The sequence below is a fragment of the Macaca thibetana genome, chromosome 14 (genome assembly GCF_024542745.1).
Source record: "Macaca thibetana thibetana isolate TM-01 chromosome 14, ASM2454274v1, whole genome shotgun sequence".
Lineage (NCBI taxonomy): Eukaryota > Metazoa > Chordata > Mammalia > Primates > Cercopithecidae > Macaca > Macaca thibetana.
In genome coordinates this window covers 43,340,384-43,484,562 of record NC_065591.1, presented here as the reverse complement: position 1 = coordinate 43,484,562, position 144,179 = coordinate 43,340,384, and the positions used below count along the sequence as shown (strand labels likewise).

At 36.4% G+C, this 144,179-nt stretch overlaps 1 long non-coding RNA gene across 3 annotated transcripts; it reads right to left on the bottom strand.

Annotated features, from left to right (window-relative positions):
* Window positions 1–43,680: 43,680 nt before the first annotated feature.
* Window positions 43,681–133,854, bottom strand: LOC126934721 (uncharacterized). 3 transcript variants are annotated; one of them, XR_007719087.1, is made up of 5 exons: window positions 133,777–133,854; window positions 131,985–132,084; window positions 112,672–112,785; window positions 108,871–108,919; window positions 105,401–106,285 (listed from the first exon to the last, which is right to left on the bottom strand). It is a non-coding gene; the product is annotated as an uncharacterized LOC126934721 (long non-coding RNA). The 3 variants fall into 3 exon arrangements; XR_007719086.1 differs by lacking the exons at window positions 105,401–106,285; window positions 108,871–108,919 and adding an exon at window positions 43,681–45,146 and having other exon boundaries at window positions 133,777–133,851; XR_007719085.1 differs by lacking the exon at window positions 108,871–108,919 and having other exon boundaries at window positions 133,777–133,851.
* Window positions 133,855–144,179: the final 10,325 nt, after the last annotated feature.

Sequence of the window (144,179 nt, the reverse complement as noted above, 5' to 3'; positions counted from 1 at the left end):
TGCTTAGCATAGTGAGTAGCACACAATGAGCACTCACTAAATGCTTATTGATTGATTACGGGCATGGATTCTAATACATGCAGAAGATATGAATGAGCACCAGCCATGTCCACTGTTTTTCAAAATGCAATTCTTGATAGATAGTTGTATCTTATGATATGATTCTGACTTCCCCTCTCTAAAATGCAGTGTAGATTAAATATTCTGCTTGAGATTTTACTGTATATAATTTTCCAACATACCACAATAGTAAATGTACTCTGGAATGCAAATCCAGTAATTAAGCTGGGTGTGCTGCAAAGCTGGCAATGTCTTTGAAAACATATTTTCTAGAGAGTAGGCCTAGCTTAGATTTTTCCTCCTAATTTGCATTCTGTTCAGACAGCCTTTATGAGCAGTAACTTTCTCTTCATTATGGGCGCTTTGTTTATTATTTTTTAAATTCTTCCCATCGACAGGTCATAACTAACCAGCTAATGAGCTATTCTTTACATATGATTCATATGAAAGCAGCAGAAAATATGCCCTATTAAGATTCACTGCAGAGTACATCCTCTTAAAAAGAGAAGACCTGATATAATAAAGGTGGAAACAGTCTTGGTAAGGAATATTACCTGATATATAGTGGAAGTTTTCATAAAGAAGCCCTGGTTTGTGTTGTTGAGAACTGATCTTTTCCTTGGACCTGTGCCATTGAGCCCAGTTCTGGCTCCCACAGTGCAGGTCTTCTGTGTGTGCAGAACAAGTGCATGTGGCTTTGAAGTTGCCATACACCATATGAATGAAAAGGCAGAAAGAGTCTGAAATAATTAACTGCTATATTAGATCTGCAGATGTTACAGTCAAACACATGCAGTGCATGCTTGCATGACACACAGCAGTGGTGTCTGGAGGAAACTGTTCATCTACCAGGGAAGTATTACATAATTGATTAAAATAATCTTAGGGAGTTGGCACAGCATTTCCCTCTGCTTTTGCCAGTGGCTGAGCCAGAGATTGAGATGCATTTTGAAAACACAGAAATCCAGTTTTGTTGGAATTAATTATCAAATTAATTCAAGAGCTTAAGAAACTTGACAACTATCATACAGAGTAAGTAACAAAACCCAAGACAGACTGATTATCAGTCTATGATCTTAAGCACAATTTGCTATTAGACACTAGCTTCCTAGCCTGACTCCAAATCCAGCCTTCATTCTCCCTGCAGTCCCTTCCAGGGACTTCCCTGTCGGATTTCCCCGCAGAGCCCCTCCAAATAAATAGAGCTTCCCCAGCTAATCAGGCTGCTAAGATAGTCAGGCTTGGACCAGGACTCCTGCTTACCAGAGAATACAATAGACATATACAACACGGCCCTGCTGGGAAGAAACTTACAGTCTGCTGAAGATCAGCCTATGGGTTAAACAGTAAGACATATGAAATGGTAGATGATTAAATATGAAATTATGAGCCTGGGGTTTCAGAAGTTTAAGATAGAGATTCCATGAGGACTAAAGTGATTTTTAAAGACTCTATGGAAGAGTTCAAATTTAGATTGAGACTTTAAAGATAAGTGGAATAAACAAGAAAGGCTTAAGGGATAAGAGATGAGAGAAAAAATAGACTTACTGAGTCTCTGAGTTGGCATACGTCTTCTTGGTCACAGTCTGTATTCTCTCTAAAGCAATGGTTTTCCCCATGCTACTGTTATACAGATAGCCATAAAACCTTTTGCTTGTACATGTTCAAAAATTTTAAAAAACTCCCTTCTGTAGCTTTTAACTTTACTGTTGGACACTGTTCATAACTATCATTCTGAGAAAATGCTTCTGATTTCCCTATAATTTGCTGTCATTGTCCCTAGTTTTGCCATCTGGAGTAGCATAGAACTAGTCTGTTGCATGAAGAAAGGCACAGAGCCAGGAATGAGCACTATGCCTTCCTGAGACATTAAGGGGTAATGTTCTGATTATAGTGGAAGATTTACTTGTAAGACTTAATTGGATAAGTCCAGAGAATCTAGGAAAGTAGTTTAGGGGAGGAGTTTGAAGGAAAAGAAGGTAAAGGAGGAAGAGATGAAGTCAAATGGTACTCCTTTTGTGGTAAATACTTATTGAATGCCTACTATTATTTCAGACAGTCACTAGGACTTGGGAATGTGACAATGAAGAAGGTAAACATGGTGTCTGTTGTAGTAACCAAGATAGATGACATTATGCAACCCCAAATCTCTGTAGCTTAACACACAGAAAATTTACTTCTAACACTTACCACAGGTCCAGTGCAGGACATCAGGCAATTTTACTTCATGTAGTCACTCAGGGGCCTACACTGATGGAGGCTCCATGTCAACTACATTGCCATGATCATTAGAGCAAGACAAAGAGAACTGGACAGGGGAATCAGCTACTGAAGCTTCTACCCAGAATGACCATATCACATCTGTTCATGGATGATGGCCCAAAGCAAGAAATATAACCACAACTATCTTCCAAGTTGAACGAAGTTCAATCTTCTGGCACACTTGGCAGGTCAATTGGAATATTTAATAGACAATACTGATTACTACCATGTCTGACTTTATGGAACTTGGAACATAGGTAATTAGGTGAAAACAGGCAAGTTTACAAGCAGTTATGATCAGTACAGTCAGTGCTATGATACGGGAAGAAGATCTTTGGGAGGAACACCTAACTCAGACTTTTGGAATAGTCAAAAAGAATTATAAGAAAAACTGGTAAAGCCAGAAGGATGAGTACAAATGTAATTTAATAAAGAAGAAATTGAGACAGGGACCGATAGGAATTTAGACCTGAAAACACCTAAAGACAAAGTATGTTAGAGGATCCAATTAAAAATAGCTGGATAACGGTGTTGGGGAGAAGTGTGCTTGGTAAAATTGGAGAAGCAAGCATTGCTCAAACCATGCAGAGGCCTTGTCAGCCTCACTGATGAGTTTGTGCTTAATCCTGAGAACAGTGAGGGACCATTTGCTAGATTTGAAAAAGACCTCTCTTCGAAGTGTGAAAGGTGGATTGTGGTAGGGGGTGACAGTATTCTATTTGCAAGATGCTTCCTGTACTTAATGTATCACTGGGTAGTTATGATTATTTCCACCTCACAGATAAAAAAAAAAAATCAAAGTTTTAGAAAGGGTAAGTATCTTCAAAAAGATCATAAGGTTGTTAAGCTGATGCATTGAGAAGGGAGAGGAGAAGAGACTCAAAACCTGAAATGCATCTGCTATCGAAGTCCATGCACTATTCACGTTATGATGTTGCCTCCTGATCATTCTAGAATATAATAAGAGTATAAGAAGTGCTTCCATCATGATGAACTTACAACCTAATCTCTTGACCAAAGAGTGGCTCTAATTCACAGGGGAAGTTGGCATAAAAGTGTTTATACTTGACATTTTACCTAATTTACCCTGGGTGAATGGGTCAGTATTTGAAAGGGATGAGATGACTGCCCCATGACCTCTTCAGTTTCTGTAGGTCATAGGATAAGAGTAGCAATGCTCTTCGTGAAGGAAACTCTCAGGGAAAAAATGAGGTTATAATGGGCACTGCTTCAAGTGAACAGTGAGATTTTTCTCCTTGTCAGAAGTGTCTGCTCAATCTAGGAACTAAAGACCAGCCTGGATGGCTCTTGCCTTTCACAGCTCAAAATAGCAAAAGGCCTGGATGAATAAATACAGAGAGATCTGACAAGCCGGTAAAGAGGACAGCTCACTTTCCGTGCCTCCCTTAGTTCCACAATCCAAGGATGAGATAGAACTAAAGTTGATTTCCATATATCACATTGCAATCTTTTCTAAGATTGATTTTCAAAATTGTTGCTCATGGGGGTGTCATTTGTTCAAATACATAGTGCAAGACTGTCCTTCATTTGAGACTCCAGTCATTCTCAGAAGCTGCCTTTGAATCAAAGTGCTAGTTTTCAATTTTTTCAATTGCCTCTGCACTTTCCCTCGTGCTTACCAGGGGTCCAGGTTAATAACGTTGGCAGCTTCCAGTGTTTGATCAGCTATTTATGATGTCTTAAAATAAGTACTAACTGTGCATTTCTCTGGTATAATTTTGATAAGATTTGTTTTAGTTAAAACAAAAATTAAAATGTACAACGCAATTCATTAATGGTTACTGAAAGTCTTCAATGCATTAAAATGTTTGAATTTAAAATAGGTTATCATGATAGAGATTTGTATGTATGTACATAAGAAAAATTTGGAGGATGTTTACATATAATGATCATCATATAATTAGCTTCTTTGGGAAAAGAATTATCTTATTCACTGTTCACACATGGAGATACTCAGTGGGTATGAATTGACCAAATGAACAATTTGAGTGGCTAGTAGAAGTAATAATAATCCTTTATATTTCTATACCACTTGAACTATTTGCTGAATTGAATAATCTCATCTTTAATCTCATTTGAATATTTTGAATATCTTGTGAAGTATATGGGCTTGATTTTGTTATCCCTATCAGGGAAGATCCTGCATCTGATCATGGATAAAAGGAATTTAAATACAGATCTTTTCATAACCACTCCACTGCATCAGGCATAATCTTCAACATTGCTTTAAAAACAATTACTTGATTTAAGAAAAACTGTGAATAGATACAGGTTTTCTTTGCCCTCTGAACCCTCTCATTCAAACACCCTTTTCCACCTTGGGAGTTTCTAGTGAAGCCTGTGTGAAGCCCTCTGAACACTTTTGCCTCTTACCTATTCTCTCCTCAAAGCTTCTTCTCAGAAAGGATCTGAGAAATGTTGTCATACCAAATCACAGCTTAATAGTGACCTCTTTTGGGAGTTTTGTTTTTAGCAGAATGTATTACACAATCTGGGGCTGTTCATTGTCTTTCCCAGTCTTAAAGTGCAGCTGGTGTGTCACATGTCACGATATAAGAAGCTTATAAGAGTCAGCTCACTATGGTCAAGATCCTTGGACCAGGGGCTGGCCCAGATTGCCCTCCTGCTTGTCACTTTGACCTGCTCTTATAGTGCATGCCTCCCATGGCATCATAACGTGGATCCTCCTATGTGACTCAAGACCTTCCTATTTTTGTCGACTATTTGAACATTTTTCTTCAGCTTCCCTACATCACTTAGGATAGATAACCTGCAGCTTCCCTACATCACTTCCCAATTTTCTGCAGCTTCCCTGCATCACTTAGGATAGATAACCTCACTGTTCGCAAATAGATATCAGATAGGTATCATTTCTCCCCACCCTCAACAGCAGGATTTCTGGCATCAACCACCAATAGGAGGAGTTGGGGAAAATAAAAGAACATTCTAGAGCTTCTGATGTCACATTTGTTCTGCATCTGTTTAAGACTACAGCTACAACCTGTTTATCACAGCTGATTTCTTCAGTGAATGGAATGACGTAAAAATTGTTTAAAATATTGATGGGATCATTTCCACAAGCTCTTGTTTATCTACCTTTTGTCCTCACTACTCACTGCCCCTGTATCTTCATTGTTCTAATACTCACTGCTTCTAATTCCAGCTCACCAACTCCATACACCACACTGTTTGCACAGTGTGCAAATGGCAACCTTACCTGATATCTGACCTAAACTCAAGGTTTGTACACCCCAGTCTAAGCCTATCAGCCTAGGTCCCAATTTATGCAGGAAAGGAAGATCAGAAAATCCTTATCATGTTCTTCTGGTATTTTCTAATCTTCGAATTCCTGACTCTAAAAATTTAGACATCTAACCCTTTTCCCTGCCAAAATTTCTGAATCCAAGTACTGCCTTGATTATTTTCTTTCCTCTCTCATATAAGCTTGGTATAACAATGCTGATTCATACATTATGACAATAACAGGCAATTAAATAGAACATTGAGATGACAATTTATGGAGTATATAAAACAAAATAAAAACTTAAAAATCTACCATTATCTTCATCATAAGGAATAATTAAGATATAAAAGCAGTTTACAAAAAATAAATGTTTAAGGAAAAGTGATTGAATAATGACTGATGATAATAAAGAATTTATAAAATATGTATACAATCACAATTAAAACTAGGGGAAAATTGCTGTTGGTATTGGAACCGAGAGATGTGATCTAAAGACATATGAGATTAGGACAGAATAACAATCGCTCCAATAGAACTGTCTATTCAGGGTCAGAATGAAATTTTAGAATATAAACTACATTTTCCCCTTCAGTCTATGTAGGTTTGCTTTTCCTCCTGTGGGTTCTCTGCAAGTCCGTGTAACAGTCCAAACTACTTGCCAGTTAAGCAAGAGGAGAATCATTATTGTAAACAACAACAAAAAGATACTGATACACTAAGAATACCATACCATGTATAAAGACAAAAATGGGACTGTCTTAGTCCGTTTTGAGTTGTTATGATAGAATACCTGAGGCGAGATAATTTATTTTAAAAAGAGACTTATTTGGCTTATGATTCGTGTGGGCAGAAAGTTCAGAATTGAACAGCTATTTGGTGTGTACCTCATGATGCTTCCACTCATGGTGGAAAGCCAAAGCTTGGGAGTGTATGAAGAGAGATTACAACACGGGAGAGGCTAAGAATTCCTTTTGTAGAACCATAACTATTCCATTCCCATAAGAGAGAGCTCACTCCACCTGGTGGGCGGGCATTCATCTATTCATGAGGGTCCTGCCTTTATGACCCAAAAACTTCCCGCTATTTCCTATCTCCTAACGCTGTCTCACTAGCATGACACATTAACATGACACAGTAACATCAGTTTTGGCAGAGACACACCACATCCAAACCACAGCAGGGTCCCCAGTCACTGTGGCTTTAGACAATTGTTGGTGTCTTTTTTGCTCCAAATACCTTTTGCCCTTTGCTGCCCAGTTCTCAATTATACATTATCTGTTCCCTGTTGAAATGAAGCTAAGAACAAGAATTCAGGCAAGAGCTTTCATAGTGAGAAAACATAGTTATCGTTCTTAACCTCAACAACTTATTTATTTTATTTGGGGACAATTTCAGCTGAACTGAAAGGCTGTCACTCAACAAAACTTCGATGTATCCACATGTTCCTTGGCTAATCCATGTAGAAGATAAAATCTGTTTACCAAATTGCTATTGTAGAGATCTTGGTCATTTAAAAGACAGCTCTCTTTATTTCACTGCCTTAAACTAGGTTCCAGGCTTAATGATCTGACATGTTAGTTTGTAGAATTTTATCTGGCAAAGATACAACTAATTTATTTCTGTGCAAAATGTAAAACCAAAAGTTACATTTTGCCCTGCAGGACATTCATTTTGCATCTAACCTGGAAATCTCATCCTAAGAATTTTTTGCTGAATTGTCTATAAATACACTTTCAACTGGTCTCAACATCTTACTGTTTCTCTAATGAACTGAATAAAATCTATGATGTGTTCACTTCACATTTGTTTTATTATTTCTATCAGAGAATAATAATAAAACATGAGGGTCATGGTCTTAACTTCTTAAAGATTATGCTTTAGCAGTTCTAGAAAGTGTTCCACCGAGATACTTAAGTAGACTCACCTGACTGATAAGGGAAGGATGGGGGGGAAATCAAGACTAGAATTAGAACAAAAATACCCGAGTCAACGAAACTGAATGACTTGAAAGGACTACCTCATGGGCTTTTTAATCTTAGGCGCATCTCTTCTTGGCTCCCCGAATAAGCAGCAATACAACATTAACATTGCTTACCCTGTTTCTCTAAGTTCATTTGTTACTTTTTTTCTGATTTGTAGTATTTTCTTTTTTCTGATTCTCAGATGGACTACAAGTTTGTCTCTATTGGTAGCAAAATTGATAAAGTATTTGTTTTTATGATGCTACCATTTGGGATCGCTGTCGAATGTTAATATTCATTTTCTATTAGATAAAGGTAGAGAATCTGATTTGATATACTTGGCTTGCCTCTGTATCAATTGTGAGATCAAATCAATTAAGAATTTGTGTGCCTACTGGAAAAAAGAATACATCTTTAGGATGTGGACTCGTAAGTTTACATATTGCTCTGTTTATTTTTAACCTCAGAACTGAAACTATAAGAGCTTTCTCTGTATTTCTGTAATTGATGAAAACTTTATATCTTTCACTGTATAGGTATGAAATGTTTTCCTACCCTAAGAAGATATTGATAGATTAGACTATAACATTTTAAAAGAAATTCTGCTCTCATAGAGAGATAAATACATTTTTATAGAAATTAATGTTTCCCAAATTCAAAGAAATAATAAAACTGAAATATTATAGTTTAAATATTCTAGACTTTAAAAATCCCTAGAAATTGCTAACTCAGAAACATTTTTACTTAATAATAGAAGTTCACATAATTAAGGTGAATCTTTGTACACATCAAATCAGTTTAGTAATTTTTATTTTTTAAAAAATAAAAGATATGTATACATTTTTTCCATAAGTTTATCAGTATGGAGTATAATACAAGTATATACTTTATTTTTAAATAAGATTTGGGTTTGATTTATCATGAAAAGCTCAGCTACTCTGAGGTTTCTAAACTTCTTATGCTGTTTTTTCATATATCAGAGAAGCCAATATTACTCCTACAAAATGCAACATAGGGAATGGACCTTCTAAGGAAATACTAAGTTTATATCTGCGTGTTTGTGAGCTAAGACCTTGAAATAAGACTTAAGGGCTACCATGGATATGATGCTTCAGAATTTCTGAAGTGCTTCCCATTAATTATCAAGCATAGAATATAATAGAGGGGACAAACATGCAGTGTTTACTACTATTGGGTAGAAATTAAAATTATGTTATTTAATTTTAATCTCATGAAACAGGTACTGCAAACACCAGGTAATAAGTGGTGAACCTAGAAGATAAGAGATACAAAACACATCCTCCTAGCCAAGAGCTTTCTCCATTATAATAGTGGACTCTATATTTTGAGGACTGCAAACTCTTAACAATAACTACATTTTGAGTATACATCCCCCAACATCTAAATATTTGTTCACTCGCTTTATATGTAATATTCATCTATCACATACACTGTAAAAGAAAAACAACCATTTTAAATTTTGAGATATAAAAACATAGACGAGTTTCATCCTTTTCTCCCCATAGCAAGTGAATCATCCTTACACACTTGAAGGAATGTGCTATACATTAATTTACCATTTATAATTTGTATTTTTATTTATTTGGGGCCTATTATCTCAGTATATGACCAGCTTGGAGCCCCAAAGATCAAAGGAGATATGAAGAATCTAGAGAAAAATGGATTATCTCTTGTTGGCCCTAACTCCTCTACAATTATCATTTCAGAAATATAATACTGATTTTTGCCTAGAGGTCTAGGTTCCAACACACTTGTCACCCTCTCCCGTAGCTAATGTGCCCAAAATGAAACATATCGCATTTGTAGCCTTTGGGCTCCACAGTGTGCTCTGAGCTCTGCTAGGACAACCAGGGTTTATGTAATCAGAAAGGCCTTAACTAAGGAAATGAATCACCTCTCCCTCCGAGTTGAACATATTTATTTTTTATGCTTATCTTCAAAACTTTTCTGTGAGGTATGCAAATCAGATATTATTTTCCATTTAATGGGGAAGAATCCTGAGGCTCAATATTATTTGTCTGGTACACTTTAAATAGTAAGCTATTAAGAAAATTGAGTTGAATGAATGAGGCTAAGTGTATGGAGCAGAACTATTTCTAAAATCTAAGTTGTCCAACTTCTAGTAGTGATGGATATTTTTCTTAAAATGCAGTTGCCCCAGACAAGGGAAGGATAGGGAGGGAAATCAAGACCAGAATTAGAATAAAAAGACCTGAGTCAGGTTCCAAGTCATTTCTTAGCTTTCTTACTTCAATAAGTCACTGAACCTTAGATTCTGTAAAATGGTGTGTTCCATACCTGTGTAGCCTATCTCAGAAAGTTGTTAACTTTCCATACAAAATTGTCTAAGAATCTTATTTTCTAAATTCCCGAGATGACTGAGAGGTACGACTTTTTTCAAAATACCTGGATCAAGAAAGCCGTAAGTATGAAATATATTTATCAGCTATTCTGATAAAAGTATTCATCAGAATTAAGGGCTTCATTCTTCATCCAGTCACGAAATTGGATTATGATAAAAACTTTTATTCAACATGTAATATGAACTGGTCATCAAATGTATACAAGAGTATAAGAGGTTGGGAGTCACTTCAAGGTAACTACAATCTATTTCTGAATATTTATTATTATAATTTATTTTTTATAGCTCTGGAGGCTCAGGGTTTGGTTTCTTCTGAGGCTTCTCTTTTTTGCTTACAGATGGCCACCTTCTCCTGTGTCCTCACACGGTCTTTTCTTTGTGAACATGCATCTGTGGTGTCTCTTTGTGTGTCCAAATTTCCGCCTGTTATAGGAACATCAGTCACATTGGATTAGGGCCCACCCCGAAAACCTCATTTTTACTTGATCTCCTCTTTAAATGCCCTATCTTCAAATACAGCCACATTCTGAGGTACCTGGTTTTAGGATTCCAATGTACATATGACTTTGGAAGGGAGACAGTTCAGCTCATAACAGAAAGATAATCTAAAAATGCATGTGTGACAAAGATGAAAAGACAGAACACTATGCTGTATAAATTCGGATAAAAGAAAATTACCAAGGATTGAAGAGACTTATGAGAACTTTTTTAGAGAAAATGAGATTTGTGGTGGGTTTTGAGGTAGAGAGAAATGAAAGAGTGGGTGCTTCCTCACAGGAAGGACAATATGGACACTGGATAAGAACAAGGATATAAGTGAAGTACTGGCCTTACGTGGCTTATATGCCCCCGCTCCATCTCAAAATGATAAATAATAGTATTTACTACTATGGGTAACATTTCAGGTTATAAAATATTTTCATTAACATTCACTTGATCATAGTATTCACCTCCTAATAATTTATATTATAGCAACCTAAGTGTACTGACTCCAAAACAAGTTATTGCCACCACATGGCCTTGCACAAGCATTATAATTTTTAAAATAACATTTGATGTCCCACTTTTTACTCTTGGATAAGGTACAGCAGAAGTGACCTGGATGTTACATGTCAAGAAGGAATGAAAACAAGATAAAGCAAATGTTATTGGAGTGGGTGGCCAAATAAACACTATGCTATTCAAATAAACCCTAAACACAGTGGGCCTCTGAGCTATTTTTATTTTATGTGTTAAGATGTAATTTAAGGCCGGGCACGGTGGCTCACGTCTGCAATCCCAGCACTTTGGGAGGCCGAGGCGGGCGGATCATGAGGTCAGGAGATCGATACCACAGTGAAACTCCGTCGCTACTAAAAATACAAAAAATTAGCCGGGCGCCATGGCGGGCGCTTGTAGTCCCAGCTGCTCGGGAGGCTGAGGCAGGAGAATGGCATGAACCCGGGAGGCGGAGCTTGCAGTGAGCCGAGATCGCGCCACTGCACTCCAGCCTGGGGCACAGAGCTAGGCTCTGTCTCAAAAAAAAAAAAAAAAAAAAAAAAAAAAAAAAAAAAAAAAAAGATGTAATTAAGAGTTTTTTCTTCATATTTTTCCTGTATATATTTGAATCTAGAGAATCCAAGTTATTCTAAAAGAAGTCATTCCTGTCAGCTTCCAGCTGTTCTGTATATGTTTAATCAACTGATGAAGTTGGGTGCATGTCTTAAGATATAAAGTCATTTTGTCTGATTTGAAGTTCCATATATTATCTATGTGATATATACTGTATATGTATTCTGCACCAGGAATGCATTTATAAATTCTTTCCTCAGCAACAGCTAAGACTTTTACAAACTCAACATTTAAAATATTTAACTAGCAGAGAAGAGATGGGATATGATCACATAGCTGGAAAAATATTACTTAAGCCATTATTTAAAATGTCAGAATGTCAGGGTGTCACATGGGTCTGTAGCTGGGCAAAGCTACAAAGATAAAATTATAAAGAATAACTTCGGGGGCGGAGCAAGATGGCCGAATAGGAAGAGCTCCAGTCTCCAACTCCCAGCGCGAGCGACACAGAAGACCCCTGATTTCTGCATTTTCAACTGAGGTACTGGGTTCATCTCACTAGGGAGTGCCGGACAATCGGTGCTGGTCAGCTGCTGCAGCCCAACCAGTGAGACCTGATGCAGGGCGAGGCATGGCCTCACCTGGGAAGCACAAGGGGGAAGGGAATCCCTTTTCCTAGCCAGGGGAACTGAGACACACAACACCTGGAAAATCGGGTAACTCCCACCCCAATACTGCACTTTAAGCAAAGGGGCACATCAGGAGATTGTATCCCACACCTGGCCGGGAGGGTCCCACGCCCACGGAGCCTCCCTCATTGCTAGCACAGCAGTCAGCGATCTAACCGCAAGGCAGCAGCGAGGCTGGGGGAGGGGCGCCTGCCATTGCAGAGGCTTAAGTAGGTAAACAAAGTTGCCGGGAAGCTCAAACTGGGTGGAGCTCACAGCAGCTCAAGGAAACCTGCCTGTCTCTGTAGACTCCACCTCTGGGGACAGGGCACAACTAAATAACAAAAGCAGCAGAAACCTCTGCAGACGCAAACGACTCTGTCTGACAGCTTTGAAGAGAGCAGTGGATCTCCCAACACGGAGGTTGAGATCTGAGAAGGGACAGACTCCCTGCTCAAGTGGGTCCTTGACCCCTGAGTAGCCTAACTGGGAGACATCCCCCACTAGGGGCAGTCTGACACCCCACACCTCACAGGGTGGAGTACACCCCTGAGAGGAAGCTTCCAAAGCAAGAATCACACAGGTACACTTGCTGTTCAGCAATATTCTGTCTTCTGCAGCCTCTGCTGCTGATACCCAGGCAAACAGGGTCTGGAGTGGACCTCAAGCAATCTCCAACAGACCTACAGCTGAGGGTCCTGACTGTTAGAAGGAAAACTATCAAACAGGAAGGACACCTACACCAAAACCCCATCAGTACATCACCATCATCAAAGACCAGAGGCAGATAAAACCACAAAGATGGGGAAAAAGCAGGGCAAAAAAGCTGGAAAATCAAAAAATATGAGCACATCTCCCCCGGCAAAGGAGCGAAGCTCATCGCCAGCAGCGGATCAAAGCTGAACAGAGAATGACTTTGACGAGATGAGAGAAGAAGGCTTCAGTCCATCAAACTTCTCAGAGCTAAAGGAGGAATTACATACCCAGCGCAAAGAAACTAAAAATCTTGAAAAAAAAGTGGAAGAATTGATGGCTAGAGTAATTAATGCAGAGAAGGTCATAAACGAAATGAAAGAGATGAAAACCATGACACGAGAAATACGTGACAAATGCACAAGCTTCAGTAACCGACTCGATCAACAGGAAGAAAGAGTATCAGCGATTGAGGATCAAATGAATGAAATGAAGCGAGAAGAGAAACCAAAAGAAAAAAGAAGAAAAAGAAATGAACAAAGCCTGCAAGAAGTATGGGATTATGTAAAAAGACCAAATCTACGTCTGATTGGGGTGCCTGAAAGTGAGGGGGAAAATGGAACCAAGTTGGAAAACACTCTTCAGGATATCATCCAGGAAAACTTCCCCAACCTAGTAGGGCAGGCCAACATTCAAATCCAGGAAATACAGAGAACGCCACAAAGATACTCCTCGAGAAGAGCAACTCCAAGACACATGATTGCCAGATTCACCAAAGTTGAAATGAAGGAAAAAATCTTAAGGGCAGCCAGAGAGAAAGGTCGGGTTACCCACAAAGGGAAGCCCATCAGACTAACAGCAGATCTCTCGGCAGAAACTCTCCAAGCCAGAAGAGAGTGGGGGCCAATATTCAACATTCTTAAAGAAAAGAATTTTAAACCCAGAATTTCATATCCAGCCAAACTAAGTTTCATAAGTGAAGGAGAAATAAAATCATTTACAAATAAGCAAATGCTTAGAGATTTTGTCACCACTAGGCCTGCCTTACAAGAGACCCTGAAGGAAGCACTAAACATGGAAAGGAACAACCGGTACCAGCCATTGCAAAAACATGCCAAAATGTAAAGACCATTGATGCTAGGAAGAAACTGCATCAACTAACGAGCAAAATAACCAGTTAATATCATAATGGCAGGATCAAGTTCACCCATAACAATATTAACCTTAAATGTAAATGGACTAAGCGCTCCACTTAAAAGACACAGACTGGCAAACTGGATAAAGAGTCAAGACCCATCAGTCTGCTGTATTCAGGAGACGCATCTCACACGCAGAGACATACATAGGCTCAAAATAAAGGGATGGAGGAAGATTTACCAAGCAAATGGAGAACAAAAAAGAGCAGGGGTTGCAATACTAGTCTCTGATAAAATAGACTTTAAACCATCAAAGATCAAAAGAGACAAAGAAGGCCATTACATAACGGTAAAGGGATCAATCCAATAAGAAGAGCTAACTATCCTAAATATATATGCACCCAATACACGAGCACCCAGATTCATAAAGCAAGTCCTTAGAGACTTACAAAGAGACTTAAGACTCCCATACAATAATAATGGGAGACTTCAACACTCCACTGTCAACATTAGACAGATCAACGAGACAGAAAGTTAACAAGGATATCCAGGAATTGATCTCATCTCTGCAGCAAGCAGACCTAATAGACATCTATAGAACTCTCCACCCCAAATCAACAGAATATACATTCTTCTCAGCACCACATCGCACTTATTCCAAAATTGAACACATAATTGGAAGTAAAGCACTCCTCAGCAAATGTACAAGAACAGAAATTATAACAAACTGTCTCTCAGACCACAGTGCAATCAAACTAGAACTCAGGACTAAGAAACTCAATCAAAACCGCTCAACTACATGGAAATTGAACAACCTGCTCCTGAATGACTATTGGGTACATAACAAAATGAAGGCAGAAATAAAGATGTTCTTTGAAACCAATGAGAACAAAGATACAACATACCAGAATCTCTAGGACACATTTCAAGCAGTGTGTAGAGGGAAATTTATAGCACTAAATGTCCACAAGAGAAAGCTGGAAAGATCTAAAATTGACACTCTAACATCACAATTAAAAGAACTAGAGAAGCAAGAGCAAACACATTCGAAAGCTAGCAGAAGGCAAGAAATAACTAAGATCAGAGCAGAACTGAAGGAGTTAGAGACACTAAAAACCCTCCAAAAATCAATGAATCCAGGAGTTGGTTTTTTGAAAAGATCAACAAAATTGACAGACCACTAGCAAGACTAATGAAGAAGAAAAGAGAGAAGAATCAAATCGACGCAATAAAAAATGATAAAGGGGATATCACCACCAACCCCACAGAAATACAAACTACCATCAGAGAATACTATAAACACCTCTACACAAATAAACTAGAAAATCTACAAGAAATGGATAATTTCCTGGACACTTACACTCTTCCAAGACTAAACCAGGAAGAAGTTGAATCCCTGAATAGACCAATAGCAGGCTCTGAAATTGAGGCAATAATTAATAGCCTACCAACCAAAAAAAGTCCAGGACCAGATGGATTCACAGCTGAATTCTACCAGAGGTACAAGGAGGAGCTGATACCATTCCTTCTGAAACTATTCCAATCAATAGAAAAAGAGGGAATCCTCCCTAACTCATTTTAGGAGGCCAACATCATCCTGATACCAAAGCCTGGCAGAGACACAACAAAAAAAGAGAATTTTAGACCAATATCCCTGATGAACATCGATGCAAAAATCCTCAATAAAATACTGGCAAACCGGATTCAGCAGCACATCAAAAAGCTTATCCACCATGATCAAGTGGCCTTCATCCCTGGGATGCAAGGCTGGTTCAACATTCGCAAATCAATAAACATAATCCAGCATATAAACAGAACCAAAGACAAGAACCACATGATTATCTCAATAGATGCAGAAAAGACTTTTGACAAAATTCAACAGCCCTTCATGCTAAAAACTCTCAATAAATTCGGTATTGATGAAACGTACCTCAAAATAATAAGAGCTATTTATGACAGACCCACAGCCAATATCATACTGAATGGGCAAAAACTGGAAAAATTCCCTTTGAAAACTGGCACAAGACAGGGATGCCCTCTCTCACCACTCCTATTCAACATAGTGTTGGAAGTTCTGGCTAGGGCAATCAGGCAAGAGAAAGAAATCAAGGGTATTCAGTTAGGAAAAGAAGAAGTCAAATTGTCCCTGTTTCCAGATGACATGATTGTATATTTAGAAAACCCCATTGTCTCAGCCCAAAATCTCCTTAAGCTGATAAGCAACTTCAGCAAAGTCTCAGGATACAAAATTAATGTGCAAAAATCACAAGCATTCTTATACACCAGTAACAGACAAACACAGAGCCAAATCATGAATGAACTTCCATTCACAATCGCTTCAAAGAGAATAAAATATCTAGGAATCCAACTTACAAGGGATGTAAAGGAACTCTTCAAGGAGAACTACAAACCACTGCTCAGTGAAATCAAAGAGGACACAAACAAATGGAAGAACATACCATTCTCATGGATAGGAAGAATCAATATCGTGAAAATGGCCATACTGCCCAAGGTAATTTATAGATTCAATGCCATCCCCATCAAGCTACCAATGAGTTTCTTCACAGAATTAGAAAAAACTGCTTTAAAGTTCATATGGAACCAAAAAAGAGCCCACATTGCTAAGACAATCCTAAGTCAAAAGAACAAAGCTGGAGGCATCACGCTACCTGACTTCAAACTATACTACAAGGCTACAGTAACCAAAGCAGCATGGTACTGGTACCAAAACAGAGATATAGACCAATGGAACAGAACAGAGTCCTCAGAAATAATACCACACATCTACAGCCATTTGATCTTTCACAAACCTGAGAGAAACAAGAAATGGGGAAAGGATTCCCTATTTAATAAATGGTGCTGGGAAAATTGGCTAGCCATAAGCAGAAAGCTAAAACTGGATCCTTTCCTTACTCCTTATATGAAAATTAATTCAAGATGGATTAGAGACTTAAATATTAGACCTAATACCATAAAAACCCTAGAAGAAAACCTAGGTAGTACCATTCAGGACATAGGCATGGGCAAAGACTTCATGTCTAAAACACCAAAAGCAATGGCAGCAAAAGCCAAAATTGACAAATGGGATCTCATTAAACTAAAGAGCTTCTGCACAGCAAAGGAAACTACCATCAGAGTGAACAGGCAACCTACAGAATGGGAGAAAATTTTTGCAATCTACTCATCTGACAAAGGGCTAATATCCAGAACCTACAAAGAACTCAAACAAATTTACAAGAAAAAAACAAACAACCCCATCAAAAAGTGGGCAAAGGATATGAACAGACATTTTTCAAAAGAAGACATTCATACAGCCAACAGACACATGAAAAAATGCTCGTCACTGGCCATCAGAGAAATGCAAATCAAAACCACAATGAGATACCATCTCATGCAAGTTAGAATGGCGATCATTAAAAAGTCAGGAAACAACAGGTGCTGGAGAGGATGTGGAGAAATAGGAACACTTTTACACTGTTGGTGGGAATGTAAACTAGTTCAACCATTATGGAAAACAGTATGGCGATTCCTCAAGGATCTAGAACTAGATGTACCATATGACCCAGCCATTGCATTACTGGGTATATACCCAAAGGATTATAAATCATGCTGCTATAAAGACACATGCACACGTATGTTTATTGCGGCACTATGCACAATAGCAAAGACTTGGAATCAACCCAAATGTCCATCAGTGACACACTGGATTAAGAAAACGTGGCACATATACACCATGGAATACTATGCAGCCATAAAAAAGGATGAGTTTGTGTCCTTTGTAGGGACATGGATGCAGCTGGAAACCACCATTCTTAGCAAACTATCACAAGAACAGAAAACCAAACACCGCATGTTCTCACTCATAGGTGGGAACTGAACAATGAGATCACTTGGACTCGGGAAGGGGAACATCACACACCAGGGCCTATCATGGGGAGGCGGGACGGGGGAGGGATTGCACTGGGAGTTTTACCTGATGTAAATGACGAGTTGCGGGGTGCTGACGAGTTGATGGGTGCAGCACACCAACATGGCACAAGTATACATATGTAACAAACCTGCACGTTATGCACATGTACCCTAGAACTTAAAGTATAATAATAATAATAAATTTAAAAAAAATTATACAATAAAAGGAATCTAAAGGAAAAAAAAAAGAATAACTTCATCAAAGAGTTTATTTGAAACTTCTTGCTGATCTGGTAATATATCCTAACATGCATACCAAAACGTGTACCTTAGAAAAACCAATTATACTTTTAGTAATATATCCAAAAATAAATAAAAATAACCAGAATCCTAGACAGATGTTTATGTATAAAAATTTATTAGACTAATATGTATGAAAGCCAAAGGGTGGGTACATTTCTGACAATATGGAAATTATTAACTAAGTTATGATGCAACCATACGATAAACTATTAAGCAACCATTAAAAATTAGAGGTCTGCATAAACTCTCATCTTCAGTCTGGAAGTCCTTCACCCTATAGCTCTACAGCCTGGCTACTCAAAGTGTAATCTGTAGACCACTTGCATCAGCATCAGCTGGAAGCTTGTTAAAAATGCAGAATCTCAGGTTGCTCCCCAGAGTGACTGAATTAGAATCTACATTTCAACAAAATCCCAGGAGCTAGCTTTCATATTAGAGTTTGAGGCATCATGCCCTAGAAGATAAAGGAGTGTCACATATGTCTGATTTGCAAATAATAATACTAAGGCACAAATATATTCTGCGTGACACAGAAGCCCAGGTGAGACTCATTCTACTATCTTTTTACAATGATAATTTAAGATAATGCAACTTTATTTGCTGTTATTGTGTTTGGTAGAACTTTTCCAGAAAAGAATTCACTTACTAATATATAATAGCAAACTGGCTAAAAAGAGCATGAGTGAAAACATTTATCAGCTACACCGTCCTCAGAATCTCTGGCTTCAACCTTCTCTCTAACCCCACTTAGAAAGTATTTAAGTGACCACAAGGAAGCCATATGCAAGCCTTATAGTGCAGCATTGCAGGCAAAATCAAAGAGAGGCAGCTCAGAATCCTTGTCAGGTATAAAAGAAGATTCCTGGAGGATATGGTTCAGCTTAAACTTGAAGAATGTTGTAACTATACAGTATTCTGAAAATTAAGACCAAATACTACACAAGTTAGTTATGACACCCCTTCAGCACCATACTCTCTGGATTTTCAAAAAGGTTTTCCAATGTCTCAACTAAGACCTTATGTACAATACATTCCCTTTCACATGTTTAATAATTAGATGATTAAGACCAAATATTGTCTCAAAAAAAGCTCTGAGAAGCATATTACTCTGACTTTTTATTCATGTCAGCCACATAATTATTCATTCATTTACCTTTGAGCAACTACTATGTGCCAAGTACTATGGATTTATGAGGGAATGCTAAATTATCTCAGTCCCTTATAAATGGCTGATCATCTAGGTAGACAAGTAGTAAAGTGACTGAATCAATTAAGTTCAATATGAAATATGCCATCATATGGACATGATACAAATGCTTAGTGGAAGTATTTATTTCATTTTGAGATAGGGAGAAGTGTAAGGTGTATATATATACATACACACACACATACACATTATAGACATTTATATATATTCATTCCAAGGCAGCTTACAGCTGACGTCTTTTTTCTCTCCTGTTTTTATGTTGCACAGAGGCTGAAATCAATGTAGTGCCTTTTTGCCACCTAGTGGGAAATTTAATTTTGCTATTTCTTTCTTATCTCCTTTTTGCCAAGAAATAGAGTTCTGTGCAAACAAAGCAGAAACAGGGAAGTCTATGTGTATACCTTCAGTATAGAATATCAGAAAGACAATGTATGTTTCAGAGAGTAGACTGTCAGTGGTTAGAAGTTTAGGAGTAACATTCCTCCACTGTATTCTCAAGTCTGGTATTCTTTGATATCATTGTACTATCATTTTCTCTGCATTCATCTTTTAGATTGCATTTCATGAGATCAATAATATACATATTATTCTGAAGAGTGTAGCTCTAATAAATTGGTCACATCCAAATTCAGTATGCCTGAGCTTCAAGGTCTCTTGAAAGAAAAAAAAATTCTAATGATAAAATATCCAACAATTAAAAATTTGCATCAAGAAGAGTAAGAGCTTCAATTTAATGAGAGTTTATAAAAGGATTCAAATATAATTGAGGATGTCTAGGTGATGCTACTCGTACCTTTTCTTTCTTTGTTTTATTCTTTGATGTGTATTGTTTTACATCATTTAATTATGTTTTATTTGGTGTGTAAGCATGATAAATAGACAGTAGAGAAAATACGAGGCTAGGTGAGAAGATAATTCGCTGGTCTAAACCCAGAAGAATGCATCTTCATCTAATGAAATGAATTAAAATCACCCCTTCACCCATTGTCTGGCACAAAGAACACACTTGGAAGTTGTTAATTTTAGGAATTGTTAACTAACAATATCCTTGTCATCATCTTCATCATCATCACCTCATTTAATCCTCAGGGTTTTGAAGAGGGTTCTATTACTGCTTCCATTTAAGTATTAGAAAACCGAAGATAGAGTGGGTCAACCTAACTTCTCAAGTGAATTCAAACTAAACAAATATGACATTCATTTATACTATCCAATTAATTTGCCAACTAATTGTGGAACGGGAGATTGGAGAAGACTCTCCTCTATGCTCTATCCCACACAATCCTTCATTCATATTTTCATATTTTCAGCAAACGGAATAAATGAATCTACTCCCCTACCCTAGACTTCTCCATAAAGACTGCAAGGATTTCCTTTTTCCCATTTACTGTCATTCCACCCTAGGCAGAGAAGAATAGTTTAGGAATGCTTTACATGGGCACTAGTTCTAGTCATGGCCCACAGCCAAGATGTAAGTGATTTTTTTAAAAAGAAACTTCAAAAAAATTGGAAATGTTGAAACACTTTTTAAACTATCACAAATCATGTTCAGAAATCTAAAGGTACCATCATGTGTCCTTGCTTTCAGAATCAGGTTCAGCTGGTGAATTAAATAACAGGAGGCTTGGGAGACACTGTGGCAATCTGAGAAGCAGCCAGCAAATTCACTAGAAGTACCAATTTGGAATTTCCTACTCTGTCTTCCCTGAAGATAAGTTTTAAACATTTACATGTTTTAAAATTCCTTAATCTGACTTACCTCAATAATTCTACCCTCATGCTTTCTGGTTTCTAATCATTATAAGTCAATTTCTCTCCCAAAGGCAAAATCTAAAGAAATGTGTGTGTGTGTGTGTGTGTGTGTGTGTGTGTGTGTGTGTGTGTGTGTGTATGAGAGTTTATTATGTATGGGATGTATTATGTATGTGAAATGTTGAGCAGAGTAGCTATCATATAGTCAGGACCCAATAAATGGTAGTTATTTCATAAGAAATGCTGTTAATTACCTCATCTATTATTTGCTTTATCCTATTGTCTTCAAAAAATGATATTTTTCAGATTTTACATATGTGAAACTGAGACTCAGAGAGTTGAACTGATAAATGAGGAAACCAGAATTTTAACTCTTGTGTGTCAGGAACTAAAACTTACTTCATAACCTGTACTCATAGTCCAAATAAGTCAATTAATAAACAAAATAAGAAAGTCATTGCGCTTCTAATAAGTAGAACTTTTCCCAGTAATGTTTCATGTAACAATGTTTCAGCCAATGAAGGACCTCATATATGACTGTAAGAATATAATGGAACTGAAAAATTCCTATCACCTAGTGATGGATTAATGATCCAGACCCTATGAAGGCCTAGGCTAATGTGTTTACATCTTCATATTTTTTTAAAAAGGTTAAAAAGTAAAAATAAATAAATAAATAAGGTTTTTAAATAGAAAAAAAGCTCATAGAATAACAATTTAAAAAGTATTTTTATACACTTATAAAATGTGTTTGTGTTTTAAGCTAAGTGTTATTATGAAAGGGTCAAAACATTTTTAAAAATTAAAAAGTTTATAAGATAAAAATGTTATAGGAAGTTAAGGTCAATTCATTACTGAAGAATGATTTTTTTTTTTTTAGACAGTCTCGCTCTGTCACCAGACTGAAGTGCAGTGGCATGATCTTGGCTCACTGCAACCTCTGCCTCCCGGGTTCAAGCTATTCTCCTGCCTCAGCCTCCCTAATATCTGGGACTACAGGCACATGTCACCATGCCCAGCTTATTTTTGTATTTTTAGTAGAGGCGGGGTTTCACCATGTTGGCCAGGATGGCCTCGATCTCTTGACCTCATGATTCGCCCGCCTCGGCCTCCCAAAGTGCTGAGGAAGAATGAACTTTTTTATAAATGTAATGTAGCCTTGGTGTACACAGTTTATACGTCTATAGTAGTATACAATAATGCCCCAGGTCTCACATTCCATATAGCCTATAGCCTAGATGTGTAGCAGGCTATACCATCTAGGTTTGTGTTTACATCTATGTTTGTGTTTATACTTTATGATGTTCATACAAGGATGGAATCACCTAATAACACATTTATTGGAAAGTATCCCTGTCATTAAGTGATATAGGACTATCTATGACTCTACAGCAATGTTGCTTACTTTTTAGACAGTAGTATATTTATCTATATGGGTATGTTAGACCACAGAGCAATAAGACTTAGCCTTAGGTGCCAAGACCTATAAACAGATCAATAAAGACCTTAAAAAGACCCAGTGGCCTAAAAGAAAAAGCCCCATCGTTTCAGAGGAACTGCTGATGGAATTGTTGCTATTCAAATGGTATGTTATTATAGTGGTGTCCTGGCAACCACAGATTGATGGGAGAAATATCAACACAATGGATAGAACAATGGTATATTTTGGTCGTGTATGAAAGGTCACACAGCCTAATGATTATGATCTTTGACTCTGGGGCCAAACAGCCTGGGTTTGAATGATGGCTCTACCATTTACTAACTCTGTGTCTGTGTGCAAGCTACTTAACCCCAAATGCCTCAGTTTCTTCATCTTTAAAAATAACAGTAATATTTCCTACCCCCCTGGGCTATTGGAAGTGCTAAATGAGTTATTTAATATAATGCCCTTAGGATGATGCTTGGCTAAATAGTGTCAATAAATTTTAGACATCATAATAGATCTTTTTTTCTGATCTGTGACTCTTTATACTCAATCTGTTCTTCAGTTCCTGTGGGAAAGCATAGCTCACTAGACTTAAAATTAACTATACCAGACATGAGATTTAAAAAAAAAATTATTCGCAATAAATTTTCTCAAGAGAAAACTCCATCTTTGATCATAAGAATGAGTTGATGTGAAATGTAAGAGCTTCCACAGATGGCTTCAAAGAGAGAGAGAGAGAGAGAGAGAGAGAGATTGGAAATTTTTCTACAAAATGGAAGAAGAACATGAGATTCCAAAGGGTGAGGGGCAGTGGATATATAAGTGAAAGACAACAGGAATCAGAAAGGTAGAGGAATATTGGGGAAATGGTAGAGAAATAGAACTTAGGAACAGCAGCAAAGAAAGCTCATAGAATTGTCTAAAAAGGGATTTTTAAGTTGTGTGTCAAAACTGACCCCATCTTCATTCCACTACAAAATCTAAAATAAATTCCACATTGCTTACTAATGCTTTTGTGTGAGGAAATTATTTTGGAAAGTTCAAAGACATTTTATGTGGGTTCAGGTGGATGCCAGGAACAGAAAACAAACAACAACACAAAGGCACAGAGGCTACCACTAGAGGCAAGAACTAGAACTAGAGGTAGAAATCCCCAGGTATTAGTAAAACTGTGAATAAAGCAACAGGTTTCCAAGGGCATAGAATTGATTAGAATCTTAGTAACACTGATTCTACCTTAATTTCGATTTTAGTGATCTTTTCAAAATGACAAAAGATCAAGACATTATTATTTTTATGATTTTTTTTAACTGCAAGAGTATAACCAGCAGAACATATAGTATTATTTTGTAAGACATTTAGCAGAGATATAGTATCATATAGAATCAGGATTATAGACTGAGACTATTCCACAGAGAAGAAAAATAAGGGGAAGCAATGCAGGCAAAAATCAGTGGCACTTGTCATGGTAATGAGGCAAACTAAAAAGCTGAGTGTATATTAATACTTATTTCAATTAACAATAGACATTTTACATTTTCACAAATATATTCCCATCCATTATTTCATTTATTCTTCATGCTATGCCTATTATTAGGATAAGACAGAGATTATTCTTCCCTTTTATTTGAAATAAACCCAACAACCTTTAATAAGTTCTGTTTTCAGTAGAAAAACAAAGCAGAATGCAAATTCAAATTGTCTGACCACTGGTCTAAAACTTACTAGTTCTTTCATTCGACAAGTATGTATTGAGGACCTACTAATTGTCTGGCTCCATGCTATATCCTGTAATGAGACATCTCTTGAATATAAACTATGCCTTCTTGAAAGTAATGACTTGCAGGGGCCAACAGTTCACAAATATTTTTCTAGAGAAAGAAGAAAGTGAATTGTGTGTTAAGAATTTCTTCCTATTATTTATACTTCAAAAGTAAATAAATCCTTGCAATAGTGGTAGTTTCATGTCACCCCACCTACCAGATTCAGGCCTGGAAGAATATGCTAGGAAACCCTTGGATATTTGAGGCCAGATGTATGCATTAGATATTCCATTTTTCTAGTTTCTTTGTTCCAGGGGCAACTTGTTCTGTAACCACTGAATAATACTGCTTAATTTCAAAGTTCACTATCATGGTTTTGACTGGTTTAAGTGAATATAATTTATGATCTCTATGTGCCACATGGGACGCTGGAAACTAGTTTCCACTGTACTTCCAACAACTCCAGTATAAATACATCCATGTCTCTTGATCCTATGATCCTCATTTATAAAATGAGAATGGTAATAGTACTCAATTCACAGGGTTACTAGAAAATTTGATGGATCTGTATACAGAAGTACCAAACACGTAGTCGGTGCTTAATGATTATTTTTTGTTATTATTATTATTAATATTAATATTCTGTTGTTAAGTTAGAAGGTTAATTATTTAACCAAGATACCACAACTAGTAAGGAGTAGGGACTGGTTCTGATTCCAAAGCCAGGGATTTCAAATTCAGCTATCCTAAAGTAGAAATGTAATTATTTCTGGCAATGAGACCCAAGCAGAGGGTCAGTGAAAATGAAGTTAGAATGGTGAGCATAAGAAAGGGGAAAAGAAATTTTAAACTGTTTCAGTAACTTGACTTGATGAAAGCAATGACTAGATTCAGTGAAAAGAAATACAAGTTAACGAGCCTCAGGGCAAAAAAGTAAGAATAGGGATTATTATCTAAATGGCTCATTTGCTTCTAAACATTAAACTAGTGAAGGATGGAGAGAATATTGCGGGCTGAGGCACATCAGAAATCATCCTTGCTTTTAAGAAACCATAGAAAACTTTGAAAGGCAATATGGGCACATATGATAAGCTGGCCCAGAAAAGGAACGGAAATTTATTTGAAAATTTACACAAAAATTAGAAGAAAAACTCAAATATACAAGAAATGAAGAAAATACGAATTGTTTTATAGATAAGTGTTCAAAGGAAAAAATATGAGAATACACATAGCAAAATGTCCATAATGTTTTGAAACATGTAAGGTTTCAATGTCCCTTGGCAATGAATATTTTAATATATTATTTCAAATAATATAACTATTCAATCAAAAGATCTGACTGTGTCCATTACCTATTATATCCCACTTGTAGATATCAATATCTTTTAGCTGTATAATATTATAAACCAAAACCTTGAGCAACAATGAGTTATTTATTATATCTTACAATTCTGTGGATCGATTGGGTAATTCTTGTGTTCACCTGAGCTCACGTGTGTGTTGCGTTCAACTGAGGATGTCAGTGTGGGAATGGACTTAACAGGTACTCCTAGAATGGCTGCAGTTCTCCTCCTATGTGGATTTTTGTTCTTGGCTGATTTTCCAACATGGCAACTTCAGGGCAGTGTTCAGGAGGTCAAAGGTAGAGGCTACATCACCTAGGTTGCATGCTATTGGTCAAGGCAAGTCAGAAGTCCAGTACAGATCGAAGAGATAGGGAGGCAGACAACACTCCTTGATGGTAAGAGGTGCACAATATTGTGGACATGGTTTTCAGCCTCCTTCTGGGAGTGTCATAGATTGAAATATATTAGAGGTTTTCCTGACTGCTCTTTATTTTTTGTACATTATGAAATTTAGTGATGTGCACAATCCCCGAAAAATCTTAAATCCATAATTACCATATCTCCCTCAAGATTAATGGCATTGATTTACTTTTTCATATATACTTTCTTTTAAATGATATTACAGGAAAAGAAGACTGTGACATTTGTACTTGATCACTGAAGGATCCACCTCAAAATAGTGTGAAAAGAATGTATGTGGTTTCTTATAAATATCTCAATTTTCCACATTTAAATAATTAAAGATTAAACCATATAAGCCTGATATGTCACATCTCAGAATCCTTTGCAAATCTTTCTCTCATACATATCTATAGGGATTACTTATGGGATAATTCACCATGTAAAGGCCTGAAACTGCTAAATTCCTGGAGATAGAAAAAAATAAGCCAAAATATATGTGCTTTCAGAACAAAATGTTTCTCTCCTGCCACGAGATCTGGGAATCAACTTTCATTCAGGTTGACACACATTGTTGTGAACACTTGAAAGAAACTATGTAAAGACCACAAATTTATTATATTAATTTCATGTAGCTTTACTTTCTATGTTTTGATTTATTCAAAAACCTACCGTGAGCCTGAGGCATGGGTGGTATCAGCAAGAGTGGTAGCCTGGCTCACTGTACCTGGAAAATTCAATTGTGCCCGGCCCACTTGCCTATTCCTGGGTTCCCTACCTTGTGCAGGAGAACACAATGATAACTGGCATTACTTTAGGGAAGAATCTAAGACTAACTAGGCAAAGGAAAAACCTGAGTACATTCTTCTTCCAATTTTCCAATGTGCAATAAAAACACTGTTGCTACATTAGAAGATCTGTGGATTGATTAGGAGAGACCGGTGGTGTAGGAACTTCCTTCCATTTAGATGTAGTCCTAAAATGTACTTTTGTTCAGAACTCTATATACATATTCTGAAGTAAAACAGCCCAAGCCGTGGTGTCACAATCCCAATAGCTACGTAACAAGATCTGCACTGATAACCATTGCTTAATCCATATTAGCTCCACTCCTAATATACTGCATACTGTTGTAAGAAAACTGCACACAAGGCACAACTCTAAACTATTTACTGTCTTATGAGTAGTTCTTAGATTTTTTTTTTCCCAGAATGTTTAGAAGCACATTTCAGGTTTCCTAAAGACATCTCAAAGATCTGTTTACTCTGTTGATAGTTTCTTTTGCAGTGTGAAGCTCTTTAGTTTAATAAGGTTCAATTTGTCAATTTTTTCTTTTGATGAGAAATTTTTTCATCATAAAATCATTGCCCACTTCTGTGTCTTAGTATTGCCTATGAGGTTGTTTTCTAAGGTTTTTATATAATAGTTTTGAGTTTTACATTAAATCTTTGATCCATCTTGATCTGATTTTTTATATGGTATAAGAAAGAGGTTCAGTTTCAATCTTCTGCATATGGCTAGCCAGTTACACCATCAACACTTATTGAATAGGGAGCCCTTTCCCAATTGCTTGTTTTTGTCAGCTTTGTCAAAGATCAAATGGTTGTAGGTAGCCTTATTTCTGGGTCTCGTCTCTGTTCCATTGGTGTATGTGTCTGTTCTTGTACTAGAAAATGTTGTTTTGGTTACTCTAGTCTTTTTTATTTTTATTTTTTTGAGATAGTCTCACTCTGCCACCCAAACTGGAGTGTACAGTGGCACGATCTTGGCTCACTGCAACCTCCGCCTCCCAGGTCCAAGCAATTCTGCCTCAGCCTATAGAGTAGCTGGGACTACAGGAACATATCACCACACCCGGCTAATTTTTGTATTTTTTTAGTAGAGACAGGGTTTCACCATGTTGGCCAGGCTGGTGTCAAACTCCTGACCTCAAGTGATCTGCGTGCCTTGGCCTCCCAAAGTTTTGGGATTACAGGCGTGAACCATGGTGCCCAGCCTGCTGTAGCCTTGTAGTATAGTTTGAAGTCAGGTGGCATGATGCCTCCAGCTTTGTTCTTTTTGCTTAGGATTGCCTTGGCTATTTGGGCTCTTTTTGTATTCCATATGAACGTTAAGTCAGTATTTTTTCTACTTCTGTGAGGAAAATCATTGATAGTTTGATAGGAATAGCATTGAATCTGTAATTTGCTTTGGGCAGTATGGCCATTTTAATGATAGTTATTTTTCTTATCCATTATCATGGGATGTTTTTCCATTTGTTTGTGTTATCTCTGATTTCTTTGGCCAACATTTTGTAGTTCTCAGACTAGGAATCTTTCATCTCCCTGGTTAACTGTGTTTCTAAGTATTTTATTCTTTTTGTGGTGATTGTGAATGGGCTTGAATTCCTGATTTGGGTCTCTGCTTGACTGTTTCTGGTGTATAGGAATGCTAGTAATTTTTATATGTTGACGTTATATCCTGAGATTTGCCTGAAGTCGTTTATCAGTTTAAGGAGGTTTTGGGCTGAGACTATGAGTTTTTCTTGACATAGAATCATGTCTTCTGCAAACAGGGAGAGTTTGATTTCCTGTCTTCCTTTTGTTTTATCTATTTTTTTTTATTTTCCTCTCTTCCTATCTGGATTCCTTTATTTCTTTCTCTTGTCTGATTGCTCTGGCCAGGACTTCCAAGACTATGTGAAATAAGAGTGGTGAGAAAGGGCATCCATGCCCTGTGCCAGTTTTCAAGGCAAATGTTCCCAGCTTTTGCCCGTAGAGTATGATGTTGGTTGTGGGTTTGTCATAGATGGCTCTTATTATTTTGAGGTATGTTTCTTCAATATCTAGTTTATTGAGAATTTTTAACTTGAAGGTACATTGAATTTTATCAAAAGCCCTTTCTTCATCTACTGAAATAATCATGTGTTTTTGTCTTTAGTTCTGTTTGTGTCATGAATCACATTTATTCCTTTGCATATGTTGAACCAACCCTGTATCCCAGGGTTAAAGCCTACTTTATTGTAGTGGATAAGCTTTTTGATGTGCTGCTGGATTCAGTTTGCCAGAATTTTGATGAGGATTTTTGCTTCAATGTTCATCAAGGATATTGGCCCAAAGTTTTCTTTTTTTTGTTGTGTCTCTGAAAGATTTTGGTATCAGGATGATGTTGGCTTCATAGAATGAGTTAGGGAAGAATCCCTCCTCCTTCATTTTTGGTGAATAGTTTTAGTAGGAATGGTTTCAACTCTTCTTTGTACATCTGGTAGAATTAGGCTATGAATCCTTCTGATCCTGGGCTTTTTTTTAATGGGTAGGCTACTTCTTATTGATTCAATTTCAGAGCTTGCTATTGGTCTATTCAAGGATTCCAGTTCTCCCTTACTCAGTGTTGGGAGGGTATACGTGTCCAGGAATTTATTCATTTCTTCCGAATTTTCTAGTTTGTGTGCATAGAGGTGTTCATAATATTCTCTGATGGTTATTTGTATTTCTGTGTGGTCAGCAGTAATATCTCCTTTGTCATTTCTAATTGTGTTTATTTGGAACTTCTCTTTTTATTGGTCTAGCTAGCAGTCTGTCTTATTAATTTTTTTTGATAAACCAACTCCTGCATTTGTTGATCATTTGAATTTTTTTTATGTCTCAGTCTCCTCCAATTCAGCTCTAATTTTGGTTATTTCTTGTCTTCCACTAGTTTTGAGGTTGGTTTGCTCTTGCTTCTCTGGTTCTTTAAGTTGTGATGTTAGCTCCTTAAATTAAGCTGCTTTTAACTTTTTGATATGAGCATTTAGTACTATAAATCCCTCTTAACATTTCCTTAGCTTTGCCCCAGATATTCCAGTACCTTGTATCTTTATTCTCATTAGTTTCAAAGAACCTCTTGATTTCTGACTTAATTTCATTATTTACTCAAGCATCATTCAGGAGCATATTGCTTAATTTTCATGCAACTGTATGGTTTTGAGAGACTTTCTTGGTCTGATTTTTAATTTTATTACATTGTTTTCCAAAAGAGTGGTTGGTATAATATCAGTTATTTTGCATTTGCTGAGGATTCTTTTGTCTGATTATGTGGTCAATTTTAGTATGTGTGTCATGTGACAATGAAAAGAACGTATATTCTGTTGTTTTGGGTGGAGAGTCCTGTAGATGTGTATCAAGTCCATCTGATCCAGTGCTGATTTCAGGTCCTGAATGTCTTTGTTAATTTTTTGCCTTTATGATCTATCTAATACTGTCAGTGGAAAATTGATGTTTTCCACTATTATTGTGTGGGCGTCTTAAGTCTTTTTGAAGGTCTCTAAGAACTTGCTTTATGAATCTTGGTGCTCTTGTGTTAGGTGCATATATATTTAGACTAGTTAGATCTTCTTGTTTAATTGAACCCTTTACCATTATATAATGTCTTTTTTTTTTCATTTCGTGATCTTTGTTGGTTTAAAGTCTGTTTTGTTTTATATGAAATTAGATTGTGAACCCTGCTTTCTTCTGTTTTCCACTGCCTTGATAGATTTCTCTCCATCCCTTTGTTTTGAACCTATGGATATCATTGTATGTGATAAGGGTCTCTTGAAAACAGCATACCATTGGGTCTTGGTTCTTTAACCAGCTTGCCACTCTGTGCCTTTCAGTAATTGGGGCATTTGGCCCATTTACATTCAATGTTAGTATTGATATATATGGATTCGATCCTGCAATTGTCTGTTATAATCAGTCTGTTAATAATAATCAGTCTCTTAACTGATTATTATGCAGACTCGTTTGTGTGGTTGCTTTATAGTGTCACTGGTCTTTGTACTTAAGAATGTTTCTTGTAGTAGACAGTAATGGTCTTTCCTTTTCATATCTAGTGCTTCTTTCAGGAGTTCTTGTAAGGCAGGTCTGATGGTAACAAATTCCTTTAGTATTTGCTTGTCTGGAAAGGATCATATTTCTCCTTATGAGGCTTATGAAGCTTAATTTGGCCAGATATGAAATTGTGGGTTGGAATTTCTTTTCTTTAAGAATGTTGCATATTATCCCTCAATCTCTTATGGCTTGTAGAGTTTCTGCTAAGAGTTCTTCTGTTAGTGTGATGGGTTTTCCTTTGTAGGTGATCTACAACGGGAAGGTAAGTTAACATTTTTTCTTTCATTTTACCCTCTAGAATATGAAGATTATGTGTATTTGAGATGGCCTTCTTGTGAAATATGTTACTGGAGTTCTCTGCATTTTCTGACTTTGAATATTGACCTCTCTAGCTATGTTTGGGAAGGTCTCATGGATGATATCCTAAAATATGCATTCCAAGTTGCTTCTATTCTTCCCATCTCTCCAGGAACATCAATGAGTAGATTCTCTCTTTTCACAATCCCATATTTCTTAGAGGTTTTGTTAATTCCTTTTTGTTCTTTTTTGTTTATTCTTGTATAACTGTCTTATTTCAGAAAGCCAGTTTCAGGCTCTGGGATTCTTTCCTCAACTTTGTCTATTCTGCTATTAATACATGCAATTGCATTATAAAATTCTTGTAGTGTGTTTTTCAGCTCTATCAGGTTGGCTACATTCTTTTCTATATGGGCTATTTTGTCTGTCAGTTCCTATATTGTTTTATTGTTGTATTAGTCCATCTTCACATTGCTGATAAAGACATACCCAAGACTGAGTAATTTATACAGGAAAAAGCATTTAATGGACTTACAATTCCACCTGGCTGGGGAGGCCTCACAGTCATGGCAAGTCACATCTTATATATATGGCAGCAGGCAAAGAGAGAATAAGGAAGAGGCAAAAGCGGAAACCCCTGATAAAATCATCAGATCCCATAAGACTTATTCACTACCATTAGAACAGTATGGGGGAAATGGCCCCCAATATTCAATTATCTCCCACTGAGTCCTCCCCACAACACATGGCAATTATGGGATTACAATTGAAGATAAGATTTGGGTGGAGACAGAGAGCTAAATCATATCAGTTGTGATTCTTAGCTTCTTTGGACTGGATCTCAACATACTCCTTCATCACTATGATCCTCAGGCTATTCATATTCTGACTTCTATTTCTGTCATTTCAGCTATATCAGCACAGTTCAGAATCCTTGCTGCAGAAGTGGTTAAGTTGGTTGGAGGACAGAGGGCACATTGGCTTTTTGAGTTGTCAGAATTCTTGCGCTTTTTATTTTTATTTATTTTTGTCTTTTTGTGGGCTGGTGTTCCTTCAATCTTTGAAGATGAAAAGTATTGGGAAACATAATAATTAAATTACATATTTTCAAGGATATTTTTTCCCTAAAAACTCTTTCCTTGAGGCTGTCTTGAGGCTGCCAGATCATTCTATAATATAGTATATTATCCAAATTAATAACATAGACTCTATGTCATAGAAGAAAAAGATCATTATGATAATCACAGAGAAAATACCACTGATCATTCAAGAAGGAAACCAATCAGTATCTGTGAGATATGAAAGAAGAGAAACAACACAATTTACTAGAATTCTAGTAAATTGAACCTGAACCATAAACTGAGATAAGCAAACTGTATTCTAGTCTGAGCTATCCTCTGAAATTTCTGTGTGGCAATACACAAGTTATTTACCCTCTCTGGGTTTGTTTTGTCTTATAATAAATACATAGATTTATCATAAGTGACTGCTGATTTATATAGTCCCTTTATACTTTGGTGTTCTCAGACATTAGGATTCTTGCTTGCAGTTTATGCTTCCAATGTTACCCTTAAATATGATGTTCTGCTTCTTAAAACGATTTTCTCATTTGAGTTTTTTAAAAAAATGAATTGAGCTGTTGTTAAAGTTACTCTAATCTTATTTATAAAACTAGTTCTTGTTTGTTTTTGTTTTACAACAAATGCAAAATAAATATACAGTTAATAAGAACTTTCTTGAATAGTATTATTTTAAGATACAACACTCATTTACACTCTATAATTATCCCTGGATATTTGCATTATATCTGTTTTGTATTTTCAAGGTAGCAGTAGACTGATTTGTTGGTTTGACAAATTGACTTACTGAAAATATGATTTTAGCATAACCTTTAAGTATCCATACTTCTTTTTCATTGAAAAAGTTTCCAGATTCTCTGAAAACATGCCTTGAATTTTTTTTATTTTATTTGTAAGAAAGTTTTCATTGGCTTAGAATAATTTCACAAGATAAGACATTCAATGATCTAGTGGTAATTTCACATTTAGATCACAGAGATAAAAATACAACATGACTATTTTAACATTCTTCTTCCTAAATAATTGCAATTATAAATGATAAATAATTCAGTGTTTTATTTGTTGGTACTAAATGGTTACTTATATAGTTAGGTTATATAATTCATTTTATATAAAACAATAATGATAAGTAATAAATCCTTCTTAGGACTCAATAACCTGATTATAAATTATTAAAAGCATGATAAAGTCAGTCTTCAATGATATTTAAATTCAAGATAATTAAAATCCATTTGGTTTCTTCTACTTCTTATCAAAGAAACTGCTATTCATTGGAGAAATAGACCCAATAGGGGTAAATTTTAAAACTATACTAAGGTCTCAGTATCTTAGTCTACTCTCATAAACAACATAGTCAAGATTTTAATATATTTGGAGTTATGTCTAAATTGAAAAGTATTGGTTTATCAAATGCCTAGGAAACCTTCTTATTTGAAAGCTCAGATTCTTCAACTGAACAATCAACTATTTCATCCAAAAGAGAAATGTTTGTGTTGATAAAATATGAACAAAAGATGACCCTTGATAAAGGCATTTTGTTTCTTAGAAAGCCAATATTGCTTTGCTGTAATTTTTAGAAGATATATTCTTATTAGAAAAAGGCATTTTTCTTAATAATATACATTATGGCTAGTTGTTATAGAGAAATAAAAAATTACTGAAAAAATTAAATTGTTGCTTGTCTATAGTCAAATAGAAGCAATAAAATACAATAACAATATTTTTTTCCTCTTCTTTCTCAGGACCATATCTAAAAGGGCATATTTTCTGGTGTATTTTTTCTTGTTCAGGAGTTTTTGAAATACAGTCTAATTTTTGACAAATCAGTATAATGAAAGCCCTGTCATTTCAAACCATCTGGAACTAGTTTCCTTATTCACATTTTCTTTACCAGTGCTCTTTATTTCTTCATTTGGTCTTAAGTTTTTGTATAGTATTCTCTTATTTCACTATGAAGGATTCCTTTACTATTTCTTATAGGGCATGTCTGTTAGCAGTACATTCTCTCAAGTTTTGTTTATATGGGAATGTCTTAATTTATCTTTCATTTTTGAAATATGGTTTTATCAGATAAAAAATTATTGGTTTATAGTCTTTTCTTTCAGCATTTTGTGTATATCATACCACTGCTTCCTAGTCTCCATTTTTTTATGAAAAGTCAACAGTTAATCTTATTGATGATTCCTTATATTTGATTAGTTATTTTTCTCTTATTGTTTTCAAGATTCCTCTTGTCTTTGTCTTTCAATAATTTGAATGATGATTCTAGGTGGGATTCCTCTGAATTTACCCTGTTTAAATGTGAAACTTCTTGATTCTTTTAATCTTTAAGTTCAGTGGTACATGTGCAGATTTGTTACATGATTGTTTAGACTAAGATATTTAATCAAAATTTGGAAATTTTCAGCCATTAATTCTTCAAATATTTTTTCTTTCTTTTGTCCTCTCCTCCTGTAAATCCCATTAGGCATATATTGGTATGGTTATGGTTTATGACAAAGCTCAGAGACTGTGTTTATTTTTGTTTGTTTTGTTCCTTCTGCCATTGAAAATGGATAATCTCAACTTACCTATCTTCAAGTTTATTGATAATTCTGAGAAGTCAAATCTTTTGTTGAGCCCCTCTAGTGAATTTTTTATTTTAGTTATCATAATTTTTAACTCCAGAATTTCTATTTGGTTCTTTTCTATAATTTTTATCCCTTTACTTTTATTCTCCATTTGGAAAAACATTATTTGAAGACTTTCCTTTAGTTCTTGGAAAACTGTTTCCTTTATTTCTTTGAACATACTTGTAATAGTTGATTTAAAGCCCTTGTCTAGAAAGTCCAGGATTGATGCTACCTTAAAGAGTATTTCTATTAATATTTTAAATAATATGGATATATAAATGCTGGAAATAAGACATCTTTCCCCCTCTGGATTTTATTGTTGTGGTTGTCTGTTCTTGTTGCTGTTAATTTATTTAATAATTTTTCTGGTCGCTTCCAAGATGGCCAAATAGGAACAGCTCTGGTCTACAGCTCCCAGTGAGACCAACACAGAAGACAGGTGATTTCTGCATTTCCAACTGAGGTACCTGATTCATTTCACTGGGACTGGTTGGACAGTGGGTGCAGCCCATGGAGGGCAAGCCTAAGCAGGGTGGGGCATCGCCTCACCCAGGAAGCACAAGGGGTAGTGAAATTTTCCTTTCCTAGCCAAGGGAAGTGGTGAGTGACTGTACCTGGAGGAGCAGTACACTTCTGTTCAAATACTGAGCTTTTCCATTTGTCTTTGCAACCAGTGAAGCAGGAGACTTCCTCCCTTGCCTGGTTCGGTGGGTTCCATGCACACAGAGACTTGCTCACTGGAGACTGGCTGGGGTAAGAGTGTCTGCCATTGCTGAGGATTGAGTAGGTGGTTCTATAATCACAGTGTAAACAATGTGGCAAGGAATCTCGACCTGGGCAGAGCCCACCTCAGCTCAGCAAGGACTACTGCCTCTCTAGATTCTACCTCTGGGGGCAAGGCATATCTGAACAAAAGACAACAGACAGCTTCTCCAGACAGAAACGTCCCTGCCTGACAGCTCTGAAGAGAGCAGTGGTTCTCCTACATGGCGTTAAAACTCTGATAACAGACAGACTGCCTCTTCAAGTGGGTCCCTGACACCTGTGTTGCCTGACTGGGAGACACCTCACAGTAGGGGCTGACAGACACCTAATACAAATGGGTGCCCCTCAGGGATGATGCTTCCAGAAGAAGAATCAGGTAGCAATATTTGCTGTTCTGCAGCCTCCACTGGTGATACCCAGGCAAACAGGGTCTGGAGTGGTCCTCTAGCAAACTCCAACAAACCTGCAGCTGAGGGTCCTGTCTGTTAGAAGGAAAACTAACAATCAGAAAGGAGTAGCATCAACATCAACAAAAAGGACATCCACACCAAAACCCCATCCATAGGTCACCAACATCAAAGACCAAAGGTACATAAAACCACAAAGATGGGGAGAAACCAGAGCAGAAAGACTGAAAATTCAAAAAACAGAATGACTCTTCACTAAAGGAACACAACTCCTTGCCACCAAGGGAACAAAACTGAATGGAGAATGAGTTTGATGAGTTGACAGAAGTGAGTTTCACAAGGCTGATAATAACAAACTTCTCCAAGCTAAAGGGGCATGTTCTAACCCATTGCAAAGAAGCTCAAAACCTTGAAAAATGGTTAAAAGAATGGCTAACTAGAATAACCAGTGTAGAGAAAAGCTTAAATTACTTGATGAAGCTGAAAACCACAGTATGAGAACTGAATGAAGCATACACAAGCTTCAATAGCCAATTCGGTCAAGCAGAAGAAAGGATATCAGTGATTGAAGATCAAATTAAGGAAATAAAGCAAGAATACAAGATTAGAGAAGAAAGAGTGAAAAGAAAGTACAAAGCCTCCAAGTAATATGGGACTATGTGAAAGGACCAAATCTACGTTTGATTGGTGTACCTGACAGTGATGGGGAGAAGGGAAACAAATTAGAAAACACTCCTCAGGATATCATTTAGGAGAACTCCCCCAACCTAGCAAGGCAGGCCAACATTCAAATTAAGGAAATACAAAGAACACCACAAAGATACTCCCCAACAAGAGCAACCCAAGACACATAATTGTCAGATTCACCAAGGTTGAAATGAAGGGAAAAAAAGGGCAGCCAGAGAGGAAGGCCGGGTTACCCACAAAGGGAAGACCATCAGACTAACAGCAGATTTCTCTGCAGGAACCCAGCAAGAAAGTGGGGGTCAATATTCGACATTCTTAAAGAAATGAATTTTCAACCCAGAATTTCATATCCAGCCAAATTAAGTTCCACAAGTGAAGGAGAAATAAAATCCTTTACAGACAAGCAAATGCTGAGAGATTTTGTCACCACCAGGACTGTCTTACAAGAGCTCCTAAAGGAAGCACTAAACATGGACAGGGACAACCAGTACCAGTCACTGCAAAAACATAACAAATTGTAAAGACCATTGACACTATGAAGAAACTGCATCAATTAACAGGTGAAATAACCAGCTAGCATCCCATTAACAGGATCAAATTCACACATAACAATATTATCCTTAAATCTAAATAGGCTAAATGACCCAACTAAAACACACAAAATAGCAAATTGGATAAAGAGTCAAAACTCATTGATGTGCTGTATTCAGGAGACCCATCTCACGTGCAAAGACACACACAGGCTCAAAATAAAGGGATGGAGGCAGATCTACCAAGCAATTGGAAATCAAAAAAAAAGGAGGAGTTGCAATCCTAGTCTCTGATAAAACAGACTTTAAACCAACAAAGATCAAAAGAGACACGGCCATTACATAATGATAAAGGGATCAATTCAACAAGAGGAGCTAATTATGCGAAATATATATGCACCTAATACAGGAGCACCCAGATTCAAAAAGCAAGGTTTTAGAGACCTACAAAGAGACTTCGATTCCCTCACAATAATAATGGGATAATTTAACACCCCACTGTCAATATTAGACAGATCAATGAGACAGAAAATTAACAAGAATATCCAGGACTTGAACTCAGCTATGGACCAAGTGTATGTAAGAGACATCTACAGAACTCTCCACCCCAAATCAATAGAATATACATTCTTTTCAGCACCACATTGCACTTATTCTAAAATTGACCACATAATTGGAAGTAAAATACTCCTCAGAAAATGTAAAAGAAGAGAACTCATAAAAAACTGTCTCTCAGACCACAGTGCAATCAAAGTAGAACTCAGGATTAAGAAACTCACTCAAAACTGCACAACTACATGGAAACTGAACAACTTGCTCCTGAATGGCTACTGGGTAAATAATGAAATGAAGGCAGAAGTAGAGATGTTCTTTGAAACCAGTGAAAACAAAGACACAATGTACCAGAATCTCTGGAACAAATTTAAAGCAGTGTGTAGAGGGAAATTTATAGCACTAAGTGCCCAGAGGAGAAAGCAGGAAAGATCTAAAATCGACACCCTAACATCACAATTAAAAGAACTAGAGAAGCAAGAGCAAACAAATTCAAAATCTAGAAGGCAAGAAATAACTAAGGGCAGAATTGAAGAAGATAGAGGTACAAAAACACCTTCAAAAATCAATGAATCCAGGAGCTGGTTTTTTGAAAAGATCAACAAAATAGACCGCTAGCAAGACTAATAAAGAAGAAAAGAGAGAAGAATCAATAGATGCAATAAAAAATGGCAAAAGCGATATTATCACTGATCCCACAGAAATACAAACTACCATTGGAGAATACTATAAACACCTCTGTGCAAATAAACTAGAAAATCTAGAAGAAATGGATAAATTCTTGGACACATACACCCTCCCAAGACGAAACCTGGAATAAGGTGAATCTCTGAATAGACCAATAACAGGCTCTGAAATAGAGGCAATAATTAATAGCCTACCAACCAAAAAAAGTCCACAACCATACAGATTCACGGCCAAATTCTAACAAAGATACAAAGAGGAACTGATACCATTCCGTCTGAAACTATTCCAATTAATAGAAAAAGAGGGAATCCTCCCTAACTTATTTTACGGGGCCAGCATTATCCTGATACCAAAGCCTGGCACAAACACAACAACAAAAAAAGAGAACTTTAGGCTAATATCCCTGATGAACATTGATGTACAAATCCTCAATAAAATAACTAGCAAACCAAATCCGGCAGCACATGAAAAAGCTTATCTACCACAATCAAGTCAGCTTCATCCCTGGGATGCAAGGCTGGTTCAACATATACAAATCAATAAACATAATCCATCACATAAACAGAACCAATGATAAAAACCACATGATTATCTCAATAGATGCAGAAAAGGCCTTTGACAAAATTCAACAGCCCTTCATGCTAAAAATTCTCACTAAACTAGAAATTGATGGAACGTATCTCAAAATAATAAGAGCTATTTATGACAAACCCACAGCCAATATCATACTGAATGGGCAAAAACTGGAATCATTCCCTTTGAAAATCAGCACAAGACAAGGATGCCCTCTCTCACCACTCCTATTCAACATCACATTGGAAGTTCTGGCCAGGGCAATCAGGCAAGAGAGAGCAATACAAGGTATTCAAATAGGAAGAGAGGAAGACAAATTGTCTCTGTTTGCAGAAGTCATGATTGTATATTTAGAAAACCTCATTGTCTCAGCCCCAAATCTCCTTAATCTGATAAGCAACTTCAGCGTAGTCTCAGGATATAAAATCGATGTGCAAAAATTGCAAGCATTCCTATACAACAATAACAGACAAACAGAGAGCCATATCATGAGTGAACTCCCATTCACAACTGCTACAAAGGAAATAAAATACCTAGGAATACAACTTACAAGGGATGTGAAGGACCTCTTCAAGGAAAACTACAAACCATTGCTCGAGGAAATAAGAGAGGACACCAACAAATGGAAAAACATTCCATGCTCATGGATAGGAAGAATCAATATCATGAAAATGGCCTTACTGCCCAAAGTAATTTACAGATTCAATGCGATCTCATCATGCTATGACTGCCTTTCTTCACAGAATTGGAAAAATCTACTTTAAACTTCACGTGGAACAAAAACAGAGACCACATAGCCATGACAATCCTGGGCAAGAAGAACAAAGCTGGAGGCATCATTCTACCTGACTTCAAACTATACTATAATGCTACAGTAATCAAAACAACATGGTACTGGTACCAAAACAGATATATAGACCAAAGAAGAACAAAGCTGGAGGCATCATTCTACCTGACTTCAAACTATACTATAATGCTACAGTAATCAAAACAACATGGTACTGGTACCAAAACAGATATATAGACCAATGGAACAGAATGGAAGCCTCAGAAGTAACATCACACACCTGCCACCATCTGATCTTTGACAAAACTGACACATATTAGCAATGGGGAAAAGATTCCCTATTTAATAAATGGTGTTGGGAAAACTGGCTAGCCATATGCAGAAAAATGAAACTGGACCCCCTCCTTACACCTTACACAAAAGTCAACTCAAGTTGGATCAAAGACTTAAATGTAAGACCTAGGATCATAAAAATCCTAGAAGAAAACCTGGGCAATACCATTCAGGACATAGGCATGAGGAAAGATTTCATGTCTAAAACACCAAAAGTAATGGCAACAAAAGCCAAAATTGACTAATAGGATCTAATTAAACTAAAGAGTTTCTGCATAGCAAAAGAAACTATCACGAGAGTGAACAGGCAAACTAGAGAATGGGAGAAAATTTTTGCAATCTATCCATCTAACAAAGGGTTAATATCCAGAATCTACAAAGAACTTAAACAAATTTGTAAGAAAAATCAAACCACTCCATCAAAAAATGGGCAAAGGATATGAACAGACACTTTCCAAAGGAAAACATTTATGCAGCCATCAGACATATGAAAAAATGCTCATTATCGCTGGTTATCAGAGAAAGGCAAATCAAAACCACAAGGAGATACCATCTCACACCAGTTAGAATGGTGATCATTAAAAAGTCAAGAAACAACAGATGCTGGAGAGGTTGTAGAAAAATAGGAACGCTTTTACACTGTTGGAGCGAGTGTAAATTAGTGCAACCATTGTGGAAGACAGTGTGGTAATTCCTCAAGGATCTAGAACTAGAAATACCATTTGACCCAGCAATCCAACTACTGGGCATATACCCAAAGGAATATAAATCATTTTATGATAAAGGCACATGCACATGTATGTTATTGTGGCACTATTCACAATAGCAAAGAATTGCAACCACCCAAATATCCATCAATGATAGACTGGCTTAAGAAAATAGGGCACATATACACCATGGAATACTATGCAGCCATAAAAAGAAGAATTCATGTCATTTACAGGGAATAGATGAAGCTGGAAACCATCATTCTCAGCAAACTATCACAAGATCAGAAAATCAAACACCACATGTTCTCACTCATAAGTGGGAGCTGAACAATGAGAACACATGGACACAGGGAGGGGAACATCACACACCGGGGCCTGCAGGGGGTGGGGGGGCTAAGGGAGGGATAACATTAGGAGAAATACCTAATGTAGGTGATGGGTTGATGGGTGCAGCAATCCACCATGGCACGTTTATACCTATGTAACAAATTGCAGGTTCTGCACATGTAACCCAGAAGTTAAAGTATAATAAAATAAATTTTAAAAAATAATTTTTTCTGTACTATTTGTTGCTTGGGGCCACTGACGTCTCTGCTCATTTAATGTAGAAGTCAGCAAAAAATTAGGCAGAGGTCTGCTTAAACACCTTGAACTAGTTAATCTCCTCCTCTTTGTAAAGGCTCTCTTTGTGTGTGTTGGAGCATGCCTTCCATTTTCCAGCAGTTTATGACTGTTTTTCTTCTTTTCTTTCTTTTTTCTTCTCTTTGTATTTATTTATTTATTTATTTTAGAAAGGGTCTTGCTCTATCACCCAGGCTGGAATGTAGTATTGCAATCTCAGCTCACTGCAACCTCCACCTCCAGGGTTCAAGCAGTTCTCCTGCCTCAGTCTCCCAAGTAGCTGGGATTACAGGCATGCGCCACCATGCCTGGCTAATTTTTGTATTTTTAGTACAGACAGGGTTTTACTATGTTGGCCAGGCTTGTCTCGAACTCCTGGCCTCAGGCGATCCGCCTGCCTTAGCCTGCCAAAGTTATGGGATTACAGGTTTGAGTAACTGCGCCCAGCCTATGACTCTATTTTAACCTTCATATTCTGCTTACACAAAGGCTTAATGTGAGCCAGAGGTTAAAGACCAAGACCTTATCAGGTCTTCGCTGGGAATACCCCCAATACTGCATGTGCATGTTCCCTTCCAAGTCCTTAAATATATTTCTGAACTTTTCAAATACCCATGGAAATCTTATTTCCAAAATTTTCTTTTTAAATTGTTTGATCAACCTCTTGTTTCCTTGAATTTGTATTGCTACCTTAAGCAGCTATAATATTAAACAACAGAAAATGATTGTTGGCTAGTGCCGCAATAAACATACGTGTGCATGTGTCTTTATAGCAGCATAATTTATAATCCTTTGGGTATATACCCAGTAATGTGATGGCTGGGTCAAATGGTATTTCTAGTTCTAGATCCTTGAGGAATTGCCACACTGTCTTCCGGTTGAACTAGTTTTATTGCAGCACTATTCACAATAGCAAACACTTGGAACCAACCCAAATGTCTATCAATGACAGACTGGATTAAGAAAACGTGGCACATATACACCATGGAATACCATGCAGCCGTAAAAAACGATGCATTCGTGTTCTTTGTAGGGACATGGATGCAGTTGGAAACCATCATTCTCCGCATACTATCGCAAGAACAGAAAACCAAACACTGCATATTCTCACTCATAGGTGGGAACTGAACAATGAGATCACTTGGACACAGGAAGGGGAATATCATACACTGGGGCCTGTTGAGGGGTAGAGTGGTGGGGAGGGATAGCATTAGGAGATATACCTAATGTAAATGACGAGTTAATGGGTGCAGCACACCAACATGGCACATGTATACATATGTAACAAACATGCGTGTTGTGCACATGTACCCTAGAATATAAAATATAATAATAATAAAAAAAAAAGAAAATGATCGTTGGCAATAAAAATACTAGAGATACGGCTTTTATCACTGAGTGAGCCTTGAGTTAGATCAAATGAAGATAAGCATTGTGAATTGAGCTTTTCCAGGGAGCTGCAAGACAAATTAAATAATGACAATTCTATGAAGATGAGGTCATTAAGCAGCATATGACTACAAACTTAAACAAATAAAAAAAATTCTGAGTTCTGAAGTAGTCATGTCACTGTGAGCACATACACTGCAAAAAAAAATACTCAAAGTGAAAATAAATTCAGCCCACAGACACACTGTACTTTCATGGCCTTAAGGACTTTGTAAATTCTGTTATGTCTGCAATTAAACAAAGATGGAAAGAGAGAAAACTTTAAGAAAGAATGGGAAGAATGCATTTCAATAAATTAAAAAGCCTCCAAAGTTTTCAAAGGAAGGAACATAGCTTAAGCAATATCAGAATTAACTACATTCGAATAGCACAGAATGTTTTGATGCAATTTAATTTGAACCGCATACATTTCTGGAGTTTAAGAAAGGATTTACATTTAGAAATAAAGTTAGACCAAATACCAATTTTATAAACTCTTTTCTTCTTTCCCTCAATATTAGGCTTACTAGATATAATACAAGATACCCTAATAAAATTGAATATCAGGTAAAAAACAAATTTTTGTGTAAGTTTTTCCCTAATGTTGCATGGAACATAGCTATACTAAAAACATTCTGATTGTTTACCTGAAGTTCAGATTTAACCAAGCATTCTGTTTTGTTTTTGCTGTTTGATTTGTCTGTATCTGACAACCCTACTTAATATGCAGTACATTCAGATAATCCATGTGCTTACTGTCTTTGCCCTGAAATCCATGTTCTCAACCTTATCCCCATAATTGGAAGTTCCCACTCCAAACTGCAAAGAATGTTATTTTGCTCTCCATGGATGATAATGTCAATATATAGCATCCTTCAAAACAATTTAGCTTCAACCTGCTTCTACTGCTTTAACTATTCTTTCTCTTTCAAAACACACAAATAAACGTATTTCTTTCCTTGGAAATCTGTGCTCCAGCCACATCTTAGCTTTTGTATAATGTTCCTTAGGTTGGAACAAGCTCTTCTTTCTGCATTTCCCACCTTCTGCTAATTGTACATCTACTCATGTATCAAATCAAAGCTCAAACACAGCCCCCTTTCTATAAATTTCCACTCCTTCAGACAGAGTTAAAGAGTCATTCCTCTATGGAATTGTGCTCTCATGTAACTGTGTATTTATTCCTATTGCAGTACTCATGCTACATTGAATTACAGTGAAACCCCACAGTAACAAGAAACTGGATATTGCTTGGTTGGTAATTAGCTCCTTCACTTGCTCCTCATTTTTATAGTGGAGCAGGAGGCAAGCTAAAGTTTCATCTTGGCCTGGGAGAAAGGGCAGGATTTGGGGGAGAGATGCTGTAGGCAATCCCATTATGGGATGCATTGCAAGGGGTAGACAAGGCATCTCTTGTGCTCCTTGATTTGAACCACCTCTAATTTGTGAATAGATGGGTTCCTCACTCAACGTAACAGAGAGCTTCCTGAATCACTAACTGTCTCCAGAAAAACCAAAATACCATTACTGTCTCCACCCTTATTCAAGCTAGAACAGATAAGCATCAATAGAAAGCAACAAATTGCTCTTTGTAGTACGGTCTCTAAGTAATTGCTTTATAAATCTGGGTGCTCCTGTATTGGGTGCATATATATTGAGGATAGTTAGCTCTTCTTGTTGCATTGATCCCTTTACCATTATGTAATGCCCTTCTTTGTTTTGATCATTGTTCGTTTAAAGTCTGTTCATCAGAGGCTAGGATTGAAACCCCTGCTTTTTTTTCCATTTGCTTGGTAAATATTGCTCCATCCCTTTATTTTGAGCCTATGTGTGTCTTTGCACATGAGATCGGTTTCCTGAATACAGCACACTGATGGGTCTTGACTCTATCCAATTTGCCAGTCTGTGTCTTTTAATTGGGGTATTTAGCCCATTTACATTTAACTTTAATATTGTTATGTTTGAATTTGATCGTGTCATTATGATGCTAGCCGGTTATTTTATCCATTGGTTGATGCAGTTTCTTCATAATGTCAATGGTCTTTACAATTTGCTATGTTTTTGCAGTGGCTGGTACTGGTTTTTCCTTTCCATGTTTAGTGCTTCCTTCAGGGGCTCTTGTAAGACAGGCCTGGTGGTGACAAAATCCCTCAGCATTTGCTTGTCTGTAAAGAAAACCATCATTCTCAGAAAACTAACTCAAGAACAAAAAACCACACACGGCAACTTCTCACTCATAAGTGGGAGTTGAACAATGAGAATACATGGATACAGGGAGGGGAACATTACACACCGGGGCCTGTCAGGGGGGTGAGGGACTAGGGGAGGGATAACATTAGGAGAATTACCTAATGTAGGTGACGGGTTGATGGGTGCAGCAAACCACCATGACACATGTATACCTACGTAACAAAACTGCACGTTCTGCACATGTACCCCAGAACTTAAAAGTACAATAAAAAAAGAAAAAGAAATAAACTGTATAAAAAAATACGAAAGCATCAAATTGCAACATTGATGGAAAACTATAGGTGGAATCCTGGAATATAAAGAAGGCTAGCTATGCAGTCTAGCCTTCAGTAATCTTGCAATAATTTGCCCATATTTTTATAAGATTTGATTTTGGAGGAAACCCACTGGTCAAATTAAGACAAGATGTTCTGTGTTATTTTCCCCCAAATGTTTCTTTTATTGGACAATGAGTTCCATGAGTAAAATTATTATGGTTTGCTCATCTCTGTAATCTTAGAGCCCAACATAGTGCCCAACTCAGAGTAAGTAATTTGTAAAACAATACAGTCATTTGTTGAGTAAATAAATGAAATACAGTGTATCTTTGGCTTTATCAAAAGTTGGAAATACTTAAATCTGGTGTTAGAATTATTATACAAATTCATTTAGCTTGCCCACACCTCCATTCTATAATTGTTCATTTTCATCATCATTTATCTCCCCAATGAAAAGATAGTTCTAACTCTCATTATACTATTAATAAAGCTTCTCGTTTAGATCTTGATAATGCTATTGTTGTGGAGTAAAGCGATCATACTTGTGTGTGGATTACAACAATATCCCTAGAGGTACTACATCTTCAGTGGGTTTTTCAAATCTTAACTAAGAACCACTAAGTTGCAGGTTAGAATTTACTTATATAGACACAAACTGCATTGCTTAACCTGAAGTATTTTAAAATCTTAACTTAAAAAATAATTTTCAACACAAACATTATGATAATGGGTACAGAGATGGTATGCGTGTATATTCAAATATGCAAGTTATACCAAAGAAACTTGTGTTCTTGCTTTCAGTACACAAAAGTTAGCGATAATTTTAATGTGATTATACATCTCACAATTTTTTAATAGACCTGATTTGAAGAATTTAAATATTTTATTGACTAATAGCCATAGATTTACTAAATGTTCAATGAAACAATATTTATAACTGAATATGATGTAATTTGTGGTTTTTTTTTTTAGTTTTTTACATTAATATATTCACTTGTAAAACTAACCTGTCAAACAAGATGAATTGCTTAATTGCTTTGTCTCGGAAAGATGGTAACCAACAAGCAGGGTTCAGCCCATCCAATCTTAGCTAAAACACCTATGTGTTATTCCATATTAGTACATACTTTTGGTTCAAGCATTTCCTTGACCCCTTTGGCTCTTCCTTTATTCATTTTACTCTCCTTGTTCCTTTTCCTTATTGGTCTAGCCCATCTTCTAGAGGCTGCATGAAAATGCAAGCAAAAGTCGGAAACAAACTAACGAAGAGATATAAAGAAAGAAAAAGTGCCATTTGGCTGCACTGAATTGCTCTTCAGAACAATGTTGTATATTATATTACAATGACACAGATTATAACCAGAGTAGAGCTATTCTCTCATTAAGATGAATATAATGAGAATGATAAATGAGTTCAAATAAAACCTATTCAAAACACACTTCTAAGCTTTCTATCTCCTCCTTAGATGCTGTATATAGCCTTGTTTCATGATGTCATTATCTCTTTGTGAAATTAAAAAAAAATTAGCTGACAGTTTAAGAAATCTGTCACAACACTTGTATACTACAATCTCTTTAATTTAGGAGACATTTTCCTGTCACAGCACTGTTCCGTGAGTACTTAATCTGTTTGCCATTGAGTTTAGGGTAATTTGGAATTACTAAAGATGATGAGTAGTATAACAGACGAAAGAGTCAGCTGATGTAGGTTCTAGTTTCAGCCCTGTATTAGTTTCCTACTGCTGCTGTAACAAATTAACACAAATTTAAGGGCTTAAAACAATACAATTTTTTAATACTACAATTCTATAGATTATAGATATGACACAGGTCTCACAGAGTCTAACCCCGTCCTGGTCTTGTGGGCCCCATTCTTCCATCCTCAAAGTCAACAATTTTATATCTCTTTGACCATTCTTTCTCAGTCATACACTTTCTGGCTCTTCCCTCAGCTGTGAAAGGTACTTTTAAGGACTCATGTAATTAGATAGTGCCCACATAGATCATCCAGGATTACCTCTGCCTCTCAAGGTTGTTAACTTTAATCACAACCTGCAAAGTCCCTTTTTCCATGTTTGGTGGTAACATATTCACAGGTTCTAGGAATTAGACATGAACATGTTTGGCAGAGGGCATTATTTTGCCTACTACCAGATTCATTCATATCAGTTTATGACCTTAGTTAATCATTAAGCACTTTAACTCTTAGCTTCCTCTTCAGCAAAATGGTGATAATTAATCACTCTGCTGATTAAGGTGGCCTTCCTTTATCTTCTTTGTCCCTTTTCCTAAGATCTGTCATAAAGTGTAAGGTAATGAAGGTGAAGTTATTTGCATTTTAGAAATCAGGTTATATTAGTCCCAGATTTGTACTGTAATTTGCTAACTTATTCATTAATTCATATACTCACTAAGTAAATGTTGAATACTTACTATGTGTCCAATGCTATTGTACATTTTACAGACATGGTGGTGAACAAATAGACAAGGTACTGACTGTTGTAGAGATTTAATGGAAAGATAGGTCATGTAACTGAAAGAACACTGGGCAGCTACTTCAGTTAGGGTGAACAAGGACTGCTTCTCTGAGGAGGAAAGCTGAAGGGTAACATACTCAATTTCCAGGAATGGCAAGGAGATCTGAAATAAGAGATCTTGCAAGACAGTAGGAAGAGCATTTCAGGAACACAGAAAGGATCTAAGATGGATTCAAGTTTGGTAAGTTCAAGGAACGCTAGAAGGCCATGTAATTGAACATGGAAATGTAGGCAAGTAATTTGGTCAAGTAATTAAATGAGAAATGGTGAGGAAGAGAACATATGTTCATGTTTACCAAGTCCATATATAAGTTTCCCTTTCCCTTTTTTATTGTTCTAAAAAGATAACTGACAAAATCATCTTCCTGGGTTTTTGTCGTTGTTGTTTTAATGTAGATAAGCGGTCCCCAACATTTTTGGCACCAGAGACCCGTTTAATGGAACACAATTTTTCCACGGACAGGTATTGAAGGGATGGTTTCAGGATGAAACTGTGCCACCTCGGATAATCAGGCATGAGCTAGAGTCTTGTAAGGAGAGTGCAACCTAGACCTCTCTCATGTGCAGTTCACAATAGGGTTCCCGCTCCTATGAGAATCTAATGCCTGGCTGATGTGACAGGAGGCGGAGTTCAGGCCATAAGGCTCGCCTGTCGCTCACTTCCTGCTGTGCCGCGGGTTCCTAACAGGCCAGGGACTGGTACTGGACTCACGGCCGGGGAGTTGGCGACTCCAGATCTAAATGATAAACTAATATGGTAATAAACTAATATAGTAATAAACTATCCTGTAGGGAATTTTGAGAAAAACAAGCATAATTAAAACAAATATTTCAGTACTTTCAGTGCAAAACCTAGTAAGAGAGACCTAAGAATTCTTGGTCTTTATCAGCTATGGTCTGAGGATGGAAAAATGATTTAAGGCCGGGCGCGGTGGCTCACGCCTTTAATCCCAGCACTTTGGAAGGCGGAGGCGGATGAATCACGAGGTCAGGAAATCGAGACCATCCTGGCTAACATGGTGAAACCCCATCTCTACTAAAAATACAAAAAAAAAAAAAAAAAAAAAAAGCTGGGCATGGTGGCGGGGGCCTGTAGTCCCAGCTACTCTGGAGGCTGAGGCGGGAGAATGGCCTGAACCCGGATGGCAGTGAACCCGGGAGCTCGCAGTGAGCCGAGATGACGCCACTGCACTCCAGCATGGGCGACAGAGCGAGACTCCATCTCAAAAAAATATATATATATGTATATATGATCTAAGTATTTATCTAAATATATCTATATAGTTCATCATTACTCTTAAATAGGAAGTTTAGCTGGGCATTACATTCTAGTTGGGTACGTTTGCATTAATACATAAAGATACTGTTTCATTATCTTCTGGCATCAGTTTTACTGAAGAAAATAAAATTTTGTTCCTTAGTAATCAGCCTTTCTCAATTTTTAAAGATATTATATTCTCATTACTTTTGGTTTCTGAAATCTCACTATGATGTGCCTAAGTTGTATTTCTTTTCATCCTCCTAAAATTTTGTATAATTTTCAAATTATGGATATTTATCTATTTTTAATCTCTTGGCTATTATCTCTTCAAATATTGCCTCTTCTACATTCTCTGTTTCTGGAATTCTTGTAGGTATATGTTGACTTTTTTATGCCATCCTTCATGTCCCTTAATCTTACTCACATATTGTTTACTTTTTCCTGCTACAAGATAGCCAACTTTTTCTGTTCTGCCTTCAAGTTCAGTAAGTCTCTCTTCAAATAATAATAAAGAGCAAATACTTTTAAAAAGCTTTCTTGGTATCAAAAACTCTTTGAAACCCTTTTTATATGTTAATTCATTGAATTACCACAAAAAGCATAAGCCGTTTATCATCTTATAGATGAGGAAACTGTCTAATTTGCTTTGAGTTTATTATTTCAATATCTGCATTTTTGCATGTTCTGCTTTGTCACCAATTTCTGCTTATGAAAAATGGCCACAGTTACCTTTTCCACAGCCACATTATTGTATTTAATGAATTTCTTCCACAAAAAATAGTGTCGTTGTATGTAGTTTTATATTTAAATAAATTATAATTTCTATATATCTTTTCATACTTGTATTCAACTCATAGTTTTACTCATTTACCTTCAACTTATATGTTTGAATTCAATTAATCATTTTGTCATATGTAAGGCTTATATCATGTTTTACTTAGTCAGGGTAGGTTAGATTATGTTGTGGTAGCAAATGTCTCCATCTCATTTGCTTACAACCACAAAGATTTATGTTTTAACATGCTACATGTCCATCGAAAGTCATCTTTCCCAGCAGCCGCTGATAGAAATGGCAGTTTTCACATTCCATGGGCTAAAGAAAGTCTTGTGGACAAACCTGTCCTTACTGGAGTGAGAAATTAGAATTCTTCCTTGGGGTCTGGCAGGGTAGCTCAAGCCTGTAATCCCAGCACTTGGGTGGTCAAGGTTGGCAAATTGCTTGAGCCCAGGAGTTCGAGACCAGCCTGGGCAAAATGGCAAAACCCAGTCTCTAGTAAAAATACAAAAATTAGCTTTGCATGGTAGTGCACACCTGTAGACCCAGCTCCTGAAGAGGCTAAGGTGGGAGGATTACTTGAGCTCTAGAGGCACAGGTTGCAGTGAGCAGAGATCATGCCACTACACTCTAGTCTGGGTGACAGAGTGAGATCTTGTCTCAAAAAAAAAAAAAAAAATCCTTTCTAGAAAGGGTAAGCAAATTTTGGTAAACAGTTATTCTATCTTCCACATCCTCCACCCTTTCAACTGCCCAACATTTTATTTCCTCTCATTTTGATATGTAGCACTCATTCAGTAATCCTTCAAGGGAGACAAGCCCCAAAGTCCTAACCATTCTGTGCTCTAAGCAGAAATCCAGAATCCCTGACTGGTTTTGGGTCTCTTTATCACTTCAGAGATGAATCTTCTTAGTTAAAACAATTCTGATATGAATAAAATGTTTAGGACTTTATACATCCCTAAACATGATGACAGGACAGAGATAAGCTCATTCAGACATGGGAAGAATGAGAGAATGTCTCCAAGGGCCTGGGAGAATACCCTACATTTGTCTGTAGCAATTTCCAAATCTTGCTGGGTAGAAACTTCAAAAAGCCCCTGTCCTCAGGGTGAGGGATATTCTTTTCTAGGCTGAGATTCTACTCTATAAGATTAGTTCCACAATCAGTTACACTAATAAATTTTGGCTCCACTCTTGAGTTATTTTTCTCTTCCATGATCTTCTTTGGCTACATCTCAAGAAAGCATTTAAGAATATTTCTTCCTAAGGAGCTGAACAGCTCTCTCAGTCTGCTTTCCAGAGGATTTGGGGCCTATGTTTTGTTAAATATCACAAGTGATTGATATATAGGTTTATAGTGCTTCTACTAGTACAACTCTCTCAAAAATATCCCTTTCTCAGTTACTGCCACCTTGAGCCTATAAAACTTCACTGGAAAAACCACAACCTAGAATGTTTTGCTAAAATAATTTTTTCCAACCAGGAAAATTTACTGGGTACAAACGTAATCAATTCTGTGGTTTTAACAACAAGTACAAGGACAACACTGTCAATTTGATTCTTAATAGGAATTTGACCTCTAAGCTTTCAAGTCACTCAAATTTTTGAATTTTTTTTTTTTTTTTTTTTTTTTTTTTTTACCAATTGAGAATGAGAGCCTGCTGTTGTCTTCCACAACTGAGAGTTTCTCAAGTACTGGAATTTATTCTTACAGCAGACATTACAGGATACCATTTTTTGCATTGCCACACCAGTATTGGCTGTCTCTCAATGGATAGCACCAGCATCTCTTTACCTGATACATTTCTCCAAAGTTCTAGAAGCATGTTTTGCCTAAGTGTATGGCAGTGGATGACTCTGAAATATGCCTTCTACACTATTTTTGAATGCTTTCAAGTGGGGTTATGATACAGTGCCAACAGAAGCAGCTGGCTTGAATACTTTCCTTTTTCATTCCTCCCACTCCCTACTTGTGTTTCCTGTTCATCCCAAATAAATTATTTTCAGTTTAATCCTTAGATAACAAGATCAACTATTGGGAGAATTCAAACTAGCTGAGTTCCCTTTTACTCCTGTATGAAATCTGACCATTATTTGCCAATTACAAATATTTATTGTATTGTATTAACTGGTTAAACAGAACAATATTAACCAACCAATCACTGTACCAATAGTCTTCTTGTTGTTATTAATCTCTTTTCCAAAAGCTAAAAATCTCATTACATACTTTGCAAATTATTTCATTCAATAGTTATACCAAATTGTTGCCCGTGATTAACATGGATCACCATCTTCCCAGATTCTAACCAGTTTTTCCCTACCCCTTTCCAACCTTGAAGCCATTGACACATAGTTTAGATTTTCTATTATTGAAAAATCATACTCATGGTACAATTTATGCATTATTCAGGATTTGCTAGGTTGTGCTGCAGTAATTAATGATCTCCAAGTCTAATTTGCTTACAGCAGAAGAAATTTATTTATCGGTTAGGCTGGATGTCTTCATTCTGGGGCCAAGAATAAAAGGTTAAGCTCTATAAAAATTGCAAGTCATCATGGCAAAGAAAAGAAAGGATAAATGTAATAAAATACAAACTGGATCTTTAACAATGTTGTCAGTTCGATAAAATACAGAACATTCAATTACATTTAAATTTCTGATAAATGATATATTTTCTGCATAAGTATATCTCAAGTATTACATGGGGTACACTTATAAAACTTATTCATTGTTTATCTAAAATTCAAATTTAACCAGGTGTCTATTATTTTTACTTATTAATGCTAGCAACCCTACTACTATGGGCTGAATTGTGTACCCCAAAAATGTATATATTAAATCCCTAACCCCAAGACCTCAGAATTGGACTGTATTTGGAGATAAGGCCTTTAAAGATTAATAATACCTTTAAAATGAGGTTTTTAGAATCTGCACTAATCCAATCTGACTGGAGTCCTCGTAAGAGGAAATTTAGACACACAAAGGGACACCAGGGATGCATGTACCCAGAGGAAAGGACACAGAGATGTGAGGACACAGAGAGAAGGTGGCCATCTGCAAGTCAAGGAGAAAGGCCTCAGGAGAAACCAAGCATGCCTGTACCTTAATATTGGACTTTTAGCCTCCAGAACTGTGGGAAATAAATGAAGCTTAAGCCACTCACTGTATAGTACTTTGTTATGAAAGACTTAGGAAACTAGTACACCTACTCTTTAAGCTTCTGCTAGAAAGTGACACACACAATTTATGCTTGCATTTCATTGGCTAAAGCTGATCACATGGCCAAGCATGACTTCAAAGGGACAGAGACATACAATTCTCCCTCTTGGTGGGGAAGCAAGTATTGATGAAAAGTAACAAAATCTATCACCTTTTTCTATTCCTTTAGTACTAGACATCAAAGCCTCATTAAACTATTTGCTGTAACAAACGATAAAGAATCTCATCTATTTGTACTTTAGAAATCAACAAATTCTCTGGGATATATACACCCAGAAATGTAATTGCTGGGTCACTGTGCATATGCACACTAATTTCATTAAGAATTTCCTGGAAGCTCTCCAGAATGGCTACATACCTGATCACTTTCTCACAAGAAATGAGGTTTACCTTCCCTGACATTCTCTACAGCCTTTGGCATAACCATCTTTCTTTTTCTCAAACTAATCAGTATGAAGTGGCTTCACACTAATTTGCAGTCCTCTAATTTTTAATGAAGTTGCACATTCCTGCATGCATATATTAAACATTTAGTATCCCCTTATGTGAGTTGTCCTTTTGTGTCCTCTGTATCCATTTTTCTATTGGGTTTTCTGTATTGATCTTCTAACTCACAGGAGTTAATTCTAGTTATTAATTATTTGTCTCTTAAATTTCCAAATATCTTCATTTGGTATGTCACCTATTCATTAACTTTGATCACAGTGTCTTTCCCTGAATATAAATTCACTAGTTTAAAGTAATTCTTTTTTTTCTACTCATAGCTAGTGCTTTTGTAGACATGTTTAGGAAAATTCTCCTGGATTTTTCACAAATAGTTTAGGAATATTCTATTGGGTTTACAGTTTTGCTTTTCACATTTGGGGTTTTAGTAATTTAGACTCTATGTGCTATTTTTTTCTATATGGACTATAAGGCCTATATGGTCTATATGGACTCTATTTTTTCTGTGTGGTGTATATGGGCTCTATTTTTTTCTACATAGTAACTAAATGTTAGTTACTAAATGTTAATTTTCTACATGGTAACTAAATGTTCCTAACACCAACCATTGCATAATTCATTGATTCCCCAGCAATTATGATGTCATTCCTATTAGATACCATATCCCTATATTTCCATAAATCTATTTCTGGACTCTCTATTCTGACCTCTGAATTCTTTCTCTGTTTCTTTATTAAGATCTTGCTTTATTAATTATGATTTTATACTACGTTTTAAAATCTTTTAGAAAATGTATTCTCTTTTTCCCCTTATTTTCAAAATTGCCTGATATATTTGAGGATATTTATTTTTTTTGTTGTATTTGAATTAATCAAATATCCTTTTTAAGATAGAAATTGAATTTAAAGGTGAGTGGTTGATTGTTAACATATTTACATGTAAAATTATCCCATCCATAAATATATTGTTCAGATGTTCTTTTGTGCTCTGTAATAGAGTTTAAATTATTTTCTGTACTAAAGGTCATATGTGTCTTTAGTTGGGGCAATTCTTAATTTTTTTATTCATTTAGTAATTGATACCTTTCTCTTATTTTATTTCATTAATGTTGATTTTCAGAAATGTTCACTAAATTTTTGGTAGGTTGATGTTATATTCAACACTTTCCAAACTCTATTATTAGTTGTTACAGATTATTATTAGTTCTATTGAGTTTTGTAGGGAAATTATCTCATCTGCAAATAATGATTATGGTTATCTTGTCTATTTTTCTTGCACAATTATAAGTTATGCTCCTGTCAGATCTTTCTGCACTTTGATGAACAGTAGAACTGACAGACAATCACTGTTTTAATGCCAGCTTCAAAGGGAATGTGTATCAAGTTAAGGAAAATGTTGATGCAGGCTTTATTCAGAGTCTTTACATATTTAAGATTTAGCTTTTTTTTTTTTTTTAATTGTACTTTAATTTATAGGGTACATGTGCACAATGTGCAGGTTTGTTACATATGTATACATGTGCCATGATGGTGTGTGGCACCCATCAAATCGTCAGCACCCTTCAACTCATCATTTACGTGAGGTAAAACTCACAATGCCATCCCTCTCCCCTCCCCCCTCCCCACAATAGGCCCTGGTGTGTGATGTTCCCATTCCCATGTCCAAGTGATCTCAATGTTCAATTCCCACCTATGAGTGAGAACTGTGGTGTTTGGTTTTCTCTTCTTGCGATAGTTTACTGAGAATGATGGTTTCCAGCTGCATCCATGTCCCTACAAAGGACACAAACTCATCCTTTTTTATGGCTGCATAGTATTCCATGGTGTATATGTGCCACGTTTTCTTAATCCAGTCTGTCACTGATGGACATTTGGGTTGATTCCAAGTCTTTGCTATTGTGAATAGTGCCACAATAAACATACGTGTGCATGTATGTGTCTTTATAGCGGCATGATTTAAAATCCTTTGGGTATATACCCAGTAATGGGATGGCTGGGTCATATGGTACTTCTAGTTCTAGATCCTTGAGGAATCACCATACTGTTTTCCATAATGGCTGAACTAGTTTACAATCCCACCAACAGCGTAAAAGTGTTCCTATTTCTCCACATCCTCTCCAGCACCTGTTGTTTCCTGACTTTTTAATGATTGCCGTTCTAACTTGTACGATGGTATCTCATTGTGGTTTTGATTTGCATTTCTCTGACGGCCAGTGATGATGAGCATTTTTTCATGTGTCTGTTGGCTGTATGAATGTCTTCTTTTGAGAAATCTCTGTTCATATCCTTTGCCCACTTTTTGATGGGGGGGTTATTTCTTTTTTTCTTGTAAATTTGATTGAGTTCTTTGTAGGTTCTGGATATTAGTCCTTTGTCTGATGAGTAGATTGCAAAAATTTTCTCCCATTCTGTAGGTTGTCTTTTCACTGTGATGGTAGTTTCTTTTGCTGTGCAGAAGCTCATTAGTTTAATTAGATCCCATTTGTGAATTTTCTCTTTTGTTGCCGTTGCTTTTCATGTTTTAGACATGAAGTCCTTGCACATGCCTATGTCCTGAATGGTATTACCTAGGTTTTCTTCTAGGGTTTTTATAGTATTAGGTCTAACATTTAAGTCTCTAATCCATCTTAAATTAATTTTCATATAAGGAGTAAGGAAAGGATCCAGTTTCAGCTTTCTGCTTATGGCCAGCCAATTATCCCAGCACCATTTATTAAATAGGGAATCCTTTCCCCATTTCTTGTTTCTCTCAGGTTTGTCAAAAATCAGATGGCTGTAGATGTGTGGTATTATTTCTGAGGACTCTGTTCTGTTCCATTGGTCTATAACTCTGTTTTGGTAACAGTACCATGCTGTTTTGGTTACTATAGCCTTGTAGTATAGTTTGAAGTCAGGTAGCGTGATGCCTCCAGCTTTGTTCTTTTGACTTAGGATTGTTTTGGCAATGCGGGCTCTTTTCTGGTCCCATGTGAGCTTTAAAGCAATTTTTTCCAATTCTGTGAAGAAACTCATTGGTAGCTTGATGGGGATGGCATTGAATCTATAAATTACCTTGGGCAGTATGGCCATTTTCACAATATTGATTCTTCCTATCCATGAGCATGGTATGTTCTTCTATTTGTTTGTGTACTCTTTTATTTCACTGAGCAGTGGTTTGTACTTCTCCTTGAAGAAGTCCTTTACATACCTTGTAAGTTGGATTCCTAGGTATTTTATTATCTTTGAAACTATTGTGAATGGGAGTTCATTCATGATTTGGCTCTGTGTTTGTCTGTTACTGGTGTATAAGAATGCTTGTGATTTTTGCACATTAATTTTGTATCCTGAGACTTTGCTGAAGTTGCTTATCAGCTTAAGGAGATTTTGGGCTGAGACAATGGGGTTTGCTAAATATACAATCATGTCATCTGCAAACAGGGACAATTTGACTTCTTCTTTTCCTAACTGAATATGCTTGATTTCTTTCTCTTGCCTGATTGCCCTAGCCAGAACTTCCAACACTATGTTGAATAGGAGTGGTGAGAGAGGGCATCCCTGTCTTGTGCTGATTTTGAAAGGGAATGCTTCCAGGTTTTGCCCATTCAGTATGATATTGGCTGTGGATTTGTCATAAATAGCTCTTATTATTTTGAGATACGTTCCATCAATACCGAATTTATTGAGAGTTTTTAGCATGAAGGGCTGTTGAATTTTATCAAAGGCCTTTTCTGCATCTATTGAGATAATCATGTGGTTTTTGTCTTTGGTTCTGTTTATATGTTGGATTATGTTTATTGATTTGCATATGTTGAAACAGCCTTGCATCCCAGGGATGAAGCCCACTTGATCATGGTGGATAAGCTTTTTGATGTGCTGCTGTATTTTTCCAGAATTTATTGAGGATTTTTGCATCGATGTTCATCAGGGATATGGATCTAAAATTCCTTTTTTTGTTGTGTCTCTGCCAGGCTTTAGTATCAGGATGATGTTGGCCTCATAAAATGAGTTAGGGAGGATTCTCTCTTTTTCTATTGATTGGAATAGTTTCAGAAGGAATGGTACCAGCTCCCCCTTGTACCTCAGTCTTACCAGAGATTTATCAATATTATTAGATTTTTTCAAAGAATCATGTTTTAGTTTTATTAATTTTATCTATATTTTATTACCTATTTAATTGACTAGTGCCCTGAAATTCACAATCTGTTTCTTGATTATTTGTGTTTCATCTATCTTTATTTTTATAACTTCTCTTGTCAAACTCTTTGCTTATTTGTTTTCAGTGACTGCCGTTTCTTCACAAAGAGTTAAAATTTAAAATTTTCATTGAGTACCGCTTTAGTTCCATGCTACAAATTTTCACATGTGGTGTTTTTGTCATTCAGTTTTAAGTAGTTATTTTATCTTTATGATTTCCTGTTTAACCAAGTGATAATCTCATATAATTTCTTTTTTAAGTTTCAAGGCATATGGGATTTTAAGCTATTCTTTGGTTACCAATTTCTAATTTTAATGCATTATTACCAGAGAACGTAGTTTGTACTATTTTGTTGGAATATATTGAAGCTTCTTTTGTTATCTAGTTGCAATGGAAACTGTGACAGTCTTTCTAGAAAGTTTCTTCAGGGATGACTTGCCTATATTCCAGTGTCCAGAAGCATTGTTGCTGATTGCTCCCAGCTTGTCCCTCACAGGAAATAATCCTCAGATGCAAGGAAATGCCTATTTCAAGGATCTCTCCCTTCCCTGGTTCAGCCTGTAGCCAGTGACTACAGACAGTGACATGCAAAGTCCCTTTCTCTCAGTTTGGAAAATCTTGGAAGAGCCCTCATTAGGATTGGTTGAGCTTCACTAGCAATATTTTGTGTGGCAGGTTCCCTCTCTGCCTGAAACTAGTGTGTTCACATATGTACAAGTATATCTCCTAAAAGCACATCCTCAAGAATATTCTGCCTATTGCTCTCCATCTTAGATTCTGTTTCCAGAGAAATGTTAGTGACTGGAGCATGCATGTTAAAGAGAATGTGTATTCTGTGTTTGTTGGTGTAAAATGTTATAGGCATCTTTTATATTGCTCTGCCTATTTTTTTTACCTTGATTTATTATTTTCTGACAGGAGGTATTAAAATCTTTTGTCTACAATTATTATTTTGTCAGTTTTCTCATTATTATACAGATTTTACTTTGTATATTTTGAGACTATATTGTTAACTGCATATGTACTCTGGAACTTTAACTATTCTTGATAATATTCAGTATGTTGTAATTTTCTTTGATGCTTTCACATTTTTGTGCCTGAATTTCTTTTTCTGTCTAACATTACACTTTTACCTAATTTCATTTAGCTGCTCTTTGTCTGCTACAGCTTTATATCATCTTTCATATTCAAACATTCCATGTGCTGCAGCTCTAAATATGAGAGAAGATTAATGAAATGCAAAGACTGGCTCAACAGTTAAAATAAATGGGTTTGTCCTATAATAAAGGGAAGAGTGAATCAGAGTAGAAGTGAGCCAGGGATAGATATCTATTGTTTTTCCTCCAGGTGTGTCAACAACCTAGGTGAACAATTTCTTATTCCGTTTCTCCAATGAAACAGTAAAGGCAGAGCCTCACTACCCACAGATTATAGGATAATACTCAGCCATCTATGAAGAGCCAATAGCAATGAACACAGGCCAAACTGGACATTATTGAGAGTGAATATTAAAACTTTAGTTTATAGTAACCTTGGTACAACTGGTATAAACTATGCCTGACATAAGGAAATTGGTGTATATGATCACCCTGATTCTCCCTTTATCTTCCACCTCCATCCTATCTGAAACGTAATTACAACAATGTTTTTGAGGAAGAAATCCAAAAAGATGAAACAAAAGAGAAAGTCCAAAATACTCTTCCCAGTTGTAGAGATTTTTTCTCAATTTAAAAACAAAACAACAAAATACCCCAAGTATATACCACTCAATATATTGAATGAAAAATTAATAAACCACAATGCCTATCTAGACATATCCCAGCAATATATCTGAATTAGATGAATAAAGAAAAAAATCTTTCAAATATCTATGCAGGAAAAAGTTCATCTACAAATAAGAACCATGCTAGCCTCAGACCCCAACAACTTAAGATACATAGTTTCAGAAAACAATGGAATAATTTATAGAGAATTTGAGAAGTGAAATGATATGATATTTACAGGGTATAGTTAAGAAACTTAGTTCTTAAATATTAATGACAGAAGAAAGACATTCTAAACATACAGGAGCTAAGAATATGCCACTCAACTTAGACCAACAAAAGCTGAAGTCAAAATAAGAAACCACAAGAGAGAAATTGCTAGAAGAAAAACAGCCTAGAAGACATTCCTGTGGGACTCTAAAATATATGATATCCAAATCACCAGAACAGCACTGATACCAGTGAGTACCAAACCAGATTAACCTCAACACAGCATTTTGCCTGCAAAAAAGTGATGTGTTTAGAATTCCTTTCACAGTGACACCAAAATTAAGCTTCAAATAAACAATCTCATGATTGTCATACTCTTCAATGGCAGTAATACTTTAAGGCCGCAAAAACAGGTCTTCTACAAAAGCCATTATTTCAAGTAGATTTACCAACAAGTTCAAAAGTCCACTAAATATGATTGTAGCTTCTGTATTGAAAAACATAGGTTATCCTTTAACAACAACTACCACCACCACAACAACAAAAACTACAAAGAAATATGCCAACATGTTGGTGTAACTTTCCTTGGTTGTTTAGAAACAATTGATGGTTTTCTTTAGAATAATACTTTAAACAAAGTATTACTTCGTAAATAAAAAATAAACTTTATATGAAAACCAAATGTTCAAATCTAGATCTCCCCAAAAAACATAAATTATTATTATAAACTCAGGTCACCATTCCCCTCATGCCTGTCTTATCCTCCTGAACTATATTTCTAGAAATTATTTTTATCTATTGAAAAAGCAAAAATGTCACTCCAGACAACAGAAGACGACAGAATACACAGAGTGGAAGGAATTTGGAGATGTTTTAGTTCAGTGGTACAAAACCAGGGCTGATTTTGCCCCAGTGATATCTGGCAATGGTTGTCACAATTGGAAAAGGGGTTGCTACTGTCATTTACTGAGTAGAGGCTGGGGATGCTGCTAAGCATACCTCAATGCACAATACCTGCCCAATAACCAAGAATTATCCACCTCTCAATGTCAAAAAATACCAAGTTTCAGAAAACCTGATAAAATTCAATTCCCAAGATGCATAAATCAATGAGAATATACTTAACACTACTGGCTATACGTTTTAAAATGGTTAAGATGGTAAATTTCATGTTGCTATTTTAAAAATAAATTATGGTAAAAAGATTTTAAAAAATAGGGTCGAAGAGATTGCAACTCTTTTCCAACATTGAACAATTATTATGTGACAAAGAGTAAGCAACAGTGACACAGTTAGTACATGGCAAAAATATAAAATTATATGATTAAGAATTTGTTTTTATTCTAGAAGCAGAGAAATGGTGGAGATGAGACTCCAACTCCTTCATATGGACAATTTGTATGTCTTCCTTGGGCAAGGGCCTAGACAATTCCCAGACTGTGCAGATGCAAGTTTCTCCTGCTGTGCATGTGTCAATCAGCCTGCCATATAGGCCCCTGAAGTCCATCAAGGTCGTTGTTTCTGCTTAAAAGAAATTACGAAAGGATAGATTACTATTCCTCCATAGTTTACGAGGAACTAAGAAAGGGTGCAGATTTTTAAATCTCTGCCAGATGTGGTTTAATAATATCATCACTCACTCTTTGAGAAGACTGAATTCTATCTGCAGTCAGCCAAGTCATCACCCCTAAAAGTTTATGGTTTCATTAATTTTCTTTATGTGGATGTAGACAAGACCAAAAGTCTCAACCCCCAACTATTTATAAGCGCATTTTCTTCAGGCCTTTAGACATAGGCAGATAAAACTGAGTTAAAGCTACTTTGGGGCAGGGCACTATTTGAATTTTAATATTCCTGTGCTAAAGTCAAATTATACAGTCTCTGAATAAGAACTATTAATTTTGAATCATGTTGTATTTGCTTAGGAAATATTGGGTCTGTGAGGTAGGAGCAAATTGTGCAAATATACCCATAGAGAGGAGTCAATTTATGAGTGTTCTAATGAGAAAATAAACTAATATTATTAAGAGGAAGCCTTGATTAGGTCCAGGAAAATAACACTGAGCCCTAAATACAAAAGTAAAGCAAGAAATAGGAGGAGCAGCTAATAAAGTGAGATACTGAAAATTTCAAGAGCAAGACAAAGTGAAGTTTAGATTTAAAATGGTAGGTATGCTGAGAATTCTTTTGCTCTCTTTTTTATGGTGCCTTTCCTATGTTATTGAGAAAGAAAAAAACTTTCTAAAGGGGCAGTACAGAGCTCAATAATTAAGATTCAATTTCGGTTTGAACAAAAATGTTAAATTCCATAATTTGAGAAAGATTTTTTTTTTGTTTTTTTGTTTTTTTTTTTTTGTTTTTTTTTTTTTGCTTTTTTTTTTTGTTGTTGTTGTTTGTTACAAAACCCAAAACAAGGGAACTCAGTAGTGGAACAAGGATCTGGCAATACATCTAAGACTCTATAAGGTAGCAGATTTGCCATCAGTGGCCATAGAATGGAGTTAGTGTGAGACAAGAGACACAGATTCTGGAGTGAGCAAAGATGGCTCACATATTCAAGTGACTCAACTGCTTTTAATTTTCTGGTTATGCAAGCATGAGTCGATATAAATGACAAATTTGGGAGAGTGGATGAAATGCTGAATGGGAAGCTTTGGGTTGTTTTTAATTCATAAAATTTAAGCAGTGTAGTTCTACATAAAAGGAGTAGTGAGTTTAGAGAGGCATAGTAGAAGAATGTGTGTGTGTTAGAACATAACAGATCTGGGTTTCAATTCTAGTATTTCTACCTAGTAGTTTCTTACTCCTTCTTTATCTTCATATTTCTCATCTAGGTAATGGAGAAATTGATATAAATCTCCTCCATTAGTTGTATAAATTAGCTACTTAATGAGTGCCTAGCCCATGTAGTATCTCAATGAGTAAATTCTTTTGTTATTGTTATCTATCATTAAAGTTCACTGTATCCTATTTAATGCTCAGGGTTCATAGACTAAGTTTCCAATCTTATATATACCCTGACACATACACCTCACTATGTTTCTTCAGTATTTCCCTAAATTAGATATGAATCATAATATGTTTGTCTGTACTTTATCAGTTTTCCTTTTGCATAATGCATTTTCTAATTTAGGGAACATTTACCCTAAGTATTCAATTCATCCCTCTCCTTAACTATGCTTTTTTATTATTTAACATTTTTTTCATCAAATTTTATTTTACGTTCCAGGGTACATGTAAAGGATGTGCAGGTTTGTTACATAGGTCAACATGTGCCATATGATTTGCTGCACAGATCAACCCTTCACCTATGTATTAAATCCAGCATTCATTAACTATTTTTCCTGATGCTCTCCCTCCCCCACTCCCAACGACAGTACCCAGTGTATGTTGTTCCCCACCATGTATCCATGTGTTCTCATCATTCAGCTCCCACTTATAAGTGAGAACATGCAGTGTTTGGCTTTATTTTCCTGGGTTAGTTTGCTGAGGTTAATGACTTCCAGCTTCATCCATATCCCTGCAAAGGACATCAGCTCATTCCTTTTTATGGCTGCATAGTATTCCATGGTGTATACATACCACATTTTCTTTATCCAGTGTGTCATTAATGGACATTTAGGTTGATTCCACATCTTTGCTATTATGAATAGTGCTGCAATGAACATATACATGCATGTATCTTTATATACATATATGCATGCACTTATACACCCAGTAATGAGATTGCTGGGTCAAACAGTATTTTTACTCCTAGGTCTTTGAGGAATGACCACACTGTCCTCCACAATGGTTGAGCTAATTTATACTCCCACCAAGAGTAAAAAAGCATCCTTTTTCTTTTCTTTTTTTTTTTTTTTTTTTTTTTTTTTTTTTTTTTTTTTTGAGACGGAGTCTCGCTGTGTCACCCAGGCTGGAGTGCAGTGGTGCGATCTCGGCTCACTGCAAGCTCCGCCTCCCGGGTTTACGCCATTCTCCTGCCTCAGCCTCCGAGTAGCTGGGACTACAGGCACCCGCCACCACGCCCGGCTAGTTTTTTGTATTTTTAGTAGAGACGGGGTTTCACCATGTTAGCCAGGATGGTCTCGATCTCCTGACTTCGTGATCCACCCGCCTCGGCCTCCCAAAGTACTGGGATTACAGGCTTGAGCCACCGCGCCCGGCCTAGCATTCCTTTTTCTTTGCAACCTTGCCAGCATCTGTTATTTCTTGACTTTTTAATAATCACCATTCTGACTGACATGAGATGGTATCTCATTGTGGATTTGAATTGCATTTCTCTAATTATCAGTGATGTTGAGCTTTTTCTCATATGTTTGTTGGCTGTATAAATGTCTTCTTTTAAGACCTCTCTGTTCATATCCTTTGCCCACTATTTAATGGGGTTGTTTTTTTTTTTTGTGTGTGTGTGTGTGTGTGTGTGTGTGTGTGTAAATCTGTTTAAGTTCCCTGTAGACTCTGGATATTAGACCTTTGTCAGATAGATAGATTACATAAATTTTCTCTCCTTCTGTAGGTTGTTTGTTCACTCTGATGATAGTTTCTTTTGCTGTGCAGAAGCCCTTTAGTTTAATTAGATCCCAACTGTCAACTTTTTATTTTATTGCAATTGTTTTTGGTGTTTTGGTCATGGAATTTTTGCCTGTGCCTGTGTCCTTAATGGTATCTCCTAGATTTTCTTCTAGTGTTTCTAGACTTTTGGGTTTCACATTTAAGTCTTTAATCTATCTAGAGTTATTTTTTATATAAAATGTAAGGAAGGTATCCAGTTTCAATTTTCTGCATATGGCTAGCCAGTTCTCCCAGCACCATTTATTATATAGGGAATCTGTTCCCCATTGCTCATTGTCAGGTTTGCTGAAGATCAGATGGTTGTAGGTGTGCAGTCCTATTTCTGAATTATCTATTCTGTTCCTTTGGTCTATGTGTCTGTTTTTGTAATGGTACCAGACTGTTTTGGTTATTGTAGCTTTGTAGCATATTTTGAAATTGGGTAGTGTGACACCTTCAGCTTCATTCTTTTTGCTTGGGATTGTCTTGGCTATGTGGGATCTTTTGTGGTTCCATATGAATTTTAAAATAGTTTTTTTTTTTCTAATTCTGTGAAGAATGTCAGTGGTGGCTTAATGGGAATAGCATTGAATCTATAAATTACTTTGGGCAGTATGGCCACTTTCACGATATTGATTCTTCTATTCACCACCATGGAATATTTTTCCATTTGTCTTCTCTGATTTCCTTGAGCAGTGGTTTGCTGTTCTACTTGAAGAGGTTCTTCACTTTCTTTGTTAACTGTATTCCTAGGTATTTTATTCTCTTTGTAGCAATTGTAAATGGGAGTTAATTCATGATTTGGCTCTCTGCATACCTGTTGGTGGTGTATAGGAAATTTTTGCACATTGATTTTGTATCCTGATACTTTCTTGAAGTCGCTTATCAGCTTAAGAAGCTTTTGGGTTGAGATGATGGGGTTTTCTAGATATAGAAGTACATCATCTGCAAACAAAGGTAAATTGGCGTTTTCTCTTCCTGTTTGAATACGCTTTATTTCTTTCCGTTGCCTGATTGCCCTGGGCAGAACTTCAAATACTGTATTGAACAGGAGTGGTGAGAGAGTGCATCCTTGCCTTTTGCCAGTTTTCAAGGAGAATACTTCCAGCTTTTGCCCATTCAGTGTGATATTCTCTGTGGGTTTGTTGTATATGGCTCTTACTATTTTGAGGTATGCTCCATCGATACCTAATTTACTGAGAATTTTTAACATGAAGGGATGTTGAATTTTATCGAAGGCCTTTTCTGCACCTATTGATATAATCATGTGGTTTTATCTTTAGTTCTATTTATGTGATGAATTACATTTATTGATTTGTGTATCTTGAACCAACCTTGCATGCTGGGGGTGAAGCCAGTTTGACCATGGAGAATAAGCTTTTTGATGGGCTACTGGATTCAGTTTGCCAGTATCTTATTAAGGATTTTTACATCAATGTTCATCAGGAATATTGGTCTAAAGTTCCTTTTTTGTTGTATCTCCATCAGGCTTTGATATGAGAATGATGCTGGCCTCACAGAGTTACAGAGGAGTCTCTCCTTTTCAATTGTTTGGAATAGTTTCAGCAGGAAAGCTTTCAGCTCCTCTTTGTACCTCTAGTAGAATTCGGCTATAAATCTGTCTGGTCCTGGGGTTTTTTTGGTTGGGAGGCTATTTGTTACTGCCTCAATTTCAGCACTTGTTATTGGTCTGTTTAGGGATTCAACTTCTTTCTGGCTCAGTCTTGGGAGGGTGTATGTGTCTAGAAATTTATCAATTTCTTCTAGATTTTCTAGTTTATTTGCATAGTGGGGTTTATAGTATTTTCTGATGGTTGTTTGTATTTCTGTGGGGTCAATGGTGATATCCCTCTTATCATTTCTGATTGTATGTGTTTGATTCTTCTCTCCTTTCTTTATTAGACTGGCTAGTGGTCAATCTATTTTATTAATTATTTCAGAAATCCAGCTCTTGGATTTTTTGATATTTTGAAGGGTTTTTCATGTCTCCATTTTCTTCAGTTCCACTCTGATCTTCAATTCCACTCTGATCTGGGTATTTCTTGTCTTCTGCTAGCTTTGGGGTTTGTTTGCTCTTGGCTCTCTAGTTCTTTTAGTTGTGATGTCAAATTGTCCATTTGAGATCTTTCTAGCTTTTTGGTGTGGGCATTTAGTGCTATAAATGTCCTTCTTAACACTGCTTTTAGCTGTGCCCCAGAGATTCTGGCATGTTGTCTCTTTGTTCTCCTTAGTTTCAAATAACTTCTTGATTTCTGCCTCAATTTCATTATTTACGCAAGAGTCAGGAGCAGGTTGTTCAATTTTCCATGTAGTTGCTTGGTTTTAGGTGTGTTTCTTAATCTTGAGTTCTAATTTGATCGCACTGTGATCTGAAATACTGTTTGTTATAATTCCAGGGGTTTTTTTTGTTTTTGTTTTTGTTTTTTGCATTTGCTGAGGAGTGTTTTACTTCCAATTATGCGATCAATCTTAGAGTAAGTGTCATGTGGTGATGAGAAAAATGTATATTCTATTGTTTTTGGGTGGAGAATTCTGTAGATATCTATCAGGTCCACTTGATCCAGAGCTGAGTTCAGGTTCTGAATATCTTTGTTAATTTTCTGTCTTGATGATTTGTCTAATATTGTCAGCGGGGTATTAAAGTCTCCCACTATTACTGTGTGGGAGTCAAAATCTTTTTGTAAATTTCTAAGAACATGCTTCATGAATCTGGGTCCTCCTATATTGGTTGCATATATATTTAGAAGAGTTAGCTCTTCTTGGTGAATGGCACCCTTTACAATTATGTAATCTCCTTTTTTGTCTTTTTTGGTTTTTGTTGGTTTGTAGTCTGTTTTATCAGATACTAGGATTGCAACCCCTGAATTTTCCTGTTTTCCATTTGCTTAGTAAATTTTCCTCCATGCCTTTATTTTGAGCCTACATGTGTCTTTGTATGTGAGATGTGTCTCTTACCACACACCAATGGATCTGGACTCTTTATTCAGCTTGCCATTCTGTGTCTTTTAATTAAGGCATTTAGCCCATTTATATTTAAGATTAATATTTTTAAGTGTGAATTTGATCCTGTCATCATGATGCTAGCTGGCTATTTTGCAGAATTGTTTATGGAGTTGCTTCATAGTGTCACTGGTCTGAGTACTTCAGTGTGTTTTTGTAGAGGCTACTAAGTTTTTCCTTTTCATAATTAGTGTTTCCTTCAGGGGCTCTTGCAAGGCAGGTCTGGTGGTGACAAATTCCCTCTGCATTTGCTTTTCCAAAAAGGATTTTATTTCCCCTTAGCTTATGAAGTTTAATTTGGCCACATATTAAATTCTGGGTTGGAAATTCGATTTTCTTCAAGAATGCTGACTCTTGGCCCCCAATCTTTTCTTGTTCTTAGGGTTTCTGCTGAGAGATCTGCTGTTAGCTGATGGGCTTACCTTTACAGGTGACCTGGCCTTTCTCTCTGACTGCACTTAATATTTGTTATTGCATTTCAACATTGGATAATCTGATGATTATGTGTCTTGGGGTTGTTCTTCTCATGGAGTATGTTACTGGGGTTCTCTGTATTTCCTGAATTTGAATGTTGACCTGTCTTGCTAGGTTGGGGAAGTTCTCCTAGATGATATCCTGAAGTATGTTTTCCAACATGGTTCCATTCTTCCTGTCTCTTTTACGTACCCCAATAAGTGATAGATTCAGTCTTTTTACATAATCTCATAGTTCTCAAAGGTTTTGTTTGTTCCTTTTCATTACTTTTTCTCAATTATTGTCTTCCTGTCTTACTTCAGAAAGATAGTCTTTAAGTTTGAGATTCTTTCCCACACTTGGTCTATATGGTTATTGATACTTGTGATTTTACTGTGATGTTCTCATTTTGTGTTTTTCAGCTCCAGCAGGCCATTTATGTTCCTTTCTAAACTGGCAATTCTGGTAATTAGCTCCTGTAATCTTTTATCATGATTCTTAGATTCTTTGCATTGGGTTAGAATATGTTCCTTTAGCTCAGTGAATTTTGCTATTGCCCACCTTCTGAAGCCTACTTCTGTCAATTCATCCATCTCAGCCTCCACCCAGTTCTGTGTCCTTGCTGGCAAGGTGTTATGATCAGTTAGAAGAGAAGAGGCACTCTGGCATTTTAGAGTTGTCAGCATTTTTGGATTGATTCTTTCTCATCTTTGTGGGCTTATCTATTTTTGGTTATTGAGGTTGCTGACCTTTGAATGGGGTTTTTGTGGGTTCTTCTTTTGTTGATCTTGCTGTTGTTGTTTTCTCTTTGTCTTTCTTTTAAGAGTGAGGCCTCTCTTCCATAGTGCTGCTACAGATTGCTGAGGGTCCACTCCAGATTTTAGTTGCCTTAGACTTTCCCACATCTGGAGGTCTCACTGGTGAAGGCTGCAAAACAGCCTGCTCCTTTCTTGGGAGCTCTGTTCCAGGGGAGCACTGACCTGATGCCAATCCAAATGTTCCTGTAGGAGGTGTCTGGAGACACCAGTCAGGAGAAACAGGATCAGGAACTCACTTAAAGAAGCAGTCTGGCTGACCCTTGCCAAAGTGGGTGTGCTGCGCTGGCAGGAACCCTCCTCATCCAGATTTCTGGGACATTCCAGAGTCAGCAGGCAGGAAAGGCCGCCAGCTGATCTGCAGATATGCTGGCCACTCATCCCCCTGGTGGCTCTGTCTCAGGAAGAGATCAGAATTCCGTTCGTAAAACCCAAGCTGGTGTTGCTGACATTATTACAGGGAGGACCTGCCCAGTGAGGAGGGATGCATCAGGGTCCCACTTAAAGAGGCAGTCTGGCCACCATCTGTCACAACAGCTGTGCTGTGCTGTGTTGTGGGGAATTTCTCCCTGTCTGGAACAGCTAGACTCCCCAGAGCTGGCAGGCCAAAATTGTGAACTGGAGCCACAGAGGCAGCAGCTGCTTATCCCCCCAGGAACTCAGTTATATCAAGCAGTCTCCAGTCTGGTGCTTCCGGCCGGCTGATATTCCAAGTCAGTGGGTCATAACTTGTGAGGTGCTGTGGGAGTGGCGCCCGTAGAAGGACACTGCTTGTTTCCCTAGCTTCAGTCCCTTCCTAGGGGAATGAAGAGAGGATCTACTGTCTCACTATTATTCCCGGGGCTGGGGAATGCAAACCTCCTGGGACTTTGTGCGGGCCTGAGTGGCTGCTGAGACTCCACACAGCTCTGTGCTGCAGACCCAAGACCCCGGTGGCGTGAGCTCATGAGAGGGTCTCCTGATCTGCGGGTTGTACAAATTGGTGGCAAAGCATGTATTCCTGGGCAGGGTCACACAATTACTCACCACCTCCCTTAGCTGGGTGTAGGGGCCCCTCTGGTACCGTGTTGCTCCTGGGTGGGCCATCACTCCACCCTGCTTTTCATCACTCTCCATGGATCATACCGATCATCTAGTCAGTTCCAGTGCTAGAACCTGGATACCTCAGTTAAAAATGTAGAATTCACTAATGTTTTTGTTCTCCATGACAGCCAGGCAGACCACAGCTGCCTCTCTTAGGCCATCGTGGCTACCCACCACTATGCTTTTATTTCTGTCCTCTTTGGTTCACTACAGTCACAAAAAGTCTAAAGATGATAACCTTCCAAGTGAGACAGAAACTAAAAGTAAGTAAAGTAACCATACATTCCAGTTTACCTGAAACTGTATCCATGGATGTGTCTGGCCTCCTACATTGTTAAACATTTGTCCATATTTTTATGAAGTTTTATTATTAACAAGTGTATTAAAGAATGCTGAAATAGGTTTAGTAGACCTTTGCTTTGTGCTCCCAGCATCTGCCGAGGTTTCTCCCTGTAGTGTATGAGACAGATGGGCAGTTAACAGAATTCTCACTGTAATAGGAGAATAAATCTCAAATACGACCTGTGAAGACCCCTCTCTGGTTCTTTCTTAAATTTTTCAAGGAGTTCCATTTCAAGAACACTATATGGGATACTCATTCATAAAACAAAGTGACCTCAGACAGAAGCAGCCTGGGAGAACTAACTCTTCAGTTTGAGGTAGTAGTGGATTACTTTTTGGTTCTGTTATGCCTGCCACTAGATGAGTTAGCCAATTTTACTGTACTATGGCATTCAAAATGTTTATGTCCACCAGATCAACAGTTGGTAGGGTTAGTACAAATCAATAAATATTATAACTGGATTATACATGAAACCTGTGTGTGAAATACAGGCTGAGAAATTCTGCCATAGATTAGATAGAGTATCCAGAATATTCTTGCTAAAATGGTTTTGTCACACATAATGTTATAATTCTAAAACTATTTTATTATTTTGTAACATTTATATTTATTTTGTAATAATCCCTTTGGCAACAATGTGTTAACAATAAAAAGATGTTTGTAAAAAATTTTAGACACAGAACTTCATTTTCTCACAAAAGTTGACTGTGTTTATATTACTTGCACAAGTTTTATGTCAATATTTACAAACCATCATGGGGGCCAGGGTGATGTTAGTGACCAGACAAAAACATAAATCTGTTGAGGTATCAATGTCACCTTCAAAAGTCAGTCAGAAAAAATGTACACAAAGATGACAACTTATCATCAGCAAATTTATGTAATGTAAGTTTGTGATATGTAAATTGTATATTATATATCACTATATGAAGCATGACTGTTCAGTTAGATTGCATTACTATTCTTCAAAATTAAATTTGCTCATGTTCAATTCCAAGTTATCTTGGACATATATGAAATTCAAGGAGTAGCTAATGCATTTGCTCCATTAGCAGAAGAATTTTACAAACAGTTTTAAATGATGAAACATTTATATCAACTTTAAATAGAAAGTCATGTAAGTTCAATAATATTTCAATAATTTTAACCCATTCATGGAATCAAAGTAAGGCATTTTGGTGTTTGTTCTCTAAAAGATGAAGGATCTGACATTACTTTTAATATTGCAAATTCAACTTAAAAGTTCAAAATTTAAAAAACATTATTGTGGTGATAATATGAATAGAAATTTTGATAGAACCATAATGTTATGATAACAAACAAGGTTTGTAGAGATTTTTAGGACAGAAATATAATTGGAATTAATTGTACTAATAATATAATTTACATGTGTCTTAAACTGTGTTATTCCACTAATTCAAATAAAAGTTGTAATTGCATAATTTACCAATGCATATGTGTGTATATACACATACACAGAAAGAAAGATGTACAAAGTGATAAACTACAACACTTTTGAGATAAATTTTATGTTAAATACAAAAATAATGCTTTAGGATGGCAGACCATAACTGCTCTCTATACTGTCCTTTATCAACAAGAGTCTTTTTAAGAACTATCTTGTAAATAAATCTGAAATCCTTAATATTATTTAGCTTTATTGTAAAAAAAAAAAAAAGTCCTCTAAAAATTGATATCTTCTAAAAAATCTTTTTTGAAAATTGTAATTAAAATATTCAACAATGAATTATCAAAATGATAAAAGAACATTATAAAAGCAAGAAACTAAACAAATCAAACAATAAGGATGCAAATTATGCACTAATATAATTTTTAGATTTTTACAATGGCACTTGGAAAGATCTTGCCTTTTGGAGAAAGTCTTTGGATAGTGATCTTAATTTCAATTGTATATATACTGTATTTATATTCTGTGCCAAGTTATAATGAAACTAGAAGTCCTACTATGTTACAATATGTAATTTCCACTAAGTATGCAAAATAATAATAGAGACCACTAATTGAATGAGTTTGTCTTATAAAAGTATGTAAAAAAGAGAAGCACTATGAATTAAGGTATAATAAGAGTACAAGGAAGACGTTTGGCTGAAACATTTATACATTTTACAAAATAAAAGTTAGAACTGACAATACACTTCATTACAATAACATGCTCTGAGCCTAACATGTATCTTTGCACAGGGTAGAGAGAATTTTTTTTCTATTAAGGGTATGATTAAAAGAGTAAGCATTAATTGAAAGTGTCAGCACTTTCAAATTTACTAGCCAGAAGATTGTAGGCAATCTTACTAAAACTTTAATAAGACTATTAAAATATACTTTTCAGATAAATATACATGACACAGTATTAAATGTAAGCAAGAAACGATTAAAGTATGTAAAAATATACTAAGAAAAATTATTATGCTTATGTAATTTTTAATGCTCAATCAACAAAATAAACGGTTGGGTTGCTGTTTATGTATTTAACATTCAAAGATCTATGTTATTTTTAACTTTTTTGCATTTTTACTTTTTTTTTTTTTTTCTGAAACAGGGTCTCACTGTTGCCCAGGTTGCAGCACGGTGGCATGATCTCAACTCACTGCAGCCTGCACCTCCCAGGTTAAAGCAATTCTCCCACCTCAGCTTCCCAAATAGCTGAACTACAGTCATGTGCCACCATACCTGCCTAATTTTTGTATTTTTTGGTAGAGACAGGGTTTCACCATGTTGGCCAGGCTAGTCTTGAACTCCTGATCTCAAGTGATCTGCCTGCCTTGGCCTCCCAAAGTGCTGGGATTACAGGTGTGAGCCACTGCACATGGCACATCTTTACTTTTGAAAATAGTTTTTAACACAATGAAAGCAATTTGGAAAGTAATATTACTTCCAAATTTCTTTGTGCTCAACACTAATTTAATTTTAATTATTTTAATATATATATAAGTTATTTATAACTTACATGTTAAATTATAACTTATAATTTATGTAATAAATATATGATTTATTATAACATAAATATGTGTTAAATATTAATAAATATATAAATTATTTTAATTATTTTAATAAATACAATTGTGTATATACACACACACACACAGAGATTGAGAGAGACAGAGCATTCTTACGTACTTTATTCTTAGAAGTGTCCTGGTCTAGACAATAAGTTACATGGTTATCCTGCCTAGGATGACTCTCTTTTTGAACACCCTCGTCTCATAAATTGGATTCAGCCAGTGGAGAAAAAAAGACCTTAATTATATAAGTATCTTATAAGGAGGAATAAGGGGAAAGAAAAGGGAAGTCATGGGGAAGGGAGTGGAGGAGAAGAAGAGATAGAGGAGAGGGAGAGAGAGAAATCAGAGCAGGAGAAGGTTTCAGCCATTAATAGTTCTGGAGTGAGGGGGGAGGCCAAAAGTCTACACCATTTTGAATATTCAACCTGATTTGTTCTTTCTTTTTAATTATTTTTAAATGTAGATGTAATTTATATATAGTCTATTACAAAAATCTGCTCTGTGTACTGCTCTGCATATTGTTCTATGAATTGGTATCTATGTATGCACCACGTGACCATTACTTAATCAATCTCCCAGAAACTTCTTTTTTGTCCATCAAAGTCAATATGACCTCCTTCTCAGACAGCCAGAGGGAGTCACTATTCTAATTTCTCCATAGAATAATTTTTCCTATTCTTGAAACTAAAAATAAAAACATATAGCTAAGTACTCTTTTGTGTACAATTTATTTTGCTGAAAATAATGTTTTTATTATTTATCCATATTGTGTTTTTTTTCTTTTGTATTACTGTGTAGTATCTCACCGTGGAAATATATCACTATTTATCCACTCTCTTGTTTATAAACATTTAGGTTGTTTTCATTTTAGGGCTATTACAATTAAGCTAATATAAACATTTCGTACACATCTTTTGGTGAACATATGAACATTTTTCTCTTAGGTATATATTTAACAATAGAATGGCTGGGTCATAGGGTAGGTGTATATTTAGTTAATTAGAAACTTCCTGAAAGTTTTTCAAATGTTAAGAGTGATTTTACTTTTAAGAGCAATAAGTACAAGTTTGTTGCTCTACACCTTTACTAATATTCAATATCGTTAGTTTTGTTTTTGTATGTCTTGTTTTAATTTTTAGCCATTATGATGGAAGAGTAGTTTTAATTTACACTTCTCTTATGAGCAATATTATTCAGCACTTTTTTCATATACTTAATGTTCATTCGAATACCTTCTTTTTGAAGTATCTTTTCAAGTCTGCTATGGGGAATGGAGATGATGTCTCTTGCTTGTTGACCTGTAGGAGTTCTATGTATTTTCAGTCTATGAGTCCCTTGTCAGATGCAAGTATTTTTAACTAAATTATAAATATTTTTCCCCAGTCTATAGTTTTCCTTTTCTCTTACTTAATGGTACTTTTTGATAAGCAGTAGTTTTTAATTTGATAAAGTTCAAGCTATCATTTCTTCTTCTTTTTTTCTTTTGATGCTGTTAAATAAAATGCATAGCAAGCTGTTGGATCAGACTGAGTCCCTGCAGTAGATCCAACAAACCACATAAACCAACATGGAGTTACCCATGCCAAAGTACCATGCCACCAAGCCAAAACTAAGTTATTTGTCTGACCTTCCGAGAAATCCAGCAAGTTAGAGATAATAACCAGATCTCCAAACAGATCAGTGTTAGTCGGCATAATAAGGAAGTCCTCTCTGCGTTAACCTTTACAAGGAAAATAACTTTAAAATGACCAATCTACTTTTTGTTCTGTTTCTGCTTGCTTAAGCCCTTTTCTGCCTATAAAACTAATGTCTACTGCTCAGCTCATTGAAACACTCATTCTATTTTCTGCTTTTTAGAATGAGTCATTACCCAGTGCTAGAATTACAAATAAAATCCAATTGGATCTTTAAACTAAATTTGCTGTAATTTTGTCTTTTGACATTGCTTAATATCTTCACCCATGCTAAGGTCACAAGGATATCCTCCTAGGTTCCCTCTCACTCTCCCATTTAGATCTATGATCTATCTTAAATTAATTTTTGTATATGATGTGAGGCAGGTGTCAAAGATCAATTTTTTTTTCCCAAGGGATATCTAGTAATTTCAGTGCTACTTATTAAAAAGACTTTTCTTTCCTCCACTGAACTGCATTAATGTCTTTGTCAGAATAATTATTTCTTTTTTAAAACAAAAGAAAGAGGTAAAAGGGCTTCATTAAACACTCATTATACAGTTCAGCACAAAACGTCCTTAATGGAGAGCAGGAAGAATTTGAGGTCAACTTAGGGTTCTAAGCAAGGTGGACCTCACATTAGCTTTGCAATCAAAAGCAGCTTCACTGATCTGTTCTTCATTTCTTTTCTCTCTGTTTCTCATTCACAATATCTATAAGGAGCGTTCAAACTGCTGTTTTAATTGTATGGATTCCTTGATCAAAACAGTTATTTCTCAATATACCTAATTACCTGGTTTCTAAATAGCCTTGACCTGAAAATCTCTTCTACCTATTCCTTGGATGGCATGAGCCTTTAGCTATAACAGAGTGTGCTTGGAAAAATTCTTATTAGGGAAACTGGAGACAACTCTTTTCCCTGGATTGCCACTGTAGGTGACCCTGGGCTGAAACTTATCGGTCCTTGTTCTTAACATCCTCATCCATCAAATGATGGTGTTAGATGTTTGATCTAAAACACCCATCAGCCCCAACATTCTAGGATTCAATAAGGGAATGAATGTTTTGCCTTGATTAATAGCTTCTGCCTCATCATCCATTAGTATGCTTGATAGCAGGGAAAAGAGTGACATACTTTTTTCTCCCACTCCTTTTATTAAACTACCCTATCCAATTAACTCCAATTAAACTTTGTAGTTTTAATTAGTTTGTCTGATGGGTTTTTAAAAAAAACTCATTAATGTAAATCTTTGCCCTTCCCTTTATAGGCTTCGCAGCTGTCATGCTCCTTTTAATTTGAGCCCCTCTCACCCTTTTGTGCCACCTTTGATTCATTATTCTTTGTTCTTGTGTATTGATTATGTCTTTTTTCTCCTTCTCCTGATAGTGATAATACCTTGCTTAAACAACATTTTAGAAGGAGAGTCACAAAGATTTTGAATTACCTAGAAATGATTTAATTCAGGAGAGTTAAGTATTGTTAAGGGGATTCTAGCCAGTAGAAATATGTCAGCATCCCAGACATGTTTTTGACACTATTCAGATGTATATCATACATCACCCTCCCATGACCTACTGCAGCTGACACCTAAAGCATAACATTCCTGAGGAGAAGAAGGAAAACCCTCATATCCAAATATACTTCCCACAGTGGCACATGTTCACTAATGTTGATTTTGTAGGCAATACATTTAATTATATTTATTTTGTTATACTTTTGTACATCAAAATCAATTTAATAGGAATCTAATATTCATGAGGACAAAGTTTTTGCCTGTTTTTAAAACTTTCAGCATGTCAAATAATGCTAGAAAATAATGGATAGTAAATACTTGTTGAATGAATGAGTTTATAAGTTTAAAACTAAACCAAATAAATTTATTTAATTGTATATTATTTAAAATATTAATATGCTATTTTACTTCAGAATTCTTCTCTATTACTGAAGTTTTATTATTAAAACAACATATCTTGAGCATAAACTATGCACCAACTGTTATACTAAGTTTTAATGGGCATTTAATTATCTACTACTCAAAACAATTTTATGAGAGAATTGCTATTATTAACTTTTAAATTATTAAATTCAGGGTTAGAAAATAATAAATAACTTACTAAGGTGTTAGAATTAGTAAGCAACAGAATCAGAATTATAGCTCAATTGCAAACAACCTCAGAGAAAAATTTAGACATTGAGAAAAGAAGAAAAAAAAATCATCATAACACAATGATAATAGTATCATTATTCTGCATTTGTTCGCATAAATTTTTGGTTTCAGATAATGGTATCAGATTATATGTTTAAAAACTGTTCAAATCATTACACCAAGTGGAGTCTTGTTATAACTAGCATCTTAATGGTTGCATATATCATTAATCATTTATCTTTTCAGAACCCCATGAAATGAACTAACTTGGGGAATAATCCTTATTCCTGTTAGGCTAAACTTATTCTCAAATAAAAATCAATAATATCAATAATACCACAAGGTAATATTATAGTTGTTCTTACTATTCCTGATAGTGATAACTAAATATACTGAAAATTAATCAAGAGCCAGGCATTGTAATAAGCACAATGAAATGAGATACTATCCAATGGAAGGAAAGAAAGGGAACTGAATGCAGAACTTTGCTTTGAACTTTAACACCAAGGCTGCCGTAGTTAAACCCAAGCCCGCATAGACCCCGAAAAGCCTTGATTCTAGGCTGGTACCTGTAGACTGAGCCTCCAGACGTGCCCCAAAACTAGGCAGCAACCCATAGAACCTTTGAGGTAAACTTGGTTTGCATCTGCATTACTGCCAGCTGACCTCAGTGACCCTGCTCTCCAGAAAACTTTCAGTAGCAAGCAGGCCTAAAAAACCTTGGACTTGTAAACTCTAGGCATGAAAGAGCTTCATGCCAGCCTCAGGAGTCATAAGATTGCAGCTCAGCACCATGTTAGCTGCAGCAGCCCTGGGCTTAAGAAATACATTAGACAGCCTGCAAAGAATCACTGGATAGGTTTACTGTTTAAAAAAATATTTTCCTAGACAAACCCAGTTTGTGAAGACTGGAATGAGTATCTGTTTCCTAAAATGTGCTTATTACACAGGGCAGAAGTATCAAAAATAATCAGGAAATATGGCATCAACAAACCAACAAAATAAAATGGCAGTAACTGACCCTAACAAAATGGAGATAAATAAATGACCTAACAAAAAATTCAAAATAATTGTTTTAAGGAAGCTCAGCACACATTAAGAAAATAATCAACAGCAGAATTGATGAGGTAGAAAAAGTAATCTGTAAACTTGAAGACAACTTATTTTTAAAAATACAGTCTGAGGAGAAAAAAGAAAATAGAATGTAAAGTTTGATAGTTAATATTGCCAACTTGATTAGACTGAAGGATGCAAAGTATTGTTTCTAGGTGTGTCTGTGAGGGTACTGTCAAAGGAGATTAACATTTGAGTCAGTAGACTGGGAGAGGCAGACCCACCCTCAATCAGGGTGGGAAACATCTAATCAACTGCCAGCCTGGCTAGAATAAAGCACGCAGAAGAAAGTGGAATGAGGAGACTTGCTGAATCTTCTGGTCTTCATCTTTCTTCTGTGTTGGATGCTTCTGCCTGGGCACCCAAACTTTCTCATACATCTTCTGAAATCCAGGTAGAGGTTGCTAAGCATTCTTCACACTCATTCTGTGCACTTATAGGCTTAACATCATGTTGAAGATGCCAAGGCTTACAGCTTGCATTATCCAAAGTGGAAGCACAACCTGTACCTGAGCCCCTTTAAGCAATGGCTGGAGCTGGAGAGGCTGGAATGTAGGCAGCATTGTCTTGAGGCTGCACATGGCAGCAGAAACTGGGCCTGTCCCATGAAGCTATTCTTTCCTCTTAGGCCTCTGGGCCTGTGACAGTAGCCTCTGCTGTAAAGTTCTCTGAAATGCCTTCAAGGCTTTTTCCCCCATTGTATTGGATAGTAGCACTTGACTCCCGTTTAGTTATGCAAATATCTCCAGCAAGTGGTTGCTTCACAGCCTGCTTGTATTTCTCTGCCATATCTGCAAATTTTCCAAACTTTTACCCTCTGATTTTCTTTAAATGTAAATTTTAACAGGAAGTCATTTCTTTCCTCCTATATCTGAGATAGGCCACTAAAAGCAGTCAGGCTACTTCATGAACACTTGTTGCTTAGAAATTTCTTCCATCAGATACCCTAAATCATCACTTTGAAGTAAAACTTTCCACAGTACTTAGGATATGAACAGAATGTAGCCAATTTCTTTGCTAAGGCATAACATGCATGACCTTTGCTCTAGTTCCCAATAAGTTCCTCATTTCCATTGGAGACCCCTTCAGACTAGGCTTCACTATCCATATCACTATCAACATTTTATTTACAACCATTTACCCAGTCTCTAAGAAGTTCCAAACTTTCCCTTATATTCTCCTGAGCCCTCCAAACTCTTCCAGCCTGTGCCTGTTACCCAGTTCCAAAGCTGATTCCACATTTTCAGGTATCTTTATAACAATATCCCACCCCCAGTCTGATTTTCTGTATTAGGCCATTCTTGCATTGCTATAAAGAAATACCTGAAGGGGTTGGCCAACATGGCTGACTAGAAACAGCTAGTGTGTGCCACTCTCATACAGAGAAATATAAGGGGAAGTAAATGCAGCACCTTCAATGGAAATATCCAGGTATGCAAACTGGGACTCATCAAGGAAACAGCTTGACCCACAGACAACAGAGAAAATCAAGCAGGACATCCATCCACCCAAAAGTGATACAGAGCCAAGGGAACTTCCACAACCCAGGGAAGTAGTGAGTGAGTGAACAAACCTGGGGACCCATATTTCTTCCACTGATCTTTGCAGTCCCAAGAACACCTCAAGAACGCACTCCACCAAGGCCTTCGTAGTTATGTGGAGTCTCAGCAGAGCAGCTACTCAGGCACATGCAGAGGCCCAGGAATTTTAGATACCTGGGCTTCCCAGGAAAAGTTACTAGAGCTCCAGCAAAGTAAAGTTACTTTGCTCCAGTAAAGCTGGAGGTTAGACCTTCATATACACCCCTAGGAAAGGCTTAATTCAGGAGGCTGATCAGCAACAGGCTGAAAACCCTGCTTCTATGGAAACCCACAGAATAACGCTCACTGGCATAGGCGTTTAGCAAGCCATTGGTAGGAGCATTGCACCTCCTTGACATGGAGCTCCCAAGGGGAGGGGCAAGCCACTATCTTTTGCTGTTTCACAGACTCAATTATTGTTTCTTAAGCTCTAGGAAGACTGAGGCAACTAGAGTCTAGAACAGTCCTCCAGCACAGTTCAGCAGCTCTATGGGAAAGTGGCCAGACTTCTCATCCATCATTTGTCTTACTGAGTGGAATCTCCCAACCAGGGCAGGGTCTTCAGCCACCCTTGTCAATGTTTTCTAGCCAACAGTGGATACAAACCTCCCGGGACAGAGCTCCCAGAGGGGGGGTAGGCTGCCATCTTTACTGTTTCACAAACTTAACTTTTTTTGCTTTCTGGATTTGGAGAGTCAGAGGCAACTGGGGGCTAGAATGGACCCCCAATGCACCACAGCTGCTCTACAATAGAGTGACAAGACTACTTTTTTTTTTTTTTTAAACAAGTCCCTGATCTTCCTCCTTACTAAGCAGGACTGTAGGACATGCCAACCAGGGACTCCAGCTACCCGTGCTGGTGTTTTCTGGATGGCAGCAGTTTCAAATCTCCCTGAGATCACCCTAGAACTGCAGTCTTACAAGACATCTCGAAGGGGGTACTACATATGGAATGGAAACGCTGTTTAAAAAATACACACTAGGGCCGGGCGCGGTGGCTCAAGCCTGTAATCCCAGCACTTTGGGAGGCCGAGACGGGCGGATCACGAGGTCAGGAGATCGAGACCATCCTGGCTGACACGGTGAAACCCCGTCTCTACTTTAAAAATACAAAAAACTAGCCGGGCGAGGTGGCAGGCGCCTGTAGTCCCAGCTACTCGGGAGGCTGAGGCAGGAGAATGGCGTGAACCCGGGAGGCGGAGCTTGCAGTGAGCTGAGATCCGGCCACTGCACTCCAGCCTGGGCGGCAGAGCAAGACTCCGTCTCAAAAAAAAAAAAAAAAAAAATACACACTAAGTACACAGACCAGTGACACTACAAAGCAACCACACAAACAAGTCAGCATAATAACCAGTTAACAACACAATTTCAGGATCAAATCCACACATATCAATACTAACCTTGAATTTAAATGAGTGAAGTAACTCATTTACAAGGCACAAAGTAACAAGCTAGATAAAGAACCAAGATCCAATGGCATGCTGTCTTCAAGAGACCCATCTCACATGCAATGACACTCGCAGGCTCAAAATAAAGGGATAGAGAAAAATCTACCAAGCAAATGGAAATCAGAAAAAATCAGAGGTTATTATCCTAATTTCTGACACAGCAGACTTTAAAACAACAAAGATTAAATTTTAAAAAAAGCATTACATTATGGTAAAAGATTCAATTTAACAAGAAGACCAAATTGTCCTAAATATATATGTACCTGACACAGGAGCACTCCAATTCATAAAATAAGTTAATATTTACCTACAGAGGGACTTAGACTCCCACATAATAATAGTGGGAGACTTCAACACACCACTGACAGTTTTAGACAGATCATTGAGGCAGAACATTAGCAAAGATATTCAGGACCTAAACTCAATATTGGACAACATAGATCTAATAGATATCTACAGATCTCTCTACCCAGAAATAACAGAATACACATTCCTTTCATTGCCACCTGACACATACTCTACTATCAACCACACAATCGAACATAAAACAATCCTCAGCAAATGTAAGAGAAATGAAATCATATCAAATACACTCTTGGACAACAGCACAATAAAATTAGAGAACAAGACTAAAAAAAGTTCTCAAAACAATGTAATTATATGCAAATGAAGCAACCTGCTCCTGAATGACTTTTGGGTAAATTAAATTAAGGCAGAAATCAAGAAGTTCTTTGAAATTAATGAGAATAAACACACAACATACCCAAATCTCTGGGACACAGCTGAAAGAGTGTTAAGAGGGAAATGTATAGCACTAAATAGTTATAAAGATCTCAAATTAATAACCTAACATCACAAGTAAAAGAACTAGAGAAGCAAAAGCAAACCAACCCCAAAGCTAGCAGAACACAAGAAATAACCAAAATCAGAGCTGAACTGCAAGAGATTGAAACATAAAAACACAAAGAAACATTCAAAGATCAACAAATGCAGGAGATGGATTTTTGGAAAAAAAAAAAAAGAAAGAAAGAAAAAAGAAAAAGGCCACAAGCTACACTAAGAAGAAGAGAGAGAAAATCCAAATAAACACAATTAGTAATGGCAAGGGGATATTACCACTGACCTCATAGAAATGCTAATAACCATCAGAGACTACTATGAACATCTTTGAAAGTCTAGAAGTGATAGACAAATTCCTGGATACATACACCCTCACAAGACAGAACCAAGAAGAAATTAAATCCCTGAAAATACTAATAATGCACTCCAAAATTAATTAGTGATAAACAGTCCAAACCAAAAACACCCAGAACCAGAGAGATTCACAACCATAGTCTACCAGATGTACAAAGAAAAACTGAAATCATTACTACTGAAACTATTCCAAAAAATTGAGGGGGAAGGACTCCTTCTCAACTCATTCTATGAGGCCATCATCATGATACCAAAATTTGGCATCATCATGATACCAAAATCTGACAGAGACACAACAACAACAACAAAACATTCAGGCCACTATTCCTGATGAACACTGATACAAAAATCCTCAGTAAAACACTTGCAAACTGAATCCAGCAGCACATTAAAAACTCGTACACCATGATCAAGTAGGGTTTATTCCCAGGATGCAAGGTTGGGTCAACATATGCAAATCAATAGATGTAATTTATTAAATAAACAGAACCAAAGACAAAAACCACAAGATTACCTCAATAGAGGCAAAAAAGTCTTTTGACAAAATTTAACATACTTTTATGTTCTCAATAGCCTAGGTATTGAAAGAATATACCTCAAAATAATAAGCCATCGATGACAATCCCATAGCTAACATTATACTCAGTGGGCAAAAGCTGAGAGCATTCCCGTTGAAAACTAGCAGAAGACAAGGATACCCTCTCTAACCATCCTATTCAACATACTATTGGAAGTCCTGGCTAGCAATCTGGCAAGTTAAACAAATAATGGGCATCAAATTAGGAATAGAAGAAGTCAATCTATCCCTGTTTGCAGATGACATAGTTCTACATATAGAAACTCCCATAGACTCAGCCCCAGAGGTCCTTAAGCTGATAAACAACTTCAGTGAAATCTCAGGATACAAAATTGCTGTACTAAAATCACCAGCATTCCTATACACCAACAAAGGCCAAGCTAAGAGGCAAATCAAGAATGCATTCCCATTTATAATTTGCCACAAAGAGAATACAATACCTAGGAATATAGCTAATAAGGAAAGTGAAAAATCTCTACAATGAAAATTGCAAAATACTGTTCAAGGAAATCAGAGATGACACAAACAAATTGGAAAAGATTCTATGCTCACAGATAGGAAGAAACAGTATCATTAAAATGGCCATGTTGCCCAGAACAATCTACAGATTCAATGCTATTCCTATCAAGCCACCAATAATATTCTTCACATAACTAGAAAAAACTGTTTTAAAATTCACATGGAACCAAAAATGATCTGAAATATTCAAGCCAATGCTAAGTAAAAAGAACAAAGCTGTATGCATCACCCTACCTGACTTCAAACTATATTACAGAGGCATAGTAACTGAAACATCAGAGTACTGGTACAAAAGCAGACAAATAGACCAATGGAACAGAATGAAGAGCAAAGAAATAAGGCCACACACCTACTACCATTTGATCTTTGACAAAGCTAACAAAACCAAGGAATGGGGAAAGGACTTCTTATTCAATAAATAGTGCTGGGATAACTGGTTAGCCATATGGAGATGACTGAAACTAGAACCCTTCTTTATACCATATATAAAAATCAACTCAAGATGGATCAAAGACTTAAATTTACACCTTAAAACTATAAAAATCCTGAAAGGCAACCTAGGTAATGCCATTCTGAACATAGGAACGTGCAAAAATTTCATGACAATGACACCAAAAGCAATTGCAACAAAAGCAAAAATTGACAAATGGGATCTAATTAAACTAAAGAGCTTCTGCACAGCAAAAGAAACTATCAACAATGTGAACAGACAAACTGTAGAATTTGCAAACAAATTTTGCAAACTTTTAGCTGGACTAACTAGTAAAAAAAAAACTGAGAAGATTATAATAAACAAAATCAGAAATAAAGGAGGAGATATTACAACTGATATCACAGAAATACAAAGGACCATGAGAGATTATTGTACACCAACAGATTGGATAACTTAGAAGATACAGATATATTCCTTGACACATACAACCTATCAAGTTTGAATCATAAACAGAAAATCTGAACAGACCCATAATGACTAAGTAGTCAGTAATAAATTTCTTTCATCAAAGAAAAGCCCAAGACCAGACGGCTTCAAGGCTAAATTCTACCAAACATTTAAGGAACGAATACCAATTCTCACATGTTTCCAAAAAACAGAAAAGAAGAGAATACTTCCAAACTAATTTTATGAGACAGGCATTACCCTCATCTTAAAACCAGAAAAGGACACCAGAACTGTTTTCCTTTCTTCTGGTGTCCTTTACTGGTTTTAAGATGAGGGTAATGCTGGTCAACCTCCCTGGTGAACGTACATGCAAAAATCCTTAACAAATTATTTTAAAAATAAATTCAACGGTGATTAAAATGAGTGTTCACCATGATCCAGCGGGATTCTTTCTAGGTATATGTGTTAATCCATTCTCACATTGCTAAAAAGAACTACCTGACACTGGGTAATTTATGAAGAAAAGAGGTTTAATTGACTCACACTTCCACATGTTGTACAGGAGACATGGCTGGGGGGCCTCAGGAAACTTACAATCATGGTGAAAGGTAAACAGGAAGCAACCAGGCCTTCACAAGGTGGCTGGAGAGACAGTGAGAGAAGGGGGAAGTGCTGCAAACTTTTAAACAACCAGATCTCATGAAAACTCACTCACTATCATGAGAACAAGGGGGAAATCCACCCCCATGATCCAATCACCTCCTATAGGTCCCTCCCCGAACATTGGGAATTACAGTTTAACATGAGATTTAGGTAGGGGCACAGAGCCAAACCATATCAGTATATGAAGGTAGTTCAATATACAAAAATAAATAAATGTAATAAATAACAAATCACACAAACCATATGATCATTTCAATAGATGCAAGAAAAGCATTGACAAAATTCAAAATTATTTCATGATAAAAAGATTCAACAAACTAGGTAGAGAAGGAATGTACCTCAACACAATAAAGGCCATAGATGACAAACCCATAGCTACCATCATACTCAATGGCAGAAAATGGCAAAGTGTTCCTCTGATATTCGGAACAAGACAAGAATGCCCACGCCTACCACCTCTATTCAACACAGCACTGGAAGTCCTAGCCAGGGTAATTAGACAAGAGAAAGAAATGTAGGGCATTCAAATTGGAAAGGAAAAATACGAAATTGACCCTATTTGCAGATAACATGATCTTATATATAGAAAACCAAAAACACTCTACCAAAAAACTGTTAAAACTAATAAACAAATTCAGTAAAGCTGCAGGAGACAATAAAAAAAAAATAGTAGTGTTTATATAAATGAACATTGAACTATCTGAGAAATAAATTAAGAACACATTAATATTTACAAAAGATTTCTTAAAAGATAATATTCTTAGGAATTAATTTAACCAAGAAAGTGAAAGATCTCTACATTAAAAAGTGTAAAATACTAAAAAAAGAAATTAAAGAAGTCACAAGTAAATGGAAAGATATTCTATGTTTATCAATTGGAAAAATTAATATTGTTAAAATGCCCAGAATACCCAAAGAGATTTATAGATTTAATGCAATTTCTATTAAAATACAAGAGATATTCTTCACAGAAATTGAAAAACAATCTTAAAATTTGTATGGAACCACAAAACACTCAGCATAGCCAAAGCAATATTGAGCAAAAAGAATAAAGCTGGAGGAATAGCAGTACCTGGCTTCAAAATAAATTAAAAAGATATGATAATGCAAAGAATATGGTACTGGCATAAAAACAACGGAACACTATGAGGAGCCCAGAAATAAATACACATATTTATAGCCAAATGATTCTCTTTTTAAATTGTTATTATAGATTCAGGAGATACATGTACAGATTTGCTACGTGGATATATTGCATAATAGTGAGGGTTAGGTTTCCAGTGTACCCATCACCCAAATAATGAACACTGTACCCAACAGGTAATTATTCAACCCTCACCCTCCATATACTTCCCCCACTGGATTCTCCAGTGTCTATTATTTCCATCTTTATGTCCATGTGTTCCCATTGTTTAGCTCCCACTTATCAGTGACAATATGTAATATTTGATTTTCTGTTTCTGAGTTATTTTATTTTGGACAATGACCCCCAGCTCCATCCATGTTGCTCCAAAAGACAGTATTTCATTCTTTTTATGGCCGTGTAGTATTTCATGATGTATATATATCACATTTTCTTTATCAGTCTTGTGTTAATGGGCACTTAGGTTAATTTCCTGACTTTGCTACTGTGACTAGTGCTATGATAAACATATGAGTGCGGGTGTCTTTTTATATAATGATTTCTTTTCCTTTGGGTAGATACCCAATAGTGAGATTTCTAGGTTAAATGGTAGCTATATCTTTAGTTCTCTGGGAAGTTTCCATACTGTTTTCCATAGAAGTTTTAGTACTTTACATTCCCACCAAAAGTGTATAAGCATTCCTTTTTCTCTGCATACGCATCAACATTTGTTATTTTTGACTTTTTAATAACAGCCATTCTGACTGGTGTAACATATTATCTCATTATGGTTTTGATTTTATTTATCTGATGATTAGTAATGATAAACATTTTCTCATGTGTTTGCTGGCCACTTGTATGTCTTATTTTGAGAATAATCTCTTCATGTCCTTTTTTGACTTTTTATTGTTTTTTTCTTACTGAGTTCCTTGTAAATTTGACAAAGAATATTAGTCCTTTGTTGAATGTATAGTTTGTGAATATTTTCTCCCATTCTAAATGTTGTCCATTTACTCTGTTAATAATTTCTTTTTACAGCCAACTAATTTTTGACAAAGGTGTCAAGAAATCACAATGGAGACAGGATAGTCTCTTTAATTGTGCTGAGAAAACTAAATGTCTATATCCAGAAAAATGAAATTAGACTCGTATCTCACACCATATACAAAAATCAACTCAAAATGAACTAAAAACATAAATATAAAACCTGATATTACGAAACTAGGAGAAAACATGGGGGAAATATTCTATAACATTGATCAGGGCAATTTTTTTTTATATAATCTTAAAAGTACAGGCAACAAAGGTAAAAATAGAAACATGTAATCACATCAAATTTAAAAGCTTCTGCACAGAAAATGCAACAATCAGCAGAGTAAGAGAAAACCTAAAGAATAGGAGAAAATATTTGCAAACTATACATCTGATAGTGGGTTAATATTCACAAACTACAAGGAACTGAAGCAACTCAATAGTAAGAAACTTATATCCAATTTAAAAATGGACAAAGAACCCCAATCAACATTTCTCAAAAGAAGACATATAGGTGGCTAACAGGTACATGAAAAAATGTTTAACATTACTAATTATCAGAGAGATGAAAATTAGGACCACAAATAGATATCACCTCACTCCTGTTAGAATAGCTATCATCAAAAAGACAAAAGAAAAAGCAACCCTTCCACACTGTTGATGGTAATGTACATTAGTATATCCACTGTGGAAGACAGTTGGAGGTTCCTCAAAAAACTGCAAATAGAACTGCCATATGATCTAGCAATTCCGTTACTGGGGATTGAAGAGATGTTGGTAAACAGATACAAAATTAGATAGTAGGAATAAATTCAGGATATCTATTGTACAGCAAGGTGATCATATTTAATGATTATATATTCTGGAAAGATGTTAAAAGAAATTCCCCTATCTGAAATAATTTATTCCTCATCTAGACACTTCAGCACTGTACTCAAACCTTCAATTGTTCTCTTATAATTTCTTATAGTTGGTTTCCTTTTAAATTTCTCTCTTCTAGGAGCCTTCCAAGACACCTACTATGCCACCAATATTGTTAAGCACCTTCCTGTGTCATTGCATAGTCTTGGAGTTACCCCTTAATATATTATTTATAACAGAGCACTCTGCGTGTCTTTGCGTGTATTTTCAACAGGACACGAAAATATATAAGGTTGTGTCATGTCTTATGTCCTCATATTTAGGGACTCAATGGATTTTTCTTTGATAAATTAATGAGCTTGCCATACCCTTTCTAATCTGGCTTTCTTATGATCAGAATTACTTATTGGCAAAAGCGCTGGTGGCCATGGAATGTGGTAACAGTAAGATGCCTCAAGGAAATGTAATCCATTACCTTAAGTCTTATATGTTCATATTTTCCTGCCACAAGTTAATGTTTTCACCCCAAAAACCTCCTCATGAATATTAATATAGTGATTATCAATCTTTCCTATTCTTGGGCACACTTTAATTTCTAGAATTTTCATCCCAAACTTGCAGATTACATTTATTTAGGATATTCCACTATTTTCTTAGTCTCCTTTCAGTAATCCATCGTTACTGGGTATAACATTTCGTGATATTACTTCCTTCTCTTAACAGAGATCTTTCATGTTTCTGTAAATGAGCCATTTCTATCTTATGCTACCCTTTTTGCTTTATTCACAGCAAGAGGTACTCACTTACATAAAATATTGCAAAGCCCTCTGCTTAGCATTCGATCTGCTATATGTCAAAGTAATAATATGCATTCTCTGTTGCTTCTAAAGCATTTTTTTATGCATCATTTAAATTTCATGGTTGGCCCAATACTGAAGGGTTTGACTGACATCAGTGCACTACAGCTGACTTGTAACAAACCACCTTCCTAAAAGGACTTTTCACATCTATATACCTCTGACCATCAGTGAAAATGATTTTATTACGGCCCTTTTCAACTCAGGTCTTCACATCTTCCTTAAACAAAACTTTTGGCAAAAAAATTATATGTGGCCTCAGAATAAGGAGTTTTTGATTCTGCACCTCAAAAAAATTGTTCCATAGCAGCACCATTACTACAAATGCTCCCATTTATTCTAGCATTGTTTTATCAGTGGCTAAATTTATTTTTAGAAAGAAAGTGATCTTATTGAAGAAAGTGAGGAAGCAAAACAAATGTTGTCTAAAAGTTTCTAGCATGGTCATTCTGATCCTGTCTTTTATGTCCTTGTTATAAGTCAAGATGGGCTGCGTTGATCCCCTTTTTCTTTAAGGGAAATTGAGAAGTGAAGCATCAAGATTTAGCTAGTATAATACACTAGGAAGAGATGTCTGGAAATCCATATGGAATTTATGTCCCTTCATTTCACAAGGCCCAAACCATCTTTGTTACTCAATACGTGTGTGTGTGTGTAGAGGGGTGGTTAGTGGGAGCTTTCTGTTGTCCTTAATAAGACTTAAATTCCATCTTTTTTCTTAAGAAAAAAAAGTGACCAAAGTCATCTAGAGCCTTAGGCCCTAAATCCTAGCCAGAGTAACAGATTCACCTCATTTCTTTTCTTTTTTAATTCTAAAAATTACTTTAAATTAAGTCACCACAATTCTTAAACAATAATTAACCTTACTTCAACAATAATTAACCACGACAGAAAAAGTGTAGCAGGAATAGTAAGAGTGAGGGGGTGGAGAGTAGTACACGTTTTCTTTCATAAAAACAGAGTCTGTTTTATAAAAGTTAAATTCAACTGAAAAGATGTGATGAGAAAGATATAACAAAAATGCTAAAAATGGTAACCAGGAGGAAGATGAACCTCTGCTGTATTTTCATAGCACGTTTCCAAACCTCTATTCCCATCCTTAGTATATTGAATTGTAAATATTGTTCACTGGCTGATAAATGATGAATGAACAAATAACATCTCATGGATTGTAATGAGCATGGAAAGTTTCGTAATGGTTCTAGGAACTGAACTCAGTGCTCATGAACTCCTAAGAATATGTAGAGAGTGCCATGAAAAAAGACACGGAAGACAGAATGAACTTGGCACGGTAGTGGGACACTTAGTTTAGTCCGGGTACAGAGATAGGGATGGCCTTAGAATCTGTCATCTCCGGCCAATTTAATCACAGGGGTACATTTTTCTTTCTAATGAGAAACAGTAACTTGCAACCATTTTTTTTTTCTGTTTTTACAACCTAATACTTGTAGTGAAGGAGTCAAGTCTTTTGGGCTCTTGGTGACTGTTAAGGTGGAGATTGCAAAGCAATGTGAGTAAATAAAAGAAAAACCTGAAAGGACACATCTGTCACAGCTCAATTAAAAGTCTTATTAGAAATAAAGCTATTTTATTCAAATAGCTTTATTAAATACTGAGAAAATATATATAACTAGGAAGGTACTATTTAGATAACATGAAATATGTTGGGTAATTAGTTATACTTTCAGATGGCAAAAAACTTTCTTATTGTAAAATGTCATCTGGAATGTTATCATTTAAAAGTCAGTAATGAAAACAAAAATTAATAAGAACTTTAATGCAATATCAAAGTATGCAGGAAATAAATGTCACCAGTCTGCAGAAACAAGATCTCTTCTGGCATTTATCATTTAATTTGGTTTTCCATCAATCTTAGCTTTTAAAAAACTGAAAAGCCCCTAGTCACAATCTGTTAGCCTATTTAGGAAGCCGCTGTCTTTAATAACAGAGACAATAAGAGGCGAAGTGGTTCTAGCAGTCATCCACACCCTTGATGATTGTATGAGCCTTCCAGACCTGAGACTGAGTTATGAGCTTAATATTCCTTTTTCAAAACATTTCCAGACATTTCATGATATGGTCAAGGCATTATCCTGTCTCCCCAGAAATCTACTGAATACCTTGGAATCACCCTATACTGCCCTGCCTCTCTCCATCTGCCCTTACAGCACACACCTCCTGGGCAAACAAATATTTTCAAGTCTTCAGAAGATGCTATGCCGTAAGTTTTTGTTCTCCATCCCTACTGCCACAGATCATATTTATTTTCTGTGATCTGAACTGTTTTCATCTTAGCTTCCTAATGGATCTCTTTATCCTTGGCACCTTTTCCAGGGGCAAAACGTGTGTGTGTGTGTGTGTGTGTGTGTGTGTGTGTGTGTAATATTAATTTTACAACAAATAAATTGGTGGGTAGAGGAATTGCCACTATTGTTCTCATCACCACTATTTTTTCTTTATTCATTTAGCAAATCATGTCTGGCTCCTGTGCCAGACACTAGGGCTATAGCAGAAAACAAGGTAGAAGCAATACTTGTCAATATTAAGCCTACAATTCAACCTGCATTTAAATATATAAAATCTAAAACTCTTTAACTCAGAAACCTACACAATGTTTATCTTTACTAGAACAGAAATGTAAAATAAATATGCTCCAAATCTGCCTGACACTCCACATATACCAAACAAGTCTCTTGATTTCCAGGTTTAGAGTTTAAGTACCTAGGGGTCAAAAAATGTTAAATGACGTCACAAAATGGCTTTAGGTTATTGGAATTAGTAACGGTCATCATATATTAATTAGTAATAATATATTATTAATGAAAGTAATGATATCTCATAGAGTGGGTGTGAGGAGTAAATGTGGATGTGCATACGTAATATCCAGCATGTGGTTGATGCTCAAAAATGTTGATACAAAAAAAGTTGATATATTTTCTCTTATTGTTAGGAAAGATGAATAAAAAATACTAAATGTCCCAAATCAACATAATGCTACAATATCTCCCCAAATTACACCCTTTAAATGTGTCTACCTATAGTGTTCTTGATAAATATTTGCTTGCTGTTATCAAAATTATTACTGAATTATCAAATTTTTTATTGTAAACTCTCATCCTTTTTTTTCCTTATCTTTTTCTTGGTCTATGAGAATGAAAATATCCCAGGATGCTATATTCTCTGTACCCCATTTAAATCCCCTCTATAGCTTATCATATAAAAAGGAAACTTACAAGCAATGCACATAAGTACACTTGTCTGAGCTTCAAATGCCCAGATCTAAGCCTGTGAGAAAACATTTCTTATAGGTTTCAGACATAAAGCTGAAATTTTGGATTCTTTACTTTTCTATTATAAAAGCCAGTGAGTTCATTACACAGACTTCTCTCTCAACCTTACTAGATTTTGCTTCCAGCAAGTTGCTCATGTTGGGAATGTTTCACAGAGATACCCACTATTCCACGATCTTGTTTGTCTGAGGTTTCAAAATCTCTTGGCACCCTTTGCATCCTAAACTTTCCTCATGTCTTCTAACACAGACCTGTTCTTTATAAAATGTATTGGGGTTCTTGACATCAAATTTCACATGTGGTGCAGCCTGTCTTCATGGCAGCTGCTTTCCACTAATCCCATTCCCAGGCAATCATGTTGTTTGAAAGATTACATTCAACAGGTGTGCACCATGTCTTACAAGGTCTGTGGCTGCCACAGGAGGCATAGCTGGAAAAGATCTAACACTGTTGTTGATCTGCAAGCGTCTGTTGTGGCCTGGCAACCATGGCTATCGGCAAGATTTCAAATATAGACCAAGAGGGCATTTTGCCATTTTAGCAGATGGATATGCAGAGAAGTAGCCAAGAGTCTCTGTAACAAGCACCATGCATGTGGCTAGAGGACAGGACGTGCAGCAAATAGCATTTAATTGGCTTTTTATCTGTTGCTTAGAAACCTCGGGTTCAGGAACAATGTCCTTCCTAATTACAATTTGAGCCTTGGACATTCTCTTCATAGGAACCATGATCTGTGACTGCCATGGATAAGTGTTGGGCAGGAGGAGGCCAGCTGGGTCTTTGAAGTTGACAGTGGAGCCAGGAATGAAATCTGCACTAGCCTGGAGCTAAGTCAGCAAATGCAGTCTGGTTGTCAGAGCGGAGAGGTAAGAATAAAGATGAATCATTGTATACTTGTGTTCTTTTCCCCTGCTTTCACTCTGAGTGAACAGGAAAATCAGGTGAGACACAAAATGGTCAGGGAATAAATCATTCCTCTACTGGCAAGACAGACTGGGCTGTACTAAACCAGAGTTAGGAAGAAAAGGAAAACAAATGAGAGAAAACTGGACTCTGGATCAATACATTAAAGAACCTGCAGGATTAGAGTAGAGGTTCATGTGGAGGGCTTGAACTCAGAAGTCAGATCGACTCATTTCAATTTCAGCACCTCTCTTACTAGCTTTGTGACTATAGTCAAGCTAATAAACTGACTCTCATTTTTCTCATCTAGAAGATAAGGATAAAAACACAGTAACTATAAGGCAGTTGTAATAATCAAATGAGTTAATGTATATAAACCACCTAGAACAGTGCCTATTACATAGTAAACATCACATAAGTATTAACTCTCATTATCACATGTAAAGGTTAGTCTCTCTCAGGCAAGCTTCAGCTAAATCATGTTCAAACTCTATAAAATAAAGTACTTTGTACCAATCTGGTTCAGTTATATTGCCCCCAGCCTCTTGTAAGATATTGTATTAAATTTTCCTCATTTGGAGTCCTATTATCTGGTAGTAACTGTCACTGTATGCACAAACCATCCACCACGTATTCCTAGCCCCAGCAAACCAAAACAAACACAAAATAACAAGATCATTTAAGAAGTAATCCTCGCACCATTGCTTGACTCCTTACATAAATGTTTTGCTGTCCAATACATCTACCTCTATGGCTTCAGCTACTTCCTCTCCAATAAACCTGAAGTCAAAATTACTCTTCAGAGTCCAGACCTGTTTATCCCATGGTATATTAGCCATACAAACTTGGATGTCCCACAAGTCCTTCGAACTTTGTGTATTGATCACTGAAGATACTATGTTCACTCCCAACCCCCCGCAAAACTGATGCCGTTTCTTCCTCAATATATGTCCTAGGTTGCTCTTTTAGCCTTAAAAGTGTCCCAACTTGGATATAAATTATATAATTGCCTTGTGTATCTCCCATCTCAGTGAACCAGCCACTCAGTTGCTTAAGCCAGAAATCCTAGCTTTTCCTCCACCCAACATAACAGAAATCTAATATATCACCAAACCTGGTCAATTATACATTCTAATTATATCTCAAATTCACCCCATCCTCTTTAACTACATTGCCACTGCCTTTATGTAATCCCTCATCCCATTTTTCTACTGGCATAGGTTTCCTGAATGGTATTTCTACATTTTCTGTTCCAAAAATATCATTCTGAACACCACCATAGCAGTTTTTTTTTTTCAAAAATCAAATATGACTATATCATTTCCCAGCTTAAAACTCTGCTCAGTGACTTTAGTATATAAAGGGAAAATACAAGCTTCTGCCAAACAAAATATTTAAGCTTAATATCTATAAATGAATGACTTCCAAATGTACATCCCCAGCACCATTCTCTCACCTAAAAGACCAATTTGAGTGTCCAATGGCCTATTCTACATTTCTACTCTAATAGACATCTCAAGCTAAAATTTTCCAATCTCAGTTCACAATTTTACCTTAGAAACCTGTCCTTCCACTTTTCCTCATATTAGTAAATGGTAACTCTTTTTACCCACGGCTTTATCCAAAAGGCTTGGGAGACATTCTTGGCTCCTTTTAGTCTCACACCCTACATCAACTCCGTTAACAAGTTCCATTGACTCTCATTTGGAATATATCTCAAACTCTACTGCATCTCACAATATCTGATACAACCACCACAATCCAATAGATGATCATCTCTCTCCCAGACTATTGAAATAGTCTTTCCACTCTTTTCATGTCTTTTTAAAATATTAGTTTTTTTATTCTTTTTATTATTATACTTAAAGTTTTAGGGTACATGTACACAACGTGCAGGTTTGTTACATATGTATACATGTGCCATGTTGCTGTGTTGCACCCATTAACTCATCATTTACATTAGGTTTATCTCCTAATGCTATATCTCCCCCCTACCCCCACCCCACGACATGCCCCAGTGTGTGATGTTCCCCTTCCTGTGTCCAAGTGCTCTCATTGTTCAATTCCCACCTATGAGTGAGAGCATGTGGTGTTTGGTTTTCTGTCCTTGTGATAATTTGCTGAGAATGATGGCTGCCAGCTTCATTCATGTCCCTACAAAGGACATGAACTCATCCTGTTTTATGGCTGCATAATATTCCATGGTGTGTATGTGCCACGTTTTCTTAATCCAGTCTATCACTGATGGATATTTGGGTTGGTTCCAAGTCTTTGCTATTTTGAATAGTGCCGCAATAACATACATGTGCATGTCTTTATAGCAGCATGATTTGTAATCCTTTGGGTATATACTCAGTAATGGGATGGTTGGGTCAAATGGTATTTCTAGTTCTAGATCCTTGAGGAATCACCACACTGTCTTCCACAATGGTTGAACTAGTTTACAGTCCCACCAACAGTGTAAAAGTGTTCCTATTTCTCCACATCCTCTCCAGCACCTGTTGTTTCCTGACTTTTTAATGATCGTCATTCTAAGTGGTATGAGATAGTATCTCACTGTAGTTTTGATTTGCATTTCTCTGATGGCCAGTGATGATGAGCATTTTTTCATGTGTCTGTTGGCTGCATAAATGTCTTCTTTTGAGAAGTGTCTGTTCATATCCTTTGCCCACTTTTTGATGGGGTTGTTTTTTTCTTGTAAATTTGATTAAGTTATTTATAGATTATGGATATTAGCCCTTTGTCAGATGAGTAGATTGCAAAAATTTTCTCCCATTCTGTAGGTTGCCTATTCACTCTGACGGCAGTTTCTTTTGCTGTGCAGAAGCTCTTTTGTTTAATTAGATCCCATTTGTCAATTTTGGCTTTTGCTGCCATTGCTTTTGGTGTTTTAGACATGAAGTCCTTGCTCATGCCTATGTCCTGGATGGAGAAAAGCTGAAAAGCTGAAATATTAGTATTTTTAATGATTTCATTTTATCTCCTTTATTGGCTCTTATCATGCTTCTGTATTTTCACTTATTATTCTGAATAATTGAGAAGTGTACAATACACATCTTAGACTTATGTCTCTATCTTCAAATAATACTATAGCACTTTGTGTATAGAATAAGAACCTTACAATGATATATCTCCATTTTCTTCCTCACTGCCTTAGTGGTATTATCATATGTTTCATATTTTCATAGTTATAAACCTCATATGTTATAATTTTTGTTTCAAATAACCAACGATTTTTAAGGAGACCAAAATAAGAAAAATTGTTTTATTCTTTCCACCTGTTGACCATTTCCTGTGCAATTCCTTTCTGTAGATACAAATATGCATCTAGCACTGTTTTTCTTTGCCCAAAGAACTTCCTTCAAAATTTCATAAGTGCAGGTATGCTGGTAAGAAATTTTCTCAGCTTCTATTTGTCTGAGAAAAGGCTTTATTTCACTGGTTTTTCTTAAATTATTATTTTACACGATACAGAATTCTAAGTTGACAGTTCTTTTCTTTCAGCACGATAAAAATGTTGCCCTACAATGTCTTCTGCTTTTGACTCCTATCTTTGTTCCTTTGAGTATGTGTTATTTTTCTCTACCTGCTTTTAAAATTTTCTTCTGGTTTTTAGGAAGTTGACTATGGGTGCATTGGTGTAGTTTTATTTATATAATCCACTTAGGAATCACTGGGCCTTATCAATACGTGGGTTCATATTTTTCATCATCATACTTGGAAATTTCCCAGCTAAAATAAAATAATCAATTTTTTTGTCTCCTCACATCTTTTTAAATATATTGCAATTATATGCATGTTAAATAATTTGATACTATCTCACAAGTCAGTGATATTTATTTTTCAGGCTTTTTTTCTTTCTGTGTTTCTACTACTGTATCTCCAGATTCTCTGATCTTTTCTTCACAACGTATAATCTGCAGTCCCTTGCAGCAAATGTATTTTTATTTCAGATACTATATTTTTAATCTCTAGAAGTTCAATTTAAGTCTTTTTAATAATTTTCATTTATGTCATTATGGTTATATTTTCTTCTACCTACTTAAACATTGGAAACATGTTTGTTGTAGCTGTTTTAATGTCCTGGCTTGCTAATTTCATTCTCCCTGTAATTTCTGGGTCTATTTCTATTGATTAGTTTTTCTCCCAGTTGGGGGTTCTATTGCATAGTTTTTGGTAGGCCTGATAATTTATTTTTTATTTTTCAAGACAGAGTCTTACTCTGTCACCCAGGCTGGAGTGCAATCACAGCTCACTGCAGCCTCAAACTGCTGGGCTCAAATGATCCTTCCACCTTAGCCTCCTGAGTAACTAGGATTATAGACACACAATACCATACCTGGCCAAATTTTAAATTTTCTGTAGAGACACAATTTTCCTTTGTTGCCTAGGCTGGCCTTGAACTCTTAGTCTCAGGTAATCCTACTTCAGCCTCCCCAAAGTGCTGGGATTACAGGCATGAGCCACTGTACCCAGCCAATGCCTAGTCATTTTGATTGGATGCCAGACATTTTGAATGTTACATGTGCTGGATTTTCTTGTATGCCTTTGAATAGTGTTGAAGTTTGTTCTGGCACATTGTTAAGTTGCTTGGAATTAGTTTGATTTTGTTTTAGGTTTGTTTTTAAGTTTCATTGGGGCAGATCCAGAGTAGTATATGAAATTTGTTTATTCCTGCTATAAAGGCAATATACTTCTGAGTACTATAATTGATGCCCTTAATTATGGACTCTTCCTACTCTCATTGGTGGCTATACAAAATATTCCTAGCTCTGTTTGACTTCTTGAAATTACTCAGTTTACTTATGCCCAGGGTTTCCTTCTCCAGCCTTGCATGGTGCTCCACGTTCAGATGAAAATTACTACCAAATACACAAGATAAACTCTCTGTAAATCTTTGGAGTTCCTTATCTTTATAGGCAGTTGTCTCTTCTCTTGTCTTAAAACTTGCAAATAAATACTGACCAATTTGGTTTCCCCAAACATTATCTCAATCTTCTCAGTTTATTAAGACTACCAGGTGCTCTTTGGGTTCTCTTGTTTCTGTATCTATGGCTTGAAAACTGCTTCTAGGCAGAATAAGGATGCAACTTTAAACCTAATCTTGTTTGCTTTTCTTCTATCAGAGGCCAAAGTCCTGTGCTACTTATTGTCCAAAGTTTGAAAATTGTTTCTTGATAAATTTGGCTCAGTTATTTAGTTTTTTAAAGCAGATATATATATCTGATTCCTGTTCAATTTGAAGATACAGAAAAAAACTGGCATAGGGAAGAGACTAACTCTCTCGGGACATTTCTGCCACATTCATATTTTTTTTTAGCCATTATAGATCATGGAGGCTGTATCTCAAAGTGTTTAAAAGCTCAAACTCTCAGTGTATACCTTTAAGCGAGCCTCTTAAACTCTTCAGGGTTCAATTACCTCATCTGTAAAATGGAAATAAGAATAGTTCCTGAAATATAAAGTTGCAGCCAGATTAAATGAGATAATAGGAATAATGTACTTTGCACCAATTTTATCATACATTGTGTTAATTAAATATTAGATCACTATTTTTTTACAAAGAAAAACAAAAACCATGAAAGAAAGGGAAATGTGTATTTTTAAAGATTTTATAAAGGATTTACTAGCAAAAAAATACATAGAGAAAGGCTATGAACTTTAGGGAAGGAAAGGAACAAGCTGTGTCAAGAGTACAGAGGCAGAAGTTTTAAGTCCTGGATTGTTTCATGTTACTCTAGGGCTTGTAAAGAAGTCACCTCACTTCTGTAGACCTCAGTTTTTTCTAAAAGTTGGAATACAAATACTCTTCTGGCTCCTGGCTGGGATGTCGTAAAGATCAAGTGGCATAACTGAAGTGAAAGTCTTTGGAAAGGTACACATATCATATAAGAAATGTTAGTTGATGATAGTATCAATGGGCACCTTACAGCTGTAAATAAAATAAGCAACAATGTGTATTCCAGACTCTATGAGAACTACTATCCTCAGTTTTATATCAAATAAATAGAAAGTGATGCAGAAGGAAGTCCAGCGGGTAGACAAGGATCCTCAGGGATGCAGTGAAAGAACAAGGGCTAAAATTTCAGATTTTTGGCCTCATGTCTAGTTCTCTTTTCCTGCACAGGCTCAGAACTGTTACATTCCTTTCTAAATCTGGATCAGTGACAGCACTTTACATTCTGGTCACAAGAAAAACCTTCTCTGTTGCTGTTGTGCTGTTTTGCTGGAGAGCCCCCAAACTCCACACTGTGGAAAAACCACATATCTCCCTTGAGGTCAATGATATTGACATTTTCTGCCTGGTTTGGAGATGTTTTATCCACAGCTACAGTAAATGTGATTTAGTCTTATTCTCCATATCACTGATAATTCTGACTTTGGCAGAAGCATCTGTCATGCCAGAGAAACAATGTGCGGAAGAGAACCTGATTCTGATACATAACACACAATACATCAAATGTGATATATTGTGAAGGGTTCTGCAGTTCAGCTCCAGGTTTTGTTTGTTTGTTTGGTTGTTTGTGGGGATGTTGTTTGTTTTTTTTACCTAGAATGGCATTACTTCAAAAGAAATGTAGAAACAAATTTTTACACAAAGTATCAAATCCCACTCAAACTGGTATTTGTCACCACTTTATCTGGCTTACTTACTAAGTAGGCTGTTGAAACAGCTGTGCAAACTTAGTCACAAAAGCTCCTTTGTTTATGGTAACAGAGGAAGATGGAAGAAATGGGAGGGGAAAGAATAAAATATATCTTCATGAGAAAAGGCATAATTTCTTTAAAAATAAGGTGAATTTTATTAGTAGTTAAAAATCTACTTGGTAGCTAAAACTTGGTAGTTATTAGTAGTTAAAAATCTACTTAGAATATACAGAAACATCCATTGTCTTTTCTCACAATCTTGTGAGATTGTGAGCAGACTGGGCATTATAGGACCCCAGTCTTAGTATCATAAATGTGAGTATAGCCCCAAATCCAGATCTGGAAAGGAACACACAAAGAGTGCTTCAGTCTACCCACCACTCCCCCATTTATACTGCAGATTTATTTTATTTTTTAGCCTTCCTTCATTCTTCTGAGAGCAGCACACTACTTTTCCTATTAGGAATCATGACTGTGTGCATGTTGTCCTGGTGGGGCTGTCAACTACCGTGACCCTTCTTTCCATCATTGCTTGTGATCATGTGATTCAGGACAGCCAGTCAGTATAGTGTACTCCATCTCCCTTGTTGCAGTGATTGAGCAAAGAGTGTACACATGGCCCACAGAAGTCCAGGCCTTTCCTGATATTTGATATTTAGAGAGTCAAAAACAACAACAACAAAAAAGAGTCCTTTTTCTGAATCACAAGCTACAAGGATATAAGCTTGGGAATTTTTTCCTATCATAGAAAGTCTTATTAAGAACAGGACCCACATGCAGAAGGTAGAAATGCTAAAAGTTGAAGGCAAAAGAAACAGACAACAAATCAAACTCCAATATTATAATTTGTGTCACTGAATCTTGCTATGTAGAATCAAGCTGAACCTAAACTTCCAGATATGTAAGTCAATAGATTCTCCTTTGAGTTTCAAGAGTTTAAGTTTGACTTCTGTGGTTTGGGGTTAAAATAGTGCCTAGTACAGTATATAGTAAAATATTTCATGACCATAATCTATAGGACCATATTGAACCAGTGCAAAACAAATACAAACCAATTTGCTTTTGGTGCTTCTTTTAAATAGAGGACATTATTTAAACAAAACTCTCCGAGAATATGAGACATCGGCATATTTAAATAGTGTCTGAGTCACTCACAAAAGTTTAATTGCCTTTAAAAGAACATTGAGGACAAACTCTCAGGAGACACACCAGATACACAGGATGAAGTACTGATCCTCTCATTGCTTAAGAAATTATTATCTTTCTGTTTCAACACTTATGAGTAGCTCTGATTAAATTTCGTAAAAGGCTATTTCATTAATTGGGTTTTTTTTTATGTAAGTGATGACCATGCAAAAATTGCTTTGCTGTACAAGTGAGACAGAGTAATATTTTGAATTATTAATCAATGTTTTTTCAAGATAATTCCCCTTACCTAACCACTTCTCCTAATTAGAGCAACTGGGCATCTTGTCTTTACTACTGCAGAGATTGGGTGACCCAGTAGAATGCCTAATTCAGTTTTTAGCTTCGGAGCTGTAAATGACTAGGTAGAAGAACATCGGAGAGAACTGAAGGGAGCTGAGAAGTGCATGAGATTGCTGAGAAGAGGCCCTCAGAAACAGAGTACAAGTGACTAAGTGATACATGCTTGATAAAGCTCCTGATCCACCCAGCACCCAGTTTTTCATAGCTTCAGAGTAGGCAGGGAGAGAAGCCAATGGTTTTCCATGCTCCCAAGAGAAGTTTTGAGGCAGTGGAAAGAGCCAGACCTGGCACAAACAATAGCACAGCAGCAATCTGCGGGGACTGATGACCCAGGACTGGCACAGATAACTGATGTCACAGAAGATGCCTGCATAGTCAGATGACAGTCAGGAACCAGACATCACTGTGCCCTGCAACATGGGTTAAGGAATTTAGCCACCATCCTGGGGAAAAGGGGCAGAACCTTAAATAGATTGAAATATTTGTTCCTGTTGTTACGTACAAATTATAGGAGACTGTTGTTTTGGACTAAACTCTTGCACTAGGCCCCAACAGACCAGATTTTAAAGAAAAATAGCTTTGAAATGACTAATGAACTTTTCATTCTCTTCTTCTGCCTTCTTTAGCCCTTCTCTGTCTACAAAGTCACCCCTTTTACTCAACTTCTCTGAACACTCATTCTATTTTATAGAATGAAGTGTTGCCCAATTCTAGAATTGCGAATAAAGCCAAATGAAATCTTTAAACTAAATTTGCTGTAATTTTTTTGACACTTTCTTAAGGAGAATGAGGCCTTGAAACAAAATTATATTGAACTATAGAAAGCAAAGGTTACATTTCTTAAGCACTAGAGTGAGTGGGTAGACAAACAGTCATACTATCAAAATATTTAAAATAAGTTTTAGGGTAAAATAACCAAAAAAACTTTCAAAACCATTTGTTCAACATTTGCATTTGAATTTATGAATCACTAAGCTTAAGATTTTGTGTTAATTAAGTTTGTTGCAGGCAGTCAGCACTGAACTCCACATCTGCTACGGCCTCCACACACCCTGCATTTCATCAGCTTGTGCCTAGGGATATTTCCTCTTCACCTTAACAAAGAATCATCTAGCATAGGCCAGGCATTATACAAAAGTGAACTGTTAATTACAAGGAGGGGCTGGGTGCGGTGGCTCACACCTGTAATCCCAGCACTTTGGGAGGCTGAGGCGGGTAGATCACGAGGTCAGGAGATCGAGACCATCCTGGCTAACATGGTGAAATACCGTCTTTACTAAAAAATACAAAAAATTAGCCAGGCAAAAAAATTAGCCAGGCATGGTGGTATGCACCTGTGGTCCCAGCTACTCGGAAGGCTGAGGCAGGAGAATGGCGTGAACCCAGGAGGCAGAGCTTGCAGTGAGCCGGGATTGCGCCACTGCACTCCAGCCTGGGCGACAGAGCGAGACTCTGTCTCAAAAAAAAACAAAACAAAACAAAACAAAAATTACAAAGAGGGTTGGGTTAAATTAAGATGGCCAACTCAACATTTCTAATTAAGATCCTCAACTGCAAACTCACATCCTCTGACAGAGTGGACACCATCCCATCTGTGTGCGAGACAAGACACTGAGAAGTAGGGAAAAGCAATTTCCCAGATTAGTATCGCCTAATACAAAGAAAAAAAAATCTTTAAAAATTCAACTATGATGATACTTTCTCTTTTCTTCATTTTAAGAAGGGATTAATATTTATTGAACACAAAATATACATCAGAAAATGTGCTAGCTGCTTTATGTACATTATTTCATGTAATCCTCACAACAGCACTGTCTGGTAGGTTTTAGTATCCCCATTTTCAAATAAAGAAAGTGAAACTCAGAGAGATTTAGTAATTGATCCTAAGTGATACCCATGATCAGGGAAAAATTGAGAATTAAAGTAAAATTAGCATATCTCAAAAGAGTGTGCATTTCAACTATGCCCCACACTTCCCAAATTTGAACCACATTAAAGGCCCTTGATGATTTAGTGTTAAACGGAAATTCATTAAACACTGCGGGAGCTGTTTAAGCACTCTCACCCTTGTTATCCCTTCGGCCAAGATTCTCTGACCCTACATATTTGTATAACTGAATTTTTTTTTCATCTTCAGATCTAAGCTAAAATGTCACCTCCTAAAAAAGATGGGCTCTAATGGCCTAATCTAGAGCAGAAAAAGGGGCCATTCAGTCCCCAGCCTCTGTCACATTAATGTTGTGGTTCCCCATGTTTGTCATTTCCTGAGATGGTCTTCTTTTCACCTGCTATGTATCTCCTCCCACTGAAAATTCTCTGTATACCCTAAAGGGAAGATTTCTGACTTCCATTCTTCTGTCTATACCCTGATGTCACTCAAAGTAGCCATATTATCATGTTCCTCTACTCAGCTTCCTCAAAGTCTTCCTATCTCACTCAGGGTAAAATACCAAGTTGTTACTGAGTTTGGTTTCTGAGAGACTCTCCTTGTACTCTCCCCAACCCACTCTGTGCCAGCCATGGTTTCTTAAAAGACTTCAGGGTCTGCAAACTGGCAGTTCATCTGCCTGGAACATTTGCTCAGATATCCTCATCCCTCATTTATTCACTTTCCCCAAGACTCTGTTCATTCTGCCTGGTTGTTTAGAATAATAAAGGATGGCCGGGCATGGTGGCTCATGCCAGCACTTTGGGAGGCTGAGGTGGGCAGATCAGGAGATCAAATCGAGACCATTCCGGCCAATGGTGAAACCCTATCTCTACTAAAAATATTTAAAAATTAGCTGGGTGTGGTGGTGTGTGCCTGTAGTCCCAGCTACTTGGGAGGCTAAGGCAGGAGAATCACTTGAACCTGGAAGGTGTAGGTTGCAGTCAGTCGAGATAGAGCCATTACACTCCAGTTTACCAGTTTGGTGACAGAGCTAGACTCCATCAAAAAAAAAAAAAAAAAAAAAAACACACACACACAATATATCTTTACTTTTATATTTAACCAAAATTACTTTGCAGGCACCCTTACAAGATGAATTAATTGTTTGACTCTAGTGACCCTCGAGTGTATAAGCTTTTAAAGGAAGAGGTAAAAAATTGCTCATCTTTCTATTTCTAGAAAAAAAGTAGATTTAATGTACCTTTGACTGCTCAAAGATTTAAATAATCTTATTTTTAACCATTTTATTTTTATTTTTATATGCTGGCATTTATTTTTCTTTATTATTTATTCATTTACTTTTTGATTCAATGTACATATTGTGAGCACCTACTAAGTATTCAGTGGTAGAGATACAAAAATGAACAAGTCCCATTTTCTGTGCTCAAAGATCTCACAAAATCTAGTAAGAGATTCCGACAAACTTTTAGGAAGGTCACTGTGACACGTGCCAAGCTAAATAGCCAACAGCGACACTCTCTAAAAGAAAATAATGCTTACTTGGGACTAAAGTATTGCAATTAGCATGTGTGTACCATAGTAAACTACCTGCATATTCAGGGAGGTAGGGGAAGACAAATATTTTTAAAGAAAAAATGAGGAAGATTACATAATTGTTTTGAAATAATTATCATTGGCTACAAAGATCAATAACTAGCGTGATGCCCGTCTGAGGGTGAATAGGCAGTTGCTGTGCAGATATCCTTGCAGAAGTACTTTTTGGGTAAAGTTGCAATGATTTTTGTGCAAGACTGTAGTTTTTGCAGTCTTTCGTGATAGTTTTTGTTATCCGGCATATAAGTGTGAGAGCCCTGTCTTCATAGCCTTCCCCAGCTCTATTTCCCTATTTATCAGGGTTGGTTGTTTTTTGTTTGTTTGGTTTAACATTAGTGACTCCATTTTGACTCAGACAATTTTCAGTTTCCCTTTTGATCAAGATCTTATTTCAAAAGCATCACTAATGAATCATCCTATAGTTAGTTTTTGATGTCTCTTGGTGCCATGACAGACTTGTCCAAGGGGTTGGTCTCATCTCATATTGAAAGGGATTCATTGGAGACTAGGATCCAGGGTCAACTCTTTAGTCCTTCAGGGAGTGGCTCTCAAGCTAATGTCTACGTGGAGTTCATTATTATGTTCAATTTTGTCTGCTCTGTAGTCTTTTGTTATCTTAAAGTGCTGGGCCAACATTATTTTGCTAGGAGTTAGTACTTCCATAGAACTTTAATAAGTAACAGATACAAAATTTAGAAAGGTAAAATAAATGGTAATATGACAATTCAAGTTTGCATAATGATTTTGAGCCATGAACTTAAACTTAAAAATAACCAATCGAATAAATCAAATGACCACAGGAAATTAGGTAAGACCTATAGTAAGAATATAGTCTGTTTTCTTATTTTATGCAAATGATTCTCAATTTTCCAGAGGAATTTTACCAGGGACAGCATGTAGTATTAGCAATAGCAAGGACATTTTCTTATTTAACCAATGGATACTAAAGAATGTTTAGGTTCTGTTAAGTTACCAGCAGAAGCTGTTAATTTTGTTAAACTTTACACTATTATCTTACCATGTAGAAAACGGGGGTTAGAGTAGCATTAAGGTAGGTAATAGTCTCGTTGTGATATGAAGACTTGTTCCAATATCTTGGGAAAAGTTTTCTATAGCATGAAAACACCAACCTCTCCTGGTTTTCAGTTTGAGTATCTCTAATCATGATATGCAGTTTGATGATCTTGTGGTGACCATACATCAGACATAAGGCTTGTTCTTTAAAATGTATCTAGTTTCAACTTACAGGGTTTTAGGATCAGAGCAGTTTTTTGTTACTAGCTGGAGAGTTGTAGCCAAATTTTGGATGAAATTAGGAGGATTCAGGATCTAGTGCAGTCTATGGGTAAATAAGAACTTGAAATCCATGAATAAGGCTACAATCTAATAACAAGTATATGATATTTCATTTTTTTTCTTCAAAATAATATACATTCATCACATAGGAGTCTCAGATTTTAATACCTCTTGAGGGAAGGAAGCCAAACAGGGGCAGACTTTAGATTCCACTTATATTCTTTAGTTTTCCGTGCCTGCCAGGAAGTGACAATTTCTAATCATTCACTGTGATGCTAGGAACCACTGAAGCCAGTTGTTTTATGCACATTCTCAAATACGATACTTCAGTCAAAGCCTTGGTAACGTAACCACTCTTTTCAATTCTATCCTTCAATAAAGAGAGAACAGATTTTTGTTGAACTTATGCAAATAACTACATTATCATTAAAAATATTATGAATATTTTTTCAATTTTTGGAGGAATCGAGCGGGGGAAATTGAGGTTTTGGGACTCGGACTGGCTTCCTTGCCCCTCAGCTTGCAGACAGGCTATTGTGGGACTTCACCTTGTGATCATGTGAGTCAATACTCCTTAAAAATCTCCCTCTCATATATGCATTCATCCTCTTAGTCCTGTCCCTCTAGGGAACCCTTACTATTACAGAGAAAAAGTAAATACTTCCATGTTTTCACAAAAGTATACTTTACCAAAGTGTTGTAAACTATGTTGTAAAGCTTAAGTGTTGTAAAGCTTAAGAGATAACTTTTTTAAAAATCTTGAAAATATTTAAGTGAATAATCAATCATTGTTTTACATAAAAATCATAAAAACAGTAGCGTTATCAATTACTTAATTTCATGTAACTAAATTTTTATTTTGCTTGATCTTAATGAGCATTTTTATAAACTTATACATTTCTTTCTTGGAGTTCTGGAAATTTTTATTCAGTCCATTGATCTTAAAGTTATCAGAAATCTGTGTTTCAGAGTACTTCTTAGAAACTTTTTCTTGAAAAGCAGTTTTGAGCTGTGGCTGATTACATATGCTATTAGAGAAGAATTTAAAACAATAACTGTGGATGACAAAAGTTTAAAATAACCATGGTTAAAAAAATCTGATGAAAATTCAAAGTTGACAAGGAAATGTAGTTATTTTTATATATGCGGCATTTTAAGATATCAACCAGAATCTTGACTGTGTCAAATTAGTACCATCACAGTTTTATAAATTTTATATATGCTTTAGAGTACTTAAATTCATAACATATCCATTCAAATAAAACTTTAGAAAATATTTCAGAAAACCAAAATTATGGCATAACATCAATTTTTTATAAATTTATACAGTTTTTAAACAGTTATGCCAAGAATACACCAATAAATATAACTGAAAGAAGATCTAGTATCACATCATCTGACAATGCTTTTCATACAATTTGCCAAATAAGCCTTATCATTTAATATATCTACAGGATGAGAGTTATATTCTTTGAAGCTCCACAGAAGCCCAACTGTAAAATTGCAAAGTTAATTGTAGATGTCAAAAAAGCCTTAATTTAGGATTTTGATCTTGGGGAAACCTGTCAAAGATGTCAAAAAGTTCAAAACACTTGATAAATACAAAATTAAAGATCCCTGAAAATAATAGTCATTCATTTAACCAGAATGATAATCAGAGATCTTCAAAAGCAAATCAGAAAATCAAATGAATATAAAATCCTTATCCTTTTTAAAAGGTTAATTTTCCTAAGGAAAGAAAAACACCCTAATAAAGTCAACACAGGGTCAGGTGCAGTGACTCATGCCTATAAATTCCCAGCACTCTGGGAAGCCAAGACAGGAGGATTGCTTAAGGCCAAGAGTTTGGGACCAGCCTGGACAACTCTAAGACACTGTTTCTAAAAATTTTTTTTGTTAAAAATTAGCCAAGTATGGTGGCACATGCCTGTAGTCCCAGCTACTCCAGAGGTTGAGGTGAGAGAATCACTTGAGCTGAGGATCTTGAGGCTGCAGTGAACTATGATTGCACCACTGCACTCCAGCTGGGCAACAGAATGAGAGCCTGTCTCTAAGAAGGAGGGAAAAAAAAAAAAAAAAGACAACACAGGAAATTATCTTAATAGAATTTAAAATATTTGGGTTTTTTTTTTTTTTTTTTTTTTTTTTGAGATGGAGTCTCGTTCTGTCATCCAGGCATCCAGGCTGGAGTGCAGTGGCATGGTCTCAACTCACTGCAACCTCTCCTAAGTAGCTGGGACTACAGACGTGTGCCACCATGCCCAGCTAATTTTTGTATTTTTAGTAGAGATGGGGTTTCACCATATTGGCCAGGCTGATCTCGAACTCCTGACCGCGTGATGAGCCCTCCTCAGCCTCCCGAAATATCTTTGCTTTTTAGGTTAGTTGCCAGAAAGGTAAAGAAAAATGTTCTGCAGCGTGATTGCTTCTCCTTATGGGAAGCCCATTTAGATAACCTAGAAATAAATCTTGATGGAAGGGTAATTAAATTTAATCAGACACAGAAAGAATGTGTTCAGGATTATGAACACACTATATTACAGAGGAACGTAAACAAGAAAACTGGTACGTTGAACAGCAGAATACATGGTTTTTACTAACAGTATGGGAAGTTTCCTGGTTATGTGGAACAATTCAGACACATCAAGAAAACCCAAGAGCACAGAATCAAGTTATACTAGAGGAAAAACTTTGCTTTTCGAAGTATTTGAGAAAAATATTTTAATGTCAGGCAACAAATTCAGAGTTAAAACTGAAGAGAAAAAATGTTAAAGGGGATGACAAAAATGTTAAAAGGGTGGTCACTCTAGTCTAGTAAAAGGATATAGCTTTATAAGGGAAAAAAGGAGAGCTGAAGGCAAAGATGACGCATGACCTGCAAATCTCATGCAGAAGATACAGGAAAGGTTGAATTCTAACATATAAATATGAGAAGTTTCAAAAAAATAATTTTACCTGAAGAAATGAAACTGCCATTCTGAATAAAAAAGACAGCATTTCAAATCTGAAAGTAGGAAAATTAAATATATCTCAGCAAGAAATGCAGCAGAAATAGAAACTGTCTGTAGTTTAGAAGATGGCTGGTGGGCAGGCATGGTAGCTCACTCCTGTAATCCTAGCACTTTGGGAGGCCAAGGCAGGCAGATCACCTGAGGTCAGGCATTCAAGACCAGCCTGGCCAACATGGCAAAAACCTGTCTCTACTAAACAATACAGAAATTAGCCAGGCATGGTGGCATGTGCCTATAATCCCAGCTGCTTGGGAGATTGAGGCAGAAGAATCTCTTGAACCCCGGAGGCAGAGGTTGCAGTGAGCTGAGATGGTGCCACTGCAGTCTAGCCTGGGCAACAAAGTGAGACTCCATCTCAAAAACAAAAAAAAAGACAGCTGTTAAACAGATTTGAGAATCGAAAATCAAAACCACTTGCAACTATTATAAACATAAATCAATACTTTGTTGTTCCTACATAGGCAACCAGATTTTTAGTTTTGCATGTCTTTTTTTAAAATATTGACTCTTCTTTAAAAATTATTATAATTTTCTTTTAATTATAACCAATTTGATCACACACAAAATTATTTTTATAAATCCCCCTTCACAAACCTTACCAAAACTCACAATATTTATGATATTCTTGGACTCTCTGCTCTGTCCTGTACTTTTTCTTTCTTAAATAACCAGTCATTTTACCTTAGGACAAAAATTTTCTACCCAAGATTTTTTCTCATACAAAATTATTCTCTTTTCTTCTTAACCTTCCTTGCAATCAGAAGATTTTTAGAAACACACAACAAAAATGTTCAAGCCAAACCAAAAGAAATCAAGTATTTGCAAAAATCTTAACCCAGGCACACAGATTGAAAAAAATATCAAACTAAACCTGCAGCCCAAAAGTGGATTCACCAGAAAAGACATGCCTCATGAACAGAAAGTAGATTTTGTAGAAATAAGAACACTCAATCCAGAAAGACATGTATCTTTACACCAGAAAGGTCTTTTCGGAAAAGACAGAACACTTTTATCACTTTAGGAGGGGACATATGGGGCTAAAGTAGCTTTACCAGGTCCAGATTCCAAGTAAAGTCAAGAGTTGCTACCAATAAGAGGGAGGCTCAGCCTTAGAGAAGACCCACCAGGGCAGAAAAGGTGAGTCGTAGAAGCAGAGAGCTCAAAGGTCTCAAGTGAGTATTGCATACCAGTTCTAAGAATCGCCAATTTCTTTCAGTGAATGATCTTTTTCATGTCCACTTCTGCAACCATATACATCAACTTACATAACAAACACAGAAAAAAAAAAAAAAAAAGATGTTGAGGGAATAGAGCATTGCAATGGAAATACGCATGCCGTAGTAAACTATGTGTGTATTCAGGGAGATAAAGAAAGACAAATCCTTTTAAAGAAAAAAAATAAAGAATATACAATTGTTTTAAAATAATTTTCATTGGCTACAAAGATCAATAACAAGGATCACGCCAGTCTGAGTCTGGACAGGCAGTTGCTGTGCAGACGTCCTTGCAAGAGTATTTTTTGTGTAAGATTGTGATGGGCTTTGTGTACAGTTGTGTTTTTTGGAGAATCTTTTGTGATAGTTTTATCAAACATACAAACATGAGAACCCTTTCTTCAAGGCCTTCCCTGGCTCCATTTGTCAAGGTTTGTTTTAACATTAATGACTCCATTTTGATTTGAACAATTTTCACACGTACCACCCCATTATTTCCATGGAGAAGCTCTCCATTAAACTATTACAGAAACTCATTCTCAGAATTCAAAAAGTAAAAGGAGGATTCTGGAATTTAATTTTTAAAGAGTCAGTACAATAAAAGACACACTACACACTGGTGAAATTTAGTATTCCTACAAAACATATGTTCATTTTTACATTTCTAAGTATCTTAGTAATAAAAAGGAGTTTTAGTACGTTCCATACTTTTCTTATTTCAGTGTTTAATGTCAGTCGAACTTGTTACATAATTAATATCTATGATGAAATAGAGGGGAAAGAGTAGAAGACAGGCAAGAGCCACATCTGGTATTTATTCGTGACACTATATAGATAAATGGTAATGTCTGCTGATTCCTGCTCCAGCCCTCTTTCCCTCAGCTCAACAATTCTTCCTGGGTATGGAGAATTAAGAGTGAATAGAAGGAATTCAGAATAAATCACGGGAAACACTGACACTACATTTTCATTCAATCATGATATTTTTGTGACCAAATAGTTGCATTTAATGACAGTGGAGAAGGACTACAAGTAGAGTGCATTCAGGAATCCAATTTGTTCCTGGGTGCATGGTGTTTGGATATATAAAAGAGGCAAAATTTGGTTTTATTGTGGTAGATGAGGTAATAACTTTAAAGGATTCTAAACTACGGCAGGTCTGTAAAATATGACTTTATTGTCTTGTTATAAATGATGTCTAATGGTGGTAAATTTCGATATTTTGATAATCAGTTTAAAGAAATGTTAAAGTTTGAAAATTAGAGTTATATTAAACATCATCTCTATTGTGAGATTTAATTTAAACTGAGAGTATAGACACAAAACAAACATCCAAATAAAAGGACATTGTGGCCAAGTGTGGTTGCTCATGACTGTAATCCCAGCACTTTGGGAGGTCGAGGCAGGCAGGTCACTTGAGACCAGGAGTTTGAGACCAGCCCAGCCAACATGATGAAACCCTGTCTTTACAAAAAATACAAAAATTACCCAGAAATAGTGGCACACACTTGTAATCCCAGCTACTCGAGAGGCTGAGGCAGGAGAATCGCTTGAACCTGGAGGCAGAGGGGACAGTGAGCTGAGATAGCACCACTGAACTCTAGCCTGGGCCACAGAGCAAGACTCCATCTCAAAAAAAAAAAAAAAATCACATTGTACACATGAAGGGGACAGTTATTGATTGGCCTGTTGGTGCAGTCAGTATAAAATGGCAAACAGAAGATTTCATTCTTGGAATTAAATTCTTACTTTGATCTATAGTGTTCATATCAACTGCATAATTGCTAAGTCTTGACTATGAAGCAGAGCCACGCATACAATTGAAACAATTGTCAGATAATTTAAGTTTTAAAGAGACACTCATGCACTTTAGCCTAAAATAATCAGGGCTATTGAATCTAAATATTCTGTATAAATAAAGTAATTATCTCTTTCACATGCAATTAGAATAAAGTTTTTGTGATTATTCCGGTAGAGTGACCCACACAGACATTCAAAGCAGTCAGGACCTCAACAATGTATAGATAGGGTTCCCTAATTCTATTGTCTTTCAGATCTGGAACATGTGCTTTAAATCTCAGAAATTCAGTTTGGGTATTCTTAGGATGTTAAGATTTTTCCCTATGCCCATTTTACCTTTTTTTCTAAATTGATTTAATCTTGTGATTAAACATGAACAGTGAGAGGAGCTTACTGATCCTTTTTGCATTTTTTTGGAGAGCATTGTTTTGTTTTGTTGCTGTTGTTAGTTTGGGTATTTTTAAAATAAGAATAAGGTCATATTGGAAGTAAATTTAGTATTTATATTGGTTTTGAAATGGATATTTGCAAGAGTATATTAAATATCAAGTATCTTAACTGCACAGCATCTCCCAACCCAACTACACTCTACCCATTTCAGGGAAAAACAACTCCTTGTTTTTGAACCCCAACAGCATAACGACCATGTTGCTGTATTGTCCAATTTCTGCTTTAAGTTATTGTTCCAGGGGAAGTAATGGAACACATGCTGAGTCAATGAGAGTCCTTACCTGGGATTTTTTTGGAATTCAGAAAAAGTGATAGTTGTCGGCTGGAGAAGGTGAAACAACTGGAAACCCTGCTGCTGTTAGTGTCGTGCCGATTGCCACACTGGAAGAACCCATCTGCAGTCAGAGAAAACAGAGTTAAGCTAGTTTTAAGAACAGAGGAAGACGAGAGAATCCTGGTGGTAATTTGGGCCCAGCTGTATTCCTTCCCTCACTGCAGTTGTGTGTTGCTTCTTTGAGCCAACAAATTTCCACTTTAGGCCAAGCTCGACTCAGGCTTCTCAATTAAACTAATACAAAATGGCATGTAATATCTGATTATTTATCAATACCAGCACAAACAATAAAAAAACCATAATTATTACAACATGGAAATAAATCATTCAAATCACATTTCAATTTATTCCACTGCTTGCATATAAAAAGGATGAATTTTATTACATAACCACGCCTCCCCATAAAATGGCTGTTTAATTCTCCTCACCTGACTAAGTTAAAGTTAAATTATATAATTAAAATTTTCAAAATACTGTGACTTGAATTCTTTATAGATTTAAATCTGCACAGGTTTAAAATTCGGGACAGAGTTGGGGGGAATGTGAATGTTAAGCTTATTTTTACCTCAATGAGCTTTGCTGCATTTTAACTTGCTCTACCTCCATCCCTGACTCCCCTGGGCAACCTTGTAAAGTACTAGTGCCCATTCTTGATAACAAAGGGAGCAGAATAAAGCTAGATCTCTTTCAAAGCCCCATTTCCAAAGAATTATCATTTCACCTTTCAGATGGTTCCCTAGAAGATCTCACATGAACAGCTTGTCTTTATATGGCCTGACTCAAAGCTCACCTAGTGCTAATAACCTCATCCTATGGGGCATTTATCAAAAACATCTACATGCAAGCTTTTAATATTGCAGCTGCTTTAGATGATAGGTAAGAATTGGGGTGAACAACGGACTAATCATAAGGCTTAAAAAGAAAATCTGAGGAAAGAGGTTTTCTAAAGGGATTTGGAAAGCTCCAATACTCCTAGGAATCTAGAAGGCCATGCATATTCTTAGGGCTGTGCACATGCTCGCAAAAGACAAAAAAAAAAAAAAACTAAACTCTCAATGCTGGCTGACTTTGGGGCTCTGTGAAAGCAGGAATTGAAAGCTAAAGCAACATGGTAAATGGTCTGACTAAATCACAAGAACAGGATCCTACTGAGAGTAGATTTAGTACTTACATTGGCATTTAAATAGATATTTGTAAATAACATTGAAAGCCTCAACACATCCAAAGCCCATCAGCGAAGACTAGAAGATTTATTAATTTCAGGCATGTAAGGAAACTTCTGTCCAATCATTAGATGACCACTAAGCTAGCTGAGTCTAGACTCAATGACTACACATGACAAAGAATACAGACTTCACAAAATTAGTTCAGAAATTTATCAAACAAACACACAACTAGTACTACAACAAGCAGCAACAAAAGAAAAACAGAGAGAGAATTTGATTCCCAGAATTGCCATACTATATTATTTGAAGTGTCTAGTTTTCAACAAAAAATTATAAGACATGCAAAGAAACAGGAAAGTAGGGGGAAGAAATTAACAAATAGAAAATATCCCTGAGGAAGCTTAGATACTGAACTAATTAGGCAAGAACCTTAAATTAGCCTTTTACATTATGTTCAAATAGCTAAAGGAAACTATGTCTAAAGACATAGTATTATGTCTCCCAAATATAAAATATAGATTAAATGACAAAAGTATAAAATAGAATAAAGTAGAAAATCTCGAATTGAAAAGCATAATAGCTGAAATAAAAAATTTTTACCACAGGGACACCAAAGCAGATTAAGCACACAGAAGAAACAATCAGAGATCTCAAAGATAGGTCAATCAAGATTATTCTATCTGAGTAACAAGAACAAAAGAACAAAAACATTATCAAAGCCTGAAAGACATGTGAAACACCATTAATCATACCAATATATGCATAATGGGAATCCCAGAAAGAAGAGACAAAAAGGAGCAAGAAGAATATTTGAAGAGATTATGGCCAAAACTTCTAAAATTTGATAAAAATTGCTAGTCTACACATTCGGGAAGGTCCAGGAACTCCTAGTAGGATAAAATAAAAGAAATCCACCTCTAAACCGCTTATAATTTAATTGTTGAAAGTCAAAGTCTAAGAGAAATTTTGAAGGCAGCAAGAGAGAAGTAATTCATTATGTTTAAGGAATCCTCAACAAAATTGAAAGCTAGTTTCTCAATAGAAGTAAGAAGGTAGTAGGATGACATATTCAAGATGTGAAAAGAAAAATCTGTCACACAAGAATTCAATATCTGGCAAACTATCCTTCAAACATGAAGGGGAAATTAAGATATTCCTAAATAAACCAAAACTGACAGTATTCACTGCTGACAGACCTGCCTTACAAAAAATACTAAAGAGAGTCTTTCAGGATTAAAGGAAAAGACATTGACTGGCAACTGGAATTCACATGAATAAACAAAAAGCCCTAGAAAACATAAAGATATAGGTAAACATAAAATACAAAATAAAGGTAATGTTTTATTTTTAACCTCTTTTTTCTCCTCTCTGATTTAAAAGATAAATGCATAAGGCAATAATTATAATTTTATATTGACAGGTACATAATGTATAAAGATGTAATTTGTAAAAATAACAACATAAAGAATGGGGAGCTATAACTGTTCCATATATAAACAAAGTTTTTGTATACTGTTGAAATAAAGTTGATATTAAACAAAAATGAATTGTTATAAATTATTAAGTTTAATTCCTATAAAATAACTCAAAAATATATAGTAAAATGTACAATATAAAAATTGCAAGTAAACTAAAATGGTATACTAGAAAGATCTCTATATTAAAAGTTAGATAATTGCAAATAAGTAAAAGAGCACCATTCAATGATCTGATCTAGAAGAGACTTACCTTATACTCAAAGACACAAACCCAAAACAAACAGAAGGAAGAAAAGATTCGTAAAGAAATAAATGAGATAGAAATTAGAAAAACAATAGGGAAAATCAATAAAACTTAAAGTTAGTTATTTGAAAAATATCATCAAAATTTACAAACCTTTAGCTAGACCAACCATAGAAAAAAGGACAGAGGATTCACATTTCTAAAATCAGGAATAGAAGAAGTGACATCGCTACCAATTTTAAAGAAACAAAAAGGATTATAAAAAAAAAAATAGCACGAGCAATTGTGTGACAACAAATTAAACGACCTAGATGAGTTGGATAAACTCCCAGAAAGACAAAAATTTACCAAAATTTAGTCAAGAGAAAACAGAAAATCTGGATATACCTATTGAAATAGAAAATCTGGATATGCCTATTATAAGGAAAAGATTGAGAGAGTAATTTTTAAAAACCTCCACAAAGAAAAGCCAAGAAAAAGATGGCCAGTTAATTCTACCAGATGTTTAAAGATGAATTAACACCAATCCTTCACAAACTTGTCAAAAAATAGAAAGGGAGGGTACATTTCCAAACTCATTCTAGGAGGCCAGGATTTTTACCTGATAGCAAACCAGATAGAGCCATCACAAAACAGAAAAATACAGAATATCCTTTATGAATGAAGATGGAAAAACTATAAAGAAAGCACTAACAAACTGAATCCAGCAATACATAGACAAAGATTATATACCAGATATATGAAGTCAGTACAATGTACAAAAACTAATCAATTTATACCCCAAAATGAAAAGGGGAAAGAGGAACATGTTCATTTCAATAAATGCAGAAAAAGTATTTGACAAAATCCAATCCTCTTTCTTAATAAAAACACGCAACAAACTAGGAATAGAAGGGAATTTTCTCAACATTTTAAAGTGAATCTATGAAAAACCCACAATTAAAGTTATACTTAATGGAGGTCAGGCGAAATGGCTCATGCCTGCAATCTGTATGTCTGAAGTCGATACGAATTTTAAAATGAGGGCCGGGCACAGCGGCTCACGCTTGTAATCTCAGCACTTTGGGAGGCTGAGGCAGGAGGATAGTTTGAGTCCAGAGGTTTGAGGTTACATTGAACTATGATCATGCCTCTGCACTCAAGCCTGGGTGACAGAGCAAGACTTGTCTCTAAAAATAAATAAATAAAATTAAAATTAATTATATTTAAAGATAAAAGACTAAATGCTTTCCTTCTAAGATCAGAAACATGACAAGGATCATAAGGATTCTGCTCTCACTGCTTAGAGTCAGGGTAGTATGGAGGACAATTGGGCAAGAAAACGAAATAAAATAAATCCAGATTGGGAAAAAAAAAATATGTAAAAGTATCTCTATTGGCCAATGAGATGATCTTATATTTAGAAAACCCTAAAGAATCTCCATCCCCCAAAAATGCTATGAAAGCTAATAAATGATTCAGCAACTATGCACGAAAATTTCAAGAAAAATAATCAGTTGCCTTTCTATATATTATCCATGAACAATCCAAAAATGACATTAATAAAACAATTCTTTTACAATAATAGCAAAAAGAATAAGATACTTAGAAATAAATGTAACCAATGAGGTGCAAGACATTTACACTGAAAACTACAAAACATTGTTGAAATCAAGAAGATCTAAGTAAACAGAAAGATATCCCAAGTTCATGGATTAGAAGACTTAAAGTTCTATAGATGGCACTTTTTTTCTAAATAGACATGTAGATTCATTGCAATCCCCATCAAAATTACAACAACTTTTAAAAGTCATTTTTAGAAACGGACAAGCTCATTCTTTTGTTTTATTTTTTCCAGACAGAGTCTCACTCTGTCGCCCAGGCTGGAGTGCAGTGGCGCGATCTCGGCTCATTGCAACCTCCGCCTCCTGAGTTCAAGCAGTTCTCCTGCCTCAGCCTCCAGAGTAGCTGGGACTACAGGCACACACCACCACAACTGGCTTTGTATTTTTAGTAGAAACAGGGTTTCACCGTGTTGGCCAGGTTGGTCTCAAACTCCCAACCTCAGGTGATCCGCCTGCCTCGGCCTCCCAAAGTGCTGAGATTACAAGCGTGAGCCACTGTGCCCGGCCCTCATTTTTAAATTCATATCGAAATGCAAGGGAGTCAGAATAGACAAAACAATATTGAAAAAGCAGAACACAGTTGGAGGACTCAAACTTTCCCATTTCAAAACTTATTACAAAGCTACTGTAATAAGTAGACTGTGATTACTAGCATAAGGATAGACTTGAAGATCAATGCAATAGAACTGAGACTTCAGAAATAACAGTATATGTGTAGTCAATTGATTTTTTACAAAGATGACAGGATCATTCAATGGGGAAAAAGATTTTTTTTAAAAAAATGATGCTGAAAGAACTATTATCCACATGCAAAGGAATGAATTTGAATAACTACATCATACCATATACAAAAATTAATTCAGACTATATCAAAGACATAAATATAAAATCTAAAACTATAAAGCTTCTAGAAGTATCCCATTTAATCTTCAAAATACCCTTTATAGATCAGTCTTACTATTTTCATCCCCATTTCACATTTAGGGAAATGAAAGTTTTTCACAGTTGTTGAAAGTAAGAATTCCAAATGAGAAAATTGGATTCACTAGTCATCCCGTTAACCACTATACAATATTACAATTATGAAGCCACAGTCATAGGTTAACTGTAAACAAATGAAATTATGATAGGAGACTCAAAAAATAAAAGTTCTAATAGTATGAACAGAAATAATCAAATAGTAAAACAAAAAAAGGAGGCTTGTAAAATGGCTCCATAGGAAATGCTGTGATAAGATCAGGTTTTGAAAAAAAAAAATACCTGTGAAAGTTGAAGGGAGAAGCATAAATATAAAGACATATAAATGAACATCAAAGAACCATATATTGGAGTAGAGAAAACTCAAGTCCAGCATGGATAAAGCTCAGGGAAAATATCCAAAATAAGTAAATTCCTTGAATTTTATTTAGAGAAAGCCAAACCAGTGACTATTCCTTAGAGGTGGCACAACAGTAACACATGACAGAGAAAAGAAAATTAATCATACAGGTCTTATTTCACTTAAACTTCTCCATTTCAGAATAGAATATGAATTACTTACGTTTATTGGGCTACTTTAATCCTTTAGAAAACCCCACACGTATGTATCATTGACACCATTTTACACATGAAGAAACTGTGGTTTGGAAGATACTATTTACTCAAAGGTATAGCTAGTAAGTTGCAGAGATGGAATTTGAACTGAAATCAATCTTGTGCTAAAGCCACACTTTCTTACATGAAAGATGTGACTGGTCAAAATCAGAATTACAGATGATTGATACTTAAAAAAATTAGATTTAACTGTATGATAATCTAAGCTGAATTAGTGTGCACAAACAGGTGGGAACCCCATGAATTCTGATATTCCCAGCCCAGAGATAAATGATTCCGCTTTCATAATAGTTTTCCTTTTGTTCCATTTGTTGTCCTAGTTAACGTCTAGTTAACGCCTTTGTTAAGTTTTATCTGTGGTAGCCTACAATACATAGTCCCCTCCTGCCTAGTACTTAACCTCACTACCCACACTTTTTGAAAGTGTAGCTTTAGATAATTCAAGGGAAATCCTGAATCCAAAATACAGCTCAAAGTTATAGCTAATGAGCCTTATCCACCTAGAATAAAATTCTGAAATAACCTTTTAGCATTCTTTATTAGTTGTCACAGGGACAGAAGGAAACAGAGAAGGTACAATACCAGGACTCTATCAGTTACCTACTGCTAAATTATAAACCACCACAAAATTAGAATCTTAAATCAAGAAAAATGCACAAAATTTTAATTCCATCACAGTCTGCCATACAAAGCAAGTAATGAGGCCAGTCCAAATACAAGTCTGCTTCCTGATGGGAGGAGCAGAAAAGTCACATTGCAAAAGGATGAGAAATTTCTGATTTGTTAAACTTTATTTTCTTTAAATTGGGCTTTGGGCAGACTTACTATAATATGGCAACTCCAAAGATTTTGTCACCTAAGTTGTATCTGTCTCCTCTTAGCTAACTCCATCCCTTCCTGTAGTGTTGTCATTTCCTTAATATTATTCAGCCTGAAAAGGTAAAATAAATGTAATTAAGTGGGAATTAAATTACTATTAGGCAGCTTTTTTCATTAATAAAGTGTAATCTATAGAATACTAAATCGTTTTCAGAATCAATGAATTAGAGATATATATGGCAACATGGAGAGATCTTCAAAGCATAGAATTTACTTGAAGTTAATAAAGCAAAGTATATGTATGCCCATGAGGAGCATGAAGGAAGTAAAAGAGATAACTTTCACCACAGGGATCGAATCAGGTGGGCTAGGCTGACAACTGCAGGTCAGATTGTATTTATCCTCAGAATCTTATACTTCTAGGCATCACCTTTCTCTCCCAAACACATTAAGAAATATCCCAGCAAACATGAAATCTGGCTTTATGTAAGTGCATATTGGTTATACAGAGTCCCCCTGTTAGTGCATATTACTCATATAGAATAGAGACTATGCTCTAGGGGTAGGATCAGAAAACCTGTGACACTACAACATGGGAGATCCTGCATCACTGTGGAGTTTGGCATGGCCCCTGAATATGAATGTGCAACGACATAACCTGTGTGGATCCTGTGTCTGTGTTAAGGCATGTTAAAATGTCTTAATATCCATTTTTAATAAAGAATAAACATAAAACACTTAAAACAGTGCCTGGTAAACAAAACGTGATCGAGAAATTCAGTTGCTATGATCACTATATATTCAGTGCCTTCTCTATGTCAGGCATTATTTGAGGTTCTGTGGAAAGATCAGTGAACAAAATGAACAAAACTTTATAATCTCATTGAGCTTATATTTTAAAGGTGAAACAGACCATAAATAAATAAGCAGAATATATAGTATATAAGATGGCAATAAGTGTCATGGAGAAGAACAAGATAAAACAGATAAGGCAATGAGGGTTTTAAGTCAGGGTGGGGGTTGCAATTAAAATAGAATGGTCAGCAAAGGTGTCACTGAGATGGTGACATTGAAGCAAACTACTACAGAACATAAGGGAGAGTCATGCAGATATCTGCTTAGTGGAGGCCCCTCATACTATGACCCTTTAGCACACATTGTTTATGAATTTACTAGTCCATGACACTGTGCCAAGTCCTGTGTGCAAAATAATAAAAGTAGCAAACAATTATTAAGTACTTACTGTGTGCTGGGAACTACAGTAACCACACTAGTTGCAATATTTCCCTTAATCTTTATAAAAATGATTTTATGTGGGAAGTAGGACTTAGAGAAGATAAGTATCTTATCTAAAGTCAATCAACTAGGATTGTTACTAGCAGCAGCAATAAGATTTCAATTTAAAATTTATACACCACAGCTATTAGCGGAATCTCATGTTTATTTATTGAACGTAAGATATTTCTATACTCTCACGGAGCCTGGTACTTTTCGTTGACAGCCTTTAACATTGTATTTAATGTATTATTCATACAATTGTTTCTTCAGTGCCCTTTTCCACATTAGACTGCATATTGTGTGAGGGCAGGGATGAATCAGGCTTCCCTCATTCACCACTGAATTTGCAACACTTAGTACAGTGTCAAAGCACATAGAGAGTGCTCAATTCGTGTCGCCTGAATTAATCAATGTATCATATTTCATTGTTTTTTTGTAATATTTCACTGGTTGCAATGAGCACATGCTACTTTTCCCAGCTTTCAAATAATATTTAATAAAGAAAAATTAAGGACACCAAATGATCTTCCATATGCTTTGGCTGTGTCCCCACACAAATCTCATCTTGAATTCCTACATGTTGTGGGAGGGGCCTGGTGGGAGGTAATGGAATTAGGGGAGCAAGTCTTTCTCATGCTGTCCTCATGACAGTGAATAAATCTCATGAGATCTGATGGTTTTATAAAGGGGAGTTACCTTGCACAAACTCTCCTCTCTTGTCTGCTGCCATGTGAGTGTCTTTCACATTCTGCCATGATTGTGAGGCCTCCCCAGCCACGTGAAACTGTATGTTCATTGAACTTCTTTCTTTTGTAATTTGCCCAGTCTCAGGTATGTCTTTATCAGCAGCGTGATAACAGACCAATACAGTCTTCATATTCTGAGTAACATGATCAAAGTAGGGCTTTTGGAATGTTATTCCAGTTTATAATTGTCTGTAATTGAAGTCTGTAATTCTTCCAGTCCAGCACCTACTCTAGTGACACAGCCTTTCAATTTTTTTTTTGAATACCATCTTCTTCCCATAAGACAGTTCTGTGATAAAAGTCTACCCCACCTCTTGTTCTGAGTCTAACCACTGGCCTCAAAAACTTGCAAACAACCCAAGGCAGGCCAAAAAGACTCAGTCCTGAATGTTTGCTTAAACTATTGGGAAAGAGATACTTTGTTTCTCTGTATTGCTAATGTGATGGTTAATATTAGGTGTCAACTTGATTAGATTGAAGGATGCCATGCCTAGATAGCTGCTAAAGTATGTTTCTGGGTGTGTCTGTGAAGGTATTGCCAAAGGAGATTGACATTTGAGTCAGTGGACTGAGAGAGGAAGACCCACCCTCAATGTGGGTAGGCACCATCCAATAGGCTGTCAGCACACTAGAACAAAGGAGGCAGAAGAAGGTGGGGAAAGCTGGCTTGCTGAGCCTTCGAACTTTCATCTTTCTCCCATGCTGGTTGCTTCCTTCTGTTCCTCCTACCGGCAGCTTTCATCAAATAACTTCAAGGTTTTCAGTATTTGGACTCTTGAACTTACACCAGTGGTTTGCCAGGGGATCTCAGGCCTTTGGTCACAGACTGAAGACTTTCGGACTCGGATTGAGTCACTACTGGCTTCTTTCTTCCTCAGCTTGCAGACAGCCTATCATGGGACTTGCAGTGTGATCATGTGAGCCAATTCTCCTTAATAAAATCTCTTTCATATACACATATATCCTATTAGTTCGGTCCCTATGGAGAGCCCTGAGTAATATAGCTAAAATGTTAAGATTTACAACTGGAGCTTCTTCAGTTCATCTAGGTTCCTCATAAGAATGTGTCTGCAAAAGAAACCAATGAAGGAGAAAAGAAAGCCAAGACATGGGATGAAACAGATTTCTAACAAATCTTTTTTTTTGCACCTAAGTCCATCCAGCCCTAAAGCCAGGCCCTTGGACTTTTCTGCTACATAAGCAATAGATACTTTTTTTTTCTTAAGCTAATTTGAATATGTATATTAGCTATCTGCAGTTCATAATGAATGGCTTCAACATCTAATGGCTGAAAACAACAAAAATCACTTATTATCCCTCGGTTTCTAATAAGCAAGAATACAAGTGTGGCTCAGATGGGATGTTCTGGCTGAGTCTCTTAGAATGCTGCCCCTAGATGTTGGCTTCGGCTGCATTTATTTAGCAGCTCAACTGAAATGGAGAATCCTTTCAAAGGTGGCTCACTCATGGCTGACAAGTTAGTGCTGGCTGTTGGCAAAAGGTCTCAGTTGTTTTTTTTTGTTTTGTTTTCTTTTGTTTTCACATGGGCCTTTCTGTAGGACTTCTTGAGTGTCACCATGGCATGGTAACTGGCTTCCCCCAGGGTGAGCTATCCAAGAGCCCAAGGCTAACGCTGCACTACTTTTTAAAACCTAACCAACTAACATTGGAAGTTACACATTATTACTTCTGCCTTACTTTCTTGGTTACACAGCATCAGCCCTATTCAGTTGGAATGGAACTTTGCAAAGAGAGAAATAGAAAGCAAAAGTCACCAGAAGACACCTAGGGTGCTGAACACCACAATCAGGTTTCTGTCATTGCATTATAAAGTCTCCTGCCTGAACTTACAAGTTACCTTTATATCATGTAAAGTGTCTATGTATTCTGATGAAAAGTCTAAAGCCTTGATAGAATAAAGAAAACAGTATAAGCAAACAACCTCATCAAGGTAGACTCCAGGGAGGTAGCATACCTGAGTCAGGCTCTGAAAATTATTTCACTATTTATTTGTTTATGTAAGGATGAATTTAAGTCATTTCAGGGCTGAGAAAAGGAGAGGCAAGAAGGCATAATAAAAAGCCTGTTATAATTGATGCAAACATATGAGTCCCAGTGGAAGATAACACAGTCAACAGTTAATAGAAATGGAACCAGCTTGGGGTGGATCCCTGACTAGACATCTTTTGGAGCTCAGATTGAATTCTGTGGCAATTTTTCCTCAGAAATATTACCAGTAATTAAGCAAAGGGAAAAGATAAGGGAAGACCCAGACCTTATACTTCTGTACACACAATGCTAAACTCAAACTTACCAATTTCCAAGTAAGAAGGTTGTTGGTAGCTTATGTGGTACCTTGCAAAGCCTCCAAGGGGCCTAAAACCTGATCCTCATCTTCTCAATGTCAAAAGATCTATCCTATTCATTTATTCAAGGTTGATCTGATTCTAGGGGACTAATTGATGCTAGTAAAACTCACTAGAGATTGATTAGTAACTTGAAAGCTAATTTCTTGATTTATAATGAGAAACTTTATTGCCTTATGAACCAAAATTCTCAAGTCAAGTGGATACTGTATCCTCTTTCTAATAGGGAAGTTTTCTTGAGAACTGAATTAATATGAGAAAGTTGCTCAGTAACTACAGAGGTGAAAGAAAGGAAATATAATTATCTTAATGAATTTATAATTAATTGTTTTCTCTTCTCTATAGCACTTGACGTGTTTGTTCACTCCAAAAACACTTACTCAGCATCTTCCATGTGCCCTGCCCCATATTAGTTGCTGAGGCATGTAAAAATGTATGAAAGTCTTTGCTATCAGCAAGAGGACAAGTGGGGAACCAACATAATTCAAGCTTCTGATATTTGCCAGACCTTATACTAGGTGATTTATATCATTGATTTTTTTTACAACAAACTCTATAAGAAATTTAGGTTTTATTTTGCTGCTTTGAAGATGATAAAATATATTTAAAAAGAAATAATACAATTTAAACAACTTATGTATGATCACAAAGATATGTGGTTTCATTACTCTATATACAGTTAACCCCTGAGCAAGGCAGGTGTTAGGGGCACTGACCCCCATGCAGCCAAAAATCTATATATAACTTTTGACTCCCCCAAATATTAACTATTGATAAACTACTGTTGATTGGAAGTCTTACTGATAAAATAAGCAGCTGGTTAACACATATTTTGTATTTTCTATGTGTTATATACTCTATTTTTACAATAAAGTAAGCTAGAGAAAAGAAAATGTTACTAAGAGAATCATAAGAAAGATGAAATATATTTACTATTTATTAAGTGGAAGTGAATCCTCAGAAAGGTCTTCATCCTTAACAACATCACACTGAGGAGGAGGAGGAAGAGGAGGAGTTGCTCTTGCATCTCAGGGGTAAGAGAAGCAGAAGAAAACCCTTGTATAAGCAGCCCCAGGCAGTTCAAACCTGTGCTGCTCAAGAGTCTACTGTATTTATCAAAACTGATATCATATGTAAATTATACCTCAATAAACTGATTAAAGAAAACCATGTCAGAAAGTCAAAGAGAGGGTTCGAGGAGACAAAATTTTGAAAAAGGCTGTTACATGCTGTGAGTTCCCAACCCTCAAACTTTGCCTCAAGCCTGCTGAAAAGAGTTTCCATGGTACCATTAAAGAAGCAGAAATGTGTTCCTTGAAGTTTCCTAGATGATTAGGTCTGAGTAAAGGTTAGTTTTATTTGTTCAACTTAGCTAGGCTATGATGCCCAGTTGTTTGATCAGACACCAGTCTTGACATTTCTCTGAAGGTATTTTTCAGATATGTGTATTAGTCCATTTCACATTACTGATAAAGATATACCTAAGACAGGGCAATTTACAAAAAAAAAGTTTAATGGACTTACAGTTCCACATGGCTGGGGAGGCCTCACAATCATGGTGGAAGCTGAAAGGCACATCTCACATGGTGACAGACAAGAGAATTGAACTTTTTCAGGGAAACTCCCCTTTGTAAAGCCATCAGATTTCATGAGACTTCTTCATTATCATGAGAACAGCACAGGAAAGACCTGCCCCCATAATTCAATTACCTCCCACTGGGTCTTTCAAGATGAGATTTGGGTGGGGACACAGCCAAACCATATCAATGTGATTAACATTTAAATCAGTAGACTTTGAGTAAATCAGATTACTCTGTATTATATGGGTGGGCATCATCCAATCAATTAAAGGCCTAAATGCAAAGACTGAAGTTTTTCAGGGAAAGAATTCTGTTTCCAGATTGCAACATAGAGATTCTGTCTGAGTTTCCAGTTTTCAGACTCAATACTACAACATCAACTCTTGCCTCAATTTCCAGCCTGCTGGCTTTCCCTGTCCTACAAATTTCACTTGCTAAGATTTACTAGCCTCCATAATCTTGTGAGCCAATTCCTTAAAATCAACCTCTCCCTCTCCCTCTCTTTCTCTCTTAATCATTCTATTTCTCTGGAGAACTCTGACTAATACAGATTTTGGTACCCAGAGTGGTTCAAAAGGAATAAAATCTTAATGAGTTTTCCAAATTGGAAAACCTAAACATCAGCTAGTCCTGATTCACCAGCAGACTGCCTTTGGACTCACACTGCAACTCTTTTCTGAGTCTCAAACTGCTAGCCTCCCTTATCTTATTTTGTACTTTCTAATCCTCCACAATCACATGAGCCAATTTTTAAAATAAATGTGTTAACAAATAAACAAACATCCTACACATTCTGTTTCTCTGGCTGACCCTGATTAATACAGTCCCCAAAACTATCCTGTACTTATTTTCCCAGTTTTAAAACTCAGAATTGATACAGACATGCTGAGCAACCAGGGAAGAATCCCCACATTGGTTTTCTGATGTGTATATTGAGAGCTGTTGTGGTAGGAAAGGCTAAGTGGAAGTCACTAGAACTGTCTCTATCAAGGGAAATAATAAACTAAAAGCAATACCACATTACTGGAGGGATTACAGAGATAAGAGCCACTATCCTTTTCGATATGTCTCCCTGGAGAACACAGGCTAAACAGTCTGATTCATACCTGAGAATGTTAATCAGCACATATAAGCAAGATAGAGTTGGTTTGACCTGCATTTTCAGCTTTGGGTCTGGGCGCAAGGACTGAAATGTTTTTTATGAACTAGATGTGGGCCTCCTGAGATCATCTTGGTCCTAATGAATAGAACTTTACAGAGGACTGAGGATTCACAGCAGTAGAAGTTAGAGCAGATAATAGGTTACTGAAAATGTTAGGCGTCAAGAGTGAATGCATCTGTCCATGTCAAAGGAACTGTAGAAGAAAAGTCTCTAGTGTCAGGAAGCTTCCAATAATCCAAAAGTGTACATCACCCAATTCAATATATAATTGTTTATTGAGTTTATGTTAAATAATATTTTAGGTGCTAAAGATACATTAGTACACAGTAGACACAAATTTTTGCCCTTGTAGAACTTTTATTCTAATGGTGGAGACAAACATAAAAGCAAAGGTCATAAACTGGATCCCTTCCTTACACCTTATTCAAAAATTAATTCAAGATGGATTAAAGACTTAAATGTAAGACCTAAAACCATAAAAACCCTAGAAGAAAACCTGGGCAATACCATTCAGGACATAGGCATAGGCAAGGGCTTCATGACTAAAACACCAAAAGCAATGACAACAAAAGCCAAAATAGACAAATTAAATCTAATTAAACTAAAGAGCTTCTGCACGGCAAAAGAAACTACGATCAGAGTGAACAGGCAACCTACAGAATGGGAGAAAATTTTTGCAATCTACCCATCTGATAGAGGGCTAATATCCAGAATCTACAAAGAACTCAAACAAATTTACAAGAAAAAAACAAACAACCCCATCAAAAAGTGGGGAAAGGATATCAACAGACACTTCTCAAAAGAAGGCGTCTATGCAGCCAACAGACACATGAACTAAAATGCTCATCATCACTGGTCATCAGAGAAATGCAAATCAAAACCACAATGAGATACCATCTCACATCAGTTAGAAAGGCAATCATTAAAAAGTCAGGAAACAACAGATGCTGGAGAGGATATGGAGAAATAGGAATGCTTTTACATTGTTGATGGGAGTGTAAATTACTTCAACCATTTTAGAAGACAGTGTGGCGATTCCTCAAGGATCTAGAACTAGAAATACCATTTGACCCAGCAATCCCATTACTGGACATTTATCCAAAGGAATATAAATCAATCTGTGATAAAGACACATGCACATGTATGTTTATTTCAGCAAAGACTTGGAACCAACCCAAATGTCCATCAATGATAGACTGGATTAAGAAAATTTGGCACATATACATCATGGAATACTATGCAGCCATAAAAAAAAGATGAGTTCATGTCCTTTGCAGGGACATGGGTGAAGCTGGAAACCATCATTCTCAGCAAACTATCACAAGGCCAAAAACTAAACGCCACATGTTCTCACTCATAGGTGGGAATTGAACAATGAGATCACTTGGACACAGGGCAGGGAACATCACACACCAGGGCCTGTAGGTGGGTGGGGGGCTGGGGTAAGGGATAGCATTAGGAGAAATACCTAATGTAAATGATGAGTTGATGGGTGCAGCAAACCAACATGGCACATCTACACCTATGTATCAAATCTGCATGTTGTTTACACGTACCCTAGAACTTAAAATATAATTTAAAAATTAAAAAAAAAAAAAAACAAACAAAGGTCAGACTAAGGAGAATGAGGAATGCCAGGGTAGACAGAGTAGGCATCATTAGTAAAAAACGGTAACAATTTGAGGAATGGTTTGAAGGAGATAATGAAGTGAGCTATGAAGGTAAGCACACAGGTAGAAGAAACAGCTAGCACAAACACCCAAATAATGGAAATTTTCCTGGTATTCTTAAGGAACAAGAAAAAGGCCAATGTAGCTGTGCTAATACAACAAGGAAACCTAATCATAGATGACATCAGAGAGATCGTGGGGACCAGGTTGTGTTGGGCTTTATAGTTCATTCTAACAACTTTGACTTTTGTTATGAGTAAAACAAAGAGTCATTTCATAGCTTTAAGCAAGGATCACACTAGCTTCTAAAATTAAGCTCAAAAGGACAAGGGTAGAGACAATGAGAATGGGTAGATGAAAATAATATAGATGAGAGATGGTAGTGGCTTGGAGTCCACTAGCAGCAGTAGAAGTTGTGAATTCTGGATGTATATTGAAGGTAGCATCCGCAAGATTTCCTGAAAAATTAGATATATGAAAAGGAGAATCAAGGATGACTCCAAAGACTCAACAATTGGGAAGATGATTCCCTGAGACTGAGTGACTGGAGGTGGAAGAAGTTTTAGGGGAAAGGTCCTGGTTGAGCTTTGGACACTTAAATTTAAGATGAGTATTAGAAATCCAAATAAGCATGCTGAGTATGCAGTTTGAAATATGAGTCTGGAGATTAAGGAAGAAATCCAAGCCAGTAATACAACTTTGGATTCATCATCACACTGAACATTTTTGTTTCACACAAAGATGTCATATGATTTAAAATTGCCTTATCCTCTCACCTCCTCTTCCTATTGAAGGAAATTTAAAAAAAAAAAAAAAATCTATTCCTTTGACATATTTTGAAATGCCTGCCCTTAGCCATCCTGACAGAAGTGGCCCTGCAAAGCTGAATTAAGTGAGGAAAATTTCTATCTATAGATAATCTCCATGAATACAGTCATGCCCCCTTTCTATACCTTCCCCCAGATCCAGGAGGGATTGAGAGTCTGACACCTTTAAAAGACTGAAAAGAAACATTTACCATCTATTCTCTCTAGGGGAGGCTTCACTACATAACAAGACCACCTCTGCTAGCCAGAATAAAAGCCCCTATTCGTTCCATAACTTCAAAATGGTACATTAAGTTTCTGTAACTCGTTGGGAAACTAGATTTTCATGCATCTATGTTAAATACATTTGTATGCCTTTTCTCCTGTTAATCATGTTAGTGATTTTTAGCATTGGGGGACCAGGAGCCTGTGGTTCCCATGCTATCTTTTCCCACTCTTGTATGAAGGACAAAAGAGGTGAGTGGAATAAAGGAGAAAGACCTGGCTGTATCACCATTCCTATAGACAACTTCAGTCTTTACTTCGGGGGTATAGGCAGGAGGGAGGACACTGACCTTTGAATCACTATTGAAATGTGTAATTAAAATCTTGGACTTGGCTATCTAATCTAATCTCTAAATTAAAGCTAGATTCAAGACTTTAAGATGTTATAAATCTATTTATTATCTCAGTGTGAGGAGAAAAGTCAGAGGAATTTTGTAAGTTTTAATCCAAATGCATGGAAATATTTTCCCTCATGAATATAGTTGGAAAGGGACAGTTGGAGGCAAAACAAAGCTGCTAGTCACTAACACAGCAGAGCAAGTACATTAACAATTAGTTTATGCACTATAATCTTTTTTGTTTTCCATTTCTGTTAATCCTTCTTTCTGCAATCACGCAAAGAAAGAATCTATTGGTATTTAATTGCAATAAGCTTCCAATTATGAAGGCATCTGAAGCTTTTATGAATACCCAAATGGATGAAGTTTAAGATTTCTGCAAGTTTCTCTGCTCAACATTGAGCAAATTCTAATAAACAATTGGTCTTTATTGATACTTCCACTTTTACTGCAACCATGAGAAATAAATGCCCTTAATTAGGTGCTTGGAAAAATACACTGTGATAAGGCAAGTTCTTAGAAAGGCATTTGACTAGCTTAGTATTCTTACTTTTATGCAGACACAGCTCATCAGCTCAATTGATAAGATTTAGCACCAAGTTGTGGGTTGAAATGTCATGATGGTATACAACATCTTACTTGATGGCTCAAAAACCTCCCTGACTTCATTTACTTCAATTTTCCCTTTTTATAGCAAAGCTCTCTTCTGAAAAGATACGTCAGATTTTTATGACTATATTAGAGATGGAAATTATAAATGCTGCTTTTCTAAAGCACTCAGAGAAAGCATCAGGTATCAAGATCTAAAACAGGCTGTCAGGATGATCCTGCACCGACTGCTGTTCTGGCTGCTTTAAGGAGCCTAAAAATATTCACCAACATGCAAACCCAATAGCCCAGACACACGTAAGAGGACAAAGCAGAACCAGAGGCCAGCTATTTGTTATATAAATAGAACATTAGCATAATAGAAGGTATTTGCTTGTTTCAGCAAGACTACTATCATAAACTGCGCAGTAATACCTTGCCTTTAATAGAACAGCTCAGGAATCATTACCGGCAGCAACCACAATATGTCTGGGATAATAATGGATGGCTGTTCAAGCCAGAATTTCCCACCTTATATACCAATTTAGAAAGTTTGTAAAGCCAAACTGGAATGATAAAAGCCTCAAATATCAGGTGCAATATCATAGCCCTTTGGATGCAAAAACAGATTGAGAGCAGCAAGAGCTGTGCAATTACCTAAGATATTGTCAGTCTGCTACACTAGCAAAGTTCCTGGGGCCTGGCCGGGCTTTAAGCTCTTTAATACCAGCTTTCCTTCCTCTTGGATTATAGAAGATCAGGTGTATTAGTATGTTCTCTCATTGCTGTAAAGAAACAGTCGAGATTGGGTAATTTATTTTTAAAAAAATAGTTTTTGTTTGTTTGTTTGTCTTTTGAGACTGAGTTTCGCTTTTATCACCCAGGCTGGAGTGCAATGACGTGATCTCGGCTCGCTGCAACCTCTTCCTCCCAGGTTCAAGTGATTCTCCTGCCTCAGCCTGCCAAGTAGTTGGGATACAAATACCCACCATCACACCCAGCTAATTTTTGTATTTTTGGTAGAGACGGGGTTTCACCATGTTGGTCAGGCTAGTCTTAATTGACTCACATTTCTTCAGACCTTGCAGGAAGCATAGCTGCATCTGCTTCTGGGGAAGCCTCAAGAAACTTCCAATCATGGCAGAAGGCAAAAGCAGAGCAAGGCATCTCACGTCGTGGGAGCAGGAGCAAGAGAAAGTGTGGGGCCCCATGCTACACACTTTCAAACAACCAGATCTCGTGAGACATCTGTTAGGAGAACAGTACCAAGGGGATAGTGCTAAAACCGTTCATGAAGAATCCACCCTCATGATCCAATCACCTCCCACTAGTTCCCCCTCCAACACCGGGGATTACAAATGGACATGAGATTTGGGTGGAAACATAGATCCAAACCATATCATCAGGCAAAGCCATTTCTTCCAGGAAACTAAATTTCTGCTTATACTCAATCAAAGGTAAACATGTGCAAGGTTTAGAAGATTCATAAGGGAAATCAACCTAGATAAAACGGCATTCTGAAAAGTGTACTGATTACCTGTTGTGCCTACTTAGACCACTGGAATTGCTCCTGCACTCCCGCTTCCTTTCTCTAAGAATGTTTGCTTCTTTATATTTTAAATAAGCACATCGTTTTCCTGTCGAAAACATAACAATTTATAAAGATTATTTATTTATCATATATTCCTATAATGCCTCCAACTACAAAAAGTCACTATTAATATTCTGATATTTTTCCCAATATTTAATATTTATTATAAATAAGCATGTATGATATAGTGTATATATTTCATACATTTTAATTTGTGATCATTTATACTAATGTATAGTAACTTATGTATTATTTATATTACTATAAATTTATATATCATATTTACATTAATACATAGCAAATTTATTGCAATTATTTATTTATATATTTATTATATTAAGTAGTGAATTTATTTTTTAAACACATAAAAAATCTTTAAAAATAATTTTTGCAAATTTCATAACTTAAGAAAGCATATTGTTTTATTTCAAAATGTATTTCCTTACTAGTAAAGTTGACTACTTAAAAATATACATAATGAAGCACCAGAACTGCTGACTATTACAAGTTTGTAGGGTCCACCAAGTCAAGCATATCTTTATACTAATGTGTAGAAAACCTGTTTCATTTGAAACTTTATGAAAATCAAAACGATTCATTAAGAAAAAATGAATCTTAAAAATGTTGTATTATTTACATTGTTTTTAAGATATAATGCTATTATGTACTGAATAGACTGCAGTATAGTGTAAACATAACACTATACTGTATTACTGTACAATAACCAAGGAAATCTACTCAAAATAAACTTTAAAATTGTGAGTGACTATGGATTTTTATTAATGAAAGAGTTTGACAAGCCTGAGAAATTAAAAGACTTGCATCCAATATAAATCCTGGTCCCCATATGTTCTGTTCATGTTGTAACTATTCATCTGACATTCTCATTATTTGATTATGCACTTGCTTAACTTTTCTGCTAGTTATAATATTGAACATTGGTTTCTATAGAGTGTAATTCTTCCAACTTTCTCTTTTCTCTGACAGCATAGAAGTAATTTAATGAAACTGCAGCTCCCTCTTTAACCTGATCATCTGATCTATATTCATCATCTCAATAAATATTCTGTAATATTTGATAATAGGAACGCAGTTTGACATCCCTAAATGTCACCTGTTAACTGGACAGGAATCCTAAGTGAAAATGTCTTTTGTCTCAAACACTGCAAACTAAACTACAACAGTTTTGTTACTATACTCTATAAGTAATAGTTCAATAGTATTTATCCTTCATTCTCCTATGTTCCATGTGTGACTTGCTTAGGCACTGCTTTTTAAAACAATTTCTGCAATGTATAGTTATGTATAGATAAAAATTGCTGAAACAATTTCATATAGACGAAGTCTAAAATTCCAAATTTGGATACCCGTAAAATAATATCTGGATTTTTCTGTAAGCAATTAGTCTAATCTGACTAGAAAAAGAAAGAAACACAGCAAAATATGAAAAGTAAAAAAAAAAATATAAAGAACTGAATGTATTTGGTTTTAATAAAGCAAAACTTGAATTAAAAGTAATGGGTTAGATTAGGAGAATGAAAGGAAGGAAAATTTGTCAAGCATTTATTAAATTTCAGTTACAGTATGTTATCTACTTGCCAATAAGCTACTGATAAAAACAAGGACATATTCTATTTTTTAAACTAGGTACTGTACTAAGTACTTTACAAATGCTATTACATTTAATCTTCACAGCAATATGATTATATATGATATGTGTGTGTGTGTGCTTACTTACTGTCCGGACGGGGAGGAGAGGACAAAGACGACTAAGATGGCGCATTTCCGGGTTCTTCATCATCAACTTACCCACCCGCGGGAAAATGCAGCCCGCCCCGGGGAAAAATGCAGACCAACTGCGCAGGCGCAACGTGACGTCCGAACGAGGAAACCGAAACCTACCTGGCCGCGCCTACGGAACGCCCCCCGACACGCCGGTGTCCCGCCTACTGCCCGCCCACTCCCAGGCCCTAGACATAAAAAGCCGCTCCCGGTAGCTGTCCGGCGCGAACTTCCTCGGTCCCTGCTCGTACGCGGACCCGGGAAGCTCACCCGAGAACAGCCGGAGACCGGTGAACGTCGCCCCTTCCTCCTTCACATTGGCTAGCTAATAAAGCTTTTTTACCTTGCCTACTTGCCTCATGTCTGGCGCCTGCTCCGGTGGTCGCATAAAACAAATCACTTACAAATGAGGACACTTAGGTTTATATGCTTACAAGATCAACTTACTAAGAAATTGGCAGATCTAACTTTATGGATACAAATCTGTGTGATAGTAAGTTACAGGCATGTAATTAGTATGCTTTTACTATCTTCTCATAAGGATTGTTTAATCACCAATTTTAGAGTTCAGGAATTGAGGGTCAGATCCACTGAATAACATAGCTAAGGACATTCAAGCCCAAATCTGCTTTGTCCCAAATAAGCTCTAAATGACCCAACACCACGAAAAATAAATACTCAGTTTTTAAGAGCTAACCTCCTGGGCACAAAAATATGGGTGGCTAAAAAACAAAGCTATCAATAAAGGTTCTCACCAATCCTAAACTGTAAAGATATTTTTTCTATTCCCACAAGACCAGTCCTGAAAAAACACCAACTCTTTAGGTCAAGATGTTACTTTTAATTGATTATCTCTGCTTTGGTGTGAACAATTAGAACACATACTCATCAACAGGGCAAACCACTTGAACCAAATCATTTAGAAATGCAAGCAAAACAAAGAGGAAACTCTTCTCAGGGCAGCTTTCTGAATTTCCCTAACCCATTAAAATATCAATCCCTGTAACAAGTGATGGTTTCACCATGGAAATTCTGATTTGCAGGTTTCAGGATAGCTAAAGCATGTCCATATTTCAGTAAAAATACATACCAAACTATCTTTTTCAGCAATGAGTCAGAAAAATTCTCTGTAAAAAAGACTTTACAGAACGACAAAATACTCACAGAGAGTCACATGTTTTCTCAAAGGATAGAACTTGGTTATTAGAAGATCTATGGTGATGGTTTTTTGTTTTAAACATACTTCCCTCTTTTCTAGGCTTCACCAAGCCAAGTAGGAGAGGACATCTTCACTCTGAAACTTGCCCTACTGAATGCAGAAAGTACTGTCTACTTAGATAAACCCTATACTAAAAGGGAATTTAATCTCTGCAAATAAGTATGTGGATCTAATTTCTACCTTCCAGATTAAAAGTATTATTAAAAATGAAAACCTTCTTAGGACTGAATTGATTTTCGGGACAAATCTCACTTCTTAGCTTGAGCTGACTTATTCCCAATCTTAAACCTTAATTAATAACATATAAGAATGAGTTTTATCATACATGCCACTTATATTAACTGTTTGAACAGTCATCTCCTGAGCTGCCAATAGAACTTTTCTACAGTGATGGTAATGTTCTATATCTGTGCTGTCCAATATAGGAGCAAAGAGCCATAGATATTTATTAAGAATTATCCTCAATATCTGCTAGTGTGATTGAGAATTTTACATTTAATTTAACTTTAATTACTTTTTACACTAAATTTAATAAACAATTTTGCAACACTAAATTTGACAACTTAAGTAAAGTGGGCAAATTCCTTGAAAGATCCACATTCTCACTCAAGAAGACATAGATAACCATAATAGCCCTTTATCTTATGAAGAAATTGAATTTCCAGTTATAACTTTCCCACAAAGAAAACTTCAAGCCTGGAATTTATGGCTTCACTGGTCTATCAAGCATTTTAAAAACTAGAAAAGTAACATCCAGACACAAATTGTTCATTTCTTCTAGAAAATTGAAAAGAGAATACTTACAACTCATTTTATGAGTTTGTCAAAGCTGGACAAAAATATTAAAAAATACTATTACAGACCAATATCCCTTATGAACACACATGGAAAAATTCCTGGCCAGTTCTTAGTAAATTAAATTCAACATTGTGTGAAATGAACAACACATCATGATTAAATTGGATTTATCCCAGGAATAAATCTTGTTTTGATATTCAAAAATGAATCAATGTGATTTACCACATTATCAAACCAGGCAAAGGAAAAAAATATGTTTCTATCAGTAAATGTAGAAAAGTATTTGTTGAAATTCAACATCCATTCCTGATTTAAAAAACAAAAAAACTCCACCAAATAAGAGTAGAAGGAATTTCTCTCTACCTGAGCATGTATGAAAAACCTCCATTAATGTAATTTTAAATAGTGAAAAACAGAATGCTTTCCTACTAAGATCTGAAATTAGGGAAGGGTATCTCCTCTTATAGCTTCTGTTTTACACTACACTAGAGGCTTTAGCCAGGAAACAAGAAAACAAAAATAAATTTAAAACATTCAAACTGGAAAACAAGAATTTCTGGCCAGGTGCCGTGGCTTATGCCTGTAATCGCAACACTTTGGGAGGGCGAGGTGGGCAGTTCACCTCAGGTCAGGAGTTGAAGAACAACCTGGCCAACATAGGTGAAAAACCTTCCTCTACTGAAAATACAAAAATTAGCCAGGCATAGTGGCACATGCCTGTAATCCCAGATACTTGAGAGGCTGAGGCAGGAGAATCTCTTGAACCTGGGAGGTGGAGGTTGCGGTGAGCCAAAATTGCACCATTGCACTTCAGCCTAGGTGACAGAGCAAAACTCAATCTTAAAAAAAAAAGAAAAAAGAACTTCAAACATCTCTATTTTCCACAAAGAAATTATTTTCTATAATTTTCTACAAAGAAATAATTATGCTGAGTTGAAAACAGTACATTTTATTTGGTTTCATTTATCTAAAATTCTTCAAAAAAAAATAACTAATCTATGGTGATACAAAGAAGAGAAGGTTTATATCACCAGGTTGCCTGGAGACCAGGGGAGAGGCAGGGAAAGGTGAGCTGAAGAGATGACAAATGAGCACAAAGAGATTTTTGAAGATATCAGATATGTTCTTGATTGGGCTGATGATTTTTATATATGTAAACACATGTCAAAACTTATCAAGTTGTAAACTTTAAATATGTTCAGTGTACTATATGTTGTCTTTGTCCATTTCTGTTGCTATAACAGAATACCTGAGACTGCATAATTTATAAAGAAAATAATTTTATTTGGCTTATAGTTCTGGAGGCTAGAAAAGGCATGATGGCACCTTCTGGTGAAGGCGTTTGTACTGCATCATAATATGGCAGAAAAGTTAAAAGTCAAGTGACAGTGTGCAACACAGTAACAAGCCAAGCCCACTTTTATAACAACCTGCTCTCATGAGAACTAAGTCCCATGATAACTAATTCACTTCCAGGTGAACTAACTGACTCCCATGATAATGGTGTTAATCCATTCATGAAGGCTCCACCCTCATGACCCAATTACCTCTTAAAGGCCCTACTTTTTGATACTTTTACATGTGAAATTAGGTTTCCAACATAGGAACTTTAGGGGGATACATTCGAACTGTATCATATGTCAATGAACCCTCAAAGAGCTGTTAAAATTTGTAATTTAATTAGCCACATGTGCAGGTCTAGACTATTAAAAGCATTCAAGATATTTGCAAAGTTACTGAACTCATGTGCCATGATTAAATATAATATATGTTCTGGATATGGAAGAAGAAGTGGAAGCACTTGTGTTATTTTGTCAGTATTCTACATGATGTGACTGCTATGAGGATTCCATTTGCTCCATGTCATCTGATCCAGTCATGGTGAAATGCAGTAGAATTTACAGACCATTTAAAAGGATAGGGTAAGGTACTTTGTTGAGAAAAATAATTCTAGGCAGGCAGATGATAAAACAGTACTATTTATATCTGACTTTGACATTTTTCATGGTATTTTATAGTCATCTTGTAATAAATCTTTCTTAAGTCACAATTGTCATGATTTTATTGAAACACAATTGGTTGTCAATAACCTTAAATATTTTCGGAAGAAATGATGGGACACTTCCAATATGGTCAAATAGGAATAGCTCCTGCCTATAGCTCCCAGTGAGAACAATGCAGAAGACAAGTGATTTCCACATTTCCAACTGAGGTACCTGGTTCATCTCACGGGGACTGGTTGGATAGTGGGTGCAGCCCATGGAGGGCAAGCCAAAGCAGGGCAGGGCATCACCTCACCCAGAAAGCACAAGGGGTCAGAGCATTTCCCTTTTCTAACCAAGGGAAGCTGTGAGTAACTATACCTGGAGGAACGGTACACTCCTACCCAAATACTGGACTTTTCCCACAGTCTTCACAGTTGGCAGACCAGCAGTTTCCCTCCTGTGCCTGGCTCAATGAGTCCCACGCCCATGGAGCCTTGCTCCCTGCTAGCACAGCAGTCTGAGATCAACCTGGGGTGCTGGAACATGGTAGGGGAAAGGGCGTCCACCATTGCTGAGGCTTGAGTGGGCCTCAGCTTGAGTGAGTTCTATGCTCACAGCATAAACAAAGCGGCAGGGAAGCTCAGACTGGGCGGAGCCCACCACAGCTCAACAAGGCCCACTGCCTCTCTAGATTCCACCTTTTGGGGAATGGCATATCTGGCCAAAAGGCAGCAGACAGCTTCCACAACTTAAATGTCCTGCCTGATGGCTCTGAGAGAGCAGTAGTTCTCCCAGCACAGCATTTGAGGTCTATTAACAGACAGACTGCCTCCTCAAGTGGGTCCCTGACCCCCATGTAGACTGAATGGAAGACACCTCCCAGTTAGGGCCGATAGACACCTCACACAGGCAGGTCCCCTCTGGATTGAAACTTCCAGAGGAAAGATCAGGCAGCAATATTTGCTGTTCTGCAGCCTCCACTGGTGATACCCAGGCAAACAAGGTCTGGAGTGGACCTCCAACAAATTCCAACAGACCTGCAGCTGAGGGGCCTGTTTGTTAGAAGGAAAACTAACAAACAGAAAGGAATAGCATCAACATCAACAAAAAAGACATCCACACCAAAACCCCATCTGTAGATCACCAACATCAAAGACCAAAGGTAGATAAAACCACTAAAATGCAGAAAAACCAGAACAGAAAGGCTGAAAATTCCAAAAACCAAAATGCCTCTTTTCCTCCAAAGGAACACAACTCCTCGTCAGCAAGGGAACAAAACTGGATGGAGAATGAGTTTGATGAGTTGACAGAAGTAGGCTTCAGAAGGTCGGTAATAACAAACTTTTCTGAGCAAAAAGAACATGTTCTAAACCATTGCAAGGAAGCTAAAAACCTTGAAAAAAGGGTAGACAAATGGCTAACTAGAATAACAATATAGAGAAGACCTTAAATGACCTGATGGAGCTGAAAACCAAAGTACGAGAACTGCGTGAAACATACACAAACTTCAATAGCCGATTCGATCAAGCAGAAGAAAGGATATCAGCGATTGAAGATCAAATTAAGGAAATAAAGCAAGAAGAAAAGATTAGAGAAAAAAAGAGTGAAAAAAACTAACAAAACTTCCAAAAATATGGGACTATGTGAAAAGACCAAATCTACATTTGAGTGGTGTACCTGACAGTGGCAGGGAGAAGGGAACCAAGTTAGAAAACACTCTTCAGGATATTATTCAGGAGAACTTCCCCAACCTAGCAAGGCAGGCCAACATTCAAATTCAGGAAATACAGAGAACACCACAAGGATACTCATTGAGAAGAGCAAACTCAAGACACATAATTGTCAGATTCACCAAGGTTGAAGTGAAGGAAAAAATGTTAAAGGCAGCCAGAGAGAAAGTTCGGGTTACTGGCAAAGGGAAGCACATCAGACTAACAGTGGCTCTCTGAGGAGAAACCGCACAAGCCAGAAGAGAGTAGGGACCAATATTCAACATTCTTAAAGAGAAGAATTTTCAACCCAGAATTTCATATCCAGCCAAACTAAGCTTCATAAGTAAAGGAGAAATAAAATCCTTTACAGACAAGCAAATGCTGAGAGATTTTGTCACCACCAGGACTGTCTTACAAGAGCTCCTGAAGGAAGCACTAAACATGAAAAGGAACAACCGGTGCCAGTCACCGCAAAAACATGCCAAATGGTGAAGACCATTGATGCTATGAAGAAACTGCATCAATTAATTGGTAAAATAAACAGTTAGCATCATAATGACAGGATCAAATTTACACACAAAAATATTAGCCTTAAATGTAAATGGGTTAAATGTCCCAGTTAAAAGACACAGACTGGCAAATTGGATAGAGTCAAGACTCATCAGTGTGCTATATTCAGGAGACCCGTCTCATGTGCAAAGTCACACATAGGCTCAAAATAAAGGGGTAGAGGAAGATCTCCCAAGCAAATGGAAAGCACACACACACAAAAAAAACAAAAACAACAACAACAAAAAAACGCAGAGGTTGCAATCCTGGTCTCTGATAAAACAGACTTTAAACCAACAAAGATGAAAAGAGACAAAGACAAAGAAGGCCATTATGAAATGGTAAAGGGATCAATTCAACCAAAAGAGCTAGCTATCCTAAATATACATGCACCCAATACAGGAGCACCCGGATTCATAAAGCAAGTTCTTAGAGACTTACTAAGAGACTTAGACTCCCACACAATATTGATGGGAAACTTTAACACCCCACTGTCAATATTAGATAAATCAATGAGACAGAAAATTAACACGGATATCCAGGGCTTGAACTCAGCTCTGGACCAAGCAGACCTAATAGACATCTACAGAGCTCTCTACCCCAAATCAACAGAATATACATTCTTCTGAGCACCACATTGCATTTATTCTAAAATTGGCCAAATAATTGGAAGTAAAACACTCCTCAGCAAATGTAAAAGAACAGAAACACAACAAACTGTCTCTCAGACCACAATGCAACCAAATTAGAACTCAGGATTAAGAAACTAACTCAAAACTGCACAACTACATGGAAACTGAGCAACCTGCTCCTGAATGAATACTGGGTGAAAAACAAAATGAAGGCATAAATAAAGATGTTATTTGAAACCAATGAGAACAAAGACACAACATACAAGAATTTCTGGGGCACATTTAAAGCAGTGTGTGGAGGGAAATTTATAGCACTAAATGCCTAGAAGAGAAAGCAGGAAAGATATGAAATCAACACCCTAACATGACAATTAAAAGAACTAGAGAAGCAAGGGCAAACAAATTCAAAAGCTAGCAGAAGGCAAGAAATAACTAAGATCAGAGCAGAACTGAAGGAGATAGAGACAAATAAATAAATAAATAAAAACTTCAAAAAAAACAATGAATCCAAGAGCTGGGTTTTTTGAAAAGTTCAAAAAAACAGAGAGACTGCTAGCAACACTAATAAAGAAGAAAAGAGAGAAGAATCAAGTAGATGCAATAAAAAATGATAAAGGGGATATCACCACCAATCCCACAGAAATACAAACTACCATCAGAGAATACTGTAAACACCTCTATGCAAATAAACTAGAAAATCTAGAAGAAATGGATAATTTCCTGGACACATACACCCTTAAGACTAAACCAGGAAGAAGTTGGATCTCTCAATAGACCAATAACAGGTCCTGAAATTGAGGCAGTAATTAATAACCTACCAACCTAAAAAAACCCAGGACGAGATGGATTCAGAGCTGAATTCTACCAGAGGTACAAAGAGGAGCTGGTACCATTCATTCTGAAACTATTCCAATCAATAGAAAAAGAGGGAATCCTCCTTCACTCATTTTATGAGGCCAGCATCATCCTAATACCAAAGCCTGACAGACACACAACAAAAGAAGACAATTTTAGGCCAATATCCCTGGTGAACATTGATGTGAAAATCCTCCATAAAGTATTGTCAAACCGAACCCAGCAGCACATCAAAAAGCTTATCCATCATGTTCAAGTTGTCTTCATCTCTGGGATGCAAGACTGGTTCAACATACACAAATTAATAAACATAATCCATCACATAAACAGAACCAATGACAAAAGCCATATGATTGTCTCAATAGATGCAGAAAAAGCCTTCAACAAAATTCTAAAGCTTTTTATGCTAAAATCTCTCAATAAACGAGGTATTGATTGAACATATCTCAAAATAATGAAAGCTATTTATGACAAACTCACAGCCAACATCATACTGAATGGGAAAAAAATTGAAAGGATTCCATTTGAAAACTGGCACAAGACAAGGATCCCCTCTCTCACCACTCCTATTCAACGTAATATTGAAAGTTCTGGCCAGGGCAATCAGGCAAGAAAAAGAAATAAAGGGTATTCAATTAGGAAAAGAGAAAGTCAAATTGTCTCTTTTTGAAGGTGACATGAATGTATACTTAGCAAACCCTATCATCTCAGCCAAAAGTCTCCTTAAGCTGATAAGCAACTTCAGCAAAGTCTCAGGATACAAAATCAATGTGCAAAAATCACAAGCATTCCTATACACCAATAACAGACAAACAGAAAGCCAAATCATGAGTGAACTCCCATTCACAATTGCTACAAAGAGAATTAAATATCTTGGAATACAACTCACAAGGGCCGTGAAGGACCTCTTCAAGGAGAACTACAAACCACTGCTCAACGAAATAAAAGAGGACACAAACAAATGGAAGAATATTCCATGTTCATGGATAGGAAGAATCAGTATCGTGAAAATGGTCATACTTCCCAAAGTAATTTATACATTCAATGCTATCCCCATCAAGTTTCACAGAATTAGAAAATAGTACTTTAAATTTCATGGAACCAAGAAAGAGCCTGCATTGCCAAGACAATCCTAAGCAAAAACAACAAAGCTGGAGGCATCACGCTACCTGACTTCAAACTATACTACAAGGCTAAAGCAAATAAAACAGCATGGTACTGGTACAAAAACAGCCATATAGACCAATGGAACAGAACAGAGGTCTCAGAAATAGCACCACACATCTACAATCATCTGATCTCTGACAAACCTGACAAAAACAAGCATTAGGGAGAGGAGTCCCTGTTTAATAAATGGTGCTGGAAAAACTGGCTAGCCATGTGTAGAAAGTGTGCTCCTTCACAGCAAAAGAAACTATCATCAGAGTGAACAGGCAAGTTGCAGAATGGGAGAAAATGTTTGCAATATATCCATCTGAGAAAGGAATAATATCCAGAATCTACAAAAAACTGAAATTTACAAGAAAAAAACAACCCCATCAAAAAGTAGACAAAGGATATGAACAGTCACTTCTCAAAAGGACACATTTATGCAGCCAACAGAAATATGAAAAAATGCTCATCATCATTGGTCATCAGAGAAATGCAAATCAAAACCACAATGAGATACCATCTCATGCCAGTTAGAATGGTGATCATTAAAAAGTCAAGAAACAACAAATGCTGGAGAGGACATGGAGAAATAAGAAAGCTTTTACCCTGTTGGTGGGAGTGTAAATTAGTTCAACCATTGTGGAAGACAGTGTGGTGATTCCTCAAGGATCTAGAACTAGAAATACCATTTGACCCAGCGATCCCATTACTAGGTGTATACCCAAAGGATTATAAATCATGCTACCATAAAGACACATGCACACATATGTTTATTGAGGCACTATTCACAATAGCAAAGACTTGGAACCGACTCAAATGTCCATCAGTAATAGACTGGATAAAGAAAATGTGGCACATATACACCATGAAATACTATGCAGCCATAAAAAAGGATGAGTTCATGTCCTTTGCAGGGACATGGATGAAACTGGAAACCATCATTCTCAGCAAACTATCACAAGGACAGAAAACCAAACACTGCATGTTCTCTCTTATAAGTGGGAGTTGAACAATGAGAACACATGGACACAGGGAGGGGAACGTGCCACACCAGGTCCTATTCGGGGGTGGAAGGCTCGGGGAGCGATAGCGTTAGGAGAAATACCTAATGTAAATGACGAGTTGATGGGTGGAGCAAACCAATATGGCAAATGTATACCTATGTTACAAACCTGCAGGTTGTGCACATGTACCCTAGAACTTAAAGTATAATAATAATAATAATAAAATAAATGATTTCAAGTTTTATAGACATGATTTTACGTAACTAGAAATAAAATAGTAAATCACATTTTTAAAAGTCTTCATTCTTATTACCTAAAACATATACTAGCCCTATTCAAAAAAAAGAAAAAGATTATCATGGCTCTAAGACTGACAAACACTGCTATGAGGTTATCTAGTAAAAGTTATATTTTGTGCCTTAGGATTCATAGGAACTGAAATCTGATGCTGTA